The sequence below is a fragment of the Patagioenas fasciata genome, chromosome 2, assembly GCF_037038585.1.
Source record: "Patagioenas fasciata isolate bPatFas1 chromosome 2, bPatFas1.hap1, whole genome shotgun sequence".
In the NCBI taxonomy this organism is placed as follows: domain Eukaryota; kingdom Metazoa; phylum Chordata; class Aves; order Columbiformes; family Columbidae; genus Patagioenas; species Patagioenas fasciata.
Window position 1 is genome coordinate 98035924 of NC_092521.1, and position 104264 is coordinate 98140187.

General features: G+C 41.0%; 1 protein-coding gene and 1 long non-coding RNA gene across 3 annotated transcripts; one reads left to right on the plus strand and one right to left on the minus strand.

Moving 5' to 3' along the window:
- The first annotated feature begins 4602 nt into the window (after positions 1-4602).
- Positions 4603-100930, plus strand: RNF144B (ring finger protein 144B). 2 transcript variants are annotated; one of them, XM_071804618.1, is made up of 8 exons: positions 4603-4814; positions 62555-62743; positions 75217-75321; positions 83583-83643; positions 89739-89943; positions 91325-91469; positions 93179-93268; positions 93461-100930. In XM_071804618.1, exons 2-8 carry the CDS (start codon positions 62579-62581, stop codon positions 93599-93601), a joined length of 912 nt encoding a protein of 303 aa, XP_071660719.1. In that variant the 5' UTR covers positions 4603-4814; positions 62555-62578; the 3' UTR covers positions 93602-100930. The 2 variants fall into 2 exon arrangements, with proteins under 2 accessions (XP_071660719.1, XP_065688494.1); XM_065832422.2 differs by lacking the exon at positions 4603-4814 and adding an exon at positions 45515-45827.
- Positions 75006-77745, minus strand: LOC139827220 (uncharacterized). Its single transcript, XR_011737570.1, has 2 exons — positions 77459-77745; positions 75006-75306 (listed from the first exon to the last, which is right to left on the minus strand). It is a non-coding gene; the product is annotated as an uncharacterized lncRNA (long non-coding RNA).
- Positions 100931-104264: the final 3334 nt, after the last annotated feature.

A 104264-nucleotide genomic window follows, 5' to 3' on the forward strand; every position in this document is an offset into this window, starting at 1 on the left:
ACGTAATCCGCAAACCAGAGAGGAGGCCTGGCTGGACTTCAGCATGCATTCAGCAGGAGTCAGGAGCGCTCAGAAAATATGTTGGGGAAGAAAGTAGCCCGAACTAGCCAGTGCTGATGAGCGTCTCAAAGCCACATTGTACTGACTAGCTTTTTGACTAGTGTGAGTAGCTGTACGTAAGCAGCTCTTACTTTGGGAGAGACCAGGTAAAGGGGTAAGAAGAGAGAGGAAATGAGATAAATGTCACACTGACGTGAACTGTTAATCTTGGGCAGGTGTAAAGCATAGTAATGTAGAACTGGTAATGAAACTAGGAAGTCTAATACAAATATTACAAAATAATAGAATCTGGAATAGGAAAATACTTGGGAAATACTACAATTCATGTATAGTGTACAAAAGGAAAGTACAGGCAATATAGATTAATCACCCCCCAATTTAGGCAACAGAGATGCAGATTCATATCTTTAAAGCCTTTAAAGCTAATGCAATCACAGATGGTGGTGGTCTTAAAAGGGGAAATGTAAATTATTTACCAACAATACAACCCAATTATTTGCCAACAAGCCTGAAGTTAACTCACAAAAAGGAGACAAAAATATCTCTTCATTAAGCCATGGGCTACACAAATGGCACCAGACAGATGTTTGAAGACAACAGACTACTTCATATAAGATAAATAGGTTTGGATTAGTTCAGAATCATGACAGAAGACATCCAAAAGCTGTGCTTCGGGTTGTGATGATAGACAGTCATTTTCTAAAAAGGGACGTGTTTACCCAACAGAGATGACTTACCTAATTACCTATGTTAAAGTCCTACAGATATCACATTAGAACTGCATCTTAAGGAGAAATAGAAGATAATGGCTTAATTGATCCTTTTAGTGAACATTTGTCACTTTAGTAGCAGGCAGACTCTTAAACATAGAGTGAAACCACTGTTTCAGGAACTGATATACTCAGTGCAGGTAAATTGCATTTTGTCACAGGTTTCTTCTGGCCGAACTTCAACAGCTATGAAAACTAACTTTTCCCGATTAATTTTTTTCAAAACCACCTCTGTCCTTCATAGTATCCTCTTGATTTATACATTGATGGAGTAGTTTCTGTATGCTGCCAACATTCTAACAATTGGTTGTTGCACCTCCAGGACAAGACCAAGACAATGTGGATTAAAAAGACTTTTAGATAAAATCTGCAAAGCTAGAATTTGGGCGAAGGAGGGGGCAAATTTTGAAGAAGAAAATTTCACATATGAACTAAAGGGAAATTGTTGAATTCAGGAAGAGAGACTGAAACTGGTTTATCTTCTCATTTTGAGTAAGAATGCTCCCTCTCAACACACTGCTTTGGGATAATTCACTGTATTGACACTTCTATATTGCTGCGTTTTTTCTACCCAGCCCGATGAAGTTAATGGTACAGTTTCAGCTGAGAGCTGAAAGACCTATGTGAGAAAATGTTATTGATATGAAATGCTAGCATTATCTAAGGTATTTACACAGCATAGTGAAAGGTACTAAATGCAACTTAAAAACCTAAATTGAAGAGGATTAAATGATTCTAAGAGGTTATTGGAGTTAATGCAAAAGCTCTTTACTATAGCCTGCTCCTATTCCACCATGGAAAGGGTGCTCTTTTACTCCCATAGTCCCAATATTAAGGACACTCTTTTAGTTTTATGGCTATCTTAATCTGGAAACACCAGTTCCATAAAACATAGTTATCGTGGAGGCACCTTGAGCTCACTTTCAGGTATCAAACAGCATGTTTCTTAGACATAGTAGCTCAATAGAATTAAATGGTGAAAAATGGTTTGAAGATGCTGTAAAAAGAAGCAGCTGGCATGTTGGAAGATCAATTACAAGCTTGTATGCTGGAGTGCACTGGGCAGTGCAAGTTTAAACATGGTTACCAGTCTCTGTTTATTCATATAAACAGTTCTTTTCAGTTAGTTCAGAGCAGCTTGGATTAGCAAGCAATGTTGTTTGTCTTTCAGTATAGAGCATGTGGCAGTTTTTGAGAAGCTTTTGGGAAGAGAAGTGTAGGCTTCACAGAGCATAAAAAGTCCCCAAGGACTGCATTTATTTTGTTCCAAAGTGACTGGTTACTGCCGTGTCCTGCCATCTGATCTGCTGCAGGCAAAATTACAGAAAAGGTCACCTGTAGATTGCAGAGAAAGTGTCCTGCATCAAAGTACTCAGTAACTCTCATCAGGAATTTTATCCACGGAGCAAAATACCACAGCAACAACTTATGGGATCCAACTTTTTAAATAATATAAGTACTGTTGCTTTATGTTCTTGTATGAGTCATATAAATATACATACACACTTCAGTTTCTCTGTAGCAGTCATGTGACTACATATTTCCTAGAAATGTCAAAGTGGCCTGTCTATGAAATGCTGAGAAAAGTCCTGTGTAAATTCCAAGTAAATGCTTATAATAAACATTAGAAGTGTTATATGGCTTTTGAATCTAAGCGTTATAAAATTGCAACTAAAGGCAGGAATCTGAGTATGAACAGATAGTTTAACTAATTAACGCAAGAGAAACATGAAAATTATTTGAGCAGTATGTAGTTAAGCTATGGTGTGATCTTTAGCTTGTATGAGACTGAGGGGTGACCTTATTAATGTTTACAAATATATAAAGGGTGAGTGTCACAAGGATGGAGCCAGGCTCTTCTTGGTGACAACCAATGATAGGACAAGGGGTAATGGGTACAAACTGGAACACAAAAGGTTCCACTTAAATTAGAGAAGAAACTTCTTCTCAGTAAGGGTAACAGAACACTGGAATAGGCTGCCCAGGGAGGTTGTGGAGTCTCCTGCTCTGGAGACATTAAAAACCTGCCTGAACACCTTCCTGTGTAACCTCATCTAGGTGTTCCTGCTCTGGCAGGGGGATTGGACTAGATGATCTTTCGAGGTCCCTTCCAAGCCCTAACATTCTGCGATTCTGTGAATGACATAATGCTGAGTATCTCCAAGTGTTCACTGTAAGATATTTTACATTTGTTGACTGATAAGAATACCTGATTTGCGAAGTGTTTCCTAAGGTGCCCTTGCTCAGTTCTGACATCCCGTGTTTCCCTTTTCATTCCCCATCTAAGTGTTTCAGGATTAGCAAACTTACATCATCCACACTCGTCATGTGTTTCTTACCCTGAAGAAGCTTAAAAGAGTTGTCCTTGTAAATACAAAATGTGAAATGCGTAATTGATATGAATCAATCTAAGTAGTTTCACTATATTTTAGGAATCTCTATACAGGGTAAATATATACAAAAATTTAACAAAATTGTAAAGTAGTAAGCACCAGAGATATCTAATGAATCAAGATATCACATGAAGTCACATTTTACATCTATGTGTGAATGACAACTCTGTACGCTGTCAGACTGAGCTCTGTGTTGGAAATTCTGTTGACGTTCTAGTTACCATGAAGTTAAATGTTACTCTGCAGGGTTTGAAAAATACTGCTTTGCGTGTGTTTAATAACATACAAAACTCTATGTATGTCCAGTGAAAGTGTGCACAGCTGTTACATTTTCTATGAAGTATTTTGATCTAGTATTTGGATCTACAGGTACACCCTGGAAACTCCGAACGACTGATGCATAGGTCTGGCAGGCAGCAGCCCTGTAACCTCTTCTGCATCCCCCTGCTGACAGTGGGGACAGGGGCAGTAAAAGTGCTTTCATTCGAGGTCCCACATGCTGCTTACTCGTCCAGAACTCTTAGCAGGATGGTTTCCCTCGGGAAGCACTGTAGGGCAGAATCTGACTTGTGATGAATGCTCACTCAGTTACTGGCCTCCTGCTACTTTTGAGACAGTTTTGTCATGAATAGTGTGCATACGTGCCAGTTGACTATGTAAATGTGATGTAACTCACACTTTCTATAAAGAAACACTGTCAATTCATTAAGCTTTAAGGTTTGAGTCTGTAAATTTGTACTTGACAGGTCTATAGCTTTTGGTACAGCTGTTAATTTACCATTACACATTTCTAAACTCATTGTAAGCGGAAAGCATTTCCAGGGGGTATTACTACTTTGCAGTAGGACAAGTTTGCACTTAGCTCATCATCAAGTTGGTTTACAAAGTGAAACTGGTGGTTTTCCACATGCATTGTGTGTAGTTAATGACAACCTGCGTTTAAAAAAAAAAAAAACAACAATCAAACCACAAACAAAAGACAACAACCGAAAACGAGAAAAAGGAAAACTTTGTAGCCTTCTAATAACTTTAAGGTGACCTTGGTAATAATTTTGTTGACGTGACATAATACAATTTGACATTTTCCAGAAGACAAGGCTTTTCTTTTCAGAGTGAGATTCCTCCCCTCCCAGCCGTCTAGTAGCTGTGGGACTCACCCGGCACCTAGCCCTTGCACCGCTGCGCTCGGCAAAGGTAACATGAATTTGCTCTTTGTGAGGCGGCGGCCTGCAGCTACACGCCCGGGCGCGCCGCCGGCAGCGGCCTCGGCGGCGGGGGCACCCCCCCCCGGCTCTGCCCGCGGCCACCGTTTCCTCCGCTCTCCGCCCGCAGCGGCGGGGCGGGCGTGCAGGGGCACCGGTCCCAGAGTCCCACTCGCCGGCAGCCTCCTGGGCCAGCAGGCAGATGCGGGAGGGGGAGACGAACAGCGAGGGAAGGAGGACACGAGCGCGGACTGGGGGTTCACGGCAGCTCCCCTGGCCGCCTTGCCGCGAGTTACCGTCCCTGGTGTCCCACCCGCGCCGCATCCAGGAGAAAACCGCCGCCAGGGTTAACACGTCGGGGCCCCAGCCGTGGGCGGCGAGGGGCAAAGGTAGGGAATTGCGGGCGGGCTCCTAAACTTAGCGTGCGGCGGCTGCGCAGGCTGCCCCCACTGCATTCCCCGTCCCCCGCGGCCGCCAAGCCCGCCCGGGCGCCGTCGACAGTGGGAGCCGCCGCGACCGTACTGCCGCGCTCCGTGTCCCCGGACGCCCGAGGCTGTCCCTGGGTACTGACAGGCACCTGCAAAAGCGAGAGAGGGAGCTGAGTTCGCTTCCTTCCTTGGCCGAAAGCAGACGGGCGGGCTTCTTCACCCCGCCTCAGGTTACCAGGCGGTGATTGCTGGCTTGGGGCATGTGTGTTAAATGCCGTATCTTCTGCAAAAGAAGTGAACTTCTCTCAGCCTTGGAATTTTCGTGTGATTCTGTGTGACTCTGCGAGCTTGTGAACGCAGGCTTACTTGACGGTTTGCTCCAGGGCCAACATAGTGTGGAAATGTTACTCAGTGGGGGTTTCATCTTACATACTTACAAGTAATATGAAGCCTAATTAAGGTTTGAATTTTTTTTTTTAGATAACATTCATTTAACCATATACTCTCTGTAACTTTAACAGGCCTTTTAAGGTATTTCCCACATACCTTTTCTCTAGGTATGCTTTACTACGTGTGAGGTGCAAATGCAACCCGACAAAAGTTTCTAATCCTTGAAGTGACTACTGCTGTGAACAACTTAATTTTTCAGATTTGAGCTTTCAATATTTGTTCTGCAACACATGAACTAGATATAGAAACAAAGTTCCTAAGTATTCACAGTCCATATTTGAAACAATTGCATTTAATATATGGAAAAAGAAATCCCAGCTAAAGCTGTTTAAAGATTTATACATCTGCGTGTTATGTTCAAGCTGCTTTAAAATTCCAGGGCCTGCCATGTGAATTCTGTATGAATCATGTCTTATTTTTAAATGAATGGAATTTTGCACTGAAAATATTCAGGGCATATTAAAGCAGTATTCATGGCCTGGCTTAGACTAACAAAATTCAGAAAAGTTCAGCATGGAAGCAAAGCATTTATCTTCATTTCACCTCTGTATTCTGGGTTTCTAGACATTTCTTCTCACAATATATGTAGTTATTTACTGTTTGAACCTTCCAGGTCTTTACATTTAGTGAAGTAAGTGCCAGGCAGCCAAGTTCTGCTCCCAGTTACTTCAGACTTTACACCATGGTAACTCTATTTGTTTCAGAGCTGTTATACTGGATTTACCTGTAGCTGGATGCTGAATTTGTTCAATGGCTTTTGTCATATTTTGTGATTTTTGTTAGCTCAAGCCAGGCTTTTAATACAGGATTTGTATGTTAATTTAACAAATTAACTTATTCTCCTCTTCAATAGAACTTGCAGAATTGGAAACATAGATGTAACATGTTGAGACAAGAAACCACAACGCTGTGTGGCTAAAAGCTATAAGCCTTCGTTTCTGATGACACTTTTAGTGGAAATTCTAGTATGACATAACTAAAAGCTTTAGGGAAATTGTTTTATGTGTACACTTGCGAAGTCAAGATGAGAAGGACTTTTAAAGTTAAAAAAAAAAACATCTTAAAGAATTCCAGTAATGACATTCTGAAATAGACAACTTAAACGTAAGAAGCTTGTATTTTCCCCTCTAGTGGCTGGACCTGAGGCTTCACAGATTTCTGCCTCCAGTTTCACTTTAGCATGAGGTGGGCGCCACCATGGTCTAGGACCTCAAGGAAAGTTACAGGAGGCCTGTAGAGATCTGCAGGGTTTAGCACAGGACTGTTTGCTAAGTCAGATTCTTGTTTTGATACTGTTCTATGTTAATGCATCTTTAGGGGGCATTTAGGTAAAGTTTGTTTGCAGTGTAAGAACCTAGAAGACATATTTTTAATAATTTAAGTCTGTAAAGGAAAAATGCCCCATCTTTTTTACTATACAGAAATTTGTTATCAAATTATGAATGACTAGAAATGGATTGGCAAAAACTTACTTAAATGTTGTCACAATACTTTTAAGTGGAAACAAATTTGAGAATGTTTATTTGAAGTATCATTTTTGATAGCAGTATCCTTGCTTTGGAGAAAACATATGGTTTAAGACCTAATTTTGAATGCAAGACTCAAAGAACTGTTTGTCATATGAAGGGGAAAGTTCTGAATTCTCTGCTGAGCTGTAGCCTAATCTAAATATTATACAAACATAAAAAGTCTTTACTAGTGGATTCTGTCACTACATTTTTTCATGTTTCTTTTTCATTTATCAGTTTTCCAAGTAAATTTTAATTGATTCCTCCCATTTCAAGTTTGTAGCATGATAGATTGGCACTGATGTGCATGCATTACATAATACCAAGAGGTATCCACATGCAGTAATAATTACGAACAAGCATAAAAAGTAGAGTATATTTAGGCTGAGAGGACTGAATCACTCACTGCTTCTTCCAGTGAATGTAGCTGACTGCAGAAGCCCATCATTTTAAAACGTGCCGTTGCGTAGTACATTCAAATGATGTGGAAAGGTCTGAAAGCTGTGAAACTAATCATTCCTCACTAGCAGCTGTGGCCATGGTGATCCAAATTTCTTCCTTATGAGAAGTTGAAATAAAGACTGCACCCTGATAATTGCCAGATAAAGAAATCTGGCTTGCAGGAATTACAGTAGGTGAAAGTCCACTTGATATTTTAACATGAGGAAGATTTTGCTCACATAAAGCAGGAGTGAAATTCAAGGGCATTCAGTACCTGGATATGGTATAAAGCAGGAGCATCAAACTCATTTTCATGGGGGGGCCACATCAGCCACGTGGTTGCCTTCAAAGGGCCAAATGTAATTTTAGGACTGCAGAAATGTAGGAGTAGTTACATCTATACAGTCCTGAAATTACATTTGGCCCTTTAAAGGCAACCGCAGGGCTGGTGTGGCCCCTGGTGAAAATGAACTGGACACCCCTGGTGTAAAGGAACTAGAATGCTGGCACAGGAGTGATCAGAGATACTACCATGCAAAAGGGGAGGTGGCTGGATATTTTCTGGGAAGGCTGCAGTCAGATCTGCATAATTTGAGGTTTACTTAGTTTTCCTTCCTTACTTTTCCTTAATTTTACTTCTAGAACTTCAGCCATTCTTTGTGGAGGAAGACAGTGATTTAAACTGATTGATCCTGAACAGCTGAACAGCTTGAACCTTTTTTTTAGTCCTCTATACAGAATAGAATCTTGTATTAAATGTCATTGCTCCTTTAAACAGGACTTTTCATATTTTAGTCTTTTTCTCATGACCATAACAGAAATAGATTATGAAATCTTCCTTGTACAAAGGAGTATATTTACATGTGTTGATGTGTTTTAGAAAACACTTGCTCAGGATTTAAGTGTGTTTTACTGAATTATTTTTTATTGCATAAGTGTTCATCTTTGGAAAATTGGAAAGGCTTTTAGACTGTGTAAGTAGAAGACAACTTTTTTGTCTTGTCTCTGTGCATCTAATAGTCATCTCTTGTGTCATCAAAGACAAATTATGGATGTTTCTGTACCTGAGTTTTGTAGGTATAATATGGAGAAAATAATTCCAGGGATATTCTGAAGCTTGCTCAAAAAATGAAATACTGTGTGATGCCTAGTGAATGAAAGTTATGTAAATTCTTACAATGTTTACTGGAACTGTGTGTAGTTTTTTAAGTAATTCCTATAAAGTTGGGCTAAGCCTTCCTGGTTAAAATACCCAAATGCAAAAGTATTCACTTATATGCAAATCAGTACGTTAGTTATTCTATTTATTTTGCAGACAGTATCAAGACACTATTTTACTTGATCTAATTCTAAAAATTAGATTACTTCATAAAATACTTCAGTCATGGCAATCCAAGTACAGGTCAAAATTATTGCAGGGATGTCACAGGAGGCAGAATTTGAGTATTCAGTTGCCTGAGGATGAGTGATATCACTTCTGAAATGTGGACATTACAAATAGACTCTCCAGGAATAACATCACATTACTACCCACATGCATCTGTGGGTAGTTGGTTGAGCTTTTCTGGGAAGTTCACAGGCTAACTAGTTAATATTCAACTCTTTGTTACATATATAACATTGTAAATAGTTCATGACAAAAGAGCTCATAAACTAATTGGAGACTTTTTTCTTTGTCTCACCTTTTCCTCTCTCCAATCTTCTTTACATGTTGTAAATAAATTTCTGTTAGTAGAACACTAAACTTTACCAGTTAGTCTCTCTAAGTGAAACAATGTCCAAGATGCCAAATTTGGGCTAGATGCGCAATTCAAGTCAGTTGTTGGATTTTTTAATTTTTCATGTGATGACTTAGTAAAATGAAGAATAATATAGTTTGAATATCATTTAATGGCAGAACTGGAAATAGGCTATAAGACTGCTGATTCTCATCCATACTGTCTGGACAGTGGAAAACAAATGGAAATTTACAACATCTTTTCTAAAAGTCACTAGAAAAGAGGAAAGTAAATGGCTCAAACTGTGTATTCTCACAGGACCTTTAGTCGCTACCAGGGATAGCTTATCTGGAAATGGTTCTGATACACATTTTGTCTCCTTCGGTGATTTTGCCGTCTATGGAACAGCAGTCTTGCTGCGCTTTATACCTTGACATGTTAAGCTGAAACACCAGGTTGTGATCCGTGGCAGCCAGCTGTAGGACAGAAAACCAAACATACATTGTACAAATATGCATCCAGTAGAAGCTATCTCACTGATGACTTTTCACTTCCAAGCATTCTCTTCTGTGTTTGCATTTTATCATACATGTTTTGTTGGCATGAAAAATGTGACGAAATTATTTACTTCAGTTTCTGAGTGTGCCTTGCACTGTTTGTGCTTTTCAGGATTTCAGCAAAAACCAACCAGATAACTGTTACTGAAGATGTCCTGTTGTCATGGCACAGAGGTGTTAGTGAGAGTTAAAGTATCCACAGGTCTGATGTATCATGTATCCTCAAGTCCGTATGTTTAGATACCTTGTAAGCAGGTTTTAAGGAAGACCTTGAAATGCAAAATTAGCTTTAAACCTGGTATTTTTTCAACGTGTCGGTTAAGATGATGCTTTTTTTAGGTCTGTGTTGAACAACTGTCTCATTTAAATCTTATGAATGGTCTGGTGTACAGAGAAGGTGTGTTACTCCCAATAATTTTTAAAGGATTTAAGAACTGGTAAAAGACCTTGGTTTTGTTCATATTCTACAAAAGTTTTTGGGGTGTTTCAGATATTATTCTTTACGGTTTTTATAAAAATAATTTTGCAAGACACTTCAAACTCTTTTTCTGGTTACAGAACCTTTGTTGTTGCAGGTATTTGTTGTACTTCTTCAGCTTACAAGAAGATGATACAGCATGTGAAATTGCAAAATAAGCATCCCAGCTACTCCAAGTAATTATAAACTGAAACTCTCATTTTGGCAAAAATCCTGTGATTCTGTGAAATTACCCACTGCTTTTTTTGGAACAAACCACGCATAGTTGTGTGGACAAAAGTGTCTTTGTGGAATAGAACACATTCTCATGCTTTTAAAGCATTTGTTCCTGATACTCAAGATTAATACATAAAAATCAGAAGTAGAGAGCACACAATATGATGCCTATGCCTTGAATTCAGTTGAGTTTTTAAAATATGAATTGTTATGTTCTTGTTATAATAGATGGTAGTCTGTAGCAGCCTGCTAAATTGAAAGTTACATAAGAATTTTCAGCATTTTCTTGTATCTTTATGCTATCTTTGCATACTTGTAACTTAATGAAACAGTTGTCTTTCCTGCCAACATTTTTATGTTTGTTTTTAGTCCAGAGGTTAGCTTTCCTGGAAAACTTTTGGGAAAATCCTTTGCCTGGTTTTGATTAAAAAAAAAAAAAAAAGAAGTAGTGATATACTTTTCCCACTTGAAATGTCGCTGGGGAAAGATGCTGCGTAAGGATATAGTTTGACAGGTTTAGCCGGGCCATTTTTCATTGAGTGTTTAATTACTTTGGAAATAAAAGATTGAACAAACATTTTTAAAAATCTGATGCCAGTTTCTTGTTTATTCTTAGTTGCTTTATGCTATTTGGTTTTTGAAAGAGTTGGACCCTGGTTGCTACTGTGCAGAGAGGCTTGTACTGCTATACTTTTAAACTGCTGTAAATTAGAGTGAATTAACACATATTACACTTGCTGCTGCCTTTGGTGGGGTAAGGCTTCCTTGGATGTTTAGTGAGGCCTTGAGGGAAACCGTTATACCCACTATGTAAAGCAGCTTTTATTATTGATGAGAATTAGACTTTTTGGTGGTGGATTGCAGCATTGATTACAAGATCCTTGATCACACATGAGCTCTGTAACCTGAACACTCCGGTAGGTTGGAAGAAGTAGTTGCCTCTCACCTCTCAGAAATAGGTCCTGAAATCCCAATGCTATAAATAACTGTGAGAGAGGTTATCCGATTTGCTTACCCAATAAAAGATGGAATATTCACATACCTAAAGGTTTGTACTGTTATGTGGAGAATTTTAGACTTTAATAATGTAACATAGGGGTTTTAAAACTTCATAGAAAATTTTAATATGTCATATTATTAGATCTGCTTGTTTTACAAAACTTCCTATTTTGATCTTGAAATGTGAACATGTATTAAACATTAAAAATTTGCTTAATTTTGACTAAGATTTGGTATAAAATATGTCATGTCCCAAAGCCTGCTCAAGTCCTTCAGCCGTTTTAAAAGAGTCTCAAATGAAGTTACTCTGAGAAAAAGCCTTTTTGCCCACAGTAAATTGCAACCTGATGCATCCCACTATTGCAGCCAGCTGGGGGAGCACACAAGTTGAGTGATTCAGTTGCAGAGAGTTTATGTGCCATTTCTGACATGCTAATGTTAGCTCAGTTTGTAAATTTAAACCCCTATATAATCTGCTCCAAACTTTGCTGAGAGGGAATACAGATACTGAAAAGCAAAGCGGCATCTAGCAGTGACTATAGAAGTTAAGACTTACCAAAAACCAAATGTCATGTCTCTCATTAGAGTAGGAATTTAGGTATGTCATGGCTCTTTCACCTTTAAAATGTGTAGGTATGTAATTTTCTTTTTTCTGGTGTGCCTAAGAGGTGACTTGCCAAGGAAGAATTTGGTCTGCAGTATCCATCAAAATGATCAGTACTACACAGGTGCTATAATACATGTGTTTTTCTCAGAAATCTGAGTGCTGTTAGATTAAATCTGTTTTGTGTGTCTAATGGCATATGTAGTTGTCCTTTAGAAAATGCATTCACCTTGAGTTTTCACCGAGTTTTGCTTGTCTTCTCAGAGGAGTTTATACTTTTAAACGCTGTTAAAAAACATAATAAAAAAATATATGTGACCTTACTTGGCACAGAAGGTCACATATCTTGGCTTTCCATCTGGTTAAGTAATTCGGTTGAAAAATGAGCTAAGCAACAGAGCCATTTTTGTCATTTTTGGAAATGCCTTACAAATACTTGCTTGAAATGCTTTCACTTCACACTTCTTCACAGCTACCTTCCTGCTCAGTGCTAAACACAACCCTCTGTCTTCACTGCATTTTGTGCCTCAGAAAAAATGAATAGCAGTCTCTGAGCTTGCATGCATAGGAAAATTCAGAAAAAAAATAGTCCAAATTAACTGCATGAACATTCTGGAATATTAATTTCAGATAACTTAAAAAGTGTGTGAATTAAATCACATTCAAATCTGTTATGGATACTTTTATTTGCAGGTGGCTTTTGTTTGTTTAGCTGACTTCCAAAGTAAATTAAACAGTGGTTTAACTGATACATTTAAAAAGTTTACTCAAATGAATCTTCCTGAAGGTTCTGGCTAATAAACCCTGCTAAGTTTTGATAGGGTGATTGATGAGGTTATGATGTCTAGTTCTCCGTTCTGCTCCTCTCTTTAGGCTGCTGGACAAAGAGCGGCAGAACAACATGTGTGCTTGCTGTACAGCTGGGGTAGTTCACACAAGGCATGTAGCGCAAATTTATGCTCAGAGAAAGCAAATACCTCAGACTGTGAACCGGGGAGTCCTGAGCCCTGGACAGATTGGTTACTGTGCAGGAGGTGAGGCCAGCAGCAAAAAGGTGGAACATCTTCAGTGTTCCCTCACATCTTCAGTCGCAGGATTTGGCAGGACTTGTGTCAGCAGCATGAGCATCTCTGGGTAAACGAGCTTTTTGTCTATGAACTGTAAAGTGGAAGTGTACTCTCTCCTGGAAATCTGCAAAAAGTGAAGGCATTAAGTTAAACTCTTTAGATTTTTGTTGAAGTTTCTGTTTTCCTGATACTGAGTGTGTCTCCCGAGAAAAGTTGCAGTGGAATAAAGCAGAAAGTTCACAACATCTGTTGCTCCACACTGGTTCTTGTTTTGGGTATTATTGAATATTCTTGTCGAATGCAAAGTAGTTCGTTATCCTGGAGTGTTCAACTCATTGCATATGGAGGGAGTTATTGAGCATTTGAATTTACGCTCTAAATTCATACCCTCAATTGTAGCATCTTTGTGTAGATAAGGTGTAAGAGTCTTTTTTTCATTCGTGCATCCTTTTTTATTCTTGTATCCTTGAATATCTTTCCACAGTCTTCCAGCAGTACAAAAGTCTGCTTCTCATCTTGTGAACATCCCTGATGCCAAAGATACGCATCCAATGAGGCCATCCTGCAGCAACTCTGTGCAAGAGGAAATTCTGAATGCAGTTAGTGGTGGGATAAGGGACTCTTCCTTCTCTGGAATTATGATTAAATTCCATACAGTCTGATTTCTCATTTATGTGGTTCTACCTAGGAATGTTGACTACTTTTCAAATTTAGTGTGTAGTAATGCATATTAAACTCCTTTATAACCTCGAAGTAGTTAAACATTTCTTTCTTCTCCTGTAATTTAGTTGCAATAATCTGGAATTTTCCTGATGGTAACCTGCAAAAAGCCCCAAAATATGCCCCCTTAAATATTCCTGATTCTTCCCAAACTAAATACTCCCTTTTGACTAATGAAACAGATCACATTCTTTGGCATGGGCTTTGCTTCTGACCTCAGAAAAAGTCTTGAAAATGAATTCAGACAGTTTAGAACAGCTGGAAACAGCTTTTTCTGGAAAGTGCTACTAGGTATTAGTTTCTACTTTCTTCTGGGGATACCTGGTTTTGTGCCTTGGGTTCTTCTGTCAAGGCTAGTGCAAGTATTGTTTATAGACTTGTAAACATTTATATTTTGTCTTTTGCTCATAAATGAAATGTTTCATCTTTACAGTATACTGGAACTTTTGAAAAAAATTTTTAATGCATTTTTTCTCCTACTTGCATTTTGCCTCTGCCTTGGTAGAGCTGAGAACTGGTCCAGTTCGCCCTTCCATGTTGCATTTTATTCTTGCAAATACTGTGTAATATCTAAGTTTGTATGCCTTTGTTTACGCCAACTGGAATTTTCATATATATTTGAAAAAGTCCAAGAAAACTCAAGTGTTTCAGGATACTTTAAAAAGCAAATGTGTGGGTTATTTTAAAAATAAGTTAAGTTGTTTATTTATAGCTGATGAGGAGAGAGGCGAAGGGACAAATGTTGCATGTACAGTTATTGTACATTCAAGTGGCAATAGATTTCCAAATGCTTCCAGTGTACGATAAGATGAGGATGGGAATTAAAAAAATAGATAAAGTAAAATGATTGGTTTTATTTAGTAAATAGTAATCAACTAGAAAAAAAAAAAAACAAAACAAAACAAACCACAAAACAGATAAAGAGAAATAAAATGTTTGGGTTTATTTAGTAGATAGTAAAGGACTAGGAAAAGAATTCCTATTTCTTTACTACAAAGGTGGTGCTGTCCCAGTAGGACCACTGGGTTATATTATCAATTAAACTGTCAGAAGAAAAAGAATAATGCAAAACGGTCTCTGCGGAGTGGAAGGATGCAGAAATCATAAACCTCACTAAAACCCAGGAAAGTGTCACATCTGCCTGGGTGTTCCTCCATCACAGTGGGCGCTGCTTACAGAGACCGAAGGCGCGGGTCTCTCCCTGGTCGCCTCATGATGTGGAGCTCCTCTCCTTCCTTCCTTCCTTGCCTCTGCTGGGGCCTTGGGGGAATCACCATCCTCCTCGATTTTGGGTTGAGGTCTGTAAGTCTGTGCTTCTGCTGGAGAGGTGTCCCTGTCCTCCCCTGCCCACCCACCACATGTCATGGCCCTCTTTTGTGGTGCTGCTGTAACACTCACTAAGGGGATGATTAGCTGGGTAATAGACATGGTTGAGTTGGAAAGGGATTAGATTTTTTGTCAGTGTAGGATTAAGGCTCTGATCAGCTCTCAGACCTCACAGGTCATCTGCCTACACCGGTGCTATTCTGGCAAAAGTGAGAAACCAGGGAAACCAGGACCTTTTTTCTTTTTTTTTGGGGGGGTTGGGGGGTGAGGTGCAATATAAAATTAGAACTATGCCCTGAGCATGTGGCTGGATGTGATGCTGTCTGGTACAACTGCAGCTCCTGCAGAAAGAGTTGGATTTCTGTTGCATTTCTGTACCTATTCATACATTTCCTCTGCTTCTGGGGCAAGAGAAATCCAGTAAACTGGTTTGATGGAAAAATTCTTTCTTTTTTGGAGGCTGGCAGAAGACTGACTAAGTTTTCTGTCAGATGAGCTTGCTGGAGCGTCCTACTTTGTGACTGCAGAGTTATTAGGTCTGGTGGAGAGGAAGATAAGGAAGGGAGGGCAAAGGGGAAGGAGGCAAACAGGAGCTCTTCTTTCAGAGGAAACCTGCACTTGCACCAGATTGGAAGATGCTGGGGACATTACATGACATCACATCTAAATATTTAAAATAATAAATTACAGTATGAATACAATTTCAGTTCAGCAGTGCTTTCTTTCTTTCCTCACAGTTCTAATTGGTTTTGAATCAACAAGTTTTCTTTGATGTGAAGGGAAAATATAGCAGGAATCAGAAATACTTTGTTGTTAACAAACCAAAATACTGTGTTTGACTCTTTTAATTCTTTTGAATACTTCTGGGTTTTTTTAGGTCTGTTATGAAATGTTTCTCTTTTTTTGTGTGTCTATACAGTCAATCTTAATAATGGGGTTTTGCAGTATCCACAGAGATTATCTGACTTTATGGGCATAAAACCAAATGTAAAGTAGTATGAATAATAGTTCCACATTTTATTTATTGAATAAAACATTAGATTTTTATATAGTAAAAGTGGACTTACTAAAATTGTAATTTATTTTATTTTGCTATTAAAAATATGTCTCCTAAAAATTGGAACATGTTCTTGGTTATTTTGACATTTGAATGCATTTATTTTATGTCGTAGATTCTCACCGGCCTGCTGAGTGTGTTAATTTGCAAAAGTTGTAAAAGGCAGACATTAAAAAAAGTCATAGACTGTGCAGCGTGACTTTCAGCACTGATTACATGGTTATAACCCCTTAGTCACCTCATTTGCTTTGTGTCCTGGTTCCTTGTCCTCAGAAGACACACACATATGCTACTTTGTCCTGAGTTGTTGCCTAAGAATTAAGGGAGCTCTCATGGTGCTTTTGCCTTCTGTCAGCTCAGGAGATCCCACTAGTGTATGAGAGTGTGCAGGAATTAATTAAAGCACAGGTTATAGGGAGAAGCTGGGCTGGTACAGTGTATAGAGAGAGCACGCATGTGATACCCTTGAGATGTCAGGAGGGAACTTACGGCCCCTGAGAGCCCCCCTCATTCAGAATATTGGTGTTTGTGGGTTTACTGAGCTTCTGCCTCTCTGTCTCCATCTCCTGGTTGTGTGCCATGGGGCAGTGATCTATCATTTGCCAATTCATTACCCATTCTCTCCCCTCGGCCCTCTGACAGAAAGAGCTTGTGTTATAAAGCTGTTAGTTCAAGCTCAGCTCAGACAACGTGATAACATTAAGAACCAGGGAAAAGGAAAAGTGTACTGAGGAAACAGTGAATTGTTTGTTCACTAATATTATTTTGGATTTAGGACTGCCAGTTGAGTGCACCCTCAGCAAGTTTGACGATGACACCAGTCTGAGTGGTGTGGTTGGTACTCTAGAGGGAAAGGTCCAGAGGGACCTTGGCAGGATACAGAGGTGGGAACCTCATGAAGTTCAATAAGGCCAAGTGCAAGGTCCTGCACCTGGGTCAGAGCAATCCCAAACATGGGTACAGGCTAGACAATGAGACAATTGAGAGCAGCCCTGTAGAAAAGGTCTTGGGGCTACTGATGGATAAAAAACTGAGTCTTACCCGGCAATGAGCACTCACAGCCCAGAAGGCCAATCGCTTCCTGGGCTTCATCAAAAGAAGTGTGGCCAGCAGGTCAAGGGAGATGATTCTGCCCCTCTACTCCCGCTCTCGTGAGACCCCACCTGGAGCACTGTGTCCAGCTCTGGGTCCCCCAGCATAAGAAACTCATGGACCTGCTTGAACAGGCCCAGAGGGCCACTAAGGTGATCAGAAAGCCAGGGCACCTCCTATGTGAGGACAGGTTGAGAGAGTTGGGGTTGTTCAGCCTGGAGAAGGCTCTGGGGAGACCTTACAGCAGCCTTCCAGTACCTAAAGGGGGCCTACAGGAAAGATGGGGAGGGACTCTATCAGGGAATGTACTGACAGAACAGGGGGTAATGGTTTTACACTGAAAGAGGCTAGATTTAGGTTAGATATTAGGAAGAAATTATTTACTGTGGGGTTGGTGAGACACAGGAACAGGCTGCCCAGAGAAATTGTGGATGCTCCATCCCTGAAAGTGTTCAAGGCCAGGCTGGATGGGGCTTAGAGCAACCTGGTGTAGTGGAAGGTGTCCCTGTTCATGGCATGGGGTTTGAAACTAGGTGATCTTTAAGGTGCCTTCCAACCCAAACCATTCTATGATTCTATATAGTAGTATCAGTATATAAAGAGCCAATAGCCTTTTCTTTTGTACCTCTTTCTAGTATGGTATTTCTGTAGTACTGAAGGTGAAACCAGCACTAGTTTTTCCCAGTGTATGGTTGCTATCAGAAGCTGAGGGGTCTTAGCCAGGCTACAGTGAAAAGGGAAATTCTAGAAGGAAAGAAAACTCCATGCCATGTTAGCCAGAGATATCAAAGTAGACAGTGAAGCACTGTGGAGCTGGACAGCTTTCAAGACCAGTTGCTTTTTTTCCATGCTTTTTAATTAAACTTTGAGCAAATAGTTAAATGTATTTAATGAGTGCTATAATGAACACTTTTAGAAGTTCCCAAATCCTATTGCTTTTCCATTTATGTTTATTTTAACAGCAAAAACTTGTTGGTTTTAATGCATAGAGCTTTGAGTTCTAGTGCTTTTTTTTTTCTTTTTATTATGTCATTGTTGGTAAATATGTACTTTAAAGGCATTAACATAAAGGTTGCAGTGTATTTTTTGTAGGAAGGACTTACAAGACTGATTAATAACTGAATAAAACCAGGTTTTGTAATGTTATTTAAATATTAGACATTTCTGTGCCAAGTATTGCTTATCATGTCATATATTGCCATGAGGGCTCTAAATGCAAGGAATTAAAACTGGACTTGTCTGAAGTCCGTGAACAGCTGCAGGTAGCCCCTAGCCGTATGCCCTGAACAGCACTGCCAGACCAGGAGAGCATCCCGTGCTTAGAGGTGGGCACTCTGTCTGCTTCTGGAGGTCCAAGATTCTGGCTGCCATTTTTTCTCATGGTTTACTATTATTATCTGCTCTGAAGTGCTGAATTTTTCATGTCACACCACTCTAATTCCATATCATCTCACCAGTTTCCTGGATGTGGTCTCTGAAGGACTAGTGGCCACTATCTTTAAGGCCTCCACAACCAGAAGTGAGTATTGTGTACCGGGGCTACAAACTGTTTTTGCCAGGCAGGATGACAGCAATAGCGGAGCTCCCTGCTTTCATTTGGGTTGCATGGAATTTGAAGTAGCTTCAGTTTCAACTGGGAGTTCAATTCACACCTGCTCTTATAAAAAGACTTTATGTGAAAGAGTAATGAAATTTTAAATATCTGACTTTTATTTCACCTGGAATGGGTTGAAAGACTCTTGGGTAGGTATTTAAATCTCCTCGTCTTTTGGCATGTAAGGTGCAGGGACACTTGAAGAGATCAGTGTAAATCTTAAGAGATCCATAACCCTTTTTGATTGCAGAAGGAAAATGTGTTCCTTTCTGAAATCTCTCTTGAGAAGTGGAAAAGAAAAAAAAGTTATCAATCAAAGACTGGTGTATGAAATAGAAAGTATGAAGTTGCATCTTGCAGACCTGGCCTAGTGGAAGGTGTCCCTGCCCATGGCAAGGGGGTTGGAACTACATAATCTTTAAGGTCCCTTCCAAGCCAAACCATTCTATGATTCTATGAAATAATTTCTGTTCAATGTAGTTTTGAAAGATAAAGGCAGAAGTACCTGTAACCTTTGTAACTACAGAATTACGTTTCTCTTTCAAACATTTGCAGGATGTGTATATTCATGTTATGGTTTTCAGATGAAGAAAATACACTTGCTTACTTGAGTTGCCCTCTGCAGAGTCACCTCTCAATAGGGATCTGTAGTGCATGTATTTTTCCTTACCTTGACTTTTTTTTTTTTTTTTTTTTTTAAGGAGGAAAGAATATTGAACAGATTTGGTATATAATATTGTGTCTTTATCAGGGGATAGACTAGTTGATAGTTTTGGGCTATGCCAGAGTAAAAATGAAAACTCGTGTTTGTGACGGTTGACTTGAATAGCAGTGAATCATGGGAAGTATTTGAAAATTTTCCTGTCAAATAATGACATCTTCAGTTCATTGCTGACCTTGGAAATTATTGCTTCTTTTAACAAATATTCTTCTGTCTTCTATAGTCTCTGTGAAATTGGACCAGTAGGGTTCTTTAAAATTAATCTATATTGTCATTAATATAATAAAACAACCCAGTCTCCTGTGTCAGAGCATCATAATTAATTTGTTCTAGTGTTAGTCTGCTTTCTTTCACACTGCTTTTTCACTTTCTGATAGAGGTTACAAGCAGAGGGAAATCATAACAGGACACTGAGAATGTAACTCTAATTTACATGGAGAAATATAATAATAGTAAAGTAGCAGTGCATTTCCTTTGGGAAAACAAGTTTTTCTTCCTTGACATTGTTGTTCTTCATAAAGTCATATGCACTTTGACCTTGTGGTTAATGACCTCGATAGAATAATTTTGTAGATTTAAAATCACAAAAGGATGTAATGTATTTTCCTTTTGATTTTTATTCCTTGATAATTGTGTTGATACTGATGGGAAACATAGATTTCATTTATATTTAGATAACCAACCTTGTGCTAATGCTAGGAAGTTATAAACAGTTCTCAAGCTTTTGTACGAATGCTCTATAACTGAGGTCAGTGAATTGACATTTTCATTCCATATTTAACATTATTCACGCTTTCCTTTCAAATCCCTGAAGTAAAAATCCTGTAAATAAACATATGGGACTTAAGACAGTGTCACATATTCTATATTCTTCCCAATGGAAGATTGAGTAAGTAGTTACTAAATGGCTTTTCATATGTCTAACCTGCTTAATAGAGCTCAAACAAAGGCTGATGTTATACTTACTGATCCTGTTATTTTAGCAGTGTTTCTGGTTGTGCATGTTAAATCATTATACTACAGTAAATCTCAAGGGACTCTGGGATGACAGTCTTGCACATCTTGGGGGTCACTACCAGTCTTGTCGGGACGGGGGGGTGTCTTTGATATCAAACTTTGTTCTCAAAACTTTTGCACTGGCTTGCTGAAATTCAGGAAGCTATAGAAATCTAATATTATTTATACAAGTATTTAATATATTTGCTTTTATTTCACTGCAGGGTTACATATCTTGTTCTTTTTCAGTTGCAACTGTGCAGTGGATATAAAGAGCTACTATGAATTATGAAAGGAGCGGGCTCTTTTTCTGTATATAAATAAATGTATGAATAAATGAATATTATCTACAGTTGGCTGAAATGTTGTTTAAATCCACAAGTCCTTTAAAATTATACAGAAAGTAATATAGACATATTCTCCTGATAAACAGTTTTACCTATGGAATTTAAATTATTTTCTTAATGCAGATGTATCATCCAGTGCCTAAAATTTGCTTTCTTTCTGCTAGCTAGAGGTGTTTGGTAGAGCTAATAGGTAGAGATTTGCAAGGAAGTTCCATAGTCATTTGAGGTAATCTATCGTGTCTGCAATAGGTGAACACTAGAGGGCTCTTTAGACTAATGCAAAATAATACAATGTCGTGTAATTGAGGACAAGTCTGAGGCATTTTGTTATCTTGAGTTAGATAATCAAAACCGCTATTTTCATTAGAATAGTGTAATGCTTTCCTTTTCAAGGAAAAAATAAATCAGTGTCTTTGAAAGAAGTATAGCCTGTTGTTATGTAGCAAGTATTTGAAATTTTGAGAAGTGGGGCCTTTATATGTAGTCATCTAACTGGTTTAAATTGTTATCCATTTTTCTGGTTAGCAGTCAAGAGTTTTTTCATGTTCCCATTCCAAGTGATTTATTTTAAGACAACTACATGGCTTATATTTCTTTCTGGTTGCATGCCCACCTTTAAATTTCTTTCCTTACACAGTAATTTATAATATCCCTTGTATTATGAAGCCCAAATCTGCATTGCATTGTACTATGCATGATCACTGTAAACAGAGGTGAATGTGAAATGTAGCTGTGCTTGGTTGAAAGTGTGTTTCAGTCGCTTTATGCATGCTTTTTTGAAAAGGGGTCAACCATTATACATTTCATTGATGTCAAGAATTATTCTTAGCTGGTGTGAGTTTCTAGTGCAACCTGGAAAGGCTTTGTCATGTTATACTCACTGAAATTTGGACACACTGTGTTTATTCCGGTGTTAACTGATACCATTTGCGGGGGTGTGGAGGAGGAGAGCTCCAAAACCTGCTCTGTGTTGATGGGAAAAAACATAAAATGGACCACTCTGTAAGTTGTAGGGGAACAGAAATCTCATTGTCTTGGTTTACACAGTCTTTGTAATCAGATAAATTTTGTTCATACATCCTCTTGATTTTTCCTTGTAAAGTGGTTCTTGTGCATAATTTGTTCTAGTATTTTTCAATGATACTGTGGTAGTGTAGAAGATAATTGATATTAGAGAAAGGGAGAGACATTACAAATTGAATTAGTTATTATGGTACCCAATTTACATCACTCTAGGCAGCATAATTTTATAATGTCAGAGGGAAGCCTGAAATTATACACCAAAATTAATACAACTGTGCCTTGAAATTTAAAGCTTTTACGTACACACAGATGTACACACACATTTCAAGGAGAGTTTGTGGAGGACAATGCGTAGGTTGCTTGTTTAGAAAAATGAAGGGCATTTTTTCCCTATGGCAAGTCAATAATCGAAGAAGCAAATGAGACCTGAAAGACAGGTTGATAGGTAGTTGGTTCCTGGGACCAATGTCCTAGAAACCAATGGAGATTTTTCTTGTCTTAAATAACGTTGGCAGCAGCAGAGTAATTTTACTTGAGAGACTTTCTTTGGCTGTCAAACACTCCCCATTTTCTTGGGTTTTCCTGGCACTGTGTACTGTTTCCGGTCACAGGTATATGCAACTTATTTTTAGGCCTTGGTGTGTTTGTTCTGTTCAAAACATTCAGCCTCCAAGTGGAATTTCTGGAAGAAGAGTCATAGAATAGTTGGAATGGGTTGGGTTGGAAGGGACCTTTTAAGGTTGTCTAGTCCAGCCCCCCTGCAATGAGCAGGGACATTTTCTACCAGATCAGGTTGCTCAGAGTCCTGTCCAGCTTGGCCTGGAATGTTTCCAGGGTTGGGGCATCTATCACCTCTCTGAGCAACCTGTTCCAGTATTTCACCACCCTTATTGTAAAACATTTCTTCATCATGTCTGTCCAGAATCTCCCCTCCTTTAGTTTAAAACCATTACTTCTGTCCTATCACAGCAGGCCTTGCTAAAGTCTGTCCCCATCTTTCTGATAGGCCCCTTGGAAATACTGAAAGGCCGCAAGGTCTCCCTTGAACCTTATCTCTTCTACAGGCTGACAAGCCCCAGTGTTTCAGCCAGTCTTCAGAGCAGAGGTGTTCCAGCCTTCTGATCATTTTGGTGGCCTCCTCTGGATTCTCTCCAACAGGTCCAGGTCTTTCTTGGACTGAGGGCACCACTCAGCTTGCTGTCATCCGCAAACTTGCTTTGTTTTGCCTTCCAAAACTTGCTCTGCTGTGGTCTTTGGCCAGTGATGCATGAGAAGCACTCCTGTGCCTGCCCTGTGCTTGTGTTGTGTGCAAGGAGAGCTGCAAAGTGGCAGCTCTGGAGGGTGCCTAGAAAGCTTCATCCCCCCAGATGTGGGGCACAAAGGCCACCTTCGTGGAGTAGGAGCAGCAGGCCCCTGGCCACAATGGCCCTAAGGAGCCATGGCAAGGGGCCCTGCTTTGTGTTGCAGAGGAAGGCAAAAACCCCCGGCGATACTTCTAGGCCACCGTGAGGGACAAAAAGCCTTCCTCCCCACAGCTGCAGGGCATGAGAGACCATCTTTGTGGTGCATGAGCAGCAGGCTGTAACTGATTCCAAAGGGAGCAGAGGAGCCCTGACAAGGGATCGTGCTCAGTGCTGCAGAGGAAGGCAAAAAACCCGCAGGGACCAGTGCCAGTCTCCCCAGGGGAAAATTCCTTCCTGGCCCCAGCCAGTACTGGCGGTCGGCTGTTCCCTGAGCATGTGAGCAAGACCTGGCTCCTCATCCCATGCACAGGCTGGTCACGCCTCCCAGGAGATGCCCAAGCCCAATTCTCCCTCAACCTGAAGCCACCTCAGGCGTTTCTGAGAGGGGCCAAACGCCCACAGCCTGATCAGCCTGGGGTGCAAGAATCGTCCCCATGCCTGCCAGGACACCAGTGGCTGCTCCAACTGGGACACTGAGTGGCCAGGCTCTGGATACAGTTGCTGGGCCTCCCTGTAAATTCGTCTGTGCATTCTGACTGTGCAAAGAAGGGCATTTCTACCCCAGCCATTCCTTTGACTGTGGGCCTGCCAGAGGTGAAAGAAGGGGCTTTGGTGCCCTCTGTATAAGCTTTGCAGAGACATGGAGAGCACGGAGGATTTCCTCCCCATTCCTCACCAGCATACCAAGGGACATCTGGTACTAGCCTGCTTTTGGGGAGGTTGTCCTGTCGGAAAGAAGTCCTGAATTGCTTTGTGTTCTTGACCATCTTTTTCCTTGCACTTCAGGAGCTCTTTTCCTTCTTTGGCCTTCATCCTTGATACCTTTCTTGAAAGCAATGGCAACCCTCTCAGCTTTTGTCTCACTCCTGCTAGTCATCCTGTTCTATACGCCCTCCATGCTCCTAATCAACTGCTTAGGCTCTGTGTGCCTTCATCCCAGACAGAACCGATCTGTCTTGAACCTGAGGAATGAGAGAGGTCCCTGGCAGTACAGCTGAGTCCTCAGCAGGGCTTTGCACAAAGCTTGTCTTTCCAGCGGAGCTATCCTGCGTGACACACAGGAAGGCAATTACCTGTGTCACATCTATGGCTCGTAGTCACCCTGGGATCTGCTCATGCCTCCAAGAACAATGAGCTACTCTGATGTTTCCAAACTGCAGAGAAACTCAAAACACTAAGCCTGGCGTTGTGTTAACTGCAGTTCTTCACACATGGTTGATTGATGCCAGACTGTCTCTTCATTCAGAGATTCAGCTAGTGTGGAGTATGGGGGCCATTGAAACGTGCCATGGGATACAGCTTTTTCTGGTTCATGGATGCCATGACCTCCGGAAGATGCTGTGGACAATGAGTGCATCTTTTGGAGAAGGCAGGAAGCCTGCTTCTCTTAAACAATGTTTTTCTGCAGTCTAAATTCGAGAGAGCTGACCATGAACTTCATGGTTTCCTCCATTGGATGGCATCAAAGCAGGAAGGGTGGAGCCTGAGAGGTGTGTTAATGAGGTTTTCACACATTGGTAGCCTGCTGGAGCCCAGCTCCACGCAGTCACAACCCACAGATCCAGCTCTCCACTGGCCGGCTGAGCTATGGACGGACGTGTGAATGGGCTTTGCGCATGAGGCTGGTGGTGTCCCTCCAGTGCCTTTCAAAATGGGTGCCTGCCTCCTTGGGAAGCAAAGAACCACAGCTGGCAGTACGTGAGCTTCCCTTTTGGACGTTTTCCTGGAGAAAGTGCCAAATCAGTCCAGAGTCTGAAAAAGCTGCTGGAGATGACACACTGATGGCTCAGTGTGGTGCAGTTGGTGGCAAAATTTCTTTCTCAAGTAAAGAAATGCAATGGTGTAGTGTGCACAAGAGTAGGAGATCTATTTCAGCTGTTTCAAAATTGGAGAGAGATATTTCCATGTGGCTTTTCTTTCAGATTCCTGAGACTTGGTAGTCTCAAAATATCTGTTATCCAAAAGGAGACTATGAATTTACAAGAAAGAATTAAACTGATCAGGGAAAATTCTGACTGATGGTGAGTGAAGTTTTAACAGACCAGACCAGCCTGCAAAGAGAGCAGGGAAAGAGCATTTTTGGTCCACTTTATAATACTTTCTCCTCGAAGTCACATCAAACTCACATTATTGTTCTTACACTCCAGAAGCTCCCGGGCAAAATGGGAGAAAAAGGAATGTATGGAGAAAGCTATCTAGGGGCAATGGGAGGGGAATTAGGGTGCTGTGCCTGCCGGGGAGGGAGATGGGGAAAGAGGATAAAGTGTTGAGAAGCAGTAGACAGAGGGGTCTGCTGTACTGAGGTCAGACTGGGAGGAGGAGGCTGGGAGATTGAGCGGGGGAAGAGAAGAAAACCTGCTGTGGGCCTGAATTGTTGCTACATGGCTCCTAAACCTTCTACCCTACTCAGAACATTGTAACTCCTTGCTGGTGCCCACTCCCTTGGGATATTTGGGAGTCTCTCCAGACCCCTTTCAGGCCCTCATCCTTACTCCCCTACAGTCCAAATAACTTCACCACCTACCATAATGTCCATCCTAGCACCTCTGCCCTGCCTATACCCCTGCTCTGCTGCTCTTCCCAAACTGGATATTACTGGCCTAGGGATAACTTAATTTCTTCTTATCCTGAGGGCAGTAACATTTAGTTTTGCCTGTCTAGCAGGGGAGCCTTGAAGTGATTCCATGAAGGATAGCATGGATCTCTTTCCCTAAACACTGCTGATGTTTTATCTGACAATTACCAGAATCAAAGTAATTTAAGTTTCTTTGAGGATGCATGCAGTCTGCATTGAGCGCGTATGTGTAGTTCAGATTGCTGCAAACAAAACAAATTAGAGCTGTGGACAGTAGACTTCATTAAAATGTCTTCTGGTCACTATATGGCCATAGACACTCTTCAGCGTAAGACACGTCCGGCTGCTATATTTCTCCTTTTCATCACTGATGAAGCACGATACATGTGGTGACTTAATTCAGAAAATGACAGGCTTGGATCTGTCTCAGCTGCTACTTCTAGCTATCATAGAACCAAAATAGCATAAGGCTGCAGCACAGTTCATAAAGCTTCCAAAACACACTTGGCTAGTGAAAATGCCAGCCAGGTATCAAATACTTTGGCAAGGAGAAGGTTCCTTTGACATAATCAGCAGTTTATCCTGGGAATGTAGACTAGGATTTAAGGAGAGCCTGTGCTGGCACTAAGCTGAACAGACTGAATGCTCAGTGAGAAGAACATAATATATTTACAAATTATTTCAGTCTTCTGTGTCCTGGTTAGTTCTATTTGACTAGGCTTTGTTTGAATACAAAATATTGTGATTTTTGGAAAGCTTGAACTTGTTTGTTAAGTCTACTCGTTTCTTGCTAGTGTGAATTTATATATATACTTCAAACTTGAAATAGTGTATTTAGATATTTTTAGCTTTTGCAATTCCAAGTCTCAGAGCAAGATTCAGATAATTGTCAAGAATTGCACCACTTCAGGAGGAAGCTAAATCGTGCCAAATAAAGTCAGGAAAGATGAACATATTTCACATTATTAGAAGATAAAAGCTTGTGTTTAAAAGAGTCAAGTAATTCTAAAATGCTAAGTTGTCTGAGGATAAATTATAAACTGTTGCCATTAGTTATCATTAAGATTGATACAGGAGTTTTTGAAGGAGAGTATTTTCATTCTGAATTACACAAATTCTGAAACAATAACTGGTTGTAGACAAGGAACATTCAAAAACATTTCTGTTAAAACATTTTGAAAAAAATAATTAAACGTATAATTTTGTCATTTTGTAAATAAAAAAAAAAGAATTATGCCCAACTTAATCATCAGCAACAAACTAAAAATTAAAAGCACATTCAGAGCTTTGTCAAAGAAATTCAATTGGGGATCTTAACAAATGTGGGGAGTCCTCTTTAATTTGTATTATTTGCTTTAATGCCTCTTTTCATTTAGAACAAGTTGTTTTAATATTGTCCTTCAAAGGCATGACTTTTTCTAGGGGAAGAGCTAGTGTGTTCCCAGATTGCAGACAGGGGATGAAAGAAAAGGAAGGGAAGAAAACGCTCTGTTAGGCCCTGACTTCTGCCAGTAGAAACTGGTGGTAATGGTCCAAAACCAGTTCCCGTTAACTTGTATACCAATAGGGGTGGAAATGCTGAAGAGGTCTGTGGCTTTGTGGTTTTGATTAAGTTTGTGAAATCCACAGATACCTACTAAGCCATATGAACAGCAGTAATTAGTGCTAATCCCTTTTAATAGAAATGTGGTTTATTGATAATCTAGGAAGGTGGGTGTTGGCCGCTATAATCGCAACTAAAAACTCTTCTATGATGGATATATAGATACGTTTCTCTTTTTTCATTATCTGAAGTTGATGGCTCTCAGTTTTCAGCTGATTAGTTCAGCTGAAAGTGGGAAATTTTATGTGAGTAGTGGTAGAAGAATAACCTTTAGTCCAATGCAAAGCATACAGGCATGGTCTCCAAACCCAGTATGTCCATGACTGTGTCCCCATTTTTCTGCTCCTGCCTTTTATTTAATCTTCAAGGGACAGCCCGTCCAAGGATTCCCGAAGACAGGCTGGATCCTGTAGGCTTGCCCCCAAGTAACAACATTGGTTTTGCTGAAAGTCCATACTTTTTTAGATTGTGTGTTTTCTCCACAGAGCAAATTTTGCTTTAGGCTCCATCACACAGCTTAAAAATACAAATGCAAGAAGTATTTGACTGGTATTGAGATCTCTCTCAAAACACAGCATCCAAAACCACATGAACTCTCTCGCTGATACCACCCTGATCTCTCACAGTAAGAGGAAACTAGAGGGCTGAGAACCTCAGTCTGAGACAGCAGGACTAGTGGTTTTAAGTGGCTCTTAAAGGCTTCCATAAAATGCATAAAACTCAGCAACACACTTACTGGCTATTTTCTCCATCTCGAGTTGATTGTATAAATAAGCTTCCAAAAGTGGAAATTGCACAATGAAAAATAATTATACTAGGACATTTTTGAAAGATTAATTTTCTGAGAACTCTGTTGTGCTGATGTGTTTCTTGAAAAGGAACGCCAAGCAGCATCTGAATAGCTTTTGGAAGAGACTAGATTTTTAACTTCCGAAGAAAACACTGTGTGCAACCACTCTGTCTATTCCTTTATCCATCCATCTTCCCTCTGATGTTGTTGACTCTCACTGCCTAACTCAGAGTGGTTCCTGCCAGACTGGAGGAAGCAGAACTCAGGTCTAATTCATTCTGTTCAGCTGCTGCTGGTCACCCATCAGTGGAGACGTAGCACTAAGCTGGCAGAAAGAGGGAGGAGGAGGGTGGTGACTTTAGGAAGGGGTAAGACATGAAGAAGAGGTGGTGCAGGAAGGAGAGAACTTTTGTGTGATGGAGAAGTTCAGGTATTGTGTGAGTAATGACTGCCATGAGGGAGCCTGGGGGGATACACTGGAATAGTAGCTGTGTTGCACTGGGGGATTCCAGCACTGTGTTACACCATGGGTGCTAAATGTAGGACTTAAGTCCGTGGGAAACCAGGCTTCACTAGTCCTGCTGCTCCCAGGGTAACTTACAGAATGGTAGGCATGCTTCTACATATGGTTGTATTCCTAAGATGGCAATGAAACTTCCATGACTAAGTACTTTGTTTTTTTCTAAAGATACATTTTCATTTCCACAGAAAACTGAATTATTGAGGACCTGCTGTGGATAGAAAGCCTGTAATTTATTGGGAAGCTGTGCTGGCAGGCATATCTAATCTGCCTAATCCATTGGCATTAGCATTGAATACACAAAATGTTGAAAGCATACCTAAGCCCACTGGTGATATAGAAGTGCCTACAGCTAAATAGATTTTTTTGTTTCTTGAGATTTATAGCTCACATATGTTTGCTATGCAACAAACTAAATTCAACTGAATAATATTGCTGTAACTTGGTTAAAGCTTTCTATTGACAATATAAATCATGAAGGCAGAGCTAGATTCCTTTTTATGTGCCTCTACAATATTGATATAAAATTATAGCTTTTTGTGTTCATATTTCTTCACAATAGTTTAAAAGAAAGCACAGGCAGTAGTTTTACTGAAAGGGAACTTTAAAATCAAGACTAGTAGGTAGTTGCATCAAAAGGGAATTTCAGAATCAACTGTGAAGAGCCACCGTTTCAGAGGGGTTGGAGAGAATCACCTTTGGTCCTTGTATGCAACTCCTCTGCTGGTTCCCACAACATGAATTCCAGATACTTGGACGTTCACAGATGTAGTTGTGTAACAAAATTATGCTGCACATTGTAATAAAGAGGAAGAGAAGAGCAAAAGAAAAGAAAGAAGGAGGGCTGAATGAGGCTTAACAAGCTAGCTACAATTGGTCTGGCACACACAAAAAGGTCAACTATATTTTGGTGTGCAGTGCTCTGGATCTCAAAGGCATTTATTCCACAAGTGCACAGCTGGGAACACCAGTAACTTCCTCCTCCAGCACTGTCCATTTGATTTCAGTTAACAAAGATCCTCATTAACCTGTTTGGTGGGGTCTGAAGAGGTAATGTATTAAATCCTATGATAGCTGGTCCTAATTGCACATCATTTGAGGCATTATACTCCTTCCATACAGCAGTGTGTTTTTCTTCAGTCTCCTGGTGCCAGACACTATCCAGTTGTCACAACAGCTCTTAATTTGCACTCTAATGTTTTCTGCTTCTTTATGGTAGTGATTTTTACTATGTAGTCTCCTATTTTATTGATTATTCTTCTTTTAAGTTATGGTAAATATTAAATATAAAGAGTGTTTTAAAGTATTCAATATTTATTTTGTTCTTGAAGAGCCACTTAATAGCTAGTCAGAGCGAGTTTTCAAGTGACCTTAGCATGTTAATTTAGCACTTTGCTCTGCAGCTTTATGAAGGAGAAGGGGTACAGGAGCAGAGGGCTCTTAATAATTTCCCCCGCCCTGCCATGGAAAGCTTGTTGGAACTTCCCAGACAGTGGTAGTTTGCATTAGTGATTTTGCCTTTACAGAAGTTGAAAAGATTCTTAGCAACTGCCAGATTTGTTTTGCACGTGGTATTAAGACAAATAATGCAATTGTATGATCACATTACATAGCAGATGTACTTGACTGAAGGTTGCCTAACACTCCAAATGTTGATAAAGTGCTGTGTGAGCCTTTAGACTTTCATGCTAGGCCTTGCTGTCAGCTGTTGCTAGTTTTACTGTAGTTTTGTCCAATGTGAGGCAGTTTTCCTGTGGGGAAGTCTACAAATGCAGCACAGCCCAGAAAAGGCTAAAGAGCTGCAGGAAGCACAAACCCAGTGTTCTTGTAGAGAGTGTCAGTAGAGTAGGAAGGGACTGAAAAAATAAAAATTAAAAGAAAATAGAGGAGCTTGCACAGTTGAGGCTGGCTGGTAAGAAGATAAATTGTTCTCATTTGGAAAGAGGAGTCGGAAATAGAGGAGGAATTCTGGAGTACATGACACTTCTCAAAAACCAAAAGCTTTCAGAGAGTCAAAAAACATGGCAAGACAATGCTACAGAGGAGATCTGAGCTACTGGGGAGCAGAGTACCCTTCTGCTCACATTGGGTTTCAGTTCCTCTGCCAGGTAGCACTGAGAATCTGCCACTTGACTGAAGGCAGGCATGGTAAAGGCAGTGTTCATGATAATTAAATGGCTCAAATGGTCTTTGAAAAGGAGAAACTTGTCTAGCCAAAGACTGGGGTAGTTGATCCCTTGCTGACTGTGTTAGCAGGGTTTGGGGCTTTGTATCTGAGGAAAGATGGATCTTTGTGTGACTCTGCAAGGAGGCTGAGTTAAGGGATCGGTAACCCATCTCCCTGTCCCCTGCCAGCCCCAATGACAGGCAGACAGGCAGAAACTTTCTAGAGGCAGGTCTCAGCTTCCTTCTGTGTCTGTGTTTCAGGAAGTGGATCCACACAGAGCTGTTCTTCCAGACTGGTCTGTGAAGCATTGCTTGATTTAATGGCATTTAAACACTGTGCTTTGCTTCAAGCTCCTAAACACGATCTAATCCCTCCTAGAATAGTTTCTTCATGCACTTTTTCAGGGCAATCAGTCACTGAAACTCTGCTTACAGATGCCAGGGAAAGTTCCTCTCAGTTGTAAGTGTCAGTAAAATGGCTAATTTTATTAAGTTGGCTCATCTTGTGGATGAAGGCTACAAGACAAAATACAAACCCTGCCAGGAACACCTCCGCGGTGAAGTGTTGGCAGTATCTGTGTCATGATTAAACAGTCAGAATACCCTCCTGATTACTAAAACAGGTTCTTCACAGGCCTGTCTGAAACAGGGAGGATTTTTGAGGGGAGAGAGCAAGTGGGGAAAGGGTTGGTAGCTGAACTAAGAAAAGGTGAAAAGGGGGAAAAAAAATCTCCCAGTAACTACATTTCAGTTAGTACCATCAGCTTTGTGGTGAAATCAGGTAACTGGAAAATGTTTGAGATCAGCTGGTGCTGAAGTGTTTCCTGTGGCTCTTGGGCTTAGAAAAGCATTTGCCCAATTCATAAAATATACTTGAAAAGGTTGTTAGTTTGTTTGTTTGTTTGTTTGTTTGTTTTTATGTGACAAAATGAGCTGTTCTGGAAACAGAAATGTGTGAAAGGAAATGTGCGGGTTTGGTTGTTAGTGTTTCTCTGGCATTATGTGTTGCCGTCAACCATCCTGTGGTGGTGGCTGTGGCTGTTCAGCTCCTGCGCATACCCACAGCACATGTCCAGTGCCCTCTCTGTCATAGCCCTCCAGCTGGGAGGATTGCTGCTTCTCCTCTCAACTTTTCAGGTCCTCCACAACTCATTGCTGCTCCCTTGTCTTTTGTGAACGATGTCAGCCTTGCTCATGCTGTTATGATCTTTTATGGGGCCTCTTCCGTAAAAAAAGCACCTTGCTTTATTATTCATAAGGGAAACATTTTCTCTTCTTTCAGCTTCCTCACTTCCTCTATGACTTCTACCTGTGGCTAGCCAACAGTGATGACTAGTTAATATTGGTCAAGAATTGCAGTTATTTATTTTCTTGATGAGAAGGAAAGGAGGCTGGAGAAGGAAAGGAGGCTGAAGAAGAAATGTCAAATGTCCTGAATCATTTCATTGTATACAAAGGTAGCTTGTATCGTCTTCCAGTCATACTTTTTCTGCCTCACTTTTCTTGTCCTGTTGTTTCAGAACTCTTCCTTGTTTCCTCTGGTTGCAGCTCAGGCTATGAGCTCTTTCTGATAGTGCAGCTTCTTGCCTGTTTGGATGATGCCTTGCAGGGGGACCACAGTTTAGATTAGGGTTCAGAAAATCCATAAGATAAATTTTAATGATAATGGGCTACTTAATTAATTTAGCTTTTAATATCACAAAGTACAGCTTCTTGTCATTACTTGCATTTTAATAGTGGAAATGTTGGCTGTTATAAATTGTCAAATAGGTGTTACCTAAAGGAGTTACCTTCTAGTAATCCTATGGACACATTAATGACAAGTATAAAAGCATGACGGTCATGTATATTACATTTCCAGTAAAACAGGAACTCAGGTGGATATACTAACAGGAAAGTGTTGGTTCAACACATTTTACAAAGAAAGCCTTAAAGGCAAAAGCAACATCAAACGCACTGGGGCATGTTATACATTTCTACAGATACAAAAAGTCATAATGTACTGCCATATTCAGTGTGGGATATTTGGGGTTTTGCCGACTGAATGAAATAACTATTCTGAAGAAAAGGTGAAACAATTTAGAATTTTAGAGTAGATTTAGGCAGATTTCAGACAGGTAGTGCAGGGGTGACTAGTCGAGATGTTTTAGGAACTGCCTGCCAAATTCTTTGTGAGGCTGAAATCACAAGGCATACACAACATACATTGAGAGTCAAAGGGCAGATGCTGGGAAGTTGGAAGGACGAACTCAGGGAGAGATTCAAAATCAGAGGTATCAGTGGCCCCCTGTGATCTCATGCTGGCACTTAGTATTCATTTTGTATTACCATCTAGTATTCGAGCAGTTAGTGTGTGTGGCATTTATCTCTTCTACCTTAGCTAAGGCAAGATTGATTGAAATATGCCACATGTAGACACTTTTTATTGTTTGAAACATCATTTGTATCATCTTCCAAACAAATATAATCCAGTTCATCAAATCACTGACATTCAGTAAAAATCTCCTTTTGTTGCGACTGGCTTTTCATTTCATTAATTCTTTTGAGATTTCTCTGTTGAACATTTATGTTTCTCTCCTTTGCACTTGAATACATCTAGCCTGGAAATGCAGTGCACTTTACAGTCTGTAGCAAAGTATATGAGACACCTGGGGCACAAATAAGTTTTGTGGTTTTTTTTTTTTTGTGGTATTACAGATGATAAAATGAGTGCATGTTGAGATTAGATGGCTTTTCCAAGGTCAGAGGATATTTCTGGCAAAGCCTAGAATAAAAATCTAAATCTTGTATCTGTGCTGCAGGTATTTTTTGTTAAGAAGGTGGAAAACCTGTTACAGAAGTCCTGAAATTGGCTTCCTTTGGCCAAATCCAGATAGTCAAATAAAAGCTTTTCCTCTTTGCTTCTTACTGTGCATAATGAAAAAGAAAAGTAACTACAAAACATAGACATTGCACATAAACATAAGTCTGCAGAGTACCCTCTAGATGCACTGACTTTTGGTACTTTTCTCTGAAGCCATCAATCTAATCCTTAAAGGTTTCAGCTAAGTCTTCTGCTTAACCTCATTTCTTAGGGCAATAGAGCTCATGTAGATTACGTTATTTGTCTGCTGGTACGCTTGACAACTTTTTCAGTCATTGATGTAAAAAGGCATGCAACACTCCACTGTTGTGCATTTTCTGGTAGCATTCAGTCAGAAAACCAGCACTGTAAATGAGGCTTACTATTCAGCATGCGTGTGGGTCAACACAACTCATAAATTGCATTTCCACTTGTCCAGGGGCACATTGTAAGTCATATCAGGGAGCTGGGGGTTATTGGTTTAGTAGTGTTAAGGCACACAAATTCTTAGAAACCAGGCTTCATGAACTTTGCTGCTTACCCATTGCTTCACATGCAAGTTTGTAGCATATAATCTACCTAATCTTCATTCCTGAGGAAAACCAAAGTTTACAACACCTTCTGAATGAGGAAAGTAACTTTCTCATTGACTTTTTTTTCAGCGACATTTCTGGAAACACTTGTATAACAAATCAAACCCCTCATTATTTTAAATTCGTCAGCATTTCGTCAGCAATAGAATTTTCAGTTGAAAAAATAAAACTGTTTGGCAATTGATGGTACAGAGACAGCAAAGAACTTGGTCATCAGTTTGAGGATGCTCTGACATGAGGGAATCTTAAATCTTGATACAATGCCAGTAACTGGACAAGAGTGATGGATTGGTCTCTTGGCCCAGGTAGTATCCAAACTTAAATCATCATGGTATGTGGAGCGTTATCACTAAATGACAAAAGATTTATTGTGCACTTGTTGCCAGTTCAAGGAAGCTGAAGTAACTTCTTTGTTTCCTGGACAGACAATCAAAGAGGTAAAGTTGATTCTTGGAATTTTGCTGTCACCATCACTTTCTCCATTCATGCCATATTCTGCTGTGTTTAGTGGAAATGAACTGCAGCAGAACATCTTTCTCATTTCCTGTAAAACATTAATTTCATTTATTCTTCTTGCTTGTTTTTCAGTTCCCTTCTCTCCCTCCTAATCACATTGACAGTAGAAGAAATGACACAAGATCAACTGTTAACTTTATGTAAAATATTGCATCAAAATAGTGAGTCACCAGAAAATGATTTCCCACAATCAACACACAAATATCCACTCAGGTCACAAAACCAAAAATGTTATCAATAAGGACAAAGGAAGTTATTTTATTTTTTAAACAGTCTTGATTCATGCTTCCTGACATTTTACTTAGGGGAAGAGAAATGACTATTCCTAAAAAAAACCATCTAAACAGAACTGCCAGAAATTCTTAAGCCAAGATGATCAGGAATATAACCATAGTGGAAATAAATTATCTTCTCTTGCTGTCCATATTTTGTTTTCATATACAAAGTTTGGGTGCTACATGTCACATCAATATCCGACAAGAAGTCGTTACTGTAAGCCCTGTTTCTGTGGCATATTCTGATGATCACCACATTTCAAAAGGATTTTGGTTGGAACTTCACAGTATCACAGAATGTTAGGAATCGGAAGGGACCTCGAAAGACCATCTAGTCCAATCCCCCTGCTGGAGCAGGAACACCTAGATGAGGTTGCACAGGAAGGCGTCCAGGCAGGTCTTGAATGCCTCCAGAGCAGGAGACTCCACAACCTCCCTGGGCAGCCTGTTCCAGTGCTCTGTTACCCTCACTGAGAAGAAGTTTCTTCTCAAATTTAAGTGGAACCTTTTGTGTTCCAGTTTGTACCCATTACCCCTTGTCCTATCATTGGTTGTCACTGAGAAGAGCCTGGCTCCGTCCTCGTGACACTCACCCTTTATATATCTGTAAACATTAATGAGGTCACCCCTCAGTCTCCTCCAAGCTAAAAAGACCAAACTCCCTCAGCCTTTCCACATAAGGGAGGTGCCCTTAATCATCTTTGTTGCCCTACATTGGACTCTCTCCAGCAGTTCCCTGTCCTTCTTGAACTGAGGGTCCCAGAAGTGGACACAATATTCCAGATGTGGTCTCACCAGGGCAGAGTAGAGGGGAAGGAGAACCTCTCTCGATCTACTAACCACCCCCCTTCTAATACAGCCCAGGACACCATTGGCTTTCCTGGCCACAAGGACACAGTGCTGGCTCATGGTCATCCTGCTGTCCACCAGGACCTCCAGGTCCCTCTCCCCTACACTGCTCTCTAATAGGTCATTCCCCAACTTATACTGGAACCTGGGGTTGTTCCTACCCAGATGTAAGACTCTACATTTTCCCTTGTTATATTTCATTAAATTTTTCCCTGCCCAACTCTCCAGGCTGTCCAGGTCTCACTGGATGGCAGCACAGCCTTCTGGTGTGTCAGCCACTCCTCCCAGCTTGGTGTCATCAGCAAACTTGCTGATAGTACGCTCTATTCCCTCATCCAAATCATTGATGAATATATTGAATAATATAGGCCCCAGTACTGACCCCTGAGGCACTCCACTAGATACAGGCCTCCAACTGGACTCCGCACAGTTGACCGCAACTCTCTGGCTTCTTCCCTTCAGCCAGTTTGCAGTCCACCTCACTACCCGATTGTCCAGACCGCACTCCCTCAATTTAGCTGTGAGGATGCTGTGAGAGACTGGGAACTTCTTGGTTCTTATCAAGTTGTGCTGGATAATTTCTCTGAGGTTTGCTCAGAGAGGTGTTTCCTGCTGCTTCCACAGCTGAAGCCTGTGGCAGCTTGTTCCATGAGACACCCCGAGACATTTGTGATCCCCAACAGGGGTGCTGGAGATGCCAAATATCTGGAATATGTCACTGAGTTTCTCTCAGCAAGACTGCTGGGAAATGCTGTTTGTCAGCTTTTTGCTTATGTTGCTCAAAACACCATGAAGTTATACAAGGCTAAAAGGTTATTTTAAGAGATGGTCTTGGGAAAAAAAATAGCAAAATACATTAAACTGAAATAGGTGGTTTTTTCTTTCTTTTTTTTTTTTTTTTGTATGTTTTCAAGTGATGTTAGAAATGTTCTCTCAGTGTGTATGATTTTTCCTCCCTTTTACTATTTTTTCAGCAAATGTACCTATGCATGAACTAAAAGCAGGTAGAGAGAAAGGAGAGTGTTATGCTCAGTCTCTTCATGCTGCTCATTTCGTATTCAAGAGAGTCAAACAGTTTCCCTGCCTTTGGGCCCTCTTTCTCCTTAAACTTCATGTTCTCTCATACAGACTTCAAGATCCTGGAAATTTCTTACTGTCTGCATCCTGCAGGTGGGAGCTGACCTCACTAACTTCGCCATATGGGAAGTGAGAGAGGTGTCAGGACTTTTCCTGTGCAAGTAGTCCAGTTGTTTCTACTCTTGTCTAAAGCCTCTTCTTCCACAATGCAGCATCTCCACTCCCTGTGAACTGGGAAATTGTATTTTGCCCAGATTTGCAAATTGCGATCATGTAGGCAGTTGTCCTAAGGATAATTTAGTTATTTACTAGTAGGCAGAGTTCACTGAACACATTTTCTTCACCGGTAGTTTATATACCTGGTCACAGACAGAACTTGTAGAATCCATACAGATTCAGATTTCTCACTTCAAAACTTTGTTTATATCATGCAATGCAAAGTGATTCTCTGTGAGAATGGATTTATTGGTAAGTTTTGCCCCTGACTAGTTTGTTTTGTCATACATGTGTATGTATAAAATAAAAATCTATTTAAATTTCTTCATGAGAAGTATAGAGGAGTTAAGCAGAGCCAGGGGATTTTCACAGAGGAAGTAATGCTTAAAAAAAGGATGAGTTCACTTGTCATTTCTTCAATGACCGCAGATGGTAATGAAGCAGAAAACACTATTTACTTGGATTTTAACAGTGTTTGGAAAAGCACAGATTGTGGTATGCCTCTTGCCCTTCTGCCCCTGCTTAGTCTTGTAAAACTTGTTTCTTTTCCTACAGATTTTCTCTGCCCAGATGGATGCATGTTGTTTTATGAGAGACTTTTTAAAAATTACTCTGTAAAAAGCACATATTTTTAATAAGCTTACCTGACACCTGAATGTAAGAGACACAAAAAGAAACAACATGAAGTTAAAATCCCCCAAATTATTTCAATGCAACTAAATAGATCCTTATGTCACATGCAGCAAGCAAGCAATCTGCTTGATTTTGAGTTCCCAATATACTAATTTTGGGATTGTTGAATTTAACAATCATTTGCTAGGTGATGCATCTTAGAGATGTCCTTTCAAGGAGATTATTGTAATGGCGATCTCTGTTCTAAGCAGTAAAGGAGAAAAAAGTTTTATTACTACCTGAACAAGGGACCCCAATGTGGAGCAATCCTGGATTTTGTTACTACTGTTGTGATACAATAGGATGACTGCTAGGAAACAATTGCAGGCTTTTTAACAAGTTCCTGCTTCTCATCTGGGAAGTGGTACTGTGTCCTTGTTGGATGCTACTGTTGCAAAGGTGGCCAGACCCACAAAACAGAGAAGAGACAGGCTTACTCCAAAAGCCCTAATGTGGTGCGCTGAGAGGCTGAAATACTTAGAAACTTGATTGGTTGAGATTATCTAACCACATGATTAAATTTCTGAAAGAGAAGAGTGAATCTGGACAAACCTTTTCACATGTGGTCTTACCATAAAGGGGTGAGAAGTAAACTAGGGTAGAGAAAGGAGAGTATAAAAGATGAGGGAAACGGCATGAGGGTCCCTCCCTGGAAGTCAAGTAAGGGGAGGGATGCTAAGAGAGAGGGAGAAGTTATTGGTTTTCCTCTATGGATGTGTTTCAGCTCCAGCATTTCCATGCATAAGCTGGCCATTGGAGTAACGCCTCTCAACTTGGAAAGCCTTTCTCAAATTATCGAAAAGTAAGTCTGTGTCATACCTAAATGCTAGAGAAAAGGTATGCAACAAAGCTATGCTTTAGCTCCTCACCTTGGTCCTGCCTGTTGGATGTCTGTGGAAGCCCTGTCATTGGCTTTAATAGCCACAGAAGTAGGTGCTTCAGCTCTTTCACATCTCTGACCTGCTCGTCCCTGCCTCCAGAAGATATACTTAAAACAATAAGATCTGGGCTGAAATGTGTTATTTACGCCCCCCCCCCCGCCATTCTAGTCATCTTTTAAGCTCATAGATAGAGCCTCACCAGGTTCAAACAAAGCTATCACCTAGGAGACTGGCTTGGGTTGGAAGGACTAAAGCTGCCTTTTAATATTTCCAAACAAGGGCAGTTAAGATCTTGAGGCAAGACTGAAGAAGCTGTAGAAATGGAGAAGTGAAAACAGCATGCACATTTTTTTCTCATGACGAGGACAGGTTGGTGACCTCCTCCGTTCCAGAGGAATCTTCCTGTGTTGGCTGCCAGGATGGTTTTGCCCTCTTGGTTTTTAAACTGATGGTGACTCTGACATCTGGAATCATTGCAGCTCTAGGTACATTACCAAAGCACTTGGTTAAAAGTCAACAGATTGTGTCACGTTGGGCACACGGTCAAAAGGAGGAAAAACCAACAGCATAATTGAAAGTCTGTGCTGTTGTCTGAAGCTAGCCATGAGCATAGTTAATAGAAAATAAATTAATTTAACCAAGCCTTAAATTTCTCCCATGCAGTCTTTCTATATTCTTGTTAAAATAACTGCTTCCTTTAAGAGAGGGCAGGACAAGAGAACGACTTCAGTGTTTCCTCTTTTGTATTTATGTAGTATGGTCCCCTTGATGCTACTTAATGAATCACTCTTTTCGCAGCTAGAAATTCTCACTCGCTACCTGCACAGCTCCATACCTGTATATGTTACACATGAACGGAAGAGCACAGCAAGCTGTTTGTTGTGTTAGTGTTTTGGGTCTTTTTTTGTGTGTGGTTTTTTTTTTTTTTCTTTCCCCTAGCAGTTCATGAGGTAGTGCTGGTTCGAGAGAAGCCATGTGTGCTGTTCAGCTGGGGAACTGGACCTGCTTGTACAGGGTGGCCTCTAAGCCCAAGAGGTGTCCTGCCTTCTCTCCTACTATGTAACTAGAAGTTGTGCCATCACATCATTGATGTGGTAGCTCTTCTTGCCATCTGTAGGGTTTGTATCCATGGTCCCTGTGTGTGTGGGGAGGGACACGACTGCTTTGGGAACTGATGACTGGCACATCTCATGTCACAGGAGAAGGTCAAGCAGAAGGGTAACAGTAACCTGCCTCTTAGAATCATAGGATCAGACAATAGTTTGGGTTGGAAGGGACCTTCAAAGGTCATCTAGTCCAACCCCCCTTCCATGAGCAGGGACATCTTCGACTATATAAGGTTGCTCAGAGCCTCGTCCAGCCTGGCTTTGAATGTCTTCAGGGATGGGGCATCTACCACCTCTCTGGGCCACCTGTGCCATTGTTTCACCACCCTCATTGTAGAACATTTCTTCCTCATGTCTAGGCTGAATCTCCCATCCTTTAATTTAAAACCATTACCCCTTGTCCTATCACAACAGGACCTACTAAAAAGTCTGTCCCCGTCTTTCCGATAGGCCCCTTTTAAAGTACTGAAAGGCCACAATAAGGTCTTCCCAGAGTCTTCTCTTCCCCAAGCTAAACAAACCCAACTCTCTCAGTCTGTCCTCATAGCAGAGGGGTTCTACCCCTCTGATCTTTTTTGTGGCCTCCTCTGGACCCTCTCCAACATGTCCAGGTCTTTCCTGTCCTGAGGACACCAGAGCTGGATGCAGGACTCCAGGTGGTGTCTCACCAGAGCAGAGCAGAGGGGCAGAATCACCTCTCTTGACCTGCTGGCCATGGTACTTTTGATGCAGCCCAAGATACGATTTGCCTTCTGGACTGCAAGTGCATGTTGTTGGCTCGTGTCCAGTCTGTCATCCACCAGCAGCCCTGGAGTAATTCTTAACTGAAACTTTTATAACTCCAAGGCTTCCCTGCATCTGAGTGCAAAGAAGTGGCTGAGGATGGGCCCCAGGCTGAGGGTGTTATGCTGGCTGCCCCTGGGCTGAATGTCTGCTGTTCTGTGGGAGTTCATCAGCATTTATTTATGACCGACTCATATCAACTCAGTTTGTGGTTGTGCTGTGCTTGTTTGTTTGTGTGTTTTTTTGTAGGCTCATTCTTTGCACTCTTAGTCACCGGGCAAAAGTTAGCAGAAGTTAAAAATTTATGTAGAGCTGTTGCAGAGCTGTTCAGTTACTGGTGGCAAAATGCCCACTCCTGGCAGCATTACCAGCAGAGCTCTGCCAGCAGCAGGGTTTCCTATGGTGGCAAATAGCCTTTCCCTGAATGCTCCCAGCTCCCAAGAAGACAAGTTGCACCAGAATTCCAGTAACGTACTGTCAAAGCCATTAGCCTTGATCTTTAAGCCGAGATTTCTAAGCACCCCAAACTGAGACTGTATGTTTTTTTCCGCTAGCACTGTTCTGTATGGATCAAATACCAAAGGCTAGTTTCCAGTATGTCAAGAAGTACTTCAAAGTATAAACAGGGGAAAAAATATCTGTAGAGAAGAAATACAGAGCTTTATGGAAGCTGTATGATCATGTTTTGTTTGGAGATCATCTGCTGTGCCAATAAATGTTAATGAATATTGCATTTTGCCTTGTTCATGGGGCAGGATGAGTGTAAGTAACCTACTACTTTTCTTTGTGTCTGAGAAAAATCCATGTTTTGAGATCATAATGATTATAAATTTTCAGTAGACAGTGTGCTATCCCACTCACTTTTTTACTATAAAATAAAAAACTCTTTAGATTTGTACCTACTATTCTTTAAAAAAAAAAATTAACTTGATTTATTTTACTCCAATACAAAAAACCTTATAATAAAGTTTTACTATGTTTTAGCTAACAGAAATAAAGAAGATTTCAAGCCTGGTTCTCAGTGAGTGACTTGCATACCAAGTCAGAATTCTAGAACAATAGGGTTATTTAAACAGGAAAAGATGTGATCCACATTTTCTTGTAGCTGTTCTGAGTAAATCTTGTCTGCATGCAAAATATTACATAGCTCTGTATTTTTTACACTGACATCCTGTTTCTAAGATTGTGTGATAATATAAATGCATATACTGAATTGATATTACTTCTTTAAAACATGAGATTTATGAAGGTACTAACAAATATCTCTTGATGGTGTAGTCCCCCTTTAAAATAGTTCCTATTGAAGAAAACTATTCTTAGCCCATGACATCAGACACATCACACTTGCAACTTCAGATAATATATGTATACTCACTGTGCAAAAACTCTTCCTGTTAGTATCTATTTTTCTTGTGAAACTGTCTCTCTTGCATATACAAATATATACATATATATTTAATAGGAAAATGGATAATTTGCGTGTACAGTAAGTAAAGTGGGTGAAGACACATTTTTTCTTAGATAGACTCTGGTTTTAGAAAGCTTGTTACAAAACCTGTTTTTATTTTACACCTATGGATAGTGATTATTTTTCAAGTTTGTTGTTGTTGTTTTTAATAAGTTGAAACTGTGAATCAGGTTAGTGAAGATTCCTTTTTTTTTTTTTTTTTGTCACAAGCTAATCCTGGTTCTTTGTGTAGAATTATAATGAAACTGTTTGTTAGTTATACACTAACTTGGTGTTTTCACTTGCTGTTAATGGTACTCTGTTTGTGGGATGTGAGTGATCTTTTCAGTGGTCATGCTATTACTTTTTTACCCACCTATATCATAAATTAATTTGTAATTTTAGTTAATGCCAGAGTGGCTTAGTCATTTTCTAAGTATTTCAAGTAGCTGTGAGGGTGACACAGCAATGTTATTAATTAACTATGCCAATGTTTATTATATTCTGGCTAGTGACTCAACGGAAAATTCACGATGGGCAGGTATCATCTCAGAGGCTCAGCCATTGACCCAGCCCTGGAGTTATAAAAACTTCCATTAAAAGTGTCCAAAAAATTATTTGGACCTTCTTAGTTTTGTGGTTTGTATCACTGTTATTGAAGAAGAAAGCTAATGGGGAGAGCCTGGACTAGCATTGCATTATATTCCAAACTTATATTTTTATTTATTTGTTGGCTCAAAAAGAAAATCAATCTGTGTTAAGAGATTCAGGGATTTGAGCTGGGTAGCAATTTTAGCATGACTCATAATGCTTCACAAGATTAGCTGGCCCAGAAGTTGTGCTTCTGTGGAACCATGAAGTACTTGGGCTTGAGGTATAGCTGGAAGAGAAATCATTTTGACAGAAGAGCTCATAACAGTCCAGCTCATGCCTTTTGGTGATGGCAGTGGAAAGAATCATCAGTATCGATCATCTCAAGTCCTTGTAGCCTGAGCTCTTACACAATGCCATGTCACCTTCAGCTCTTCTTTGCTGTGGAAATTCTGGATGAGCACAGAAGTACAGGCAAATACAGAAGTGAAGGTGGAAGCAGGGGAATATCCAGCTGTCCACAGAGCATCAGGATGTGATTGTCCTGTATGTAAATTCGGGGACCACAGTTTAGCATTTGATACTATGGAAGTGGAGTGCTTAGAATGGGCACATCTTAGCATTTTCCAGAAAATTACGTCCTGAGAAATATTCATGATGTTTCTCACCGATTTTGTGATGTTTAAGGGAAATTAATTTACTGTAAGCAGTTTTGCACATTTGTGCAGTCACATTATAACTTTCATGCATAGAGATACATAATACAAAACTGGATAAAAATATCATGTGATGTTTGCAGCTGAAGTTTCCAGAATTTATCTGCATTTTAATGGACTAATCTGGTTTCCTTAATTCAAAAGAACAGCCTCCCTAGATACAAGTTCACCTTATCATTTATCTGAAGGAAAGATGATTGGCCTTTATTTACAGTTGTTTCTCTTGACTTGTGGAGTCTACTGCAGTGAAGCTTGGTTTTTTATTGTGCCAGGAAGGAGTAAGTACCAAACAAGATGCTACTTTTACTACTTTGCTACTGGCAGGTGCCCTGCTCTACTTCTGGACCAACTGCCCTGCCATTTTCCTTATACCTGCATGAGTGACTTGTCTTCCTTCATCCTCCCTGTCTTACCCCTCTCCTCCTGGAGAGAATTGTGCCTTTGCAGTTCAGATGCTGTGACGCTGAGCACAGGAGCTGAGAGCAGGAAGGTTTTTCTTGCTGCACTTCATCTGTGGCCTGACAAGCATCTGGGTGATGGAGGCAAAGTAGCAAAGGTAGCAGCTGCAGGAAGAAAATATAGGAGCTGGAACACAGGGAGAAGAAAGGAGAGGTAGTGAAAAAGAGACAGTGGTAAAGGCTTAAGCTTTTTCATACTGGAACAGAAGATGAAGGATAAACATCTAACCAGTGAGGGAGACTCCTGCAATAACCATGGAGTTTGACACAGTATTCCACAATTTCACTACGGCTCCGCAGCCCAAATAATAGCTCTGAGCCCCAGTTGTTTCTTGGGTATTGTCTGGGATTGATCACTGCTGAGCATGAAAGTCTGCTACTGCTGGGAAATGCTCTGCTAGCTCAAGTGGCAATATCTGTGATGTGGCTCTAGGTTGCCTAATCCTATTGTAATCCTGTTGATGAATACTGTAGGGATCAACATGATGCCACATGTTGGGATGGCTATATTTTTTCTGATGATTATTCCCTCCCTCCCCAGATATACAATTATATAAAACACACAATGTCAAATAAATGGATAAAGTCTGTACTTATTTCAAGGGGAAAAGAGTATGTGACGATAATTCAAGCAAAGTGTAATGCTTAAGTACAAAGAGGCTGAATTAAAGTTGTACACGTTTTCTGCCTTTTCCTTAAATTAATCTGATGCAGTATAATTGCCTGAAAATAACTAAAAGCTCAGCTGTGAGCTTCTGTACATCCTGGAAGAAATGCCTATACATCAGTCTTCACAGAAAAGCACTGATGGCAAAATGCCAGCAATAATTGCATGAAGTACAAAGTAAACTTATTTCATCATCAAGAGAAAATTATAGATTACCATCTATACTTGTTTCTCCCTCTGTTTTCCTGCACCCCCTGCACTCCACTGTATCTGTACATCTTATCTGTGGGTGTGGTACGTTTCCTACTGCAGGAAGATTTCTTGAGGGTTTGGTGTCATGTGGCACAATAATACCTTCTCCTCCTGCTGGGCCGGTGTGAATCACACCTGTAGGTTTGGAGTACAGAACTGCAGAATTCCCAGCCCCTCTTACACACAAGCCCAGCTGAAAGAGTCAAAATTTACTATTGACAGAATGAGCTGAGCACCATCATCACTAAGCACTCAGATTTGAAATTACATTGATACTTTACTTGTGAGGTTCGATTTTTTTTTCTCCCTTCCCCTCCAACACGAAGAAATCACTTTTATTTTATATGCAATTTTTTTTACACGTGAAGATAAGCAGAAGCCAGCAGCTCTTCGGACATCATCTACCGGTAGGGCAGCTGCTACACAAACATATCCTAAACCAGGTTAAACGGCAATTGGGAGGCTTTTTATGAGTGTCACATCTAATGCCTTGTCTCTTTCAGTTTTGTCTTGTCAGGACTCCGATGGGAGTTATAATTAAAAGCTGCAGAGATATCTAAATAAGAAAGTAGGGTTTGCATTGGCTGGAAGCTGACAAGGTTTAAGTAACCACCTGCAGTTGAATTGAGACTCGGATGGGAAGTAGGAAGTGCTGTGCTCAAGCTTCCTGTATAAATAAATGCAGCTTTCCCACAGCTACTGCATACAAGCTGTGACGTGCTTGTGCTTTTAAGATATAAAGGCAGCGTGCTCTTAATAGCAGGGAGGGGGTGATTTATCAGAGTGGCAAAAGGGGCTGGGAGGCAAGTTCTGCTGCAGTCCTAAAAAGCGTGCAGTTGTCAGATGCCCGCAGAAGGGGAAGGGCGTGTGAGAGCAATCTGCCTCGGCTCCTGGTTGCCAGCTTCAGGGGTTTGTGACATCGGGGTTCTCGGGAACGCTGGAGTCTGAGTGCAGCTACGTGAAAGTAACACAGCTGGCAGGGAATGCTACTCTCCTTTCAAGGTATGTTGGAATACAGCTTTCTATCTGTTTTTGTTTTATTTTTCTTCCTTAAAAGCAAATGATACTCTGAAAACAACAGAAAGTCAGCATTTACTTCTAATGGAAGAAAGCAGAAAAGGCTTAGTTAAAAAAGAAGGTAAGAGCTAGAATGATTAAGAGCTAAAATAAATGCTGTTTGTGGTTTGGCTAAAACTGAACTGTGTGGTGCTTAGAGCTGAGGCAAAAGGAAATCTTGGAGCCCCAACTGTTAAGGGCACAGAAAATTAAATAGACACCAAGTGCTTCCCAAAAGGGTGAAATTACTTTTGCCAGTGTAACTTTTAAAGAAATGTGTTTGTGAAGTGTTTGAAAATGCTGCAATATTAGGACATGACTGTGTGGAAAACACTTGCTAATATAGCATACTTTCAGTCATATATCTCTTTTAGTTTAAATACATGAACTCTGTTCGTACTGCAAACACATCTGATCAAGCTGGAGGGAGCCTCAGTTTAAAATGCAGAGATTTCCTCCTGGTTTAAAAGCATTTCTTCTGCCATGGTCTTCTACAGCTGGTATGAGGAAGGGAAAATATTCTGATCTGTATTGTAAGTGTTAATGTACACTCCTAATCTGTTCAGGGTTTAGGGTTATGTGGTTTATGTAAGTACACACTAAATATACAATGCGTTTGTTTTCTAGTTTGGAATTTTGATTCTTTTACACTATAAACAGAAAATTGCATTTACTGGTATGTTTGCTCTACTTTCTCAGTACAAAGCTGCTTTGGTAATGAAGATGTTTCAGTCTGGTTTATTATAAAGCTCTGTATTTTCTGTAATACAAAGGCACTCTTCTTTCTAACTGTTTATGGTGGTATCAAATATCTTCCTTCAGAGAGCACTGTAAGAACTAAAACATTTAGGATGACTGTAGTTAATGAAGCCTTGCAAGGTGACTTCCCATCCTCTTGGTAAATAGACACTGAATGCTTTTAAGAAGTAAATTTTAGCTGAGATACAGGCTGTGACTGAAATACCCCAGTGCAACTTTCCAACTGACCATAAGCAGGGACAGCAACATGATATGTTTGGCTACCCTCAACCTGAAGGGCAAGTGGTGTCAGTTAAGGGCAAGCACTGGGTTTAGGATACCAGTATTTATGGAAACAGAAGGTTCAAAATCCTGTCCTTAAATATTTTTTGAAACAAATATACTGGCCTGATTCTTTTCCTGTTTAGACCTTGTCTGTGCTTGAATGTGAGTGGGTGTGTGGGTTGTTGTCATAGCATGAAAGTGGCCGAAACTCTTTGCTCAGTGAACATAAGCTATGCTGGAAAAAATACAGCACAGTGATAAGGGAATGCCTGGAATTATGCTGCTGCAAGTGATGATTTAGATTATGGATTGAGAAGCGTGTCTGCAGAGTCTCTAAAGCTGTGGTAAAGTGGGAGTTATTCCTTCAAAATAAACTAGAGCTATTCCAGAGCCAAGCCAGACTCCTTTTCTCCCATGCATCTTACTGTCTGATGGGGGTATTTAATACAAGGTGCTGTCTGCTCATACAAGGATGCAGAAACCTTCCTATACTTCATGTAAGCATGGCATTTGGCAACCTGGTAGTTTCTGTTCCCCATGCTGAGCTAAATCCTGCATGCTCCTCACTGATAGTCATGGTCTTCTTTCCCACAGATGGTGACATTTTGGTGATTTTGTTTGTGTGGTGACATATACCCTGAAGAAAAGTTAATTATATAAATAGCAAATAATATGGAGTTGTTTCTCTCTAGCTAGGTCCTTGGATTACAGTATACTCTCTAAATGCTTCATAAACTTTGTAGAAATAAACAGCATGGAAGTGGTTATCTGGCCTTTCACTTCTGGTGGAAGAGGAAAGTATGTACTTGTCCTTATTATCATCTTACGTTTAAAATGCAACTGTGAGAAACAGCAAGTCACTTTACAGCAAAACAAGCAATGCTAATACTTAACCTCGTTCCCAGTTCATTAGTGTGCCTCTGATAATATCTGTGGTATGAGTCTGAGCCTTGTGCCTGCAATCCACCCTGTCCAGACCCTTCAGTGACTTTTAGTGTGGACACCCAGTGGAGTGTATTGCTTTGATGTGTAGCTTAAAAAACCTGTCATAGATTTGCTGTCCCTCTTCTTGAGTGGGGAGTTTTCTCGAATGTGTCTGAAACTACACAGTGCCTATAGATTCTATGTATTAGATCCATAAATCTCTCCTTGGCTAGTAGATCTGTGACATCTGAGACCATAATTACAGCTCTGGGCCCATGGATGTGACAAGCACATGTGAACAAAAATCGTGTGGCAGGCTGCCAGTGCCACTGTGAACTGAGGCCATCGGACCTCCTTGCACATACCAAAGCAGATATTGCTCTCGGCTTCATGAGGCTGAAAATGGTTCTGGATCTGTCCTCTTCCTCTCCGTGTTCACTGAGAGGTGGGTACAGTCACCACCTCCAGCTTCCCTGTGCCAAAGCCCAGCCCCATGTAATGCACATCACAAATTCTCTTCATTACCCAACAGCCAGGAATAACCTTGCATTCATTCCATCTCAGAATTAATCTTCTTTTTGTTTGTGGAGGGGAACATTGGACAAAACAAAAAAGAACAGATCCAGAGGGAAAGACGACAATGATACTAAGTTCAGCCTCCAGCATTTTGTATTTCTGCTGAAGCACAGCTGAGCTCCAGTGCTAGACTCTGAGCCTTCTTGCTTGATAGAGAGAAGTATAGGTCTGAGGGCCATTGTACACTGCAAATTTACCCAGTCTTGGACAAATATTTACAGAGATGCTTGCGCCAAATAACTTTATGCTGATCAGTAAGAAAATAGTGTTCAGTAATCTCTCTGTGTCCCTTGTAAATGGTTTCAGCTCAGTGGGAACTGAGTGGGCATTAGATTCATAAAGTAGATCATTGCTAGCAGAGACTGAAACACTCATAAAAAAAATAGATAGTATCTCAAATTGCAAAGGATCTCATCCTTCACTTCCTACTGAAGTGGGACTTTTCCAACTCCTTGTCTTCCAGGGAGGAGCAGAGGTGCTGAATGGAAATTTCTAGGCTTGAGAGCATGACTAGGTTAACTGCATTGTAAACACACTTTGAAATAAAAGATGTAGCTATATAAAACACATCTTGTTGACTCAGTTTCCTAGATCTCTTTGTATGTGTTGACACTTGGGGAACACATATGTTGTTGTGTCCATTTCTGGTTCCTCTTATTCTATTTTAGTAAAGAAAAAATACTGTGGGTTGCCCAAGAGCTGGGTGTTTTTTACTGTATTTCTAGGGGAATCTGCTCAGCCTCCAGGGGAAAATCCATAATCTGTAATGAGAAATGCCACCTGATGCTTTGAACATCCTTGGTGCCTGCAAGTACATTTTTGACTTTGGTAGAGTTTGAGATACTTGGCTATGAGACCTACAAACATCCATGTGCTGTGTGTTTCTAAGTGAGTCGGTATCTCTGGAGTCCTAAAGCTGGCCAGCCCATGGCACAGCGCTTTGGGACACATGAATCTGGCTTCTGTGACAGAACGGTTAACCTCCCTCAAGTTAGGCAGTCCCAGACAAGGGACTGTTTGTAAAAATAATGTTTATATAAAATCTAATGAGAAATTCTTTACCTATCTGACAGACTTCAAAGACTGTAAATAAGGGCAACTGCATGAGTCAGAGTGGGACTATTGTGTGGCTCCAGAACTGGGACTTGATAAGGTATATTTTTTGGTCTTGGTTTGGAGCTGTTACCAGTGAAGATGGTGGAGTAAAGACATGCTGTTCATGAAAACTATAGCCAGTGTATTATTGTGGAAAAGTCCAGCTTGCATGTGGGGTTCCTACATGCTAGAACACATCCCCTGCATCGCGTTTCTTCCTGTGCGTTGGAGCTTGTTGTAGACACAACCATCATGGGGAGTTGTTCTACATGCTTCTTCTCTGAAGGAGAGACGAGAGATGCCAGTTAGGAGGCAGAGTACAGAATTACTTTTTACTAGAAGGAAAAAAATACCATTTTACTGCCATGCTCATGTTTCTCTCTTTTAGTTGATAATGTCAGTATTTGTGTCTCTTGCAAGCTTTTCTGCCTTTTTCATTGCTGTAATAATGAGGAGAGGAGGGAAAATATAAGATGTGAGTCATTACTCAAAGACTGGATGCTGTCTGAGTGGAGGCTTTGATATTCATATTTGGTTATACAGACTATTGTATCTTCAGACTGCAAGGTAGTAAATGTGCAGAACTGAAAACTTGTGTGTGCTCTGTATATTTGCAAAGGAAAACCATTGCAACAGAAGAGCTGTATCTCTGTGTTCAGGGACTGATATGGGTCCTTCAGATTCCAGGATTAAGTAGAAGCTGTTACGTACAGGCTGACACTGGATATGTCTGAGAAGTATTGATAGATAGGAAAGTTCATGTGTTCTACCTGTGCTTAATTTTGGAAGCTTTCTGATGGGTGAAGGTGGGGAGATGGTGAAGGAAAACAAACTGGTCTTCTTCCCTCCCCCCCTTTGAAAAATAAGGTTACATGGATGTAGTCATTGAGGAGAACTAGCTGGTCCTGTGGGCTATTTACCATTGCACTCGAAGCTTTTTCACAGCAGTGGGCACTCAGCTAACCACTGATCCTGGAACCCTTCCAAGTAGGGATTACCCATTATATGGCTAAGATAACACCCAAGGGGCCAGCAATAACTTGCTTGCTGAAGTTTTGCACAATGGAGAGAATGCAGATTTGCACTCTCCTGACGTTCTCACAGTTGTACTGATGGGTTCAGTGGTGGGGAATCTCCATCACAGTCTCCAGAGAGGATTTGTGGGAAAGGCAATCATGCCCTTTGCCTGGTGTGGCATGAAAGCCACACACACACGCACGCACATATATATATATACACACATACATATATATACATATATATACACACACATATATATATATATATATATATACACACATGTATAAAATTTAGCTGATACTACTTTAAGGGCATGTGTTTTTTGGATTGGTCAATGTTTTTATTGCACATACCCAAGCAGTGTACATGACTTGACCAGTTCAAGCAGTGTACATGACTTGACTGGTTTCTACCCTCTTGTTGACTTTAAGCTTCCCACATTTTGGGAGGATGGGCCAACAAATGAAGGAAGCATGCAGTTGTGGGGAGAGGAGTAGAGAAGGAATTGAAAATTCTTGCCATAGCTCCTTTTCCTAATTCCTTAACAATTAGGACAAAATGCCCATTTGAGGGGCATTAGTTTCCGTGGTCATAATTAAAAGACCAGCTAGCAGAAAGATATCTTTAGAGAGGTTTCTGTAAGATTGTCACCATATAGTATAATAAGTCTATGAGTTCCTTGAGTACTGTGTTCTACATACTAATTTCTGAGTGTTTGAGAGGTGGGGCAGCTTCTTTCAACTTAGTTGCTTCTCTTTGCACACATAAGCAGGTCCATTTGAGCCATTGAAGATGATCCCATTGGCAGGGCTTCGATTTCATGGCTAAGATCGTGTAGAGGCTAGACAGTTCTTAACAGATACTAAGGCTCTTGAGGCTGCAATCTTGTATGTTTACAGGTTGCTTTTCTCCTTTGAAATTATTTTTGTAATGAAGGTTGAAATTTGGAATTGAAGTGAGGGAATGATGAATGCAAACTTCTAACTGCATTTGATGTACACTTCTGGTTAATTTTATGTCTTGTGGTAGCATCTGGATTTCTAAGTAGTTGCATTGAGCTCCTGAGAAACTATGTTCTCTGTGCTTGATACTGTACAGGCAAAAATCTTCCTGTGAGTACTTAAAGCCTGGAACACAGAGACAGAAAGTGGATGTGCAGAGTCAGGTGGGAGAGGGCAGGGCAGCCAATGAGACAACATTGTCGCGTGATAGACAGTGTCATCAACTGAGCTGCTGCAAAGCTTTTTGTCTCAAGTTTAAGGGAATGTTGTATTTGTCTTCCATAGTTAATAAGATGCAGAGCAAAATAGATTATGCTCTGTTAAAATATTATTTATAAAAGTGGGAATATATAGGTGACACTAAAATACATAGCTGTAAAAGTTATTCAAGAGCATAAGACTAATTTTAGTTGAAGATGTTATTGTTATTCCAGTGTAGTTTGCAAGTCCTGTTCAGCATCATGTATGTGAAACCTGTCGGAGGTTAGAGATGCCCTGTATTCACACCCTGATTGATGGAGCAGGCACCACAGGGCTCCTCCGTGCTGGGGCAACAGGCAATGTGGAAGGAATCGCCTGCAGCAGAATTCCCCACAGGAGATGACTCCCAGCATGCTGGGCTTATTGTTCTTCCCAGGTGTGGGCTGGAAAAGAGGGAGAGAAAAAGCAGATTTTGAGAGGACAAGCAAAGAGAAGCTCAGTCAGAAGATTGTTGCTGGAGTTTGCTTCTCTGCCTCTGTAGATGTGGCCAGAGCTGGGACTCGTTCAGTGCTCTGTCCTCTCCTTGTCTCTGTTTGGAGCTGACCTTGGTAGGGCTCATTGAGGAACTGGCAGAGGAGTGGTTTAGGGACACACTCCAACTAGTTTAATAACCAGTCATGGAAAGCAGTAGTGGTTACTTCAGTAAATGTGCGTGTTTGGTTTCAAAACAACCTGCTTGTGTCCAGGTCCAAACCTCTGCTATTGCTTCTTAGTGACAGTATTGTTTCTTCTCAAATCCCAGCATAGTCAGTAGCTATTCATGTTGTTTTCTTAATGGAAAAAGCCTATATGAGTGATAGTACTTCTCCAAGATCTAATCTTCAGATTGGACTCACAGTCTTTGATTCACTGAATGCCATTGTATTAATATCTAAGACTTGAAAGTTACCACAGAGTAGTGTTTGTCCTCCAACTGTCTAAGTCCTTGAGAGGTATTTGCATCAAGGGCAGTTTTCAATGTTTTACCTCTTTTATCTTTGTTATCTTGAACAGCATGTTTCTTCTATAATAATGGGCAGCATATTTAACTGTAGGATTAGATAGGGACAGATTAAAACATTATGCTTATTAGTTTTATTCACTGAGCAGTTATACAAAAATTGTTATAAAAGGAAAATGAGCTTTTTATTAGATGTAAATCCAAAGTTGTGCAAGAGTGCTGTTCAATGCTTGTAGTGAACAAGATTGTAGGACCATAATCTTGCAAGTTTGCAGTTTTCTTGGTCTGACAAGGTGAATTGACAGATGTTAAAGGTATCATCTTATTGCAAGCACTGAAAGAAACATTTCTTTGATCATCCCTTCTAAAAATAAATACCTAAATAGGTGGTGGTGGTGGTGTGTTTTGTTTTTTTTTTTCCAAGAGATGGTGTTCAATAAATTTTTTTTAGTATATGGTGTTTTTGCTGAATTCAACGAAGGATCAGTTTCTTTGCTTTCAGTCAGCTGAGTTGTTCTTTGGCTTCTGGCAAACTCTGCACCCTTCCCTTGGCCCTAAAAGTTTCTTGCTGTCATTGTCAAGGCCTGGCTTTGTGTCACGTCTCCACTTGCCTTGACCTGCTTGCCTTGCACTCAGGACACTGTGTGCTCCAGACACAGCTTTGGCTGCTCTGAAAAAGGAGCCATCTCCAGGCAGAGGTGCCTGACAGCCCAGTTAGTTTCTTCTTAGAAGAAGCGTACATAATAGGAACACAAAGAAAAAGTTGGTCCCTCTGTCAAAGTTCCATTGCTTTCACTTTAACAATGCATGTTTACAAGTATATTTTAAAAATCCTTGATGTTAGAACAGGCCAATGTCACAAATATCTTCTGAGAACGCCCTATCTAAACTGCAAACATTCCAGCTCAAGGAGTTAATGTATCCCAAGGTTTTGTTATCCGTTTAACAAAAATAAACGTTTTTTCTGTGTCAAAGGCAAATTGTTACATCTGACTTCCTATTCCTGTTTCAGCTGAGACAGCTTGCCAAATTGTCAACCCATTTGACCTCCCAAAAGCTCAATTCCTTTTTACTTACCATGCTACAGTTACCAAAAGCCATCATGTGGTCAGAAAGGAAGACTTGTCATTTGCTTTTGTCATTAATGTCATGAAGAGTGTGTTTTTATTTAATAATGGTGTATTAGCTGTTGTCAACAGGAAGTTAAAAGTAAAGTGCACCAAGCTAGTTTGGGTGGAAATTCCTTGTAGCTTAACATTGACAGATGTTACAGAGTGTCATTAGGAATAGGGGTTGTTATTTAGATGAGCTTTAGACTCTAACCCTACTCAGGTAACCAATACTTAGAATTCCACATTGTATAATTTTGGTGTTTCAATGTGTTTTGGAAATTTCTGGAAATGTTTGATGCCAAAATACACAAGTTCTGTTGTCCAGCTTCCATTTGCCTGTTTCATTGTGTTTTGTGCTGATTAAATTTCTTTAGCTCTGTGACTGCCAGGGTGAACATAAAACTTGAGGGGAATCCTGCTACTGATGGCCTGCAGGACCAGATGTGTGACCATAGCCTGCTGCCTGTGGCTGGCACCATCACACTGCCCAGGAGTAGTAAGTTTGATAGAAGTTGGGTACACCTGGGTCATCTCAAACTTGATGCCCACAGGCCTGCCCAGGACTCATATCCAGTAGATCTGGTGCAGGGAGCTATAGTTTTCCAGGCTGCCAGTGTAGACAGAGCTGTATCCTGAACTTTGATATGTACTGGTTCAACCACAGTTCCAGCAGAACTGTGATGGGTGAAGGTGGTGGCTTCTGTGATATGATGGTCTGATCTCATTCCACACAGAAGGGCTGGCTCCTGTCCTCATGGATTCGATAAATATTGCCATTGTGGCTCCTGTCAGTATTTAAAAGAGGCAAAGACCATGTTTTGATTGTGCATTTCAGTTTAGTAACAGGCTGCATTACTTATTTTTCAGTTTTTATATTTTTATCTTTAAATGATCAGAAAGTGCCTTTCCTAGCAGCCTGTCAGCTGGAAGTAGCAGCATTTATTTCACCATTAGCTGTTAGATTCCCATTTCTTTGGCTCCCCAGAGTTTTAGGAGTGGAAGGGGGAAAAGCCCATTTCCACCCCCCCGCCCCCCGCCGTGCTTATTCTAAAGCAGTATTGCAAGGAAAAGTAAAGGATTCCCACAACTGCAAAGAGTCAGATCTGTTTTGGACAAAAAAAGTGATTGGTTACATTCAGTTAATATCCGTCATCTTCTTGCAAAAAAACTACCTGAGGACATATTAATAAGGGTAGTTAGAATTTACTGCGAAGAACTGTTCTAAAATGTGAAAGTTGTTCATACCTCACAGTATTACAATAGAGATGCGGTGTTACCCAACAAGTGTGCCTTCAAAAGACGTGTGGAGTGTGGTGATTTACATGTGCTCTAGTGACATTTTGATTTATTAGAATGATTTGAAATTATTGGGTGCATGTGAGAGTTGGGAAGCTGTTCGATGTGTGTTTTAGGCATCCTGAAGTGCTGGTACAAAAATGCCTAGGAGGAAGCTGGATTATATTCTTAATTAATGTAGTCTGTCCCTTATGATTTTTTTTTTTTTCCAAGAGGCTTCCCACATCATACATTCCTTTCGAAGTATTTGATGTATTTATTTTTTGGTTGCTAGCATGAAATGAAAATAGTACATACAGCCAGTGCTGCTTGAACAGCAGCTCAAGGGCTCTTTTGCTCTTTTATTTTTTTTTTTTCCCATTCCAATAAAAACAAGTGAGAGAAATTGCCTTTGGTGTGTTCTCATGTACCAGACAGCACGTTTACTTAGGCTGTTTGTTCTTTAAACAAGTTTTCTTAAAATAAAAATTTTATAGCGCAGAAAGCTGTCATGAAATATTATGCATCTGACTTTTCTTAAGCCCTGCTTAAGGAGAACAGACTCAAATACTTTTAGTCTCTCTAATGCTTGGGCTTGGTAGCATAGTATGGTAATCCAGAAATGGGTTTTCCTTGTACATGCATGTGATCAAGTCATTGAGTTACTGTATTAAAGCATATATGTAATGTAATTCCAAATGTATTAAAAATTATTTAAAATTAGACCTATTCATTAATCCAGTTCCTTTGTTTTTTTGACACCACAGTTTCAGAAAACCTAAGTACTTGTTTAACTTGTTAATAATGTCATTGCAATAAAGCAAAATGTCCAGGAACACTTAAACATATGATTAAATGTCCTTCTTGAAGATGAAGGCTTTCCTAAATTGGAGCTTTAATCATACGTTTTACATCCTTACTAAATCACTGCTTGATAAGTAGTGCTGTATGGACTAGATAGGTAGCTCTGTGTAGGCAGTGCATATCAAAAGAAGGAGAAATTAACACATTGTGGTTTAGTGGTCAGTCCATTAGACCACAGAAGTACTAGTATGCTTGATTCAGACTAGTTCTTTGTGCAGAGCTGTTAGGATGAAAAAAGCTGCCTTAGAAATGACTTTTGCGTAACATTGTCTGGAGAGAGCTGGTACAGTTAAAGACTTGTAACCAAAACTGGTAATGATGGGGTTTTGCTGAAGTTGATAGAAATGTGATTTTTCTGACAGCTGTCTTCACATATCCTATTTTTATAGCTCAGTTTAGATCTTCTGTGATCTGACCCTGTTGTCTTAGTACCACTCTGTTATATTTTTAAATCTTCTTATAATTATTCTTTTCCTCCAAGGGCCTGTTTTTTAGCATTGGTTTTGAACACTTGCATTTTTCAGGTAGTCTTCTTTTTCTATTTTATGTTTAGGGGGGGAACCTTAGTTACAGGAAACAACAGAATCCTGAGCTGAACAATGCCAAAACAGGTTTTTGTATGGCACTGAAGTAATTTCGTAATGGGTGCAGTACTTAAAAAATCTCTAGGGCATGAGAAACAATTACAGTGCTTCCAAATGTTTCTTCAGGAAAGTTCAGTGAATAGCTGGTACACTAAATAGGAGCTTAGCAGAGGTGTTGTGAGTTCATTTTGATGATAAAATTGCTTTTTGTAAAATGGGGAAGTGCTATGTTATGTGTTAGACCCACACGTGATGTTAAACCTAAGCCTAAACCTAAACCTAACCTCTTTATGGTCCCATCATGTGAGTGTAAGTCCATGCCTGGGTGCTGGTTTGTGGCCACTTGGGGGGTGCGGGGCTGGAGGGAAAAACACATAAAAGACCCTTTTTATTCAATTAGTGTTTCCTGGAGCAATGTGTCTCATGGTTGTACATTTTTTTTTACTTCCTTTAAATGCCAAATTGAGCTAAAAGCATACAGCTCTACTAACTTCAGCAGAATTGCTTGTAAACAGAAGGCGTGAAGTAGCTTCTCCAAGAACTCTGTTGTTGCTGTTGGATGCAGCATGTGAAGAATGAAAGGATGACTTATGGTGCTGAATATAATCCATTCATTCTCCTCCAGCTTCAGTGCATAAGACTTTCATGATTTTAGGTGATGTTTCTAAGTAGTGAAAGTCACAGTCAGACACATTTTTTCAGCTAAGTACAGTGACTTGCTTGCAGGCACACAGACAATGTCCTTCTGATGTTGCAGCTCAGGAGACTGCCTGGCTTGTTTGCTCTATCACATATACAGAGTAACTTTTGTTCTTTGAGCCTGGTAATCTTGGTTTGAGGCACCTGGGCAGACTCAAGTGAGCCTTTGTGTGATGATAAGGATGTTACCTTACAGTGCATGCTCACAGGGCAAGTTTCACCCTGGGTTGCATCAGTTTTTAACACCTCAATGGAGCTGTGGTGGCTTGACCTTGGCTGACTGCCAGTCACCCACCCAGCTGCTCTTGCACTCCCACTTCAGGGAGTTAATAACTTTTACTTCAGGACACTAATATAAAGATTTGCAACAGGTATCTGTCTAGAAGCCAGCACAGCAGATATTTGCTGTTAGGAAGTCGTTTTCAAAGCCAGACACCGATGGCTGTGGTGTCAGGAGGCCCTGGGGGCAGACAAGTACTGTACTCCTTCCTCCAGTGCTTTTGTTGTGTTTTTCGTATTTTACTCAGAATCTCCACTGCTTTCATGTTAGTGTTTCTGCTTGTACTTATCCCTCCCACCCCTCTGAGCCCTTTCCCTTTCTGTTGTGAGCATGCTCTTAGGTTTTCTCGCTTATGGATAGCGTTGAGGTGTTGCAGTTCTATGCAGAAGCATGAAACCTTGTCACCTCCCAGAGACAAAGCAAAATTGTCCACAGGCAGATGATGAACGAAATGGAGACATTGACAGGTCTGAGTGCTCAGCAAACTGTGGTCCTGGTGACCGTGTAGTTTGAGACCTCCTAGAACAGACCCACTCACATTCATTGAGACTTTCTGGCCATGCCTTATCTTATGGCATCAACACCGTTTTATGTCAGAGCCAGGAAAGGATCAGTCTTCCCAACAGTTCTTCTTGTAAGCAGAGCAGCATACAATTTAAGGAAATACATCCTTTTTCCTGGAAATTCTGTGCAATGTAAAAAGACTATGGTCTGTGTGTGTGCATGTATGTGGCTGATAAAAGTATGTAAAAAACTTGGATCTTTCCAGTTGATGACTGTTTATGCTAACTGGGGCCAGTTTGACCTTTCCTTGCCACCAGTTTACACTGGTGCATACCTTATGTTTCTCCAGCTTAGAGTGTCCCTGAGATATGTTTACCTTTATTCCACAATGTCCCATGGAGCTTGTGTTGCTGTTGGGTCAGGGTTTTTGTGATACGTTTCTTGTATCATTTGGGATTCTATCCTAAATGGGTGATTTGTGTTTGTGAGCATGACAGCGAAGATCTTAGTGATTAGATATGTATTATATTTATATGAGGGTCCATTTTTTTTCAGGGACTTTCAATTTACTTTTACTTCAGGTCATTTTTATTAATATAACCAAATATGGAATGTTTTTTTTCCTCTTTGTCCCTAACTCATTCTTTAGTGACTGGCTCTTCCCCTGCACAACACATCTATCCAAGGTGTTTTGTTTTCAACTTAAACTGTTGGCAACTAACTTGTAATTATAGTAGGAATTTTAATCCACTGTACAGAGAGCTAATGGATGTATAATTAACTAATGACGGTCTGTGGGACTGAGCTTAGCAAAGTGAAAGCCATAAAAATTTGGAGCGACTGAGGTGGAACTTCATGGATTCTCTGCAGCACATGGAAAAGTCAGTTATTAAAGTGGCGGAGATGGTTTGAGAGTTTGGGAGAGGACAGTGAGTCTTAAAGTAGTGGGAAAGAATAGGAGAAGGAGCAGATGATAGAGCAGGAGGAAGACACATGTCTTTCTCTGCCCATTTTTTTCACCATCCCATCTGATCGGGAATGAACCTCCTCTGCAAGCCTGATTTCTCTTCAGAGCCCAGTTGCCACCGGATGGGGCTGCCCTTTCCCATAACCATTAACTCTCTCCTCTGCTTCTCTTGGCAGCAGTAGCAGAAGTCGCAATTCCAGTGGGCAGGAACAGAGACCAGCTGGTTAGGTTGCTCTGGGAAAAGGAGCAGGCCAAGTAGGCCATGTACCCACTCTCTCTTTGACAGGCAGATTTTCAGGTACCGACAGGATGGCTTTGCCTGTGCCAGGCTGACCTGGAGGACCACTTACGAACAAGCTGGCCCCTTGGGGAACATGGAGGGAGCGCTACTGCTGATAGCCATGGTGTCTTCTTCAGGGACTGTGCCAGAAATCCGCACAGCTTCCCCCGCAGCTCTGATCCTGTTTGCTTCCTTTGCTGAACCCCACTGGGGTTAATGAGGCTGCAGTGAGGTGAACCAGCCTGGGCTGTCTGGGGGCTGGATCCTCTGGTCTGCCAGGTTTGCTTGGTGTTGCCTACTGGAGATTTCCACAGGTTACTCTGCTGGTTTTAGGGAGAACCTCAGCCACACTCTGGCATCCTGGTGCGAGGGAAGGAGAAGAGCAGAGGGAACAAGGGGCAAAACTGAATTTAACCTACAAAGTCTTCAAGGACAAGGGAATATCATAATAAATCCCCACAGCCATCACACTGTGGCATCTGATCGCTACTAGGGCAGAGCGGTGTCTCGGGAGCCTACTATTCACTGTGGCAAACTCTCTTGCTGTCACACCAAATGCCAGATTTAGGCCATCTAAAATTAGCCCCTAGCCTTAAACCTCAGTCATACATCTGAGTCTTTCTACTGCTGCCTTAATAAAACCATCCAGGGTCACAACCCTTTTGGTTATAAAAATAACACTGACTTTGGAAACAGCGGTATCCGTTTTATATTCATTCCCACATCCTGAAATATTCCTACCTGTTCTTCTGTATATCTCTCCTCTTACTGTTGCTACCTTTCACTGTGTAAATGAAGAAATGTCAGATCCTTGCAGTGTGGGGGTAAGCAGCTTACCTGTTCAGATGCAGCTGCTGTTGAACAACATACCTGAGTAGATGTGTTACAGTTCTCCTAAATACTGAGATAATGTCTAGTATGTAGTTTTAAATAACAGGTAGTTCTTGATCTGCTGTAGCATTTACAGTGACTCACTGTTTTTCCCCCACCCGTTGCAGTAATTACAGAAGAGCATTGCAGTCCCTGACTCAGAGGGAAGCTTTCTTCCAAGGCTTCTGGCAGTGCTGGAACTCCAGCTCTGCAGCTGTATGGAGCAAATTGTGGGGGGCATCCTGGTAGCACATGTGGACTATGCCAAGAATAATGCGGGCACAGCATATGTTTTGAACTAGCGATAGCAAGCCATTAAAGACAGAGTTTGCTTTGGATTCATGGCCAGGAATTTGGTTACCAGAATCTTGGCTGTGACTCTCGTGTCTCTAAAACTGAGTGTTTACAGGAAAGACACCCCAAGGGACACATCTGATGGCTTCTCTTTCAAGCTTGGCTAGGAAACTGTGATGTGTAAAAATTCAAAAGGGGTAAGTGTGCTCCCACCCCGATTTGTTGTGGTTTCATGGCTTTTGAAGAGAAAGGGTCTTCTTGCAGACCCGTGAGAACAGGGGGCATGAGGCTCACGTGGCTTGGCTGTGCGTCGGGTTGTGTGGTGGGGTCTTTGGGTGAAGTTTCATGTGGGCTGACCCCTTGAGCTCTATGAGCACCATTGTTTCTTCCTCTGGGGAGGAATTCAGCAGGTACTGCAAGCCAGCATGTGGTGTAGGCGCTGACTGGTTGCAGCTGGCCTGGCCGCTCTGGGAGCTGCAGAAGGGCAGCTGTGACGTGCTGCCAAATGTGACCTGACAGCCCTGCCATGAAGATGCTCAGGACTGTGAGGGAGGCAAGCAGGAGGAGACCAACGGGCTGGAGTCTCCTGTTTACCTTGTGAGATGTCAGATCTGACAGGCACACAGAGATGTCTTGATCCTCTGTTGTTTTCATGTTCATGCAGCCTCTGTTCGTGGTGCAGCTTTTTAGATTTAGTAGAGCTGTGGTCTGACTTGGTGCCAGTGCAAGCAGCTGCGTGCAGTCAGCCACCAGGTCTCTGCTTGTAAGAAATGTGTTTGAAGGTCTTCTTGCCATCAGCTAAGTGTATTCAGAAGCAGATCTGTGGAAGTTCGGTCAAGTTTCTTGGAAACAAGAATAGATTTTCCTGAGCCTTACATGCTGCACCAAACCTCACTGTCTATTTTGAAGTGAATAAAATCTGCAAATTTGCTTTCTGTTGTTTTAGCTTAAGCATGAGGTTTGTCTTTCCGTTTTATTGTGCAAGAATAAGGGTCTTGAATTTTTTTATGGTTATGGTGCAGTGTTTTCAAATGCCTAGGTCAGAAAACATTATATGTGAGCATCATCTTTCCATTTGTTGCTTCTCAAAGGATAGAAATTTCTTCCCCAAGTGCTGCTGTGACAGAACATGTGGTGGAAACATGGCTGTTCTTCACATCTCCTTGTCAAAGTGCTAGTGTACTTAGTTCATGATTCACAAATGTCAGTTAGATGCCTAAGAGACCTGAGCAGGCAGCTCTCCGACATAGTCAAGGGAATGCAAAAGGGATGACTGCACGTGGAGTACTCTTACTTGCTTGGGTTTAAGCTCCAGCCCCATATGAAGTAGGGCATGCAATCTGAGACCCTTTCCTGGGTTTAGATGCCTTTGCTACCCTTCTTGCAATGGACTGCTAGGTCCCTATCTCAGTGACAACTCACGAAGAAGGTGGAGTTCGTGGTACCCAGCACTTATGTTACAGGCTAATAGTTTGAAGTGCTTGCCTAGGAAGTGTGAATCTGTGCCTGCTGTCACCATGCGCTGCCCCGGAGAGCTTCCTCGCCACCAGCAAGAGTGGAAGGTGGGAGTGGAGACACCCATTGAAACAGGGCAGATACAATGAAGACCAAAAGATTCATAGGGATGGGAGGGGTATGACTCTGAAACTCATTCAAGAGGGCACAGTGATATATATATACATATGAACACAGTTTACTTTTTTAATTAAGAATTCATTGTCCCCAGTCAGATCCCTGCTTCTAGGACTTTGGTGAGGGCTCTGGCCACTATACTGTTGCATATAACATAAGTAATGTGTGAAGTTTTTTGTTTGTTAGTGTGTTTTTAATATGTTGATAAGTGGCCTGACTGAGGTGCTTTGTGCCAGCAGGGTGAATAGTCTCTGAGAACCCTGCTCATTTCAGGCCACTTGGGGAGGTGGGCTCTCATGCACCTTCTTCGTGAATTTTGAATGGCCTGAAGTGTGAGACTGGCATCAAGATGGCAAAGTGGCACGTTTGGGTGTGCAGGTGCTTTTAATGGATCTGAGATGTAAATTCTCAGATCAATGAGAAGTAACTTCCTGGCTTGTGGGATGTTTCAGCTGTTGATTTCTCTTTTCAGGCTGACTGAACCATTAATAAGCAAATGGGCTCTGCTGGGAAGGCTTGTCCCTACACCATGACTGCTGACGAGTCAGAAGCTGGAGAGTTAGCTCTGGAGCCCCTGCTCACTTGCAAGCTATGTCTCTGTGACTATCCCGTGGATCAGATGACCACTCTTCAGGAATGCAGCTGCATCTTTTGTACATCGGTAAGATCTAGCAGTGCATTTACATTACAGGAGTGGGATCATGGGAGACAGACAGATCTGCAAGATGGGGTTGCTTTTCCTCTACAAGAAGCTTATGTTATCCCTGCTGATAGAGGATGCTTTCCTGAAAGAACATTTGGTGTTAGTCTATCTTGCCTTATTTAAGACTTCTCTGTCATTCTGCTTTTGATAATTCGTAACTCTAACAGACGTTCCTACAGCAAATGATAACAAATCCCAGTAGTAAATGGAAAAAAAGATGCATTTTAAGACCGTCAGAGAACATACACAGTCTATGTGCAATCTCAGTATTTTTTTTTTTTTCTGAAGCAAAGTCAGGAAACGTCATAGGATAGCCCTGAGGTTTTGTTTCCATATTATCATTGTCTGAGTACTCTAGAGACCTTTTACGTTTCTTACGTAATTTTTAAGGGCAGTCAGAAAACCTAAACAAAAATGAACCTTGACCTATTGAACCTTTTACATCTGCAGTCTGTGCATCTGCAGAGATGTTGCCTAGGTCATACATTACCTATAGCTGTCAAGTGAGGACTTTCTGTCCTGCAAGCTCAGATCAAATAAAGCTGGTGGAAGTGATAAAGGCAGAGGTTGAGTGAGGTGATAAAAGCCCTACAGATATTAGTAGTCTTCCGGTCTCTTTGTCAGCGTGGGAAAATAGACCCAGTTTCTCTGGCAATAGTGACTTTGATGTACCTCACTAATGGATTTTTGGAAACAGGTCAGAAGCCACTGGAGGGATGTTGGTTTTTTTTAAACTCCAGAATAAATGTACTTTTTTTAACAACAAATTGTGGTTAAGCATCAAGCAAGTACATTTAAGTTTTGCCCTTAATTGTTTGAACTCGTGGAAGAAATCTGATTTGTGAAGCCAGCTTGAGTGAGAGTATATTCACTTACTCTGAATTCAGGGCAGCTTAAATGGGATAAGAATCTAGCTGTGTGTTTAAAGAAACTAGGGTAAGATTGATGAATATGTATTTCCAGTCCGAATTCATGAAGTTTGTTTTCCATACCAACTTCCACAAAACATTTCTGTATTGGAGTTTGTAACAAAAGTTTTAAGAGAACATACGTAACAGGTAGGTTTGAAGGTATTGCTTTAAATTACAAACATTTGGAGAAGTCAATATCTTTACAGTGGTCCCACTTTTCTCCAAGAATTCGGTGACTATGATTTATTATCATTAATGACACATTAACCTCAGTGTTAGCTGGGCAGAGTAACCCTTTCACACTTGGGGAAGGGAGGACTGCTGAGGACTCTGCCAGGCAGAGCTGGGCTCTCCACTCCTGCGGGGCACTGGCCGAAGGGAGAGGTTGGTAATGGCTGGGGATGTTGCTGTCGCTGCCTATCCCCTGTTGGTGCTGCAGCTGCCACACCATAGATACACCCCTTACCTGGCTGGTAGTGGGAAGAGCATCTGCTCTGAGCTTTGCTCTCCAGTGCTGTGGAGAGCATAGTCAATGTTGTTTGGCATTTTTGCAAACTTTCCTGACTTTGTCTAAACCAAGTGCCAGCCATGGATAAGTGCCAAATGCAGCTGGGAGAAGCCTTCAGACATGCTCTGTTTATTTCAGTGGGTGTAATATGTCTCGATTGTGCTAATGCTCCATGTCTACCCTTTGTCTTGCTCTTGTTGCCTGTGTCTGAACACCCTCCCAATAGAGGTATCTGGGCTGATGCAACAGAGACACGTACATCTTCCAACCTATAATGAAAGGCGCTCTGTAAACTTTTAGCCTGCCTATATGTCTTAAATCCAGAGAAATTTTTTGGGGGCCACATGAGTTGGGCAGCCTCTGACAAGCAGCATCAGAAGCACCTTGCCTCAGGGTGCCTTGTTGCTGGGGTTTGCATGGGTGTTTGCTTGGAGCACGGCCTGCAGCAGCTGCACTGCTGTGCAATGTCCTAAATTTCCTCCCACCAGTGCCAGGCCTTAAGTCAGATACTGGGATAAGAATGTCAACTGTGAGCTATGGGATTGAGCCCATATCAGTTTTTAGCTAGCAATGCTTTCAGCTTATACCTTATTTTCTTTCACTAAAGTTAACTATATAGATCCAAGAGTTTGAAATAGAACAGGGGTAGACATGGACACGATAGGTTCTGCTCTACTTTATTTTTTTGTTCTATTTACATGTGTGAGGTCTTTTTTTTCTTTTCTAAATGTAATGATGATTATGCATCTATGATTTTTTATATCTCCTTTTCACTTGTAGCCTGTAAACCCAAGGAATTTATGAGTTAGTGTTGTGTACAGCTATTTTTTCAGCTTAGAAATTCTTATTAAACATTATACCTCATAAAAACTGTATTCTAGCCAAAGTAAGTAAACTGTGTTTAAGAAGGTATATGTTTGTGTTTTGGTGGAGTGTTGCTGGTAAGACAGGAGTTTTTCAAATAGCTATAAACATTTTTGCTCTCTGTGTTCAGAGAAAAAAAAAAAAGCAGATGGCTTGCAGAACACACTTGCCATCTTACTTGGTAGCCCAGTCAGGTCTGAAGTGGCATCAGCTTTGTATTTCTCAACACTTGTTGCACTTGGTGTAAGACTCCACTGAAACGTGAGATAAAGCACACATTTACACATCCCAAAAATTAGGAAATGGCTATAGTGTACCTGATGGCTTGGTTTTGTTGTCTTTGGACTAGATTAATTTTGAATGAAAGACTAGTCTCTGAATAGGGTTGGGCAGGGATGTGATGTGTATTTATCAGCAAAAGTTTTAGAGGACTGCATTTTATATTATTCAGATAATTTCCTATACCTTTGTAACAGAGTGTCATGCTGTGGTGCACACTCTTAAATATATATATTGAATATGTATATATATTCAGCAATATATGTATTGCTGAAGCTGCATGGTTTTATGCTAGATGCCCCATTCCCAAAAGGAGAGGGGGTCTCAGCTGTTCCTGTTACTGCTTATCTTGTTTTTTGTCTTGCCAGTCACCATTCTTGGATATTTGGTGGGATGTCCTTCCTACCTGCAGTCCCTTGTGCTTACCTTATGTTGCAATTTGTTTTTCCTTGGATGCACCCATGTGCAACTATACAGATTTTTGCTTCTGTGATGGTCACATGGCTCATGTATGTATGTAAAATAATTATACACTGTCTCTCGCTACACCATCACAATGATACAAAATACAGTATTTTAGTACACTTATTTCTGAGTCCAAAGCAAACTAATAAACATCCTGACGTGGATTTGGGGGTCAGTGAAAGAGCCAGTGTCAGCTTCTTCCCCACATGCCAACTCTGTTTGGTTTTGTCTTTCCTCTTTCCCCCCCAACTCCTAAGCATCTCAGCGTCCTGATGAGAGCCAGGTGAGCAATAAATGACATTACTGCTATTTGCGTCAAGCAGCAGCTTATATCCATCTTGTGTGATGTTTACTGGAACAGGGTTCAAGATGCCTGAGACAACACGTAGCAAACTCAGAAAACAGAAGATACTTTCATGTATTTGCGTCTGTGTTGTCAGCACATGTTTATGCAGAACTAGCATGATTCACCCGTCTTTTTTTCCAAGCAAATTCTTTGTTTGGTCTTGTACTTCTGAGGAGTGTGTGTGGTAACTGAGTTACAAAATGTGCAAAACAAATATGATCCACCTGTTTGTTATTTTGGTGCACACAGTGCAGTGCAAATGAGATTAAACTTCATGCGACCTTAAAAGGAGACATCAGTGTGCAGTGTTGAACAGAAGTACAGGTAGCTTCTGTGCAGTCTTGGCTGTTCTACAAGTAGAAGGTGACCCAAAGGTGTTTGAGAGAACAAGATTTTCTGTGCTAGCTATGTGTGGCAGCAAGGCCAGTGCTAGACATGGGTGAAAAAGGCTCTTTTGCTGCTGGTGACAGCCTGGCATCCTGGCTAGGCAGGGCCCTGGGAGGCTGCAGCCTCTAAGAGAGGGGCTTACATGCTGCTGCCAACTACTTTTGCTAAAAGGGAAAGGGAAACCCTTCTAGAAAGAGGAATTTCTCTGTTGCACTTAATCAGCAGGACACTCTAAGGCTCCTCTGCTTTCCTTAATCTGTTTAAGAGCAGCTGTGCATTGCTCTGCCTCCTCCAGGTAGCTAAATATTGACATTTTGTCCTTAGTGGTATAAAGCATCAGATCGTTTGTGCAGGAGACCACTGGAGAACTAGAGATAAACTGATGTGAAGGATCAGCATCATCAGCAAAAAGCATAGGCAGAAAAACTTGACAGCAGAGGAGACCAAGTAGATCAAAGGCAAGGAGGAGGAAGATGACAAAGAGCGTGGAATACCCACTAAATAGAGCAAATGTACACGAATACTCCAGTAAAAGGCTACTTAGTTAAACCTGTGAGTAAGGGAAAATTTGAATTTGCCTTCACCTACCCAACACTGGGTTTTAGTATCACTTCTGTTTCTTTGTGCTAACTTTCAAGAAGGAGTTTGGTCCCCTTTTCTTCCTCATCTTTCCCCCATCCTACATACATACAATTGCATGTACTCACTGCTGCACCAGAACGGTACTTTCTCCTCTTCCTAAATAGACCTTGTGCTGCAATGCCCCACTTACTTTATATAAAGCTCACCTCAGGTTGTTTTGTGCTTCCACGCGCAGGTAGCAAGCTGTCAAGTTTTGACATTCTGGATTCTTTTTTTTCCCAGCTTGGCTTTTGAAACATTTCAGAATAGCTTTGTTTTAAGGTTCTAAAAAATGAAATTCCCACACCTCCTAATACTGGCACTGAACACGTAGCACTTTTATAGTAATTTAAGTGGTTTAAGAACTTCTCGCTTTCATTTCTGTGCAGACTCTCACTAAAGGCAGAGTTAGTAGGGGTACCAAAAGAGCAAAAATGTACCCATTGCCTTTTGATGGATGCTATTACTCAAGAAGAGGGGCTAGATGCTTCTGAAGTCAACAGAGGTGGCAGCATCTGAGTGGTGGCCAAGGGAAGACAGGTGAGGAAGAGGGAACTGTCATGTTTAATGACAGCATTGCATCAGTGAAATTGGTGTTATCTCCATTTAACAAATGAAGAAACAGATCTAGGTTGTTAGCGCCTTGGAGAACCACAGTGACTTACCCAGCGTGTGACATAAGCCTCAGGGTCATGTCTGTTTTGTAGCTGTTCATAAGGCCAGGTTTCACCTGACAGATTTATTTGCAAGAGAAATGATATTTGCAGCTCATTTGGTTTTGGGAAGGATGAGTTTCTCCGGTCCTGTTCTTGGATCCTTTTCTGTTTAGTGGTGCCACTTCATGGCATCAATTAACAGGAACCTATGCTGACTTTTATTAATAGGAAAGGCTGCCAGGATGTGGAAAGCTGTGTGTAAATTGGTTTTAGACTGTGTATCTGAGCAGAGTCTAGCACTATTGGTGGTAGATCTTTTGAGACAAAGCTGATGACGATATAGTGCTCAGATATATTTGAAAGATCCCATAAAAATGTCTTTTGGAGCTGTGGGTGGCCACTGGTCCACTGTCATGTTTGCTTGGTGTTTTCACTTGGTCATGATGAAATAAAATTCTTGTCAGTGATGTTATTCCTCACCTTCTGCTGACCCACAAGATGACCATATGCCATTTGAGGTTAAAGGGGCATTTTTTTCACTTTTTTTCAAGGATCTTTCTCAATAAGGCTCTAATGTGGCCTGATCTTCTATCCATTTGAAAGCAACTTAATTTACCACTGCATCTGGTCCTTAGCAGTCAAAATATAGATTGGACGATGCAAATGCACGTTTCATTGGACTTTTGTTTTTCACTTTAAGCCATGCCGATCATAAATTTATCTGTAACGAATTAATAAACAGCTGTTTCTGTGGTGTACTTTTAAAAAAAAATTCTCTAATGGGAAAAGCCTCACATCTTTCTTCCAAGGGAAGAGCAGATGCCTCCAAGCTAATTGCCAATAGACTTCATTCATCTAGTTTCAAGACCTGTTGAGAAATACAAGAGAGATTCCAGGAGTTTGATTACTACACATTGAAAGCAACTGACCCATTTTAGAAACTGAACATGCAGAAGTGCAGGTGTCGTGACAATTATGAACATATTACTGAACGTTATGTAGAACTGTCATAAACACTATGTGTACTGCTTTGTATTTTGGTTTGGGGGTGTGTGTATATTTAATTGAGTTCACAACTGATTAAACGCAAAGTGGATCAAGTGGTTAAATTTAGAGTTCTGACATGAGCTGTCTCACCGCTGTCAATAATACTACATATTCCACATATTCCATGTAGAACTACATCACTACAAGGCTACTTTGTCTTGTATGTGCACTGAATAACAGGTAACACTTATAAACAATAAGAAAGAAATGAAAGCTATGTCTTGTTGAATGAAAAATACATAAACACTGCCTAGAACTGAAACAAAAACTAAATGCCTACCTATGATCTGTTTTAAATCATAAGATGCTCTGGAATGCCAGCTGAAAAGTTATGTTTTCTTTCCATTTACAGTCTTTTTTTTTTTCTTTCATCTCCCCCAAAATCTTGAGTTTGTAAAAGAAAGCTAAAAAAATCCCAAACTAGTACCATTTTGAGGACAAATCTGGAAGAGAGATTTAACATTTTAAATCAGTCTTGTGGATTTGAAGATGGAAACCTGAGGTTTTCTTAATTTTTCTGGAATTGAAATGATCTTCAAGTTATACATTAGTAGGAAAGACCTTCCTTGTTTGGCAGGATGCCTTCAATAATTTCTTGCATTTTCATATTTAATGTAGATCATGCCCTAGTAGTGGTTAAGAAATACCGTAGATCTGGTTTGTTCCCTTTCTGCAATTCAGTTAAAGACAAATACCATTAATTATTCTATATCAACTGCTGCACAGTGGTTAGTGGCAATATCTGTAGCATTTGATAGTAAAACAGGCCAGCCCTTTCTGTTTCTTTCTTCTTCCTAGCCATCCTTCCACCTTTCTTAATAAAACTATCTGTTCAATTTTGTCATGTCGCACATGTGGTTTGTTTTTATGCTTTCGTATTTGAACTAATGAGGCTGCATTTTGGGAGCTGCAGAGCTGCATGCAGATGGGAGACGAGCAAGGTAATGAAACATGTCAAGGTACTTTGAAAAAGCAATGTGTAGGAATCATTGAGATTCATTTTTTGGTCTCTGTTACAGAGGTTATCTGAAAATGGCTTTGAATAGAAACATAAGATTTCACAGTGAGAGGGATATAGTGCCTTTGTCACATCATTACCTAGCAACATAATACTCAAATTGTACTTTGAACTCATTCTTACGTTAAAATGCAGAACTGTTATGGTCCCTTTGCAGATTATATACATCACCAAACAGACTTTTGGGTTTTTTTGGTGACTACATTGAAAATCGCCTCCATACAATAGGCTTTGGGGGGAAAAAAAAGTTGACAGCTGCATGTAGAGGAAGTGTGGAAATGAAGAATCCATGAATAACCTGAACAGAATTTTCTGTTCCTGTGGCTCACAGCTGACCATATAAAACACTTTTGAAGATTAGAAGAAGTGTTTATTACAGAAGAATGAATTTTTTATTTTATTAGTTTGTGCATTGCTGAATTTGGCTTTTCAGTGCTTTTCTAAAGATTCATCCTTCATGTTACAGCATACGCTTTCAACAGAGCCTTAACTCCAGGGAGGAATGTGTACTTGCAGCACATGTAAATATTTGCCGAAATTGTAATCTTTCTTACAAGTCCTGCAAGATAAAAATAAATGCATTAATGTTGCATGTACTGTGATAACTTGATCCAGGTACTTTAGAGACCTTCACTTACTAAATACTCATGAGTAGCGTTTTGTGAAGTAGATAAATGGATACTGACCTTATTTTCTTAAATAGAGGGAGGTGTTGGCCTGAAAGACAAAAATGCTGTACGAGGAAAAAAATTCTTGCCCTCAAATGCTTAGACAGCAAATTATTTGGCAAAGGTCTCATTATGCATGAATCTCAGGCAGAGAAAAAATTAATTGTGGTACTGTTTCCGTTGAAGTTGACAGTACTCCAAGCAGGAGCAAAATGTGCTTGGCAAAGTCAGATCAGCACCAAAACCTTCCATTAGGTGCACTGTTTTTTACTGGTGGAATTACATTATCACATTTGAACTGATCCCTCACACTTGATTGCATCATGATTTTGTTATGTATCCCAGAACACAGATATGTACATGGTATAGTTGCTCAGTGGGGAAAATATGAATAAACTGAACATAACTGATTAGGGTACGCTTGCAGGTATGGAAGTTGTAACCCAATCCTTGGGTTGATGTCTGCCATTAATTTGAGAGGTGAATGTAATGGAGCAAAGCCTACAATTTCATCTGTGGTCAGCACGTTTGAAACCTGTTCAGCAAGACCTCAGTAAATTTTTAGTCTGTTGCCTAAACCATTCTCCTTTGATTATGTGACACATTTGTGGAGACTTTGCGGTGCTGGTAGGAAGGCCACTGCTGATTACTTGTTCTGGCCATGGAGAGTAAGAGGATTATATGACTGTCTTTGTAAACCACAACTCCTGTGGTGTGGCCTCTCCAGCCACTGACCGCTCTCCCAGCTTGTAAGTCACCGCACCGCGGGAAATTGGTGGGGAGTGTAGCCTGAGGGTGTTGAGACCTGTGATTTCTTGGATGTCAATATTAAGATCCTTTCAAGGAACTCTGATACCACAGAAGGCTGAGTATCTTAATTGTACCTTCGCTTAGTAGAGCAATTAAGTAGCATATGTAGTGTGTGCTGTGTGGTTTTCTTAGCTGAAATACTGCTGATTTTTGTAGCAAAAACACACGGAAAGTCTTAGCATTTTATGTCTGTATAATCTATTTTCCATAGTGTGGGAGGACATAACTGCTGAGAAGATCAGTTGTGATTCATTATATAGACATTTGAATCCTCTTTTCATCACATTTGCAGCTTGTGTATCTTTTCAGATACTTCTATTATTCACTTTTCAAGTAAATAGCTAAATTAGTAGCTGATCTGTGAATAATAGTAAACCCCCTCTAAAAACATCCTTACTGTTAAAGTGAAGGCATATTTTAAAATTTTAATGATTTTCCACTGTCTATTCTTTGCTGCTAACTCATGAAAGAGGGAACAAGAAGCTCATCTCTTCGTTTAGGTACAGGCTTAGGTGAAAAGCTTAATCCTTCAGTGGTCAGCATTAAATGCTTCCTTCAAGTTTCCCAGCACCTAAGTCCTGTCATCAGCTTCTTGAATTGCACCCACAGCACCATCCAATCATTTTTTCATAAAACATTTGAAGTGTCACTGTGCAGACCTGTTTCTCTCCAAGTCAGCTTTTAAAAGCACAGCGCCCTCTAAAAGTATTGCAGAAAGCTCCAGTTGCTCACTTATCCTCACTGACAACCAAGCAGTGAGCTAGAAGAGAAGGAGAATCTAGATGCATTAGGAATCCTCAGAAATCTCTGTTCTCCTGACTTGGTACCTCTAATGATTTAGATACTGCCTATTGAAACTGATTGTAAAATCGATACTGTGGATCAAAGCTCCTTAAGAGCTTTATGCCCATCCTTGCACTGAAGAGTAATTGTCAGTGCTCTGAGCTTCTGTCCTGAAAGTCTAAATTAAGAACAAGCCCCTGGGCTGCTGCTAGGCCTGCAGTAGCCTCTCAGGCTTTGTCCTCCCTCTGTAACCAGCTGACCTGAGCTACCCCCAGAATACATATCCGCTCTACCATCCTGTCAAAACAAATTACTAAATATCCGGCAGCACCACGGAGGAGACAGAAGGCAGGATCTTAGCAAAAGATTGGTCTCCTATGCTTGCTGAAGAATTAAGGCAAACTTAAATGCTTTGGCAAGAGGGAAACATTCTCCCTTCACGAAATGCTGCCCTGAGACTTGATCCAGAAAGTAATCAGGTCTCTGGTGAGGAGCGAGAGTGAGATATAAGGAGGCTGTACTGGAGCATCACCCGCATATCTAAGAAGTTCACCTAACACGCTGCACCATGTGCAGGCTTTGGGGAAGGGACTTGGAGGGCAGAATTTCCTGTTTGCACCATTCATGGTGGAGGCTAGGTACAGGCACAAACCAGGGAGGAAATTTGTTCAGGGAGTGTGCACTTAGAATCATAGAGTCATAGAATATCCTGAGTTGGAAGGGACCCACAAGGATCATCGAGTCTAGCTCCTGACTTGATACCCCATTTCCCCTGTGATATGGTCTGAAGCATGTCGGCAATGCCAGGTGCTTAATGAATGTAGGGCTGCAGGAGCAGGTCACCCAGTCTCCATCTGCATCAGGAACGGCTCTGGGAGTCACCCTGGGCACTGGGAACACTTGCTTTCCCTGTGCCACTCACTGCTAATGCCCAGAGTGTGGTGGCAGCTCCGGTGTCTCTGGGGTAGCTGTTCCTGGGCTTTACCATGGTTATGTACCTGCTTCTGCCTGCTGCTCTGTGCTCTGTGGAGGAGCTGCCCGTGCTATTGGGGGGATTTAATCCGGTAGTTAAACTGGCTTTTTGTAAGCGCTGTGCCTAGATGCCTTTGGGACAGGTGGGCAAGGAGGTGGGACAGGGCACTGAGGCTGCTTGAATAATAAAAGAATAGCTCCTGGTTAAATCTGGGCTGATGTTCCTTAGGGAGCTAATACTGCCTTCACTTACTGACATGATTTCTTTTTTGCTCATCACCTGCATCTCCCTCACTTCTCACATACTGTTTGCACTAGCAATTCATTACAGCCTGCTCCACTGCTTTCTTAGAGGGGTGTGTGCTGGATCTGAATCCATTAGTGCTTAATGAGCTATATATTTAAAGCTTACCATTTAGGTTATACTCCTGCATTCTTCTAAATGAATACCCTCCAAATATATACAAATCAAAAGTAAGCTTGTTTAAAATGCCACTAAGTTAAGCTGATTCTACTTGCTTGAACTAATATCTCCATATAGTTCATCACAACTAACCAAAATGTGTGGACATGGATGTTTCAGGAGAGAGAGATAATAATAAAGAAACCTCATTTCCATTTTTTAGAGTCCTAATTATCTTGACATTTAAGAGGATACCAGCTTTCCAATAAAAATACAAATGAGGAAATTTCTTTAATGAGAGCATAATATGCAAGGCCTTCTCAGAACTGTCCAAACTAATGCAGACTTGAATGTCAAATGCCTATAAGTACTGGAAAAATGGTTTGTGAAGAGTCATGGAGATTTACCATAGCTGATGCTCTGAAAGGCTGTGATTTCCCTGTAACCCACCTAGTAGCTTTTGAACTTGGTGCCTGTTCTGACAGTTGGCAGAGAGGCAGAGGTAACAAAGACCTTGTGCTTTGGCATATTTCTTGAAAACTGACAGGGCAATAGGGAAGAAGCCAGCAGTCCTGAGGAAGAGGAGAGTTATCATGTGGGCATAAAATAGAAATTTGTAGGGAACAAAGCTGCATTAGCCCTGCTGCTTGTAAAATATTTTGGTTTTCATTTACAATGAACTGTGCAAGCTGAGAGCAAGATCTGTCAGAAATTCATGTTTTGTTATTTTCTTAATGGTGATTTACAATTTACTGTATGCTTTGCCATTGCTTTGAGGAGACTTGGTTGTTTTGTTTGATTTAGAAGTAAGCTTAGTTACTTATTACCTGTGCAGTTTGGGGATACAATTCAGGCACTACTCTTTGGTCCTTTGCACCAGTTTTGTGTCATGATTTTGTTAAAGACTCCATAGTGTATGTTAAAAAGACAAGCTGAATATATTTGAAACTTTCAAAGCAAATAAAATGTGGGGAGAACAGAGGGCTTAATTCTTTTTTCTTGGAGGGGGAAGACCTGCCTTTTTTGTGTAATGAAATAATTTGGAAACATTCATAAGAAGGCCTCCATACTGGAAATGGTCTTTGAACAGCTCAGTAGAGTAGACTCTGATGGTAAATAATGGAAATTGCCTGTTCTCTGTGGGGCATTGAGGGAGGAGCGAAAGAACTGATAACTACACATATTCTGGGGAAGATCATAACTTCCTAACCAGGTTATATACCCCCTTCCCTTTTTATGCAGCTAAAACACTAGTCTCTTTCTTGTAAATGAGGTCTCCTACAATGGAGGCTGCTAGCTTAGAGTCTGAACTAAGAACACAGGATGAAAGACCAAAGAGCGAACCCTGTTTAATTAGGGTGAAAGATACACGCCCCCTCCCCCCTTAAATCTTCCAATCCCAGTTCAGCAGAGTGTAGGGGTTATTAGCACTGAAAGGTCTGACTCGGTGACTTGGGTAAACGCAATGCTTGGCAGATGAAGTCATGTATAATTATTTCTTCTTTATTGCATTCTTTCCAATGTAATGACTTGTAGCATTCATGCTTGTAATAATTGATGTTTTCTGTATGCAGGAGCTTCAGGACAGCCAATTAAGGCAGTGGAGGTGGTAGCTGTGCAGCATCTCTAGCATCTGTGTATTACCAATATGTGGGCTATAACTTTTTCTTTTCTTTTCTTTACTTGTTTCTAGTGCCTAAAACAGTATGTGCAGCTGGCAATTCAAGAAGGTTGTGGTTCTCCTATCACGTGTCCAGACATGGCATGCTTGAACCATGGGAACCTACAAGAAGCAGAGGTATCAACACTTTATTATTTTTCTTTTTTTTTTTTTTTTTTTAAAATATAATCCCCCCAAACTATCTACATAATAAATATGATCATACACTTTTTTCTCCCTTTGATTACCTTTAATGAGCTTTTGGCAAGAAGCCTGACTGACAGGAGGAACTTGAAACAAACAGATGTTTTTCAAGAGTTTTGCTCCTTTTCACCTCCCTCTGTGCCTTGAGGAAAGGCTTACTTGGCATCCATACAACCTCTGAATTACCCATGCAGGTGACTTAACTAGAATATTCTGTATGTCAGATCTGCTGAACCTCCATTAGTACTGTCAGTTAAATCAGATTTGATTTAACTGCAAACACCAAAATTCTTGTACCTCTCTTAACTCAAGAGCAAGAACTCAAACTGATAGTACACAAGGCCAGGATTTCTTTGTGCATGTTTATGTTGGGCTGCAACAACCAATATGCAGCCCAATATAAACATGCAAGACTCTATATAGTTATATGGAAAGCAAGATATATGCACAGCACTAGTGGAACTAGGTTTTAAGAGATGTGAGAAGTGTCTTCATTCCCAAAGCAGAGATGGGAGAGGTTGAGAGCTTAGGTGCTAAATGAAGATTAGGCAGAGCTATCTGCACATCTGGCATGTGCACAATCTCCCAGCGTAACTGGAACGTTCAGTTTGAAAGTTGGAGGTGGAGAAACCAGAGGGAAAACATGCTCCTCAGACCTTCTTGCACTGCTTGGGACAACGCAGCTCAAGGGGGTTGTAGATGGCTCCTGCCAGTTTGCCAGCTGGCCTCCCAGCAATGCTCAAGTAGCCTCCTGCCTGACTTAGGGCTGGTGTAAAGTTTCTGAGTTGGACTTAGCGCCAAACCCGTGACACGGGGAGGAGCTCTTGGCAGCATGGCTGGAACCCTCATCGGTGCCAGTGGTTCTGTACATCTAGAAGGCTGTGGAAAACTGCTGTCAAACCTGATGTTACCCTGCGGCTATTCTTGCTGGCTTGCTTTGTGAGACAGGTAGGCCCCTGCTGGGCCTGGGAACATGAACAGGGAAGAAAAAAAAAAGGCAGGGAAAAAAGGTGGCTAAGGGATTTTGGCTAGTTTTGTGCATTCTCTCTGCATTTGTTTGCAGGGTAGTATCAAGGAGAATCAGATCTCCACCCTTGAACTGAACTTATCTTCCGGGTTCCCTTGAGCCCTACGTATACAGGTGACATAACTGTGGCAGAAGTATATAATCCTATTCAAATGCAGTCAGTGGCAATGCAATTCCCAATACCAAAAATGCCTTTTTCTCCAGAAAAAATCAGGATCTCCTTTCCAGCATGCATTTGAAATGCTGTGCTTAGCTGAATCAGGGCCTGGTTTTGGCTGAATCCAGATATTGTGGAAAGTAGCCAGCTGTTTCACTTCCTCCTTTCTTTTGCATAGATACAGAGAGGGCATAGCAATGTCCCTCCCATCTGTTGCACCAGATTGGAAGCCAGAATGCATTTTTTTAAAGAAAATTAACAAATCATAGGAAGAATTCTGCTCTGTTAAGATGAGGTTGTAATGCTATAGGAATAATGGAGATATATTTCCCCTCAGTAAAGCAGGAGGATGCTCCAGGGCATGTATTAATGGACCATTAACTTAATCCTTGGGTGCTTTTTGGGCTAAAGGCAGAATGACTAAACAGCTCAAATGTGCATTAGTGTCCTGTGGATGAATGAATGTTCTGATGCTCCCTTTTGGCTATGCACTTGAAGCGCAGACCTTCCGCTTGAAAAGCAAACAGGCCCCCAACCTAGTTAAAATGGACTGCTTATGTATTTTACCAAACACCTATTCCTTTAAGGAAGAAAACCCACCAAAACCCCAGGAACAATAGAAAGAACAGTTTGTTAATAATCCAAAAGATTATTATGTAAGCTACAGATTATGTATGAGCTCTCTCTCTTCTTTTTTCTTCTTTATAAAGGCTGTTCCATGTGAAAATGTGGCCTTTAAAAGCGTTATTTAAAAGCCAGAACCTTATTCATGTGGTGGAGAATGTGCTTAAATATGGCTATTGTTTGACATGGAAATACTATTTAGAATTACCGTTTATTCATTATAAGCTCTAAAACTCCTGGTGTAAAAGTATGAGCCTTCTTACCTCTGGAAGGTCTGGATGTTTGGTCTCTGACTTCTGTCAGGAAAAGGTTCCTCACCAGGACAGTGCCATTAGCATGCCATGTTGTCTGTATCGGGGGGAAAAAATGATCTTTTTTTCCTCCTATGTTAGCGTCAGGGTTTTGAAAAAGTGTGTTTTTCATGTCTTGTCCATTCCAGACTCTGCTGTGACTGACATTCACCAAATACTATTACAGTTTGGAGAAAAAATAGCAGTTGAAATTGTCTTTCTCTTGAACATGGTGTTAAATTGGTTCCTCTACTTTGAGCTAAATTGTGTCTAATTATGTTAGCTAACACGGTTGTTTTGTTTGCTTTTTAAATGCCTTTTGCCCTGGCCTGCACAAGGGAGATAAGGTGAACTTAGGCATAATTTGAAGTGAAAGAAAGCCTTTCCATTGACTTCAGTGCATTTTGGATTGAGCTCTCTTCATTAAGGAAACTGCACAATTAATAACAAAGCTTAGAAACAGTTAATAACACATTATAGCTATGAAAGTTCCTCTACTTCCCTTTCTCAAGGTCCTTATTCAAGGTGTGTAACATTTCTTCAGTGCTTTCCAGTAACCTGTTTTTCTTCATTGTGAATTAAGTCTGTTTTATCTTCTTGGTAAAATTCTTCAGAGTTTCTCTTTTTTGGTACTAAATTATGAGAGCCTTTTCATAGCTCTTGCCTTGAGTATGAGACACTTCTCATATTGCTTTCAGGGGTGAAGAGGGGAAAAAACTGTGGTTAACGTTTTAAACAGGGAATAGAATTTCTTCTTGTATGTCTCATGAAGAAATGAGCAAGTGTGAATAATAGGAATGTACCTTTCTGAAACAATTGAATATTTAATCAGTGTCTGGGAAGTAAACTGCTTATTCATGGACTATAGGAGATGTTGGGAGTTAAGGCTTTACTTTTGGTGAGCTAGAAGACTGTGTCTCACTGGACCTCAGAAGAAAATGTTCCAGGTTTTCATTCTTAAAAAACTTAAAATGAAAAGTCATTTGAACTAGGAAATTGTAGTTTTCAGTACATTGAAAACATGTTTTCTGAAACCCCTGTGTTTGGTTGTTTTTTATTTTTACATTAACAAAATCTAGTTGAAACTCCTACGTTCCCCAGCAGTTTTTTTTTTGTTTTGACAAACAGTGCATTCAAACAGAAGAACTTGTTCCACTGGAGTGCTTGAAATCAAGTGCGGTCCTAGGTCATATCTTGACCTGTTGCATCAATATAGCAGCTGCTTGTAATATAGCTAGTTTTGACTAGAAATAAATGGGTGTTGGTGGTGGGAAGGCAATGGTTTTGGCTACAGACTCTGTTTCAAATAGCTGGTTACACGCACAAAAAAAGGAAATTTTAAAAGCAATCCCGTTAAACAAAATGTTTGTCCGCTCAGGCTCTAATAGTACAATAAACAAAGATGATTCAGATTCGTTCCTGGAAGGAGAAGGTAGAAGGAACATCATATGTTAATGCAGTTCTCTTTAACCATGCAGACTTCTTCCGTCTAGAATTTTCCCGTCTCTCTTGGGAATTTGCTCCATTGATTTAATGGACTAGTTAATATCCCTAATCTGAATAGGGGGTAATTTATTATAGTTTGAAATGGTTTTACTTGGTGCAAGTCTAGTCACCAGTGTAAGCTGTGAGTCAGAGTAAGTCTCAGCTGCATACAGGGTTTTCTAATGCAGTACTTGCTTGGGTACTGTCCAGGGGATTGTGCTTTGCTATTTCTGATTCCTGTACTGTTTTGAAGATCATAATGTCGATGCCAACGATCTATTTATACATAATCTGTGCAGCAGGCAGTAAAGGAGATACTGATTTGGGCTTTTCTGTTGCCTCTTAAGTTTGGCAGGGAGATTTAACCCCTTGCACGCAGTGCAAATTCTTCTTATTGTCCCTCTGTCTGTGTAAATCTACAGTCTACACCAGTGCCAGACTGACAGAGGGTTGTCAGTGCTTTACGAAGTGGTGCTGAAATGGGCCAGTGACCCAGATCTTAGCATTCTTAATTGCGTTATATTCCATGCATAGCTGAACAAAAATCCCATTGGGAGTCAGTTTAAAATAAGAGTTTTATTTTTGATTTCAAAATTGGTTTACATTTTGCTAGAGGCGATTGAACTGGTAAAATGAAGAGGAAGGTGAAAGAATGTTGCAGGCCAACCTATCTTTTTCAGGGTCAAAATTAAAATTTTTGTTCTTATTTACTCATTTTAAATAAATAAAAGGGGAGCCAATGAGAGAGACTTAATGTTGTTTTTATTTGTCACTAAATAAGAGAAGAGCTCCTTAATGGAGAAAATGAGTAATGTAATATTTCATGATGACTCTAGTGAGCATGGTAGCTGATGAAGAAAGGTGTGGGTGTAATTTCTAACAATAAAGAGGTTGAATCCCCATACCCCTTTCAAAAGCAAACCACAGCCCAAGTTAAAACTGTTTTGTACTCCTTGCAAAACTAGAAAGTACCTCGATGAGTGGGACTTCCACAGAGGTGGGCAATGCAGCCCTCTGCAAGTGGCAGTTGCTGCTGCCAGTGCAGGATCATAGAATCATAGAACAGTTCGGTTTGGAAGGGACCTTCAAAGATCATCTAGTGCAACCCCCCTGCAATGAGCAGGGACATCTTCAACCAGACCAGGTTGCTTCAAGCCCCCTCCAGGATCTGCCCTTGCTGCATGTCTGCGAAAGTAAGCAAGGGAGAAGCACTTGTCCTGGTGAACTTCCCTCTCTTGGCATTATTGAGGTTTGATTCATATGGGTGTGAAAGGAAGTAAGATCTATTCAGTTTTCTTGATTGCCTCCTTGCACCTCCCTTGAAAGCCTAAGAATAGGTGGAGCCATGATTTTCACTTTCCACTGTGGTAGCCAGTGTTTAAAAACAGAGGAGTTGTTCTTCCTTGGTTCCTGGTTACTGCACTGGCCAGGTTACAAGAAACAGTCCGCCCCTGTGTAAACTGAACCCAATTATTTCAAACCCTTTCATTTTCCTTCCTTTGCTTTTTGTTCTCATGTAGTAACAGCACCCCTAGTTATTGTACCACATTGGGCAGTCTTTTTTGGACACTTGGCAAGGGTCCAGCTAGAGCCTTTTGTGGCAGTGAGCCTTCAAAATTTTGCTATTTTCCCATGGATATTTTTACTTCAGGTGAAAGGTGCTGTTCTTAGTGAGAGCTCTTAAATGTTTTTGTGCTCCATGACAAGAGTACTGTGACTCCAGACATGTACAGAAAACTGGAAAACTTATTTCAACACCCAATATTTTGATAATTCTCAAACAAACATCTTTGCAGGAGAGGAGAGTCCTTGCCTTTCATTTTCTTCATAGGCTTTTATTGTAGTGTTAACCCAATATTAATTTTAAAAAGCCCACAAACTTGTCCTGTTGCATTTCTCGCTGCATTGAATAATATCACAACCTAAACTGGGAAACATCTAATTTCTCATGCACTCATGGTCTTTCTCTTTTGGCCCTTTGCCATCTGCCAGGTTACTGCTTTGCTTCCTCCCCAGATCTCCATCCTCCATCCAGCCCAGGGATGTGTGCAGTTGTACAGGAGAGGAGGCGTTTGGGGTGGACTCCTGAGTGGGGCTGGAGAACTTTTCTGAAGATTAATATTTAGGTTCTGATGCTAAGTGGGAGGAGATAAACATCTAATCCCTTTACCATGCGTACAACTGTCCTTCTCGATTAAGCATAAATGAGATTAAGAGTTCACTGAGGAAAGGATTTTCTGATTTTTGAGGGAGATGTGATACTCACATTTCATTTTCCTCAGCCGAGTTTGCATGTACGACACCTGATGTGTCACGGAATTCAGGCAGCAGCAAATTGTACATTCCCCTCCTCAGGCTTAAAGGTACTTAAATTTGTGAGGGGCTTCGGCTCAGCACCTCTCAGATCGACTTCCACATGGGTGCTATGAGGAGCTGGTCTTTCAAAGCCTGAAGTAGAGGCTGCGTAGCAAGAAGAGTGGGGCTGAGTGAAACCGGTGGGGAAGGCTGGTATGGTAAGATCAGGTTTTTCAACAGGAGAAAGGGAAGCTGTCAGCACTGACTCTCCTTCCTATTGAAATCTGCAATAAAACTCTTAACTCTGCTCGCACCATAATCAAAAAGTCTGATTTTTATTACATGGGGAATTCTGGGCTCAATAGAACTGCCCTTGGAAAACTGTTTGTTAAAAGCAAGAACAAGGCCAGAAAGACTCCAGACAACAATTCACTCAGGTGGCTTTTACAGCATTGACACCCTCTATTTTAATTTAGCTGTAGTGAAGTAAAATTTAAAGTAGTTGCCAATGCTCACTCAGCTAGAGAAAGGCAGATGTCTCTTTTTGTGTTCCAAACTCTATTTAGATTTGGAGCTGCCCTGGAGAGGAGTGGACAGTACTGAAATGATGTGTCTTGTGGGTTTTACATAGCTTTGTTGGTTGGCTTCATTCTTTGCTGAAGCTGCTGAACTTCACTGTTTTTTTTACCATTTAAGTTATTATTTGTTTTCTAAGTGTGTTTTCAGCTGACTTCTGATGAACAGGTGAAAAGTTTTCCAGAAAGCTCTCTGTGTCTTACAATCATATTAATGTAATATTTTTTAGCCATGCAAATACCTTCATATTAAAAATATCTTACACCCTGAATTCAGAAACTGAATGAGAACAGTACTTCGACACAGGGCAAGCTTACTAGATTAAGAATATGCTTTGTAAAGGTTTGTTGGTGTTTCTCATTTTGAGATTAAATCCTTTGATTTCTTCAACTGTCTTTTAAGCATCTTTGAACACTTAAATATCAACATCAGTTGGATTATTTTTTGCGTGACATTAGTTTAGGTCAAATAAATGATCCAAACATCTTCTTCAAAATGTAATTTCAATTCCAGCTGATTTGAGATCTTAATAATTTCATATTTTATAATATACAAATTGATATATTATTTTTTCCATCTACAAAAGCAAATGTATTCACAGCATGATATTGAATATATATTGACTTTTTTTGTCTTTGTATTTCCTCTCACAATTATGTGTCACACAACCCAGAAGGACAGCAAGGGCCAGTGTCCGCTTCACTGAGGGCAAAATGTTGTCTTTTACAGTAATCTGTAGGACTGTGGTGAGATACTGGATGTGAGAGTTGAGAGTCCTTCACTTTGAAGCTGTCAGTTCTACACAAAGTCCTTCCGATGACCAAATCTTGTATTATTATTAGTCTAGGTTTATTTTCAGTGAAAGAGAAAGACATTTTCAGTGCTGGTACAATATAACAAATGGATCAAATAACAAGAATGCTCTCAGATTCTGAGTCCAACAAACATGTGGCTCCTGAAGTGTCTGAAATTTCTTTTGACCCCACCCCCTTACCCTATATGCAGGTTTTCTTGTCAGTTTTAAATAGGGTACTTGTTTTTCTTACGTAGACTGTTAATTGGAGATTAGAGCATTTAGCCTTTTAGGCTGCTTGTTTAATTATGGTAGTGTGTAAAATCTATCAGCAAAGCCTGTTTGTCTATGCCAACTAAATTTGTTAGCTTCAATCCATTTCCCAGTGGACTGGTGTGTGTCTAAGGCAAATTCCAACATCAATGGCATTGACTGTCTTGGCCAAAAATCCACAAAGTGAATACAAAATGGAAACCAGACTAGCGTTTAGGTTCCTGAGAGCTAACTGACTGCTGCCCTTAAGACTGAGAGACATGAATGAGAAACCATTCATTTCAGCTGTATTCTGAACACAATGTGCATGAACACAATGCTGCAGTCTCCAAGGCTGGCAAGCTGTCACCCTTCATTACATTAAACCAATGTGACGTAACACTGGGAAGCCTGAAGTAAATACAGAACCCACAGAGAAGGCTTTCCTAGGTATGGTGGGAAAGATGTGAGCTGAACTACTGGGCTGTGTGGCTGAAATAGGAGAGGTCAAGAACTACTTTAGGTTTTGGAGAAGGAAGTCAAAGTACGGAGGAACATGGTGGTGAAAGCAAGCAGGAAGAAAAGGTGCATTTTAGAGCCGGCTCAGGAGAGCAGGCATGTAGAACAGGGTGATTACTATTTTTTTTCAGGTCTGTGTTTCTAATGTTTTTTCTGTGTGTTTGTTTCTCATTTCAGATTGCCTGTTTGGTGCCTGTTGACCAGTTTGAGCTATACAAGAGGCTGAAATTTGAACGAGGTACAAACCTTTTGGTTTCTATTACCTTCCTTTTTAAAGCATCAGTGGGGGCAGCAGCATTACATACTACAAAGACAAAGCCTGTTGGATGAGTTAAGGAAGAGTCTGAGAAGATGTCTTTGTTTTGAAATAGTTTAAGGGCAACCAGTAGGTCTGACAGTGCTCCACAGACAAATTTGAAATTATTTCAGTGGAGCAGAGTCAACGGAGTGGCATCTTACTGAAATACCATGCTTTTACTCATGCTTGTAGGCAACACTCTCAGACTGTGTGCCTGAGGCTCCATCGTTTTTCCCACAGCATGCTCATCATGCGTCCTTGAGGTGACGGTCATGCTGGTAGAACTAGACACGGTGCTAGAGGCTGGTACAGGGCCCACACTGTCCTTTCATGCATCCATAGACATCTTCAGAACTTTCGGGGGAGACAGATCCTGTGATGTGATGGGGATTTTTGCAAACATCCCTGCAAGAGAACTTTTCTTATGTAGAAGCCTCATGGGCGTTCATCTAGTACAACTGAACTTTTCCCTGAGGGATAATTGGACCCCTCATTGCTGGATAAAGCCTACTAGTAAGGAAGTTTGAAACTGAAGGTCTTGCTGGGGCCAAGGTTTCCTATGCCAGAGGTCAGCCTTCAGCTTCAGGAGATGGTTGCTTGCCAAGGCTGACGAAGAAACTTGCTAGTCAGAAAGATGAGGTCCCACACTGGTTTTAAAGACTGAGACCAACTTGGAAGTCTCAGTTGGAAGTTGCAGCATTTTTCGAAGAACTGACTGTGGTAGCTTGCGGGGTAGTGTATCTGGGGCTGATCTGCCTTGACTCTGCCTGTTTTCAAACTTTCCTTGAAAGATTGTATTAGCGTTATTGCTATGCATGCATGCTTACATGCAGGTGGATTTGGAATGTGTGCGAAAATGCAGAGGCTCATAAAAGTTAGGCACAGTAATGCACTTGACAAGATGATCAGATAGTAGAATATTTACGTTTTTACAGAATTTTCTCTGGCATGAGTCACGATGAATGACCACGAAGTACAAAATCTACAGAATGAGTATACCCAAGTATGCCCCATAGTTCATAGGCAGATGCAGAATGTAGCCAAGATTTTCAGGCACTCAGGCCAAAAAAGAAAATCCCAAACTGTGCTTTCATTTTTTATTTCTCTCTTCTGTTTTACCTTCTTCTCATTTACCCTTATTTCCTTAGGAATTCCCTCTACTTCATAAGTCACTTGTCTACAGCCCTAAACAGTGGAAATCAGAGCTTGTTAAATCACCATATTAAAGGGTTAAGAAAGAGACATGTTCTTGCAATACATTATGCAAAACCATTTTTTTTTTGACTGAAGACTTTGAAACTAATGATTTCCTGGTATCTCTTCCTCAATAACTAGCCAAAGCTGAACTCTTGAACTTTTGTGCAGCTCTGTTACCTTTTTTTTTTTAACTGCTTCCAACACACAAAACTTGTCTATTTTTAAATTCCTCCTTCCCTTTTCTTTCTTGCCTACATCTGACAAATCCTGCTTTGCCTCCACTGCCTCTCCTCATCATGTTTCTAAGATCTGTCCTTTCTCCTTTATGATAAGTAAAACTGGCATCCAAGCAACAGGCTTAAACTTAACCTTTTTGCCTTCCCTATTGTCCCCAGCTGTAAATCCAGCTTACTGATGCCTGGGAACAGCAATTCCTGCTAATTAAAGCTCTGACCTGGACATCAGCACTAATTGCAACTTCAACCAAGTCCTTTTGCCTATCTTGGATTTAGTGTTGCTTCCAAGGCTGACCTTTTTGGACTCATCAGTTCAACTTGACTTATTAGCTTCTGCTGGCCTGAAGTTCTCTTTGTAGAATCACAGAATAGTTTGGGTTGGAAGGGACCTTCAAAGGCCATCGAGTCTAACCCCCCTGCAATGAGCAGGTCCATCTTCAACTGGATCAGGTTGCTCAGAGCCCCATCCAGCCTGGCCTTGAATGTCTCCAGGGATGGGGCATCTACCACCTCTCTCAGCAACGTGGGCCAGTGTTTTACCACCCTCATTGTAAAAAATTTATTCATCATGTCTAGCCTGAATCTCTCCTCCTTTTGTTTAAAACAATTATGCCTTGTCCCATTGCAACAGGCCCTGCTAAAAAGTCTGTTGCCATCTTTCTTACAGGCCCCTTTAAATACTTTATTCTGATGAGACGGGGGCTCTTTGCTTCAGCACTCACTTTGCTTTACTAGAAATGCTACAAATAAATGACCAGTTTATTGGGTAAGCTGAAGTGCTTGCTCTTTTTCTGCAGTCTTTGCTTACCAGCCTTCGAGTGACTGGTAAATCCAATGCTTCTCACACTTCCACATGTTTTCCATTGTGAGATGAATTTTGAGAAAAATTTTGAAGATCTAAAGAAGGACTTATACATCTAAAAGCTATTTCTCCATCCCCCATCTGTACTAGCTATTTTAATAAAATAGATTTACTCTCCATTTCCTTGTTTTTTTTAAAAATGGACAAATAATATTAGGTGAAAATGTGGTGAGAACTAGTTGGCATACAACTGTATATCTATTGAAACTTGCTTAGTTTAATAAGGAATGCACAGAAAATATGCTATTCTCTGGTGTTTTTTGTGTTCTTAGAAAGCAAATGTTTTCAGGCTTAAAACCAAGCTTTCTTACATATCTCTGACTTCTCTGCATCCAGTCAGGACCAAACCACAGAGCTTCTGTGCAGCATATTTTAATAGAAGAAACAGGAATTGCTCTATGTGTGTTTAGGATGGGGTTGATGTAGTCATCAGAAGTAATGAGATAGAGGAATAGGATGTGGTTACGACATATGCATTATATTTCTATTTCTGTGACAATTACCCAATAGGCCAAATGATGGATGACGAGAACCTCAATTTTATGACTGACCGAAAAGTAGTCCATTTTAAAAGGAGGTGTTCCTAATATTCTGTGGAAGGCATAAGCTCATCCTTTCAGTGAGCACCTCTCCTGAGGCAGAAATTCTCCTTTCTTCAGGGTGCTGCATTCCTCCCACTTCTGTAGCACATCTCACCTCCTTCCTTGTGTTTTGTACCAGCACTGTTGGGGAAGACTTTTCTCCTGAGACTGGAGTGAATGTGGCTGAACGGACTGGGGGGATGTAGGGGAAAGGCTTGGGGGACAAATGGCCCTCACCAAAAGGTGGAGAAGCTTGTCAGAGCAATATGGTAGCCTCTTTCCTTTTTTTTGGCTGCTCCTTTTTAGTTATTTCTTGGTTTTGTTTGTGCTCCATGGTAAATGAAACAGTATGAGACAGCATGGGTTACAAAACACCACCTGTAGGTTCTTTGGAAAATGAAGGAAGTAGAAGAGGAGGGAGTTTAATCTCATGCATTACATCTTGCTGCAACAAATTGGTAAGATCTACAGCCCAACTCCCCTCCTCTCAATGATGTCAAAACCAGACATTTTGTCTTTTATCCAAAAACAGGACAGGAGAATTTAGGTTTCCAAAGCTGAGTATGTTAAGCAGCTACCTGCAGGAATTGCACTTTATCTCATTTCAACTACTGTTTATCAACAGAAATCTTACAGAATCTACTGTGTGAAGACTTAAATGCAGTAGCCAGTACCAGGCCATGGTCTTTCCAAGTTCCAAGTTTCTTTTAAGAGGCACTGAGGGAAGTTATAGAAATAAAAATCTCTCAAGCAGGACACTACTTTTTAAAAGTACATGAAAATGTGAAATGGCTTGTACTGCCCATCCATGTTGCTCTCTTCTACCCACAAATGAAGCTGCAAGATATTTTGTTCTGGCTTTCTTTCAGTAGAAAGCTAAATGAATGTATGTTTGTTTGTTTGTTTTTTATTTGGGAGGGCAAAGTAAGCACATGTAACAGAACAAGAGGAAAGAAGGCAACTAGATTTCATGAAGTGGCTGGAGGCAGATGGTACAAGTGGGACCATCTAAACTAGAGGTGACAGTCTTTGCCATGGATTTAGAAATTGTCCAAATCTCTCAGAGCACCCCAACACAGATTTAAAAATTACCTGTAGTCAGAGCATTGTGAACGTGTGTGTCCTGCAGCCAGCAGAGAGGATGGACATCCTTATGTGGTTCCTCACTATAAGTGTCCTGGAGAAATGGGTGGGAGAGATGACTTTAAAGAAACTGGAAGTTTTCAAAGTCAACAGGGAGGTTTGGTATACTGGAAAAGAACAGAGCTTCTAGTGCACATTAGATTATGAAGTTTTTGGGGTGTCCTCACCAGATGTTTTGTGCACATGTATCTAAATGCCTGAGAGCTTGGGGCAAAGTTTTACTTCTCTGAACACGTTTCCAGTTGTACAGCTTTTAGTTTCTGGATATCTGGACACTGAACTCATATCACTGTTTTTCCTGCTGACTGGAGCATCTGATAGATTTCCCTCCACCAGCCCCCTTCACTGTGGGCTACCAGGAACCTCCTGCAGAGGAGCAGTGCAGGGTGTGAATAGGAAGAAGTGCCTTGAACTGTTTCAGCAAAATTTGCCAGAGAACTTACGTCTGGAGCCCTTGTGCAGCCTTTTGTTTTGAGTGGGACAATATTTTATCTCCTGGAGGTACAGAAGAACTTTGTAATGGCTTTTGAAACCTCACAGTCAGGGATTTCCACCTGTTCCGGAGACATCTCCTCCATTTATTTATTTTCAGTGGTGGTACCAGAGAGCTCCCGGGGAAGGAGGAGATGCAGGTAGGTCCTGCGGGCACAACAGCTCTTTTCCAGGGAGGGGTGTTTGGTTGCACCTCATGGACTTCAGCAGTAGAAAGTGCACACGCAATGGGGCACCCCGAACAGTGAACGTGTTTCAGCTGAGTTTCTGTTGCAAGCCCCAAGTCCTCAAATAAAGGCTGTGGAGTGAGAGGAAGAATCAACATTTGTCATTCACTGCCATGTGGTGATGTCTGTAACTCAATATCCCCACCCTGAACCTCGTCTTGACTATTGTTGTAATCTGATTCCTTACAGATATTGATGTTACAGAAGTTCCTTTTCCCTAGATTTCCTGTAGCATAGACTCAAGCATGGATTACGGAAATTATTCTTAAATAAATAATTTATTTGCAAAGTACAGCATAGAGCAGCTTGAGCTGGGTGCCTTCTGAAGAGGGACCCTCAGCAGGAAAAAACTTGCACAATTATACCTCCACAATCCAAGCCCCCACCCCTTACATGTCACTCTGGGCCAACTGCAAAATTAGAGTCTGGTGTGTCTCTGTTCTTCACTGAATCTCTTCATTTTAATCAAGTAGACTGTCAGTCAAAGTCCTGACCTCCAGTTGCTATTTTGCACCTGCAGGTGGAGAAAAATAAGTTTTCGGCAATATCCAAAATGTTCTTCTGTTTCTCATCTTCTGTTACACATCATTCTGTTCCTTTGCTAATCTCCAGGGATGCAGTTTCCTTTATCTTCTGACTTGAAGACTCTGAGGCCTTTTTTACTTAATGAAGCAGAAAGTTCAAAGGTTCACAGCTTGCAGAAGTTACGCTGAGTAAACTTTCTTTTTCTAAGTGAATTCTATAGAAGCTTCTAAACAACTTCTATATGAAGCGGTATGCCCAGTAAGCTAAGGTAGTCTATTTCCTAACAAGTGATCATATAATAAAGTGAGTATTAGTTGGAGTTTGTAGATAGAGGGGAGAAAGTAGGTCATAGAAAGTGACTTGATGTTAATTTAATGAGGGTCCTTCTGCTATTTACAGTAAAGATACTGCATGGCCTGGACACGTGAAAGACATGGAATGGTCTTGTGTCACAAAATACATGTGCTTCTCAGCAAGCAGCACCAGCAGTTAGTTACATTAGTCTTTTGTACCTCCCTAGAAATGCAAAGAATGCATGTCATGTCATGTATTGCCAGTCTTGCGATGCTGCTGTTGCATATACCCAAGCAGAGCCCAACTGCAGACCTGCCTGAGGAAGAGGAGGAGGCTTGAATGCCCATGGGTGTGGGTGCAGAGGGCTTCAGCTTCCCCACCCACACGCAGAACTGGGTCTTGTTTACCTCGACACATACAGATGGAATGAGAAGGAGGCTGCATAAATCGTTGTGTTTCTCTCTCTGTCACATTTCAGAAGTCCACTTGGACCCCCGGAGGACGTGGTGCCCTGCAGCCGACTGCCAAACGGTGTGCCATGTTCCACCCAGCGAGTCGGGAGCACCAGTGCTGGTGGAGTGCCCAGTTTGCCATGTGACATTCTGCTCCTCTTGCAAGGAGGCCTGGCACCCCCAACACCCGTGCCAGGACATCCTAACTTCTCCTGTACCAACTGAACAGGGGTAAGAGGGGAAGCCACGGAGGCCATGCAGCCTTTTGTTTCTTTTGAACATGGGGTGCTAGCTGTGTGCTTCACATCAGTTCCATGGAATGATTTCCTTCTAGGTCCTTAGGTGCATCTCTGAGACTGTTCCTTTCCCTTGGTGTTTCCTAACTATAATTCCAGTCTAATTATTATTTTAAATGATACATTTTATTTTTTAACGCTTTATATGATTTGTATAAGGTAGTAGGTTTGGACACGAGGAAAAGGTTATTCACTGAGAGGACAGTTGGTCACTGAAACAAGCTCCCCAGCAAAATGGTCACAGCACCAAACCTTTTCAGAATTCGAGGACTGTCTGGACAATGCTCTTAGTCATGCAGTTTAGTTTCAGATAGTCCTGCAGGGAGTTTGACTAGATGAACCTTATGGGTCCCTTCTAACTTGAGATATTCTATGATTCTATACTTATGAAGTTAGGGTTGCCCCTCCAGGGCTTTGAATCTGCCTGAAGGTTCTGTTTGCATGCTAAAACTATGACTCGTGTCCAGATAAAAAAATTCGGCACACTAGTTTTCCAGTATCAGAACTTGGCTTGTACTGTGATTAAGAAATCAGCCTTGCTTAATGTTTACAGAATCTCTGCACGCCTGAATCCTAACTCTTACACAGAGTGGGTGTAAAATGTCCCATTTGGTGTGAAAAATCTGACTTAGGCTCATTTTACATAGGTGTAAACAACCTACAGATAAGCTTACGTAAGTCATTAATCTTCAATAAGAAAACACTTTTGTGTTTAAATTATATGTCTGTGGTCATCCATCTTTGTTTTCAGAATCAGATTATGTTCAGTCATGTGCGTTCAAAGTTTGCTAACACTTTTTGCAATAAATGGAAGACTTACTTAAAATCTAAGCCTTCTGCTTGCTAGACACTAGACACTGCATCGATAGGAGTTGCCAAAGAGGTCTCATTGCAATTTTTCTTCCTCAGGTTTGATCTTTGGCTTTAGTGGTGTTTAAGGCTATTTTGCTCAGGCAGGGAACAGTGCTGTAAATTGCATAGTCCAGTTATGTTAAATGAATTGTGCAAACTGTCTTACAAAGTGCCAGTTTTTAATGCTATAGGTGATGCGTTTGTGAATGTAGTGACTGTTGGTTTTATGGAGCATAAAAGACCATGGGGTTGGAGTTTCACTTTCACGTAGTATAAATAATCTTACACTTAGTAGTGACTATACTTCAGTGTATTGTACTGAATATAAGCTTCACACATTGAGTGCATTGAGAGAACGACATTAGATGCTCTGGAAAATAAGCACAGTACGTATTAGGTAGTGGAGCTGAATATCAACAGTAATTACATTCACATTTCACTTTAATATTTCCCTTCTTTTCTAGATCACTTATTGGAAGGGAGACAGAGGCGCCAGTTAAGCAATGTCCAGTTTGCCGGATTTATATTGAGCGAAATGAGGGCTGTGCTCAGATGATGTGCAAGAACTGCAAGCACACATTTTGCTGGTACTGTCTACAGAACTTGGATGTAAGTGCTGCAGGAAAAAATAGCTAGAAAAAGGGTAACGAAGTTGGGGTTAGTCTGAGGCCCTGTAAAAGTTCTCCACCAACTCATTGATAACCTAATGTATGTGTTGGCTCAGTTCAGTTTCTAACTTCATTCTTTCTTCTCATTCATCCACTGCTTTAATTTATATCAACACTATTTTTCTATACGGGGTTATAGCCACTTCTGTGCATCCCATGCTAGATCTTTGAGGGAAATGGGACAGACTGGTTACTTTCTGGAGGATCATTCCAGCACAACCTTTCTCTGATTCCCTCTTCTAGTGCAGTAAAAATAGTTTGGTTGAGAGACAGGAAGTGTTTTCCATCTGCTCCAGCTGCAAGGGTTGCAGCGCGTCCAAAGAATGGTCTGATAGAGAGGGGCTGTTTCAAGGATAGATGCGTTAAGAGCGCGTATGGACTAGGTCTCCTTTACTAATCCATCTCTAGTGCCGTGTTTGCTGAAGACGGGTTTATAGGCTCAAAGGTAGAAATGTTGGATTATGAACATAGATTATGAAGTGCAGGTTGCTGGTTATTTCTCAAGTGATACCAACTAGTCTCAACTTGTATGGACTTAAAGCTTTCTCGCAGGATTAAGTGTATGGGAGGTAATGTGCTCATGTATTTGACAGCTTCTCTTTTTGGCACAGTCATCAGTACCAACTGTGGAAGTGTGAAAAAGACTTTACCAGCCCTGAAAATAAAATTTTGGATGCTGCATGGCTTTTCCTCTCTTTTGTACTCCCCAACCAGAAAACACTGAGATTTCTTTGTTCTTCGTCCTTCCTTTTCTCAGCATGCTAAACAGGTTTTGCTTAGTGTTATGTCCCATTTCTCTGTTTGTGTGTGTGAGCGTGGCTTTTCAACATGAGTCTTAGGGCTTGCCTCAGAGTATGTACAGTACACAATGATTGCTTATGGCTATGCTGAGCTGGAAGGCTATCAGATTCTCACAGGCTCTGCACACATGCCCTTTCCAAGTTTTTGTCAGTTCAAAGGAGAAAATAAAAAAGGAACTGTAGTTGTGTGATTCAAATCTAACTTTTCTAAATGTGCAGGGTTACAGGAGCTCTGGGTGTAGATGAAGGTAATACCTGCAGAGCCGAAGAGCAGGGCTGAAACATGAAACAGGAGGCAAACTACAGCGCAGCTGGCTATGGGAGGGTAATGCAGGGCATTAGTCACCTTCTGAAGATAAAATGGATAATTTAACAAGTATTGCTGGGAAAATAGAAAGGAAACAGGGCTTTCCCAATTTTAAAATTTTTATGTTTAGCCTAGGAAGCAAAATACTGTAATATAAAGTGTAGAGACAGCAGAACAGAAGCTGGAAGTACTTCAGAAAGATGATCCCTCAGATTGCTAGCTCTCAGAAATATCTGTGTTTACAGGCCCATTTATCATCACCAAATTACAGATTAGGTATTTGTGCAATAGGTGCAATGCATATGCTTATGCTTTTTAAAAGTGAGGGAGGAAAGAAGCTAAACAATAGTGCAGGTCCCAACCACATCACACTTTTTGAAACTGCAAGAAATTTATCTAGATAATTATTTGGAAGATGAGTGAACTTGTCTTCCAGCAGCTGATAGAACTAAAGCAGTATCAGGAAAGTTTTATTTCCAGTCCAGTCTTGAACCTCTCCCCACAGTACTGGAACCTGCCCTTACAGCTTCTTTTGTTTTTCAGAAAGATATCTTCTTAAGACATTACGACAGAGGCCCTTGCAGAAACAAGCTGGGCCACTCGCGGGCTTCGGTGATGTGGAACAGAACGCAGGTGTGTTCCCAATCAGCTGAACAGAGCTCTCACGCATGCATGAAGCAAAGAGACTTTACCCTTCAGTGGAGGACTAAGACGATTATTTTCATGTTTTCATCTGTTTTTTGTGACCTATGCTGTGCTTATGCATGCACACATTTTATTTTCCACATGAGCTAAATACATATTTTTCACCATCATGTCTTTCAGGTTGTGGGGATCCTCGTTGGACTAGGTATCATAGCATTGGTGACCTCTCCCTTGCTGCTCGTGGCATCTCCGTGTATCATCTGCTGCGTTTGCAAATCTTGCCGAAGCAAAAAGAAGAAACACGGCCCACCAACGACCTAAAACTCTGTCTGTTTGAGCCTCTGCCTACACAGCATACGTGTGTGAGAAAGCACAGTGGTTGTATTTTGGTGCCGTATCTACTAAACAATACTCTCTTTTTTGCCAATTCTTGGGATAAGTGCCTATTCTTTACAGGCTACTCTATCAAATCCCAGTGTGAAAAAAGCCTAGATACTTGTGTAGTATGTATGGTATAGGTTTTTTGCTTTCTAAAAGGAAAACAGGACACCATTCAGTAGTTCTTACCCCTACATATGAGCCACATTTTGAGACTGGTAGAACTTTACCATCTTCCATCAGCTTCACGTGACTTGATCCTGCAGTATTACTCTGCCTTTGCAGACCAAGTCATTACCGTCATGCTTTCTTGTTGGTTCTTAGTGACATTCAGATTTCTCAGAAAGTTTTGGGTATTTTGTAAAAGAAGGAGAAGAAAAAGTTTGATTAAGTTCTTGTGCCTGCTAGCTTGTGTCCCGTTCAAGGTAACAAACTGTTAAGAAAATATGTTTGACAGTTTCCTGCCAATTGGCTGCCATGGGATTTCTTTCACTGTTGAAATCAATTTTGTTTATACTGTTGATCTCAATTACAGAAGTAAAAAACCAAAACTTTTTCTAAGTAAAACAGGACTCTTTTTTGAGAGACTGGACTACTTTGAGAAAGCTGGTATTATTTCAGATCAAACGTGACATATCTACCTTGAACTGTTAGGAGTATGCATTTTTCCTTCCCACTGGGCATGCCTTTTCTCAGTAACATGGGTGTAGCAAACTCATTCTGAAGCTAATATTTTAAGAAAGGCCATGATACGGTTCCTATTCTGTGCGCAGCATTGGGATCTTGGTTGTGTGTTTATATAGTGGCCGTATTGGTGTGGATATACCGAGTACCTTTGCATAATTTATCTTCTAGACAATCAGTATATTTTTTTTTAGCAGTTTACATGAAGTAGGAGCAAGAACCCTGTTACAAAGTTACTCAGACAAGGCTAAGCCAAACCCTGCTTTAAAACCTTGTGGACCCGCTGAAGTGAATACTTGAGAAATGCTGTGCAAATGTAAGCCACATCCATTGGTGGGTATTTCTTCTGTCCTGCTCAAGGTTAAACTCAGTTACCAGTAATTTTTAGTTACTCTAAATCTGAAAGGCTGTCATTTAACGAACCCTTCATTTTAGTTTGGTGTCTCACCACCAAACTGATTGAGACCCTGGTACCAGTTACACCTGTAGACGTTCACTGCAACCTCACTGAAGAGCTGGAGTTATTCCAGGCTGACTGAGGAGTAGCTGAGATCAGACTCTGCTCCCCAGAGTTTACTTCATTAATTCCTTAATGGCTGGTGCTCCTCACAACCCTGCCTGGTGGCGGCTTTTGTTCTGGACTCCCGTTTGTGCATTTTATATCTGTGGGAATTGATACGAGTTTGCACTATGTTATTCCTTGTAATTCCAACCCCTTTTGGTAAGGGTTGCAGGGTTTAAATGAGATGCTCAGCCTGAGCCTTGTGTTGGGCTCACCCTCCTCCCTGCACACAGCATGAAGCACCTGTAAAGAGCTTCAAGCAGCATCTTTGCGTTTGGTTGAGCCTCAGGAACTTTGCCTTATTGGCAGCTGCAAATGTGACCTTTTTTTTTTTTTTTGGTTTAACTTCACTCTCTGGTTACTGTAACAGAAGTGGTAAATGTTCTTATGTTAAGAAAGTGTAGTCTGTTGAGCAGACTAGCAGGGACAAAGCTCTTAAATGATATTGTCTGGTTTACTTTTTAATCAATTGCTTTTATAAAAACTGTCTGACTTTGCTACCAGTTGTGACTGGAGGGCAGGCAGTGCTCGCCAATGTGAAAAGCTATATTTATTCTCCATCCACAGCTTCGAAGGGAAGCAGAAGGGTAGTCAGTACATTCTAAATAGAGAGTACAATGCAGGCAACTGCCATTTATAATAAATAGAGAATATTTTCCGTATGTGTTTTCTTTAAGAGCAGTAATGGTAGTGCTTGGGGAGGTACTCGTGACAGATTAAAGTGTCCAGCCCTTGGCTTTGCACTATTTTTCTACCTACGTTTTTATGGCACTACTGTCATTTCCACTTTATTTATGAACTTGCAGTTGAAAGTCTTATTTAACGAAGCCTCAAGGACAAAGATATAGAAGCTGTGTAGTCTCTTTAACCATAACGAGCATAGCAATGTACCAATGTCCTCTGTATGTTAAAGTTTGTGGGCTTTTCATTTTCTATGGTCTTACCTACATCCAATGCACCTTCTGGTAGCCCAGTTTATTTCCTTTCCTCTTCCTTTTTCTCATCTTGTTTTTGCTAAAATGCCTAATGGAATGAAAGTGTCTCATAGTGGTTTTTTTTTTTTTTTATTAATACTGCTGTGTTAATGAAACTGCCAAGTCCTTCCCTCTGTTAAAGAAATGCAGCTGATTGCAGTTGTCTTGCCCAGAATACACTAATGGACACACGGTCACCATTTGTATTGTAGTACGAATTTGTGCTTTTTTGGTTCTTTACGTGTTGTCTAAAGTTAATGCAGATATCTCCATAGAGCGGGAATTTGTTTAAATTATTTGAAGGATAGTGTTTTATAAAAGCATTGCACACGTGCATAGCTGTAAAGTCTGTGAAAACCACCGTAGTCAGTTTATTCTTGAATACTCAGTTTGGGCACAAGGTAACTCCTTTCAGAGGCTTCTTCCTGCAGCACAGGAGGAAGATGGGTGACACTTCCCCTGCGCACCTCTTATTGCGAGTGCCAGTTTAGGTCCCTGGTGTAGGGCTAACAAAAGTGGTAGAAATTCAGTATGCATGTGTTAGCACAACTCAACAGGCAGAATGCCAGTCCAGGCATCTAAGGAGCCTGCGTGCAGGTTGGTAGCAGTGGCCCAGGCTTTAGCTGGGGATCTTTACACAAAATCTCAGGAAGGAGAGCATGAGCTACAGGCACACCTTCCTTTGGCCCTGTAAATGCAACAAATTGACCAAGAAAGAAGCTCTGGAAATATGTTAGCACTTAAAGTAGAAGTCTTACAAAGATTACTTTCTTTAAAAGTCTGTGGCCAGTACATCCTGTATCCTGGCTTTTCATTGCATGGGAATACTTGAGCATGTGCATTAAGTAGACCCTGCCAGCAGTTGAGGACATGCTAATTCTGCCGAGTAGAGCTGTACCTGTGCTGAAGTGCTGGGAACAGTAGGACCCTGTTGCCTTGTTTTTCAGAAGGCATCTATTTTGCACCAACAGGTCATGCTCACAGAGTTTCCAGAGAACCATTTGAGCAGGAACCTTTTTAGAGTAATGGGTTTTGGTGTTGTTTGGGATGTTCGTTTTGTTATGTTTTTTTACTTTATAGAAAGAAATAGAAATAGATAAATTAAAGTCACTTTATAAGGGATTTATTGCAAGAATGACAAATATTGCTAACAGAAATCAGGGAGAAAGAAAGAAAAACAGGGCTCTAACTAGTTGTGACTCTTCTAAGTCACTGTAACTGTAAATCCACGCTCTTGGGTTCCATCTGTGTGATGTGGTGCATGTTAGTACCAGGTTTCTCTGCTCTTACCATCCCTCTCCTTTCCCCCGTGGCAGATGGCTGCTGTGCGGGTGCCACCCAGGGGAGAGCTCAGGGCAGGGTACTGCGCCAGAGCTGGGGTCTATAGCACACCGTCTACTCTGGCTCCATCACCAATTTACCCTGGGGCCCTTAGTCACTGAGAGAGACCTTGGGGTTTTTAGGCTGGTTATGTTGCATTGATAATGTCCACAGGCTCCCCACTTGGAGAATGAAAGTTGTTACTACTCTATTCCCTCTGAAGCAGGGGCATTCAGCCATTCTGAAGAGTGGACTCCAGATATTTAAAAATTAGATCCTAAAATGAGAGACCCATGCTAGAAACTGGGATTTCTACTGCAACTGACCACATATCTCTGCGGCCACACATCTCATTTTAAGTTCATGGCAGTCACCAGGAGCTGTGTCAAACACAGCTGAGGATCCCATGAGCATCTCATTCATGTCCGTGTGTTAAACTGAGGATGGTGATACCTGCTCCCAAAACCGCCTGTTAATAAAAAGAAAACTACTTCCCTGCAGTATTTATTCTAGAACTATATGAGATGATCAATGCTGCCATTTAGTAATTGATGATTTATTAATTGTGCATGAGGTTACTTACCCCAAAGAAGGGCATGAGGACTAACAGTAATTTATGTTTCTACAGTGCTTTAATGATGCTAAATGCTATGTACTGTTGTCTGTCCAGTAACATAGCATGAAGTCCAAGGATAAGTTTAAAATGTGCATAATTTTTACTTGAATTAAGAGAAACTGGATATAACCTTCATATTCACTTGAAGATATACAAGTAGACAGAAATCAACTGCATTTCCACAATGGGACAATGAAATCAACTTTTGGCTGCTCTGTTCTCTGGTAGCACAGAGGGTGGTTGTGCTGTCATGCCTGCCACTTTAAAAATTTGAAATCTGTTTTGTACTGTAATCTCCTTCCCCCGGTCACTCTCATCTTTCTCAAACTCATTCCTTTTATGATTGTATTTTTCATCCTCTATCTCAGGTCAAAGATTCTTAGAGAAAAATTAGTAAATTTGTATGAGGATGAAAGTCTACCAACGGTTTTCTCCCAAGTTTTAATAATAAATTAGATGCTGAGATAATTGACTGAAGATAGAGATTCCAGACTTGGCTTGTTTAGAAAAACTCATTCAGACCTAAGAAGTTGCCTTAAAAGACCTAAATGAAAACTGCTTCATTAGAGCTCTTAGATAAAGGAGCCCTGCAGCTTTTTGAGCTTCACAGGAGCTGGAAATGTGCTTGGGAAAAAAAAAAATCTACATTCTATATACATATTTTTATTATAAATCAAAAAAGCTTCTCTTGTATGGCTTCATATTTTAGGGATTCATACCTCCTGAAGACTTTCTAGGGTATATTTATACAGTAAGATAATTTTAAAAATACATTAAAATAGTTGAACAGTGTGTGCTAGTTTTAAAACAGTTGTAAGACATCTCTCACACATGAGAGCGTAGGATCAGTCCCTAATTTATGTGGCTGGCAATAAAGATATGAAAATTTACCTCTCCTGGAATAGCAAGAGTTGATTCCTCTGCAATGTGCTGAAAGGTGAACTTATTGCTAAGGTTCTGGAAAACTGCAATCTAATTTTTATTTGTCCTCTAGTTAATAAAGTAATGAAGTCAGAGCTGAATGGTTTTGCTGAACAGGAAACCCAAAGGTCAGTTTTGTGTCACTACAGTCAAGTTACTCAGAACCAATGTGTTTTTATAATTTATACAATTAATCCATAGTTTATAATGATTAATAATAAAATATTAATTTTGAAGAATCATTGCATTTTATCATGTGATAGATTTATTTCAGTTCCATTCCTACTGGAAACCTTTCCACTTCTTCTTCCTGTGGAGCAGGTTGTGGTGTTCCTGGCAAGGTAAATTCCTACGATTTGGTGCAGTCCACAATAAATGTTTACTGCACTTTTTAGTTATATCAGAGGTTTTGTTATGATCCGTCAAGTTAGTTCCTTGAATCAAGCAAATTTTCTAGCAATGGATTTTATTGACCATCACAGATTTGGGCTATACGAGATGATACTAGTTGACAAGCTTTTTAGAGGACACGACCTAATTCTTTCCCCTTCTGCCCAAGAGGCTTTCTCTTTTCTTGGCTGAAAAATGAGGAACTTCAGTCATTTGTTTGTGCCTTCTGGATGTCCAAACAGAAGCAGCAGCTTCTTATACTACATGTGTAGTGTGGAGCTGGTGCTGTACTGCAGCCATGATGCTCCCAGGCCATCTCACCGTGCACCAGCCAGGTGCCATCTCACCATGCACCAGCCAACGGCCCTATCTCAAGCTGGCCCTCTCCGCAGCTACCCGCACCCTCCAAGAGTCCCCGAATTCCACAGTGAATCTCTGTTCCTTTACTTTTCCAGTCTCTGCTGCTGGACTGTTTCAGTTTCAAAGAAACCTCAGTTCAGATCGGTTACTTGGAGGTTGGTGTGTCTAGGCATTCACTTTGCCTAATGAACAAGTCTTGTGAATGAAGAAAAGGAGAACTGTTAGCTGCCACGCTGACGGTGGTGTCAAGGGGCACCAAAGGTCACCTTCTGAGAACTCTCTAACTGCCCCAGAACTGCTTATTTTTAAAAAAAGTAGTGTATGTTTTAAATACCAGTCTGATTGGAAGAGTCTGAGTCTGACAGTGGAGTGCATTTCTGAACAGCAGTTGGAAACTCTTGTCCTGGCCTCTCTGAGCTGGGTTCTCGCCTCTGCCCCTTGCAGACAGAGGCACTGAGTTTAGCCCAGGGAGACCTTATTGCAGCCTTTCAGTACTTAGAAGGGACCCATAAGAAAGATGGGGACAGACTTTTTAGCAGGTCTTGTGATATGACAAGGGGGTTTTAAACTAAAGGAGAGGAGATTCAGGCTAAACATGAGGAAGAAATGTTTTACAATGAGGGTGGTAGAACACTGGCCCAGGTTGCCCAGAGAGGTGGTAGATGCCCCATCCCTGGAAACATTGCAGGCCAGGCTGGATGGGGCTCTGAGCAACCTGATCTAGTTGAAGATGTCCCTGCTCATTGCAGGGGGTTGGACTAGATGACCTTCGAAGTTCCCTTCCTACCCAAACTATTCTGTGATTCTCTGATTGGCAGCATTCCCACCTCTTCTCAATGTAAGGTCTCCTGACTGGACCAATGCTACTGTCAAATGCATTTGTTTGAAATAAAGCCTTGGCTTGAGAGGAGTAGGAGAGGAGGCACCGCCTTGCTGTGCAGGGTAAATGATACAGCAAGGGGTTGCTTTGTGTCGGACAAAGGAATCACATTTGTCTCCACAGGGTCAGCTCTTCCCCAGGGCAGTTTGCCTCCTGCGCTGCAGCGCACGGGTAAATTCTGCCCCAGCATCTAGGTGTTGTTTCCCTGGTACCTGTTTAGGCTTACATTTTGTTTATCTGGGTTTTGTTTTTCTTTTCTTCCAGGTAATAACATTTTCTTCACCACTTTTCTCCTGGTGAAGGGCAAAAGGGTTTGATCTTTGTAAGATTTGTTAAAATATTTCTGTGTTTATAAGAGGAAAGCTGACACATATAAAGAAATAAATGCTTTTGTAAATTTTTTGTTGTATGATTCAGCATTTAAACGTTTTACAGATGCAATTTTTGCACTCTCTCTGCATATATTAATGAAATATATTTATTTTCTGTCTTCAAGGTTTACTTTGTTTTTTTTTCTTCTAATGTAAAATGCAGTATGTGCAACATTAAAAGAATAGTGTAAAGACGTCTTATTTTGTTGTCATTCTTAACTGCCTTTAAAAAGATTAACGTAAAAAACTTATGGGAAGAATTCAAACACATCTGGGGTGTTTAATGGGAAACTTGAGGGTAAAAGAGCATAGAGGAGGTGGGATCAGAATCTTGACGCTTAATTACTTTCTCAAAAGTAAATGACATTAAAATCCTTTTAAAGAGAGTGGGGCAGGCTCTGGCTTAGCTCCTGTGTGCTGCTGCAGGGAATGCAGCACCCGTGGTGTTTGCTCTCTGCAGCTGGGGTATATAAATCTATAAAACTATAAATCTCCCTTGCAACATCTGGTAGAGACCACAACCTGGGGTGTAGCAACCCAGAGGAGCTGCAGCTACCCCAGGCTGTGGGTGGGAGTGCACAGGAGGCTGCAAGAGGACACCTGCTGCTTCAGAGACCTCTTTCTCTTCCTTTGCTCCCTCAGTCCTGCCTCTGTCCTTGCAGCAGGATCAGGCCTCCTACTCTGTGTTTCTAGAGGACACGATGAAACACTTAACCCTGCCATGTAATTTCAGATATACATGCTCCTCCATTTTCTCACAGCCCCACAACCTGCAGTGTTTATGAGGGACAATCACAGCCATGTTTTTGAGCATCACATACTAAGGTGATGTTTACTATTAGATACTTCCAGCTTAGCTACAATTACTCAGCATCTGAAGTCAGGATTTTCCACCTGGTGACAAATCCTTGAAAACCCAGCATGCCATCTGTAGGGCTTTGCATTTCGATGGATTACCGGAAAGGTCTGGAGAGTTTGGCGTCTGAGGGCAGGGGGATTGGACTGGATGATCTTTCGAGGTCCCTTCCAATCCCTAACATTCTGTGATTCTGTGACATGTTTTTGGGATGAGGGTTGAGGAGAATGTTACCAGTGTCACCTACAGCTCAAAATTTTGGTCAGGCCTGTACATTTTTTTCTTCCTTCACCAGTTTGCTCAAATTTTGCACTAATGTTATTCCACTGAAACACAGTTATTTTATTTATTTACTTTTTGTGTGTGTGTGGTCAAGGCCACACAGGTCTTGTTCTGTGAATGTGCAACAAAACAGTAGCAACGCATCTGTCCACACAACAGCACAGGTGACGTATTGCAACAGACCAAATGTTTCCAGCATGGCACCTTTTCTTCAGAGGATCTTGCTGATTACTGGGGCACTAGCTTGGCAGTGGGAATGTGTCAGTTCTGTCAAACTCATTACGGACACCAGCTGCTGGCAGCCAACATACCTGGTGCCCTGCCAGCCTACCAGCTGCCAGTGGTGGGCAAACTGCCCCGCTCCCCACCTGGTAGATGAGTGAACTGCTGTCTCCTCACCTGGCAACTTTGGAAAAAAACCCCAACAAATCTTTTCCAAGAAAAAAAATGACATTTCTGATATTTCTCTCCAGTTTTTAAAATTCCTGATCAGACGAACCTGAGCAATTTTCAGCAGAGCAGAAGGTCCGGAGGCCCTGTGACTCCTGTATGGTCACATCTCCCATGCACATTTGTTCTTCAGCAGAAACAGGAACTAATCACCACATTCAGTTCACTCTCTTCATGTGTGTGGAGAACTGGCGCTTGCCACTAGTCCTGCCAACCCAAACATCTTCTGTACATTTTAAGGTAAAAGGCTTTGAATTTTACTTTATCGCACTTCAATGTGCATTTTTTCCCTCATTTCCTGTACTTGTCATGAAAATTAGTGTTCTTCAGTAGTCTTCTATTTCAGGGCTATTTGTGACCAAATCCCTGGATTTTTAAACTCCACATGTTCTTTGGGGTTACGAAAGACATTGTTTACTTCTTAACTTGTGTGTGTATAGCAGCCATCTGCCCACACATGCCCACACCCCCTTATGCATGGGGGCAAGTGTTCCATTAACCACCACCCTCAGCCTGATCTAGTCTTCCAGTTTGACAAACATCACCGATGTCAACCTTGTGAAATACCTCTTCAGGTCTCTCAGGAAGCAAGTCAACATTTTTGCTCTGGGGTGGTGCCCACCCAATCATGATTCTGTCATCCCCCTCCTGGGGATGTTTCCTCCTCTGTAGGTGTTGATGACCTAGGAGAAGGATTGCCCTTGCAAGTACATTTTCCAGTGGCCTTTGAGTCTGTATGGTGGCTCCTTTCTCTTTCAAGCTCTTGAGCTCTTCCAATCAGAAAACTTCCTGTTTTGGAAACCAGGAATTGCTGAAAATTATGACAACACATCTTTCTTCAGAGCTTTCCAGGAATATCCCAGAATTAAAATAAACCAAACAAACAAAAAACCAAAACCACCCACAAATTCATACTTTTCAGAGCAAACATTTCCCATTTGGTACCATGGGTTACTTCTCACATGGGACCTCTCAGGCTGAGCTTCTCAGCCCAGAGTCTGGTTTGTTAACACCTACGCAGTGAGTGACATCTCCAGTCACTGTCACGCCGAGCCTCACAGGTATCCGGCAGGCAAACTCAAGACTGCAAACCTGTACTGTCCTATTCAAGACTCACACACACACAAAAGAAACCAAAGCCAACCCCAAACCTTTCTTGTTGCTCTTTTCCTAACCTGAGGCTTAGGAGGGCTAGCAAGTGGAATGGGTACACTTCAAAATTCAGCAGGGATGCTGGAACAGCTGCTCAGTGGCAGAGTTTGTGAACAACAGTCCAGTGTCCATACCTGCCTGAAGATACACTTGTGTTTTATCCAGAAAGAGAACTCTACCTTCTCAAATGCAGGCTGCAGAAAGTTTACCAGCAGGGTTAGAGTGAAGCCTCTGAGCAAGAGACCCCCAGTCTTTTTCCTTAGGAATACCATGTAGTAAAGAAAAATATCTTTCCTGATGTTGACCTCTTACTAGCACAGTCCATTAGCAGGCACAGTTGGTAATTTGGCAGTCTTGCCTTCTTGAGATACATGCCAGTGTCAAAATGTCAGGCTTTGAGAAAGCCTGGCGATCTGGCCAGTTAGTGAGTAATTGAGTTTTTCTAAGTCTTGGCTAACAAATTGAATTTAAGCCAGGTGAGTACACACGCATGTGGTAGTCTGTGTTGCTGTCTGTTGTGAGGGGCAGGAGACTCCTGCTACCTCCAGCAGCTGCTCCTGCAGTAGCAGCTCATCCTGGATATCACAGCTATTGGGGAAGCTGTCTTGGGAGCTGTTGGATTTCTTCATGTGAGTTTGTCTGAGCATGCAATTGCTTTACTGGGTCTGAGATGGGGGCCTGTGGGTCATGCCTTGAGAGAAGGGCTCTGGGGAGTGTCTTGTGAAGGTGGCCAGGAGCAGCAGCCTAGAGGCTAGAGGAGGTTGTCTGAGACCCTGAGGCTAGTGCAG

Excerpts from the sequence above, each read along its gene's own strand:
- RNF144B (XM_071804618.1), top strand. The coding sequence starts at position 62,579 with ATGGGCTCTGCTGGGAAGGCTTGTCCCTACACCATGACTGCTGACGAG. Across the intron at positions 62,744-75,216 it reads GCTGCATCTTTTGTACATCG|TGCCTAAAACAGTATGTGCA; the intron begins GTAAGATCTAGC and ends ACTTGTTTCTAG. Across the intron at positions 91,470-93,178 it reads ACTGTCTACAGAACTTGGAT|AAAGATATCTTCTTAAGACA; the intron begins GTAAGTGCTGCA and ends TTTGTTTTTCAG.